At 49.9% G+C, this 120,817-nt stretch overlaps 4 protein-coding genes and 1 pseudogene across 20 annotated transcripts in view; 2 read left to right on the plus strand and 3 right to left on the minus strand.

Annotated features, from left to right (window-relative positions):
• LOC121021667 (alpha-1,3-mannosyl-glycoprotein 4-beta-N-acetylglucosaminyltransferase-like protein MGAT4E) overlaps positions 1 to 5,866 on the minus strand; it is a 32,343-nt gene extending 26,477 nt beyond the window's left edge. For 2 of the 6 annotated variants that reach the window (XM_040462252.1, XM_040462251.1), the window contains exon 1: positions 5,245 to 5,862. The gene's annotated coding sequence lies outside the window, so the exon portion shown is untranslated. Of the gene's footprint in view, positions 1 to 5,244 lie in introns of all 6 variants that reach the window. The other 4 variants (XM_040462245.1, XM_040462248.1, XM_040462244.1 and 1 more) reach the window with 4 other exon arrangements.
• A 73-nt stretch (positions 5,867 to 5,939) lies between these two features.
• Positions 5,940 to 19,421, plus strand: TMEM183A (transmembrane protein 183A). 4 transcript variants are annotated; one of them, XM_040462255.1, is made up of 8 exons: positions 5,940 to 6,140; positions 6,339 to 6,428; positions 7,283 to 7,450; positions 12,003 to 12,162; positions 13,022 to 13,202; positions 15,652 to 15,732; positions 17,323 to 17,478; positions 18,718 to 19,421. In XM_040462255.1, the coding sequence occupies exons 1-8, from the start codon at positions 6,032 to 6,034 to the stop codon at positions 18,901 to 18,903; spliced, it is 1,131 nt and encodes a 376-aa protein (XP_040318189.1). In that variant the 5' UTR covers positions 5,940 to 6,031; the 3' UTR covers positions 18,904 to 19,421. The 4 variants fall into 4 exon arrangements, with proteins under 4 accessions (XP_040318189.1, XP_040318190.1, XP_040318191.1 ...); XM_040462256.1 differs by having other exon boundaries at positions 12,006 to 12,162; XM_040462257.1 differs by lacking the exon at positions 7,283 to 7,450.
• Positions 19,422 to 22,390: 2,969 nt separating this feature from the next.
• On the plus strand, positions 22,391 to 73,807 carry PPFIA4 (PPFI scaffold protein A4). Of its 9 annotated transcripts, none has more exons than XM_040462234.1 (31): positions 22,391 to 22,528; positions 34,964 to 35,595; positions 38,927 to 39,028; positions 39,423 to 39,587; positions 39,887 to 39,961; positions 40,180 to 40,269; positions 40,744 to 40,935; positions 41,252 to 41,398; positions 41,678 to 41,812; positions 44,176 to 44,259; positions 44,469 to 44,600; positions 44,894 to 44,956; positions 45,626 to 45,717; positions 48,277 to 48,385; positions 49,958 to 50,166; positions 51,664 to 51,904; positions 52,361 to 52,396; positions 52,613 to 52,746; positions 53,007 to 53,173; positions 55,282 to 55,375; positions 55,868 to 55,949; positions 56,511 to 56,711; positions 57,366 to 57,428; positions 58,027 to 58,053; positions 59,722 to 59,897; positions 63,553 to 63,650; positions 64,312 to 64,487; positions 66,869 to 66,937; positions 70,738 to 70,912; positions 71,050 to 71,154; positions 71,467 to 73,807. In XM_040462234.1, exons 2-30 carry the CDS (start codon positions 35,362 to 35,364, stop codon positions 71,106 to 71,108), a joined length of 3,627 nt encoding a protein of 1,208 aa, XP_040318168.1. In that variant the 5' UTR covers positions 22,391 to 22,528; positions 34,964 to 35,361; the 3' UTR covers positions 71,109 to 71,154; positions 71,467 to 73,807. The 9 variants fall into 9 exon arrangements, with proteins under 9 accessions (XP_040318168.1, XP_040318173.1, XP_040318171.1 ...); XM_040462239.1 differs by having other exon boundaries at positions 41,705 to 41,812; XM_040462235.1 differs by lacking the exon at positions 22,391 to 22,528 and adding an exon at positions 34,714 to 34,798.
• Positions 73,808 to 79,248: 5,441 nt separating this feature from the next.
• On the minus strand, positions 79,249 to 81,973 carry MYOG (myogenin). Its single transcript, XM_040462192.1, has 3 exons — positions 81,402 to 81,973; positions 80,556 to 80,637; positions 79,249 to 79,907 (listed from the first exon to the last, which is right to left on the minus strand). Exons 1-3 carry the CDS (start codon positions 81,945 to 81,947, stop codon positions 79,786 to 79,788), a joined length of 750 nt encoding a protein of 249 aa, XP_040318126.1. The 5' UTR covers positions 81,948 to 81,973; the 3' UTR covers positions 79,249 to 79,785.
• Positions 81,974 to 106,219: 24,246 nt separating this feature from the next.
• Positions 106,220 to 106,905, minus strand: LOC121021651 (60S ribosomal protein L9-like; annotated as a pseudogene).
• Between the last annotated feature and the right edge of the window lie 13,912 nt (positions 106,906 to 120,817).

The following is a 120,817-nucleotide window of genomic DNA, read 5'->3' on the forward strand; positions in this document are numbered from 1 at the left end:
TTAAGATCTCAGGGGTGTCTTGGGGTGCCTGGGTGGCTCAGTTGGCTGAGTGTCTGGCTTCGGCTCAGGTCATGATCTCATGGTCCGTGAGTTCGAGCCCCACATCGGGCTCTGTGCTGACAGCTTGGAGCCTGGAGCCTGCTTCTTGTTCTGGGTCTCCCTCTCTCTGCTCCTCCTCTTCTCATGCTCTGCCTTTCTCGCTCTCAAAAATAAATAAACATTAAAGAAATTTTTTTTTAAGATCTCAGGGGTGTCTCATGAAAACAAGGAAAGGAATGCACCTGGATCTCAAGAGGAATTGTAATGACACAGAAAACCTAGTTTGAGTCAGAAGTCAGGAGAAATACCATCTTCACTTCATGTGCTGTGTTTCTTGGGGAGTATGCTTCCGTCTTTCTTGCCAGATATGCTTTCCTATACAAACCTTATTCACTTGACCAGGAAGCAGTCCATTAGAACCAGGTATATCCAGTCATACTTAAGACATCAGGATCAGTTTCTTTTACGTCAGGTTAAGAAACATCTCCTGGTATGTGATTTATTTATCCAGGCTTCTGATAACAAGGTAGGATAGGGAGGTTGTTTTTGATTTGCACAGTATGTAAGCTGATGTGTGAGGTAAAGTCGAAGGTTTAGGTGTTTTAGGTAATAATATGGTTGTCAGTTTGAGCCAGAGTCTGAGGGTCTAGGGGGAAATGTGGCCAGCATTTCAAAGTTCTTCCACATGCACAGTGGGAGCTGTCAACTCGTCCCATGTGGCTAAGACTTGGTCCTCAAAGCCATTTCATGTAGCTCAGTTTATGTTAGCATTCACTGAGAGGTAGGACAACTGCGTACCCAGGTGCCCATCTTTTCTCCTTCTCCTTCTTCTTCTCTTCTCCTTTTCTTCTCCTTCTTCTCTTCTTTTTTTGCATAACACAGAGCTCCTATGTTATCCAGAAGAAAGGAACAGAACAGGTGTCCCCTAACAGAGGATACAGGATAAAGGTCTCTAAGGTTAGACTTGAGTCTAGCCCTCAAAGCTGACTGAGTCACGAAGCGTGGGCTTATGAGGCTAAGGAAGTTCTACCCCCTAACTTATTATGGTCTGCCCTTTGGACATGATGGTTGATCAAACCTCTTCAATTAATACCAATTCCTTCTTATCTGGTCCCATTTCAAACTAAACCATGGCTGCCCCTTGTCAGTTAACAACCTGATTCCCAAACTTTGTAGGGCTAGTAACAATTTACAAAAGCAAATCAGTGCACCTACTTGGGCTGATACCCATCCTAAACAGAGCATATTAAGAGAATACTGGTTAAAGGAGAAGAACAAACAGCTTTTTCATTGAGAGCGGCCAGATAGCGAGAGAACTAAGTATGTGACGTGCCATGGAATAGAGGGTTTCAAGGAGGATAGGATCTCAATAGGAATACTAGAATGAGAATTCAGAAAATGCAGTGAGGAGGTCACTGGTGACCCTAGAGAGCAACCTTTCAATAAACAAATGAGTTTTGAAGCCAGAGTTCAAAGACACCAAAAATGACCAGGTGCTGAAGAAACAAAGGCCACGGGTAAAAGCTCTATTGGGAGGGATATGGGGATATGTGTTTGGCATATATGTTTTTGAAAAACATCCTATTTTTAAGTAATCTCCACACCCAACATAGGGCTCAAACTCACAATCCGGAGATCAAGACTCATACGTTGTACTGGCTAAGCCAGCTGGGTACCCCGGCTTAGATGTTTTCAAGACAGAAAAGACTCGTGCGTGATTGGAACCTTGGAGAAAGGAGCTTATAGATAGGAAAAATATATTATTTCTACAATTGCTGATATGTTTAGTTTAGCAGAATCAATTTTCGAGTTTTGTTGTCCGTAAAATGTGATCCTGTAATGAAGCTCTATTGCCCCCATGTGGTGTAGGCTGCCCAGCAACTTCATTCTAAACTAGGAATTGACAAACTTGCTGTAAACAGTAACTATTTTAGTTTTGAGGGAAAGTAACCACAGATAATACATAAACCAACAGGTGTGACCATGTTCCACTAAAACTTTAAGTAATTTGCTCAAGGTTGAGGGGATCAGAATATGGCACCCCCAGATATGCCACTTTGGCATAAAGATTACTTTAAGCTGAGAGCATCTGAGATTCAACAGATGCAAAAAAAAAAAAAAAAAAAAAAAAAAGGCTTCTTAGAGCTTTCATTTTCTGACTAAAAGTAACAACTTCTGGGAAATAAGACTACCATAAATTCTCCCCGAGGGCAGATCTACTCCCAGGAGGAAGAATGAGAATAAAATCTACCTCAAATCCCTTATTTAGGGAAATGTTATGGCCCTGAAGAAGATGAAAACACCACTCATACCAAGATAGAGAAGCATTATCACAAACTTTTAATTTCCTGTTTGTTCTCCTGAAAATAATTTCTTTCCAAAAAGTCATCTGTTTTCCTGTAAGTGCCTTTCTCCTCCTCTCCTTTACCTAGTAAGTGGTATACAGATAGGAAATCCTATCTTCTTTGAGTTATCACTGACGTCTCCCACGTGTGTGCATGCGGCACATGTAAATAAAGTGTTCTTCCCCCTCCTGTTCATTTGTCTTTTGTCAGTTTAATTTGCAAGACTCCAGCCACAGAATATAAGATGGCAGAAGAAAAGTGTTTTTCTTCACCTCCAAGGTCAGGTAGCTATTAAGTGGAGGAAAAGGGATTTAAACCCAGATATCTGCTTCTAGAAACTGAGCTCCCCCTTACTAAGCTACTCTATATATTATTATTTTTAACTGAGACTCCATCTTAACATAACTTTTTACCATACACTATATTTTATTTTTAAATGTGTATTTATTTTGAGAGAGAGAGAGAAAGAGAGGGAGAGAGAGGATCATAAGCAGGCTCCGCACTGTCAGTACAGAGCCCAACTTAGGGTTTGAACTCAGGAACTGTGAGATCATGACTTGAGCTGATATTGAGTCAGGTAGAGGCCTCTACTGTACACTATATTTTAAATAAGGCATATAAAAAGTTAGTCACAGGCACTTTTCTCCAGATTTAATTAATGTACTTTTTTGAGTGCTACTGAATCTTACTTTGAATCAGGTTCTTCACACACCTTGTCTACAGCTTGGGCACATGATAGAAATTCATTAAGTACCTTTTGGTTTGCTTTCTCTCTTATAGATTTTCCCCCTTTTAGCCGCAGTTTGACTCCACATCTGTTTAGGCTATTAATATTATTCAAAGCCAAAGTTTTCATATGATTTTCTTCATTTTAGAGGTAGTATAGTGCAGTGGTTTTACATATGAGCCTTGAAGACAGTCCTCAGTCTGAATTCTGGCACTTGTCACTGCATGGTAAGTACTCCGTAAACATCAGCTAGTCTATTCAATCAACTAGAATGTATGCCTTGGTTCAATTTCCCCATGTTTTCTCTCCTCATGCAGAAGCAAAAAGGACCTTAGTCATCTTAGGTCCCTTTAAATAACCAACACCACTACAATTTTAACTATCATCACCATAATAGTAGCTGACATTTACTGAGTGATTACTATGTATTATTTATTATTTTTTCCAAAATTTTCTGTAAATTCAAGTTAGTTAATATACAGTGCAGTATTAGTTTCAGAAGTAGAATCCAGTGATTCATCACTTACATACAACACCCAGCGCTCATTATAACAAGTGCCCTCCTTAATGCCCATCACCCATCTAGCCAATCCAGCAGCCCTCAGTTCGTTCTCTCTAGTTAAGAGCCTCTTATGGTTTGCCTCCCTCTCTGTTTCTATCTTATTTTATTTTCCCTTCCCTTCTCCTTTGTTTATCTGTTTTGTTTCTTAAATTCCACATGAGTGAAATCATGGTATCTTTTTCTGACTTAATTCGCTTAGCATAATACACTCTAGTTCCACCCACATCATTGCAAATGGCAAGATTTCATTCTTTTTGATGGTTGAGTAATATTCCATTGTGCATTAAATACTTTCCATGAATTAATTTTATTATTTCAATAACCCTATGAAGCAGGTATTATCATTATCTTTACAGACAGGAAACTGAAGTCCAGGGAGATTAAATAACTTTTCCAAGGTCACATGGATAATAAGTGGCAGAGATATTTTTTTGAACCCAGGTAAGTCTGACTTCAGAATCCATACTCTTTATTACTTTTCTCTTTTGCTTTATACTGTCTCCAACAGAAAATTTTACTGTTATGTATTTCTTCAAATTAGAAGGAATAATTTTCCAATGTCTCCAAAGCAATGGTTACTAGGCTTTAGGGTTTCACATGCTATTAAATTTTTAAAGATTCTGATAAACAGCATAGATTTGCCACATTTAAGTTTGGACAAGAAAGGACCTCAAAACAAAACAAAACAAAACAAACCACCACCACTATCATTTTCTATTAGCTTAAAATAAAGGATGATTTAATACCAAAAAAGTAGGATAGATATAACCTAGAACTTCCACTTTGGTGAGAACAAAGATTTTAGGACAATATTCTCCTTCCTTCTTAATACCAGGTTAATAGCTACATGCCGCTTGCATTTAGATACAACAACTCTTTTAGTAACTTGTACAACTTGTCTTTCTAGAGAGAACCTGTGTCTTTGGATCTGGAAGCTAAGAGTGCCATTAATTAAAAATTGTTGCTTTTTAATAGAAAGTGGAATAAAAGATCTATAGGTGTTTTGTTCCACTAAAGTGGCCATAGGACTTAACAGTCTGAGTGGCCTTACTTCTACTCTTGAAATTTCAAAAGATGAAATAAACAGTTTCGGGATTAGACTTCTTTCATTCCAAAGCATTAGAGGAGTAATCATACTGTTGAAAATGAGAACATCTCAGTTAAAACCTTAGTTTTTTGCACCTTTGATTTCCTCCAGAATCCCAATGCCCGAGTGTTTTCAACAAAGTGCCACATCATTAGAAATCAACACGAACGTTGGTCTTGTTAATTTTTTTTTATTGATTACACTCTGCTGGCTGCATTTTGAACTTGACGACAAACATGAATTGTGTACACATGTGAAAATTTGGAACAATTCTCTTTTACGTAAGTCTATTAGACCCTTGTTTTATGTTATACTTTAGATTAAATTTGAATAGCTCAATTATAATCAAGTATATTCAGCTTCAATTATAACTTCTAATTGATTCAAGCCTATTAGCACAATGTTAATAAAAGGCCAGTGGTTTGCTCCTAATGAACTTTTATGTATTACGTAATCACATTAAAAACCGGAGTCTCCTAAATACCTTAGGGTGGCATTCGCTAGTGGGTCCTGCAGTTTGGATGTCAAGACCAGTACCAGCATCTTTTGGGAGCTGCAAGGAAGTCAGAAGGACAAAGAACATAACTCAAAACACTAACTTCTTATTCGTACTAGCGCTTAGTCCAGGGTCCTGCTGTAACCTTCACTCGGTGACTTTTTTCTCTATCAATACAAAGACAATTTTCTCTCCTCATCGATCCTTCTAGTATTTTGTTTGGGGGACGGTGGTACATTGAAAAACTTTTAAGAACCTTCTTATCCATTTTGAGAGTTCAGAACTTTATAACTTTTGGATAAGCAATCAGAGTGAAGACTCTTAAAGACCCAGGTTGGACTAGCAAGCACAAAGCTTGACCACGTACGGATATTTGGGTCTGAAGTGAGCCTGGAGTGTGGACACAGGCGGTAGCAGAAAAATCGTTGATACCAGGGTGTAAACGCAGTTCTAGTCCACGCCGGCGTGGGTTCCAGGTCTGCGACACCAATTACCTCTCAAGAGGTGCGGCGAAATCCCACACAGCCCAGAACAACGGCAACCCAGACTCAAATCGATTCGGTACGAACCCAGACGCAGGTGATCCGTGGGCGCTGGATGATGACGTACTCCGCAGACCAGGCGGTGATTGGTTTCCGAACGGGACGTCGACCGCCAACGCGACGCGGTGCCCTGGCCTAAGTCCTCGCGAGAGCGGCGGACTCCGGTGCGGGATGGCCGCTGAGCCGGGCGGAGCTGGCTCGCGGCTCCCGGAGCCGGCTCTCCGGCCCGAGGCATGGCCCGGGGTCCCGGCCCGCTAGGCCGGCCTCGCCCCGATACGGTCGCCATGCCCAAGAGAGGGAAGCGCCTCAAGTTCCGGGCCCACGACGCCTGCTCTGGACGAGGTGGGCGAGGGGGTGGGGGCGTTGAAAGGCTCATTGCTGGCGGCAGGGAGGGGGGCTGGACGGCGCCGGGGCGAGCGCTCGCTTGCCTGTAATGGGAGAGCGGCTGGGGCCGGGGACCTGCAGTGAGCAGGAGGTCTAGGCGGGGAGGACGCTGACAAGAGAAGGCCTCCTCCTTTGAGGGTTGATGCTGTATTTCAGTGACCGTGGCGGATTATGCCAACTCGGATCCGGCGGTCGTGAGGTCTGGACGGGTCAAGAAAGCCGTCGCCAATGCTGTTCAGCAGGAAGGTAGGCTGCCGACAAGTCTTTTCAGACTCAGGCCGTGAAGACAGAACTAGGTGTTTCATTTTCCTGGGATCCTGCCTCAGTGTTTTTCTTGGAATCCTTTGGGCATCTTCCCATAAACGTGTTTGCCGTCCTGAGTAGTCATTTATGTATTCGGAGGAGGGGAAAGGGAGGATTAGCCAAGAGCAGTAGCAGTTTCTGTAGCAGAAATATTTTATTTGTTTTTGCATCCAAAAACAAAATATATATCTTTGTGTACTTTTCTGTAATTTTCACTGCCTCCTTCTTGGTTATTCGTCTTTTTCCTGTGGTTCATATGTACTCTCAGTTATTCTGCAGTTTGCTTCTTTGTGTGATAACCTTGAAGTGTGCTTTTCCTTTTCTCATGCTTCTCTTACAAGCCTTTAACTCACAGGTCCCTGCGACTTGTGCTTTTACGGCACCCACTGACTCTAGCTTAGGAACAGGATTAAATTGGATTCATTTTCTCTCATTGCTTCTCAGAATTTATGCAAACGAGAATAGCATTAACCTTTTGTTTTTTATCCTACAGGGTTTATAGTGGAAGAATAATAATGCATTCCCTTTTTCTTCAGGTCTGAAGTTGACACTTTTAAGGAGTCAATCTCTGCAACTTTGGAGTCAGATTGCTCATTTGCTTTCCAGTATTTTTGTATTTAAATGCTAAAATTTCTTTCTTTTTGGTTCTCGGCTTTCTTCAGCAGGCTCTCTCACACTATTGCTCCCCCCTCCCCCCTTTTTCTTTTCCTCTTGGATGCTGATATCCTGCCTAAGTCGTGTCATTTGTATTTCTGGATGGGACTCTGCCATCTCATTCTCCCCTTATTTTCTTCTAGTAAAATCTCTTTGTGGCTTGGAAGCCTCCCAGGTTCCTGCAGTGGAAGCTCTTTCTGGGGTTGGTGAGCCCTGTGACATCATTGACAGCAGTGATGAGATGGATGCTCAGGAGGAGAGCATCCATGAGAGAACCGTCTCCAGAAAAAAAAAGAGCAAGAGGCACAAAGGTATAGGGCTTGTTCGCTTTTGGTTTAGTCCTGTCTGTCATGATCACTTGAAGCTGTTCGCTTTCTCAGTAGCACAAGAGGTGAAGCCAGTGGAGAACCAGGGTTTGGATCTTAGTAGTGGGACAGGTTTAATATACTAGCGCTTTCTACTTTTGTCTACATTTGAGAGGAAAGGAGATTGGTAAGAGTCAGTAGGTTTCTGGAGTTGTAAATTCGACTGTACTAGCCATTCATTGAGAACATGTCATTGGTAGGTAAAAACCCATATGGTGACATGAACACAAAAAGCCTTTGCATTTCTGGATTTCTGAACAGGTGAGGAAGCAAAGATGTGACCAAAAACGTTTTCCTAAATATGTGGATTGTATATAACCAGTTTCATTTCAGCTGAGGTTAGATATTACTATGGACTTTTAAGTGCTCTGCAATTGTTAATGTCTGCTTATGTCTAATAGATACTGTGGGAAATAGAAAATTATGTGATTTTATACTTTAGTGCCAATAAAACTCACACAAATGAAACAAAGAAAAATAAACTAACAGTATATAATGTGCCAGACTGTCGTGCGGTGGTTTGCTCTAGACTTCATGAATCAGACTTTCCTGGGGTAGCACCCAGAATAGCTATTCTTAAAGCTAAAGTGGTTCCAGTGATCAGCTAGAGTTAGGGGAAGCTAATGTATAAATGATATGTGTATTTTTGGTGTCAGATGTGCCAGAACTTTGATCTGTACTTGAGAGTCAGATAACAGATATTTGTATTTATTAAAATATATTGGAACAATCAATAATTAGTGGACTGACATCACTTTGCAATTATGCCAGTTATTGTCAGTGATACCACTGTTTTCCAGAAGGCCAAAGTTAATACTGACATTCCTCACATTTCTTTGTTCCTTAATTTTTTGCTTGAAATCCCTACTCATCATCACTATGCTTTTAGAGGTTTATCTTGCTTTGCTTTGTTTCTGGGCACACTCCAGAGAACAGCTTACAGACTTTTAAAATCTCTTTACTGACATAAAATTCGCTCCTTTAATGTGTACAATTCAATGGCTTTAGTATGTTTACAGAGTTGTGCAACCATGAACATGATCTGAGTTGAGAACATTTCTATCACCCCAAACCTCTTAGCATTATTCCTCATTTCCTCCTAATCCTCCTGGTCCCCCTAGCCTACCCCCAACCACTGATTTACCTTCTGTCTCTATAGATTTGCCTGTTCTGGACATTTCATATAAATGGAATCATACAATATGTGGTCTTTTGTGTCTAGCTGTTTTCATTTAGCACGTTTTCAAGTTTATCCATTTTGTAGGATATAACAGTACTTCAGTTTATTTGGCTATTTTTTCAAAAAACATTAAAAAAGTTTTTTTTTCTTCTTTTAGTGTTTATTTTTGAGAGAGAGACACACAGAGTGTGAGCAGGGTAGGGGTAGAGAGAGAGGGAAACACAGAACCTGAGGCAGGCTCCAGGCTTTGAGCTGTTAGCACAGAGCCTGACGCGGGGCTTGAACCCATGGGATGCACGATCATGACCTGAGCTGAAGTCGCGGATGCTTAACCAACTGAGCCACCCAGGTGCCCCTATTGGCTATTTTGAATAATGCTGCTGTGAATGCTCTTGTACAAGTTTTTGTATGGACGTATATTTTCATTTCTGTTGGGTAGGAGTGAAAGTGCTGAATCACATGGTAACTCTGGTTTAACTTTTTGAGTAATTGCCAGTGTGTTTTTTGTAGTTTCCATTTTATATTCCCACCAGTAATGTAAAGACTTCCAGTTTCTCTACATTCTCACCAACACTTGTTATTGTCTGACTTTTTAAATTAAAGCCATCTTAGTGGATGTCAGGTGCATGTCATGGTTTAGATTTGTGTTTCTCTGATGGCTAATGATGTTGAACATCTTTTCATGTGTGCTTATTGCCCATTTCTATGTCTTCTTTAGAGAAATGTCTACTCAAATCCTTTGCCCATTTAAAAAAAAAATTTTTTTTAACACGTATTCATTTTTGAGAGACAGAGACAGAACGCAAGTGGGGGTGGGGCAGAGAGAAAGGGAGACACAGAATCCGAAGCAGGCTCCAGGCTCTGAGCTGTCATCACAGAGCGTGATGTGGGGCTCGAACTCACAGACCGTGAGATCATGACCTGAACCGAAGGTGGATGCTTAACCAACAGCCACCCAGGCACCCCATCCTTTGCCCATTTTTAAGTTGGGTTATCTTTTTATTACTGAGTTGTGAGAATTCTTTGTGTATTCAGGATACAGATACATAATTTGTGGCTTTCAGGTTTAACTATAATTCATCTTTTAGTTCTCTGCTCTCTCTGCTTTACTTTCATTAGGTTCCTTCATTCTAGTCAGACTGGTCTTTTTTTTTTTTTTTTTTTTTAACCTTCTCTTTTTAGCTTCTTTTTAATGAAACAAATACAGAAGAAGAGAAGATAGTATAATGAGTCCCATATAGCTGTTACCCAGCATTAACACTTATCAACTTATGGCCATTTTTGTTTCAACCACTACTCCCCCACCTCAACACACACACTGGATTATTCTGAAACAATTTCCGGGTATCCTGTTATTATCTGTAAATATTTTGGTAGTTCCCTCCAAAAGACAAATACTCTTTAACAACAACAACAAAATTAATCCTGTCTAAAAAGGTGAATAGTAATTTCTTAATAGTATCAGAATCTTGTTAGGCTTGGCTCTTTATTGCTGTCACATGTGTTTTGTTTTTCTAGGTCTCTGGGCTTTATGTTTACTGTTTATTTCACTTGGAATACTTTTCTCTTAAGCTATATCTATCAAAGTTCTTTATGTCCTTCATGGCTTATCTCCAAGAGGCTTTCTTTTACTGATTCCATTTCCTGCATCTTGAAATTTCTTAATAATGATGTTTCAAACACTGACAGTTCTTCAGTAGTTACCAAGTTTTGTCCCTAAAGATGAACATTTTTAAACAGCACTCTGCTTTGTAAAGCTCCTTATGGGACTCAGTGGGAGAAATTCTGATAGTCCTTTTCATTCTTCTTTAGGGAGAGATTTAATGTGGGAGAAGGTGGGGCCCAAACATGGCACACTTAACCTTAAATGGTTACCAGAAATTATAAGGAAGAATTGCAACCAGAGAAGAGGATGTTGTTTTGGAGGCGTTGGTCCGTGTAACGAAGAATCTAATGCAACAACCTGATTGAGTCATACAGCTGCAGGAAGCTGTTAGCTAAAAAAGTAGAGGCAGCTTTGGGGAGGTAGTGTATTGCCCAGGAAAGAGAAAGAAGAAAAGTTCTTTTTGGATAGTTGTGTGACTAGGTCTGAATTACAGGTTAGGGTTAGGGTTTGTCCAGGTGCAGATATCTTTATAGAGTGTGAGTTTTTGTTTGAACTTGAGACATCTGATGGACCTCAGAGTTAAGAGAATGAACCCTGATGAGGTCTGAAGGAGGAGGAGGTGGGGATACGTTGTCACAGGGCATCTTTGAATACTGAATGCTCCTGGCCAGGATCATAGGTCAAACTGGCAATGAAACGAGGAACTGGAAGGAAAGAAACATGTCTACAGGCATTTATTGAGTGATGAAGATATGCTGTAACTTACCTGCTGTTTTATTTAGTTTGCACTTTGAGGCTTCATCATACCATTTTAAAATCAGTTTTTGTTTTTTGTTTTTTTTAGAATGACTGAATTGAAGAAAATGTTTAGTGGATGGGGACTGTGAGGGAAATCAAGGGCAGAATATTTTGTTTTGTTTTTTTAAGTAGGCTTCATGCCTAGTGTGGAGCCCAACATGAGGCCTGAACTCATTACCCTGATATCAAGATCCGAGCTGAGATCAAGAATCTTTTTTTTTTAATAACATTTTTTTAAAGTTTATTTTTGAGAGAGAGAGAGAGAACGAGAGAGAGAATGAGAGAGAGGACATGAGCAGGAGAGGGGCAGAGAGAGGGAGACAAAATCCGAAACAAGCTCTAGGCTGTCAGCACAGAGCCTGATGCGGGACTTGAACTTGGGAACTGTGAGATCATGACCTGAGCCGAAGTTGGATGCTCAACCGACTGAGCCACTCAGGCACCCCTGAGATCAAGAATCTGATTCTCAACCGACTGAGCCACCCAGAGGCAGAGTTCGTGGTGCAAAGCTAGAATTTGGAGTAAAACCTGGGTTCTGTTTACCTTAACCTAGTGCCAAGGTTGTGTCTTATTACTAATAAAATGGGCACAGTAATATTTTCCTTATTTCTGTTGAAGAATTATTGGAGTGGAATGGTATAATGTATGCAGAAGTACTTTGGCAAACTTCAAAATAGTGTTTGAATAGTTGTTAAATAAAAGTCTTTTAAGAATATGACCTAGTCACTTGGGCAACAGGAAGCAAAAGTTTCTAGCAGCTAGAATAAGCAGGAAATGATGAGCCTGACAGGCTTTCTTGGACCTGTTTAAAACTTTTTTTAACAGTGCAAGCCCTGGGAGAATTGAAATGATTGGGGGTCTTTAGGTATGTGTGTAATAGAAGGTCAAAGGTTATATTCTCTTTTCTGTTTCAGAAGACCTGGACGGGGCTGGAGGAGAAGAGTATCCCATGGATATTTGGCTATTGCTGGCCTCCTATATCCGTCCTGAGGACATTGTGAATTTTTCCCTGATTTGTAAGAATGCCTGGACTGTCACTTGCACTGCTGCCTTTTGGACCAGGTTGTACCGAAGGTGCGACCACAGATAGCTCACTCTGTTGTCTTTGTAGCTGATTTCATTGCTGATTATGATTTGGAGCTACTCCCTGGCTGGTGACTGTTTTCACTTTCTCTGCTCCATGCCGGGCGTGAGCCTAGCTTTGGACTCCTTGATTTAAAATTTGGACTCTTTAATTTAAAATTGGTATTATTAATTCATCCAGGTAATTGTCTTCCCTATGGTTGCCCCCTCCCCCATCCAGTATCCACTTTCGATAAAAAGTCTTGCTTTGGGTCTCACAAAGAGTGGTCTTTGACTTTTCTTCATAAGTTTATTTTAACTAGAATTTTCAAAAGCTACAGATGTCTATCTGCTTACCTTTCTAACTGGGTTCATTGTTTCTTAGATTGCTAATTATCTTGAAGTATCGTAGAGTTTTTGTACTCATGTTGCCCTGTGTATAGTTGTAGAGGTGAGAGTGAGGAGCAAGTGAATGATATAATTAGTAAGACGGCTAGCTTTTGCTACCAGATGCAGAAATGTAACGAAGATTATAAACTCTCAATAAGGATGTTATGGGGAGAGATGTTGAGGTGGAAGTATGTAGAGAACTCGTTGAGACATGAAACACATGAGTGGACTGTGGGATTACAAGATATATGTGAATTGGTTTTTGCATAGCAAAGAAGTAAAAATAGCTAAGAAATGAAGAAGTGGTGGTGGTGGTGGTGGTGTGTGTACACACGTGTGTGCATGGGAGAACACTGGGGACAAGTTAACTACTGGTCAGTAGAATCATACAGTTAGGTTCATATGGAGAGTAGGAATCCTAGGGGACCCAGAGCAGGAGAGATAGGTCACATATTGGTAGGAGTAATGTGTCATGTTTCAGGCACTACACGCTGGATGCCTCTCTGCCTTTGCGCCTGCGACCAGAGTCCATGGAGAAGCTGCGCTGTCTCCGGGCATGTGTGATCCGATCTCTGTACCATATGTATGAGCCATTTGCTGCTCGAATCTCCAAGAATCCAGCCATTCCAGAAAGCACTCCCAGCACATTAAAGAATTCCAAAGTAAGTGAGAATTATTGTTGGCGCCTAACTAGTGGACTCTTGTATGGTGGGCCTATTAATATGGCTTATCTCCAGCTTTCTTGATGGGGAGGGCTAGGGCTATAGGTTCCAGGCTGCTAGGAGACTAATGGAAGCTTTCAGGACTCAAGGGTTTCACTTCTCTAAGACATTCCTGCTCTGCTGGGCTGGCTTTTCTTACCTTTACCTTAAAGCTTTCTTGTGCTTCTAGCATATTCTTTATTCTCTTTACTTCTCACGCATTGTACATTGGATCACTTTAGCTGGTTTTGATGGTTTGGGTTAGGAAGAGCACAACTCAAACGGTAGATGTAAACTGTAATTCTTACAAGGTGCTTTAAATCACGATGCAAAGATATAACACGAACACCTTAGTAATTTTCTTTTCTGAATGTGACCTTGATGTCTAGGCTTCTTGTTTCTTGTTGACCTCGTTAAAAGGTTTTGGTACAGACTTTAGCATATGCTAAGTGCCCACTGTTGCCAAGCTCTGGGCTAGGTCATTTCAGAGAGTATAAGGTACTCGCGCTCGTAGATTTTAGCTCTCTCAAATTCTTGCTGTGTCCTAGGCTATTTCTTATATCTTGGGATTTCCCCAGTAGTTTTTATTCATACATTGTATTCAAGTATCTGGCATTCTTCTGATTTGTAAATAGGTCTATTAGCCTTTGGTCCTTTCTCTCCTTTTCGCCATATTGAAATACCCAGCGAACCCACTTTTGCCGAGCTAGACCAGTACAACAGACACGATCACTTAGGCAAGTTGATGCCTCAGCCTGTTTCTCCTTCAACTAATACCGTTGTCTACATTCTGTCTCTTATGAGTTGTGGGTAAATTTTATTACTCTGTTCCTACCCCAGCCCTGGTGTTCTATAGCACTTTCTGTTCTCTTCTATTTTGTTTCTGCGCTTTGGGTGTTCTGATTCTTCTCGCCTAGTTTAGCTCCAGTGTGATACTATTCTACCTGCTACATGTTGGTTGAAAGGGTACTGTTGGTTTCAGGATTATCGAGGTTCCTTCCAGGATTGCAAACTGAGATGATCAGGGTTATGGGCTGAGCTCAATTTAATACCACACTCGCTGGTGGCTTTAGGGCAAGAGTAGAATGCGGGGCGAGTAGAATTTCACCCAGCAGCTGCTTCCGCTAGTAATATGAGTGGACGGTATATCATCTCACACTTGCAGTTTGCCTCCCCCAGAAACATTTGATAGTATCAGACCAAGTATGAGGAGGTGGGGATCATCCCAAAGCTACACATCATGCCAGGTGTGAGTCATTTGCTGGGAGTAGAGCAGCACTGGGCGAACTCCTCATGCCTGACACATCCTAGCGGCTCCAGTGCACAATGCAAGTGCTACTGCCTAAATCGAAAATACCTCTGGCTTCATAGTCTTATCACTTATATTAATTTTTTAAAAGTAGATTATAAAAAGCCAAGGTGGTGAAACCTAAGGTCTTATTCCAGATAGTAAGCCCAGGCCTCTTGGCTGCTTCTTTTGTGCCTTGTTGTTAGAGATCTCTTAAGAGGATGTGGGACCTGCAGTGGCAGGTGTCCCATGCATGGCCTTGCCACTTGTATAACCACAGTCGCATGGCATTCAGGGAGTTGGCAGCATGCCTAAAGGAAGTTGTCCCACGTTCCTGGACTCCAGCTTTTCGTATTTGATTCTCCCTCTCTCTCTTTTCAATAGCATAGCTTGTATGGGACACTGGAGCCGTTGTGATGGCAGCAGAAGTGTCTGCCCCTTAAAGCCAAGCCCATTATTTTTGATGGAACAGCAGGACGTACAGGGCATGTCTGAAGGGCAGGACAGCTGGCACGGCGGACGACCCACCCCTTATCCCCTGGGAGGTACTTAACTTCTTGTGTTAACCCTAGCTGTAGCCTGACTTTCACTGAGGGGCTTACTTGAGACTGAATTCACCCAGCTCTGTAGTTTTCACATCGGCTGTCTGCTCCCAGAAGGTCCTGAGTGGCTTGCTCCTGTTACAGGACCGGCCATCTCTGCCTGCCTTATGGCTTTGTTATCATCTTGCCTGGTGGCTACTGGCTGCCCTTATATTTTCATATAGAGGAGTGGCTTGCTGAATCAGAGAATGTCCCAGTCTCTAGAGACCATGTTTCTGTCTTTAAAGATGAGAACAGTGGGGGTTGACCTCAACAGCATCTGAGGTTGACTTATACTGGTCCCTCTTCTCTTTACTGAATAACCCTGGGACTGTGTCTTTTCATGTTGCACCAGTGTCAAATTGGCGGGGAGGGGTCTCTATCTGTGCCAAAGTAAAATCTCAGCATTGGGACTGTGGCTGGCTTTAGAGCTGTCAAACAGGTTTTTGCTGGTTATTTTTTGTGACCTTATTTTGATTTTTTCGTTTTCTGTCTTATATTTATTTATTTTTGGTTTACTTTATTTTTCTTTTTCTTACAGTGCTTACTTTTCTGGTGCAGAAAGATTGTTGGGAACAGACAGGAACCAATGTGGGAATTCAACTTTAAGTTCAAGAAACAGGTATGTAGTCGTATCTTCTTGTTGTTTTTCAGGCACTATGCTGTTCTAATAAATTTCACTAGGCATAAAATTGCCTTATTAAAATCAAATAGTACACATCAAAACTTACAGAAATGCCATGAGAAGAAAAGGAAGGAGGAATTACCCTATACGAAAGAGACCTCATGGTACAATAGTGTAATGCAAAGTGGGCACTGAATCGGGGTACAAAGAGCTATAAAAGACACATGGGAACAATTCAAGAAATTTGAGGATGCTGTGAATATGAGATGATAGGAAATTGTTGTTAATTTCTTAGGTATGACGGTGACACTCTGGTTATATGTGTCTTCATCCATGCTGGATAAGGTGGTGCATCAGTGCTGCTTTCAGATGCCTTTGCCCCTTCTGCCCCCAACGTGCGTGTGATTTGTATATGTGTGTATACATAACATGAGAGAGAGGTGGGAGGAGAGAAAGTGGAATATCTAATGATAGAGGGTATACAGGAGTTTATTGCACTCTTTTATTACATTTTCTGTATAGTTGAAGACTTTTTAAACATGGGAAAAATGGGAAAACTTGTTATAACAATGTACTGGGGTTGTTTACCTATCACTTTTTGTTTTTCAAAGCAAATGTATTTGCAAACAACAGTGATTTGTATGGTTTTACACCTGAGGCCGTGTGGGGAGGCCCTGAGGAAAGGGGCTGCCAAGAGGCTATGTATAAGAAGAGGAGATAGTATTCTACTCTGTCTCTGCCTTTTGCTTGGACTATACCTGAGATCTTGGCCTCTGTGAGGGTCTGCTTTGCTTGTCTTTACTTCTTGTCCTCAGCAGGCTCATTTCTTCCTTCTGTCTCCCCTACTTAGTATCTTATGAGGAGATGCATTATAAATGCGATTAGTTATCCTGCACTTGATGGTAAGTGAGTTACAGATAGGTTTATAATGAAAGTAAATCATATTTTTCCATTTGATTTTTTTTTTTTTTTAAACGTGGTTTTAAGGAAGAATTTTGGCTCTAATCATTTGATGTTAATAATAGGTCCTCAATCTGTGATACCCATTAGATGTTGATAGAAGGTCCACCATGGGATGTTTCTGGGAAGGAGCTGCAGGGCAGTCTCAGCAGTGTTCCAGCTGAGACCGGAATTAACTGCAGAAAGGTGAATGCCGAGATTTCCTTTAGTTCTGAGACTCACGACTCTTTTATTTATGGTGACTGGAATTAGACGGCCACTTCTGCTTCTGTCCCATTTGTGCAGCAGACGTTCTTTGGAGTCCAACAAGTCACAAGGAATTTGCAATCTTTCAAACATTGGAGAGCTTCTGATAGAGCTATAAGTTTCCATTTCTTGCCCGAAGGCCGGAAATCCCGCCTAAATGAAGCATATACCCATTGCCACATTGCTTATCCTAATGTGTTTCCTCTTCTTTCAAAAGGCAGGTTTTCCTTGATCTGTATAGAAACCAATATGTCTATAAAGAGAGGAGGTGACAGAAGAGGGATCTCATCCTTTTGTTGAGCCATAGGACTTTCACGGGTGGAGTCTTAGAGCCATGAACATTTCCTCTAAGCTATGAGAGTAATTCTCAGTTCTGTTCAGTCCCCTAGATTAAAGAGCAAGTGTATGGGAGGGTTGCAGCCTCCCATTCAGTACGAAGATGTTCATACCAACCCAGACCAGGACTGCTGCCTACTACAGGTCACTACCCTCAACTTCATCTTTATTCCAATTGTCATGGGGATGATATTTACCCTGGTAAGTGGGGACAGCGTGTCATTCTTAGCTCTTTTACATACTCTCACTATACGGAGGGCTGGACAGAAATTTATAAATTTAATCATCGAGGAAGAAATCTTTGAAGAATAATTTTTTTTAAAAAAAAATTCTGAAAGCAGATTTATATATTAGGAACAGATTTATGGAGGAGTTAATCATATCTGAGAATGTCTTATCTCATTTTTTTTTGCATCTTTGTATAGTTATCGCTAATATTGGAGAAACATCATCCTTTCAGGGATAATATGGAGGCTTATATATGAGCACTGTATGTCAGGACCTTGAGGCATGCTTGTGGTGTCATAAATAGAATACTAAAATGTAGGGTGACCACTCGGTCCCTGTGTGATGGTGACTATTCAAGCCTTAGCCAAGAATTAGATTAGTATACAACAAATATGTCTCTGGCCTATTTTCCAAGTTTTTAAAAATTTTGACTGGATTGGGAACTTGAGAGTTCATGCGATTTATCTTCGCTGTCCTTTAGGCTTATGTTCAGAGCTGCGTGGGGTTCCAACCTCCACACTGAAAATAGTTTTATTCTTTTTTTAATGGTAAAATAAATAATGCATACTCATGGAAAGAACTTAAATAATACATAAATACATCGAGAAAGGAAAGGTGACCTAGACGTTGACTGTCCTATAACTATTAACTTTTTGGGAGTTGTTCTTTATTGTGTCCATTATTATGTACATGCATACGTCCACTCTCTTAAATAATTTTGTATAATTGAGATTATATCATACATGCTGTGTTGGTTGTTAGGCACCTCTCCCCTCCCTCAAGGTTAAGTCACATTAATGACCTAGTTCTATATTCAAATTCCCTGTACTTCATGCTCCTACAGTTCTGTACAGACCAACATATACATAAACATATTTAGAGATTGTGTGGTTTATTTTACCAAACATGTGATCAGATGTATGTTTCATGCATCTGTTTGACTTGCTCAAAATATCTCATCAGGATGCCTTCAAGTCATTTCGTATAGCTCCCACCCAGTTTTTAAAAATTGACTTCAGTGGTAGTCTGTGTGTGTGTATCCTGATTTACTCAGCTATTTGAGAGGCTTTCTTTAGCAGAGTTTAAATATGAAGAAATTTCATTTTGTGGCCCAGCCAGTGTAAATTTTGTCTAGACTGTCTTATTTCAGGGTAAGCTGTAGGAAAACAAGGTTGTTGGATTTGGGGACTGAATTTGCTTTTTCTCTGCTAGTTTACTATCAATGTGAGCACGGACATGCGGCATCATCGTGTGAGACTGGTGTTCCAGGACTCTCCTGTCCGTGGCGGCCGGAAACTGCGCAGCGAACAGGGCGTGCAAATCATCCTGGACCCAGTGCACAGCGTTCGACTCTTTGACTGGTGGCATCCTCAGTACCCATTCTCCCTGAGAGCATAGTTACTGCTTCTCGTCGCTGAGGGCAGCCCTGAGCTGGGCCAGTCCATTAGTAATCAGATTCCGGTTTGGAAGGGGCGTCCGGATTGTATATCTGGTCAGTAAGGCACGTGCTCTTCCAGTTCCCCGGGCTCCTGGTAGGGGAAGGAGAAGGATTGAATCGAGAGGAAAAACAACTATGATTTATAAACATATTTTAATGTAAAAAATGTGCATTTGAAAGGAGAAACCTGGCCCCATTTTCTTTGTTAAACCCCATTTGGTGCTATTGAGTTTGTTGTTCTTTATTCTTTTATCCCAGCAAAAATGGATGATCTTGCTCTAGGGAAAAATTAAACTCTTGAATCTCCAAACAAGGAAGTTTCAGCCTTCCCTTGTGATCAGAGAGGAGCCTTAGAGGCCTAAAATTGTTGCTACTATTGCTTCCCATTAAGCTCCCCCTCAAATTCAAGTGAATATTTTCTCTTCTCCCTTTACCCTCCTCCAGAAATAAAGCAGGTGACAGGGTTTTCAGAATCTTAGAAGATTGACTTGTGTATCTTTCTTTAAAAATCACTTTTGGATATTTGCATAAATATTTTTTTGCCAATTTGGATTTTTGCACGAGGCTTGATAGTGGTGGTGATGATGACTTTGTGCCCTTGGTACTATACTAGGAACTTTACACGATAACACTAATTCTCATGATCCTGCAAGGTAGGTGATACTGGTCCCATTCTGTGGTTGAGAAAACTGAATCCGTGACTTACCCAAGGCCATGCAGCCAATAAATGGCGGAGGATTCTGACCCAGGTCTTTTTGCTGTCCCACAGTTAAAAAGTTCCGTTTCATTCCCTCTGGTAGATGGTGGCAAAAGGGAAGAGGCAGATTGTACATAGATAAGAAAGTAAGAGGGTAAGTAAAAATTTGATTGTGGTATACCTTATCCGTAATCAGCCTAAAAGGTATATATGAAAGAGTCTTTGGAATATGTGTTTCTTTATTTTATTTTATTTTATTTTATTTTATTTTATTTTATTTTATTTTATTTTTTATTTATTTTATTTTATTTTATTTTATTTTATTTTATTTTATTTTTTTTATGTTTATTCATTTTGAGAGACAGAGAGAGACAGAGCATGAGCGGGGAAGGGGCAGAGAGAGAGGGAGACACAGAATCCGAAGCAGGCTCCAGGCTCTGAGCTGTCAGCACAGAGCCTGACGCGGGGCTCGAACTCACAGACTGTGAGATCGTGACCTGAGCCGAAGTCGGATGCTCAACCAACTGAGCCACCCAGGCGCCCCTGGAATATGTGTTTCTAAGTAAATTGCAAAACAGACCAAGAAAGGCAGAAGAGTAATGATATTTTCATTGAATTGTTAGGCATTTATTATGCTGAAGGTCATTTAAAAAAAAATGCATTCTGTGTTGAAACCAGCCTCCTGAACTATAAGCACTTCGTGATCTGCCTCTGCCTTGGCCTGCCCTATGCTGCCTATCATTCTGTGTGCCTACAGGAGCCTGGCCTTACATCCCTGCAGAGATGCTAATGTCCTGTTAGAGCACTTGCTGTAGCTGGTGTACTCTGAGAAGAGGTTCGTGGGTGGGATTTTTGGTTTTATTTTGTCTTTCCTAACAAGATAACCTTGCTATTTGACCTCCCTCCCCAGACCCCCAAATTAGCTGGTGTGAGCTGGATACTAGCTGGATGGTGCCAGGAGATTCAGATAATAGCCTCAAGCCATGTAAATCTTATGGGGGTAATTATTACCACAAACCAAACTGTTAAATTAGCGTGTGGTTTTTTTCCTTAACTATCCTCCCTAACCCCTACTAGTTAAAGAATATTCTTAGGAAGCATCTGTTTAAGACTGCTGCTAATAGCTAAACCTTACCCCACACCGAGGGTGGTACTAAAAGCTGTTCACATGGAAAGTGAGCCTGGGTCAGTGAAAATCAGAATTTGAGTATGTGAATGATAAAAATAAACAACCCCCGCCCCCCTCCAAGGACAATAACACCTTGCAAAGGTCTACAATCAAAAGTTGCTTTTTTTGAGGCAGAAGGGAAGAAGCACAGAACTCTGGTTCCCTGGACTAATGATGCCATGAAGCAGCAGGGAATTATTCTGATGGATCGTGTATACCCCATTTAGGAGGTACCTTTAAAAGGGGAGTGAAACTAATTTGGCTTAATAATTGTCTTCTGACTCAACTTCTAAGTTTTGGTATTAAACTTTGTGGTGATGATTGATACAATATTAGATACCTCCTCAGCTGTTTTCTTAGCATGATATTGACAAACACTTGGTTATGGTTTCAGCCTTCCTTCTGCATTGGCCAAGTTGCCTTTTCTAGGATGATTCATGTTTTAGTGAAAGGATGTGTGAAGTGTCCCAGGGATTTCCTTTCGAAGAACCCCAAGCCACCTGGAGAAGAGTTGGAACTTTCTGGACTACTTTTGTAAAAACTGCTTTGTAATTTTCACTTCTTAAAAGTATATCTCTTGGTTTTGCTCTCAGGGTCAAACAAAATTACACAAATTTAGCTGTGTTTCTCACCCCCATAATCAGAATTACTCAGATTTTCCTGTCTTCCACCGAAGATCTAAGGAAACTAAGCCACTTGGTGAATATACTGGGCGAAAGAAAAAAAAAAAAAAGAACGGTATTATGTGTCGTTCTGATTTCAACTACATACAGCATTAGTTGCAGAAGATCCGGAACATGTTGTGTGTAAATCTATAAATATGTACACATTGCATGTATATAAAAATTCTTCACACTTGTAGTGGTGCGCACTGGGTATCCTAAAGAATTGAGTAGGCACTGTGATGAGACTTCACAAACCAGATGGGAAAGATGCAATTAATAGCCACACGGGACAGGGTATGGAGCAATTCAGGAAAATGGAGAGATTTAAGTAAAACTTGTCAGTCAGGAATCTGGCATGGAGACTGTCTTCATACTATGTGTATGTAACAGACATTTCATATTCTAGTAACAGTGTTAGCACGGACAGGTGCCTGAATTCAGGCTAGCGATACAGTTCATTGAAGTATCGCAACTGTATTCGGAAATGTATTCGGATTTCAAGGTTCCCCACTTAGGAAATAGATGCAACCAAAAGAAAAGTAATAAAGTGGTATGAGAGCAGGTGTGAAAGGTGACAAACCATTGGCAACCATTCAAAGGCCAGGACAGGCCAATTTAGGGAGCCGGTGGTTGGATTAGGAATAAGGGTAGAGTACAAATGGAGGGGCAGGACGTGTGCTCCTGGGAAGGAGGCAGGGGACTGCTGAACCCTGACACTTCAGTGGTGTTGGGTAAAACCCTGATTCTCCACCTCCTCAGAAGGGCTCTCCGGGCCAAGCCAAGATGGCGCGCAGTAGCATAGCGGCTCTCGTCACGTGCTGGGGCAGGGGCGTGGCCTCGGGGGAGCCGGCCAGGCCCCGCCTTTCGGGGTGGGGCCAGGGGCCTTTAGGGGAGGGAGGGGCGGGGCCTAGAGGCGAGGCGCTTAGGCGCTGGCGGAGGCTGCAGCTACCTCCGCGCTCGCTCCGCTCCCTAGGACGTGTCTGGCTCCCCCGAGTCGGGGGCGGCTCCCTTCCGCCTCGGAGCTGAGCTGCCTGGCTCTCGACGACTGCAGGCAGGTGAGCGCCCAGAACCCGGGCTGGGAAAAGGATGCCTCTTCTTCCCACCTCCAGCTCCCCTCCAGTTTGGGAAGGGGTCTCTGTCTAGCGCGCCTTGGAAAACAGCCCCGTTTTACTCCGGATGTGTCGTCTCCGGCTGGCAGAGATATTGCTCTCTCCGCCCCCCCTCGCCGGCTTTTGCAGTGCCCTGTGCCCTTGGGGGTGAGAATGGGGGGCGATGCCCGGTTTGCGGGAGGGCGTGGAGTTCTCCCTCATCTCCACCATCCTCGGAGGAGGGGGGCTGAGTTGGCAAGTCTCCCGGTGGGAGCTAGATGGACTGCGCCCCCATTTCCCATCCAGGAGAGTCAGAGAAAAAGCACCTCTTAGCTCTTGGGCCGGCTCCGCTGCTTTGGGCACAGGAGGTACTGAGGTCTTCGAGCTTGCCGGGGGGTCGTAATCCTTCCCGCGTTGCTCCTAACACCCCTTCTTAATATCGCTAGCTCTCCGTTCCTTGAACTGCCAGTCTCAGGCTGTGCCAGAAATGCCCCCATCTCCGCAGTGCCGGGGCTGGGATGGAAGGAGCGGCCAACCCGAGGTCTGGTGGGGGTGGGGGTGAGAGTGGGCGCAACCGGAAAAGAGGGCTGGAATAGATTCCTGAACTGGGAGGATGGGAGTGGGGAGTTGACTTTGAACCACGCAGTAGGAGTGTTTTCCAGTATAGATCCTGCAGGTTTTGATGGTGGGTGAGAAGAGAGAGGTCAGGTTGGAGGACTTGGAAATGTGGTGTGGGTGGTTTTCTTTGAGAAGGAGGAGGGATCCAGGACAAGGTGCCACTAGGAGCTGATGTCACCTTTGAGGAGAGGTCTGCTGGCAGTATCCATTTAGAGGGGTATGTTTGTTGGGGCTGCTATTCTGCTGTTCTATGTGGTGAGCGAGTGGTTAAGGAGGAGGCTTTGCTTAGTTAGCATGGAGATCCCCTCCTGGTGGGAGCTGAACAGGCCCCTCCAGTAGCCAGGTTTCAGGGACTTCCCTGTCTTTCCAGAGCTGTTGGAACTGATACCTAGTACTTTTGTTCAACACCCAGCAAACATTTATTTGGTACCTACTGTGTGCCAAGCACGATGCTATGTGCTGGGTCTTTTGAAGGCAATTTACGGCAATGGAGCAGCTGAAAGGTACACACTCTGTTAACAACTCCCCCGCTCCCATTTTATTGCACTGCTGTTGGATTAGGAAAAAGCAGAGCCCTGTCTACATGCTTTCAAACAGCTGTCTGAACTGGATTCCAACTCATCCACCCACTACCACTATTAACTGGACAGGTAGTCCCAAGAGAACCTGCCTTAGCAAAAGGGACAGTTTGAACGATTTTTCTTGGCTATTTTCTAGGACTTTGTCCCGAGGCCCGAGGAGGCTGCCTGAGATAAATAGCATCTCAAAATAATGAGATGATGAATCGCACAATGATTATTAGAGGCCAAGAATGCACGAGACACTCGGCACAGTGGGAGATGCCCTCTTGTGGAAGATAGAAGAGTGTGGGGAAGGGGGTGTGAGAAATCTCATTTAGTGGTACCTGGGCGTGTGCCGATGAGCATGTCATGATGTCAGAACCGTGGAGTATATGAGGTCTGGCAGTTGGGTGATAAGGAGGGATTGGAGGGGCAGGGTAGGGCAGGCAACCAGGCTCCTAGGTCTCTTCTCTGAGTTGGCTGGAATCTTAGAGTTGCCAAGAGTTGTCAGGGATGTCAGTGGATCTTTCAGAGCCTATGAGGCTAGCAGGGTGCAAGCTGGGGAGGGGAGGAGGAGTCAAATTTGAAGGCTCAGTAGGGCCAGGGAGCCGGAGACCAAGGGGGCTTTAGGATATGGAGACACTAGCTGAGGCCTTTTTATGCCGGGGGGACTCTCCCCTGGGGCCTTAGGCCCTTGGATAGGTTGCTGTAGGAGCAAAGGTGTGGCTTCTGATTGGCATGGGGTTGTGCATGGCATGTGTGTCCTGGAGAGGAGGTGGTAAGGAGCAGAGAGGACCACAAGAGTAAAAGCTGCCTCAGAGTCTAGGTCCCAGGTATGGATTCAGGAGGAATGGAGGGGAGGTCACAGGGAGGGGTGGTGTGTATTGCAGCCACATGAAGTCACCATCTGTCCCCCCTCTGGCCTGCTAGCTAACTGACCTATAATTAGCTCTGGAGGGCATACGGTGCTGGCTCACAGGAGCGTGGCACTGTGGATGGCTAGTGGGGTAAAAAGTACTCTGATGGACCGTGGTGCTTGGCCAAATCTGAGAGGGGCAGCTTCTAGGGGACCCTCAGTCTTTGCTGTGCAGAGAGGGGCCTGTGGGAACTGAGAATGCCATGGAGCAGGGCCGGTGGGGGGAAGTAGCCGTGGGAGAAGGAGCTCTGAGCTTGGATGGTGTGAAACTCCAGGGCTGGGCGGGGCTTGAGGACTGCCCTCTTCTCCTTGGCAATGGCTCTCCAATCCCACAGGAAACATTGCTGCCCAGTGCATTGCTCTGGTCTCCGAGAGCCTTGGGTCCTACAGACCCCTCTCCCGTCAGGTGTCTTCTGTTCCGCCAGGCGAGGCCAGCTCCAGCACGGAACAGCTTCTTGCCTGTCGGGCTGAGAGGCCTTGGCTAGGGCTGCTTCATTCTGAGAGAGCTGGAGGAGAAACTGCCACTGGTTAATTCAATTGGACGTACTCCCAAGTGGTGCTCGGGGCTGACCCCAAGGCTGTGTCAGAGACGGGTTGTTTGGTCGTGTGCTACTCTCTGTTGCTTTCGAGCCATTTCTTGTATACGGTAGTCCCCCTTGTTGCAGGGGGACCCACGACATTCCAGCACCCTCCGTGGATGCCTGAAACCGCGGATAGTACCAAATCCTATGTATGGTGTATTTTTTTTCTTATGCTACACACCTATGATAGTTTAATCTATAAGTTAGGCACAGTGAGAGATCGGCAACAATAACTGGTAATAAAATAGAACAATTGTAACAACGGACTGTAATGAAAGTTACATGTGAATGTGGTCTCTCTCCCTAAACATCTTACTGAACTCACCTTTGTTCTTGTGACGACGTGAAATGACAAAGGGCCACAAGATGAGATGAAGCGAGATGAATGACGTAGGCACTGTGATGTCGCCTTAGGCTGCTGTTGACCTTCTGATGATGCATCAGAAGGAGGATCCTCTGTGGTTGACCACAGGTAGCTGAGATCCCAGAAAATGAGACTGTGGATCGACGAAGGGGCAGGGGGGAACCACTCTATCTGTGTCCTCTCAAGTAGACTGTGAACTTCTTGAGGGTTGACGGCATATCTCACACGCCTTTTGAATCTATAACAATGCTTAAAATCCGGTATTGGATTCATGGAAATCAGCTCAATATGTAGTTGTTGGATTGAATCAAAGAGGTCTGTCTTCTGATTCCCTGGGTTCAAAGAAGCAGGGCTGCCTTGCAACTAGAAATATTTAACCTAGAGCAGAGAAGCCCCTGGGGACCCCGTATAGTGTGGTCTTACATCTCAGTGGGAGAATTAGATTCTATAGGCAGTAGGTAAAGTGAAAATCCCCAGATCCCCCATGAAGCATGGTGTATGGGTTTAGGTCTCTAATGCTGAACAGTAGCGTTACTGTAGATCAACATATACATTATGTTAATAGTATTCATGGTATATTAATTGTATAATATGTGCAGTGATTTTTAAGAGAGTATGTACAGTATAATTTTGTGGTTAAGTGTCAGATGAAGTAGCTGCTTTGCATTAGAGGCGTTTATTGCATATTTTGCTTGGCCAATAGAGTTGAAGTCTCGTAACTAAAATATGTGGCTGATGTGACTTCATGGCCACTGTCTTCAGATGGATGACTGTCATTTCAGAGGGGAGACAGGTTTGCATTCGGTGCAAGGAAAAGTTTCCTTAGGACAACGAGGGCTACCTCATTTAGCGGTGAGCTCCCATTCCCGAAGGATCATCAAATGAAGACTGAGCTGTCAGGGATGTGTAGAAGGAGCTCCCACCTTGTGTGGGAGGTTGGCCTACGTGACCTCGGAGAACCCTTCCAAGTAGGAATGTGCAGTTCTAGGTAAGGGACAGGGTAGGGTGGGCAGTGGATGGCAGGGGTCCTTGGCACATGCCACAGAAGAGGACTCTCCTTTGGCTTGGAGGAGGATGCTGAGAGTGGAAGGCTTGGGGGGTGGGGGCCAGGCTAGGACCTCGGCCTGGGCTGTTTTATGAGGAACGACGTTCTGGGAGATCCAGGGGGTATCCACCGCCATCTCTGATGCACCTGGAGCCCTGGGCCTGGGAGACCTGCAGGGTAGCTCTGATGGGTAGCAGTATAGAAGGGTGGGCTGGACCCAGTTCCTTGAACTCCGCTCACACGAGACTAACTGTGGAGCACCCCCAAAATGTTTGGCTTTTGTTTGGGGCAGAGTGCCTGGAACAAATGGAGTTTTCATTCTTTCACTATCATCCCCATCCCTCCCTCTTCTCCCTGTCACACGGGTTCAAGGCCATGCGTGCCCTTCGTGCACTTACAGTCTGTCATGACCAGCGATGTATGCTTTCATGATCAGACACACACACCCATGCATAGGCTCTTGTGGCGCCCGCATGCTCTTAGGAGCACACATGATTTCTTGACTCCTAGATGCCCGGGCTTATATAACCACACACACCTTCACTCCCATGACTATACACACACTCACAACACATTGTGATGATCAGACTCATAGTCATGTGTGTCATGAGCCCTTGGCGTATGACCACACACAGTCTGTCTCACCATTACACATACCTATGCACTGTCTCACGCACGTGCTCTCAGAGAGGACCCTGTCCTCACGACCGTGCTCTTACACGTGGGCACTCTCTCATGGCCATACATACACAGCACACGTTCTCATGACTGTTACACAGCATTGCACAGATACACGGGTCCCCACACACGTCCTCTGTCTCATAACCTCTCACACCCTTTTGTGCCCGTGCACACATGCACACTTTAGGATGCAGTTCTGAGTGCTCTGGGCCTTTCGTGCCCTGGTGCCTGACAGCACTTCCATCTTGTGTCCCTGATCCCCCCCCGGGAAGTTCTGTTTTCTGCGGTGTGACAGGTCCCTAATCTGATGGGCTGATCTACCAATACAGAGGCTTCTGAGCATTTTTTTTTTTTTCAACACCAGAAGAACCCTATGTGTCCTACAGGGACCCTAGTTCTGAGAGATTTCTTATTCCCCAGATATGCCACACTTACTACTTTGTTTCTTCTTCTGCAAACCTTATTTAAGGACATCTGTGAGTGTTAAACACTGGCTCTGCTTAGCAGAACTTGGCCCGGGTTACCGAACCTGATGATGGAAGTTCAGCCAAAGCCACATATGTGCTGTGTGCAGTGGCCCAGCCTTACGTTTTGCTTTATGCGAGCGTATGATCTGTGAGACATTCAGAATGTGGGAAAGAGTCGGTGGGCCCCCAGTGCCACCTGGGTAGCCTTCTCAGCTTTACGGCTGTGTGCCATTGACGTGCTGACTCTCTGAGGGAACATGTGTTTATTTTGGCAGGGGTCTCCTGTAGACAGTGCTTAGCCCAGGGTTTTTCTAACCTCTTTTTAGACTTGGAACCCTCTTATGCACACGAAACCTTAATCAGGTGGTCGGCCACAGTGACGGATTTGGAGCTGACGAGATTAAATTAAGAAAAGGGAGCTCGGGGGCGCCTGAGTGGCTCCATCAGACCTCACTCTTGATTTCAGCTCAGGTCATGATCTCAGGGTTCACGAGATCAAGCCCTATGTGGGGCTTTGCGCTAACAGCGAGGAGCCTGCTTGGAATTCTTTTTCTCCCTCTCTCTGCCCCTTCCCTGCTCACGCTTTTAGAAACATTTTTTTTTTTACATTTACATTTTTTTTACATTTATTTTATTTTTGAGAGACAGAGAGACAGAGCACGAGTGGGGAGGGGCAGAGAGAGAAGGAGACAGAATCCGAAGCAGGCTCCAGGCTCTGAACCGTCAGCACAGAGCCCAATGTGGGGCTTGAACTCACAAACCGCCAGATCATGACCTGAACTGAGGTCGGACGCTTAACTGACTGAGCCACTCGGGTGCCCCACCTCTGTGCCCTTTTTCCTCCTGGGCTGCCCCTAAAGGTACTCTCTCATAGTCTCTAAATCCTGCCTTCGTTTAAAGAGGTAGTTGTGATGGCTATACTTTTGGGTATTTTAGAAGAGGAAGTATTTAGAAGAGGAGACTCACAGTCTTTCTTTCCCCACTAGCCTTTGACGTTAGTCTTCCTGGGGTGGTGACAGTGAGGGTGACCATGCAGCCAGGTATGTCCAGGGTAGCCTGGTTCACACCCATGTCCTGGTGTGATTGTTAGCAGCGCCTCCATCCATTCTCAAGAAGGTCCTGGTTTGGGACGCCTGGGTGGCTCAGTCGGTTAAGCATCCGACTTCAGCTCAGGTCATGATCTTGCAGTTCGTGGGTTCGAGCCCCACGTTGGGCTCTGTGCTGACAGCTCAGAGCCTGGAGCCTGCTTTGGATTCTGTCTCCTTCTCTCTCTGCCCCTCCTCTCACTCATTCTCTGTCTCTCTGCCTCTCTCTCTCTCTCTCTCTCTCAAAAATAAATAAATGTTAAAAAATAATAATAATAAAAAAAAGAAGGTCCTGGTTTGGATGGTAAGTTGTATGTTCACCTAAGCGATAGGCCATGTCTTGGGAAGAAGGTGGCCCATACCTGACTGCTGGGGAGCCGCTGGGGAGATGGGCTTCACAGATACAGGCTTGGGGAACCTGCCGGATAGAGACATCGCTCCCTGCGTCTATCTGAGTGCACCCAGCATCAGGAAGGAGAGTGCCTGGGTCTGGCAGTGGGTGCTAACTGACACTTGGGTAGGGTTTTTTATTCCTCGTAACAGTTTCTGTCTCTTATCTCCTTGGACCCTCATGACAACCTATAAGATCAGTAGAGTGTATTGTGTTCTGGCCTTCATTCTCCAGATTTGGAAACTGGAAGCCCAGAGAGATAGTCTCACTGCCGGTCTTTTCGGGGGCCCGGAGAACTGGATGCTTTTGAAGGGACATGTAGCCAGTCAGCAGTGGGAAACTGTCAGGAGAGCTTTTCTAAGGGTTTTTCTCTGGGAATGGCTTCCTGTGGCTGACATGGATTGTTAGTTTTCTTACTGTGCTTAGAGTGAGCCCTGCCTTGAGGTGCTTTAGCGGCCTGGGGTGCCAAGAGTTAACACCGACTATGTGCTGGACAATGACCTCAGCACTCTGGGTGCATTAACGCCAGTGATCTACATATCGGCTGTCCGGCTGTCCGAGGAGGGCCTGGCTATCCTCCCCACTTCACAGATGAGGAACCGAGGCTCAGACAGATGAAGTCTCTTTCCAGAGTCGCATGTGTGGTCAGTGGGGGAGCCGGCAATCAGGCCCATCAGCCTGCTCCAGAGTCTTGCAAGGGAGGAGGGGTGCCTGTCTTGCTCTCAAGAAGCTTTACTTTTCAGAGGGCAAGAGAAAGGAACCTGCTCCCAGGCCTTGGGCCAGTGTTCACTCTTTTGGAATTCCTCTTCTTTGAACTTGGTCAGCGATGGTCTGCCCAGAAATGACTCTGCCACACGTATCTGTTCAGTCCCATGTATGTTAGGCCTCTGGCTGGAGCATCCAAAGACAAGTAGGAAATGGTTCTCACCCCAGAGTATTCAGGTGCGATGATGTGTCACGGAGATAGGTATAAAGAAAGGGCCGTGTCGGGTCCGTCGAAGGGCCAGTCTTACCTGTAGGAGAATCAGAAAGGGCTCCATGGAGGAAATAGTGTTTGAGATGGGCTTGGAAGGGTGAGCGGAAGTGCCTTAGACTGACATGGAAGGGGCCACTGAGGCAGGCTGGGTGAGATGCTAGAAGCTGACATCAGCTGACCCAGCTGGTGGGTCTGGGAGCATGACCCCAGGGTAGGGAGTAGCAGGGGAGGAGACTCACTGGGCTCTTGGGGGAGAGGAAGAGTGAGGGTGAGGCTTTTTGGGGTGGTGGGCTGAACAGGGAGAGGGAGGAGGGAGGAGGAGAAACTTCTGGGTTAGAGGGAAGGAGAGGTGGGCAGCTGGACTTCATTCAGAGGATTGTATCTGAAAACCCTGCAGGGTGAGGGGAGCTGAGGGCTGTTTCTGTAGTTCTTGCAGGAGTGTGGTGTGGGGTGCGGGGCTCAGGGGACTGTTGACAGCTCAGTTTGGAGTCCTTAGGGCATCTGGGGTCGGGGGAGGGCTTCAGGTGGGTGGCGGATGAGGCCTTGGAAATGAGTCACTTCCAATGGGCAAGTGACCATGGTGGCTGCTGTGCAGAGGCCTTCCCCAGGGGGCACGGGGGTGGGGGAAGCCAAGACGATATGTCCCTAGGCTGCCTTGTCCCTGGACAAGGGCGAGAAATGGCAAAGGAGTCATGGCCTGTCTTCCCTTTCTCAACTGCCTTCCCCTCCTCCTTGGAGTCAGACAGACCGGGATCGAATCCTAGTTCTTCCTCTTCCCAGCTGCGTAGACTTCGTTACATGACTCTGAGACCCAGTTCTCACTGGGAAGAACTGGAAGAATTGGGTCTTCCTCGTGAGGAATTGTGAGGATGGAAGCAAGTTAATAGATGTTAACCGACAGCCCAGTGCCTGGTATCGAATACATCAGAGCTGCTATCGTAATCAGTATTATTTTCCTAGAGGACCACCTCCCTCCCCTTCCTCCAGTTGAGTGGGAGCATGGGAAGGAAGGGAGCACGGCCCTCCTCTTTTGCCTCCTTGCTCTGAGGGGCTTCACCCTGAGGCCCCCTCTTGGCCAAGCTCATGGCCCACTCACATTTGGGCACAGCTCCAGCCAGCTTTGCCCTAACCCTTTGGCCTCTACAGGGCCACCAGCTTTGCCCTCGATGAGCTCCCTCACCATGGTGGGGCCTGCCATCTGGTAGGGCAGTAGGGAGCCGGCCCGTGTGTGTGTGTGTGTGTGTGTGTGTGTGTGTGTCCAGCCAGAGCATCAGACCCAAGTCAAGTGCACAGCCCTTCTGTTTGTTGGGAAGAGATGGGGGGGGGGGGGGTGACTCTTGGAAAGCCAGAGAGGCCTCAGATTTGCCTCTTCTGTGTTTATGAGTCCAGACACCTGGTGTGGGTCTGACCCCTCCATACACACTCACACACTTGCACTCACACTCATGCCTGCTCTCTCTGGAGCCCTCTTCCTCGGTGTCACAGCCTGCCCATACTCCTCACCGGCAAAGCCCCTCAAATGCTCACTTTGGGGGCTGGTAGCTGTCGCCTCTGAATCAGGACCTGTGAGTGTTACTTAGAAATTGTGCAGGAGTTGAAGAGGCTTCTGGTAGGATGAGGTGATAATTGCGCTATTGAAAGCCGGCCCTGGAACCAGAAGGAGCCAGGTGTCCCGACCCGGTTGCCCTAGGGCTCCTGGCTATTGTTCACCCTGCTGCACAAGTGGGGGCAGGGTAGGGGGGTCCTGGCCAGCCATCTCAGGGCATCTGCCTGGCATCGCCCTCTGGGCTCATCCTCAACCTGCTCTACGTGATGCCATTTCACTAGCGGAAGTGGAGTGGTTACCTGGCACCTGGTTGGGAGGGAGGCTGGGAAAGGCTGGGGGCAGCCAGCTTCTCAGTTGCCAGAAAGACCAGGAGGACTGGGGGAGGCCAAGCTGGACCAAATAGCCAGCACATCCCGGCGGGCAGCCTGAGGTCTGTTCTTCCTTCCTGAGAACCTCCCAGCCCCTTTTCCGTAGGAGCTAGGACAAGCCCTCCCACAGGCCTGCCTTTGCCCTCTACTAAGGTAATTCACACGCCCCTGCAATCATGGGGTGCTTTCTGCTTTTCCCAGCTCTGTGTTATCTGTGATCTCATCCCTTGAAGGTGGGCAGAGCAAGGGTCGTGGGTTCCATCTTACAGCAGAGCTCTCAGTAGGTGGCGACAAGCCCAAGGTCATCCGGCTGGTCTGTGGCAGAACTGCACCCGAGGTGTCCAGAGTCCCGGCTCTGGGCTCCTTCCTCTCTTACTACACTGCAGGATGCCTGGGGATCTGTTGGACTGAGGCTGTTCCCAGGACCCTGAGCTCCTGAGTGCACTACACTCTTCTTCCGAGGACAGGTTCTGTCACAAGGAGCCTCTTCCCCAGCCAGACCCTCACTTCTCTCTCATTTCTTCTTGGAGTGGGATGGGGGAGTGGGAGGGGACGAGGGCCTGGCAGCTGGTGAGTTTGGAGAGGTTGTGGTCTTTTAGCCTCACAGATTAGGGCATTCGGGGTGAGGGTCGTGGGCACAGTGGGAGGGAGAATTGGAGGAATCACTATTATTGGCATTAGTGAGTTGGCACTCCTGGCAAGACTGGGGTAGCAGCCCCTCCTGTCTACTCCCATCTGCTCTGTGGGGCAGGGACGTTGGGCTGGGAGGGTGCAGACCAGGGTGCTACTTTTGACCTCTGTAGCTGCTAGGGACCCAGCCCTCCACGGTGGCTTCCAGCTTGGGGAAAGGATCCCCTGGATCAGAGTCTGTGTCCAGTGTGGGTCTGGGAGCATGTGTGTGGCCACACGTGCATGTCCCAGGTCCCCATGGTTCGGCGTCTGCTTGTATGCATGTGTGCGTGCACGCGTGTGTGTGTGTGGGCGTACCCACATGCCTGCCTGAACTCCTGGGCCCCCTGGGAAGGACTGTGGGGGTGAGCTCAGGAGTTCTCAAGCTGGTGCTCTAGCTTGTGTCTGATCTAGGCCCACATTCCTCCCCAGCCTCCCTCTTGCTGCTCCCATTTCTGCCTGGATCATGAGTACTTTTGGGGGGGGGGCAAGCGGGGGATGATAGGTGGGTTCAGGTAGAAGAGGCTTGGTCCTTCTCTGGTTTCCCTGCTGGGTTCAGCCCTGCCACAGGCTGGGGGCTGCCCAACGTCCAACTTCTGTCCTCGCATCGGGTCCTCATACCTCCTGTCTTTCCCCTGATTGTCCCAGTCTGCCTGTTGCCCAGTCTGCCACCGGGGGCGGGGGGTGGACAAGACGCAGTCCCTGTGTCCCCCAGATGGTAAGAGGAGGGAAAGGAAGGAAAGCATCATTTAGAGGGCATCTCCTGTGTGTGCCCATTACCGTGCTGACTGCCTCACATCCTGTTTCTCGTGCAGCAAGAGCTCTTCGGAAACGGATTAAAGTAGTGGCCTCCTGGCAGTGGGCAGGGGGGTTGGAAGGCAATGGCAGGCAGAGGAATCCCCAGCTGCACGCTGCCTTCCTTGGTACACCATTCTTTGCTCTGACCCCTGGGCTTCCCCGCGCCGGGCTCAGGGTGTTCTCAAGGCTAGGCTGGGCACACGTTCCCCAGCAGGGAAACCAGCCTGCTGGCAGTGGCAGCGATGGGCCGTTACACGGTGGGAGAAGATTCCCGGCCATGTGCAGGGGCCCGCACGCCTCGGGAGACTGACACCCTTTACCCCCACCTGACCGTGGGTTCCTTCGCATCATTGAGTTCCTGCTCCGACACGGAAGTCGCGGGCCACGACTTCAGAACGGAAGCCTGCTCTCTGCCAGGTTTCAGGAGGAGGGGCGACTTGAGCTGGAGCCTCTTTTCCTTTTTATTTTTTTAATTTTTTTTTAACGTTTATTTATTTTTGAGACAGAGAGAGACAGAGTATGAATGGGGGAGGGTCAGAGAGAGGGAGACACAGACTCTGAAGCAGGCTCCAGGCTCTGAGCTGTCAGCACAGAGCCCGACGCGGGGCTCGAACTCACGGACCGTGAGATCATGACCTGAGCTGAAGTCGGCTGCTCAACCGACTGAGCCACCCAGGTGCCCCTGGAGCCTCTTTTCCAAATGATGGGCATGGAGCAGGTCAGGGCTCTCTGCCACCCAGTGCCCAGCCCGTGCCTTTCCAAGGAACCGTACTGGGTCAGTGGTCAGGGTAGGAGGTACCCTGGCCTTGTCTCCTGTAACCCTAATAGTGCACCCTGTGTGGGTTCACACCTGCTTAGAGCCCTTTAACCCCTTCTGTGCTTACCTCGGCCTGAGTGCAGGGGGGAAGGCTATGGTGGGGGCAGAGACCCTATTTACCCCCCTTTCACTTACCCACCCCTGGGTCTCAGGAGGACTCTGGGCAGCCTGCTGGCTGCTCCCCTGCCACTGACTGAATCATTTCTATATTTGGCCAGTGAGCCACGTGGGTGGGGAACCACTCCACTGCGGCTGCACTTCTGACAGCTGGGGGGTGGGGAGAGCTGGAGGCAGAGGCTACGGCAGCGGGCATGTGCGTTCCTTGGGAGAACTAAGGAAGGCGCCATCCGAGTGAGTGAGTAAGCCTGGAGGAGGGGCATGCGCTGACATCTCCTTCTCCTCCCCCACGTTCTGGTCCAGGTCCTGTTCCCCCCCCCACCCCTCCCACCCCGCCGCCATCCCCTCCCCTGGATGCCCTTCTTTCCTCAGCTGGTCCTCATCACAGCCTCTTCTCCCACAGACCACTGCCCTCCAGAAACGATGGGCGTCGCTAGACCCAGCTGGGACTCTGCCAGGCTCCAGCACTCAGCCTAAGGACGGGCCCTCTTCCAGCCCTGCTCTCCCTGCCTGTCATGGCCACACTCGGCTGCTTCCCGCTTGTCTGGGGACATAGGGCACCCAGCCCCAGCCCTGAGAGGTTAAGCCAGGCCCTCTGGCTCCATTCCACAGGGGCACTCCGGGCACCAGGCCCCTTTCAGAGCAAGAGCGACTGATGCCATGGGAGAAGCCCCTGCCCACCTGCCCACTCACCTGGCGCTGCCTGCTCTGAGACCCATGCACTGGGTCCCCCTGGAGGTGCCAACCCTGTGAACCCCTCCCCTGTCCCCCGACGCTGAGAAGGCCCTGTCCACCCCCACCATGTGTGAGGTGATGCCCACAATCAACGAGGGGGACCCCCTGGGCCCCCCCCATGGCGCCGATGCTGACGCCAACTTTGAGCAGCTGATGGTGAACATGCTGGATGAGCGGGAGAAGTTGCTGGAGTCCCTTCGGGAGAGTCAGGAGACCTTGGCAGCCACGCAGAGCCGGCTCCAAGATGCCCTGCATGAGCGGGACCAGCTCCAGCGCCACCTTAACTCCGCCCTCCCCCAGGTAAGGCCTGATTGTCTGCACCTCCCCACATTCTGCCCCCCTTCCCCCCCCCCCCCCCCGCCCTGCTGAGCCCTGCTGAGCCCTGCACACTCTGGGCCCTCAGCTTATCTTCATCTGTTTGCTTATCGACAAATGGAATTCACAGAGCATTTAACTTTCCTTCATCTCCCTACATAAATCCTTTCCCTGTCACTCCCAAGCTCCTCAGCCTGGCATTGGCTTCACCTGGAGAAATGGATGGAATTTGATGCGGGAGAAAAACCCAGCCATAGCTGCCAACTGCAGTGAGCCCATGCGGCCACCAGGTGGCACCCTAGACTGGAAAGACACTTCCGCCTTGCCTGATCCTCACCAGTGCCCTATTCTTGGAGGTGGTGGGTGGGGAATCACAGAGGGTGGAAATGGAGAAGCCTTAGAGAGCATCTAGTCCTCTTAATGCACAGATGGAAAAAACAATGGGTATCACATAGAAAATTCTAGGCAGAGCTGAATCTACAAGCCAGGGGTCTTGACACCTGTCTCATGCTCCTAAATCAACACCACTACCACTAGCAACGATGATCATCATTTCTGTTTTCCGTGTACTAAGCACTGTGTGTGCGGCTTGCCCCACTAAATGCTCATAGCTATGAAGCTGGTATGTTACCGCCATCGTCTCTGTTTTACAAATGATGGAGGTGAAGCTCGAGGAGATTAGTCAGTTGCACAGCCTGTGAGGGTGCTGCTGGGACCGGGGAGGAAGCTCTGAGGAGCCACAGGGCTCCTGACTCAGCCCCAGGCTCTTTCCCCACATGTGGGGAGGAGAACTGAGGTGAACCCAGGAGGGCTGCGGAAATCTACTGGGAGCTCAGAAGTGGTGGGGGGCAGAGTCTTGTGATGCTTCATCAAGAGGGATATGGAGCCCTGGTGAAGAAATGGCGCGAGAGGTCCCCGCTGACTGTGCATGAGGCCCCGAACAAGCCCTAGAATGAAGGAGCCAGTCCCTGGCCCTGGGGCCCACAGGCTATAAAGGAGATGGATTAAAAACCCAAATGCGGGAAGACCAAGCAGGGGAAGAGAAGAGGGGCTCCAAAGGGTTGTTGAAATGGTGGTAAAAGTAGCCGCCTTTGGTGGACTTGTGCTAAGTGCTTTCCATGCGTTGGCTCATTTGGTCATTGTAGCAACACATGAGGGTGGCCTCTACTTGTGTCTTACAGATAGAGATGGAGGTTCAAACAGGCTAGATGACTTGTCCAGGGTCACACAGCTAATGGGGCAGAGCTGAGATCTGATTCCAGCCGCACACTGGGAACTTCAGGAGGGCAGGGATTATGTGTTTCTTGTGTATGTACCCAGGGACCTGGTACATGGTAGGTGCCCACAGTATTTGTGGTTAAACCATGGGCTTCTAAGATGGTGCTCTTAACCACTCTTCCAGACAGTTTTCAGAGGAGGGAGAGAATCTTCCACGGGGGAGTCTGGAGGGTTGCAAGAAGGTATATCCATTGAGACGGGCTTTGAAAGCTACATGTGATTTCATCAGGTGGTGACAGAGGGTTGGGCTTCCCATGGGGAGGGAGCCCATTGAGCAAAGGTGTGGAATTAGGATGGTTTGCTGGTGATTGGATGTAGCAGGAGACCCAGGTTGACCAGATCTTAGGGTATATGAAAAGAAACCATGAGAAAGAAACTTGAAAGCCAGGGTAAGAAGTTTATGTTCAGCGTTGTAGACAATTGCCATGCTTTGGGAGATTATCCTGGCAGCAGTGTGTCAGATGGGCTAGAGTTGGGGAGGAGGCAGGTGTTCTGGGGTGGGGAGCCCAGGAAGGGAGAGGAGAGAGCCCTGGTGGTGGTGTCAGGGCATGGGGCTGGGGGCGTGCCGAGTCCTGCCTCTGGGTACATGTGTGTGGTGTGTGTGTGTGTGTGTGTGTGTGTGTGTGTGTGTGTGTAAACTAAGGAGTGGAGCAGCACTGGCACCAGGCCTGGCTTTCCACCTTTGGCCATGGCCTTGACAGAAGGGCACTAATCCAGGAACAGGGTTAGAAGTCTGAGACTTCTCAAGCTCTGGCATCCCTGGGTCTCTCTGCCCTTCCCACAGCCCTTCTTATCCCCTGTTGCCTGATCTGAAGTGATCAGTGGGGACTGCTTTGGAATTTTTCCTTCCGTCATGAGTCCTTGGTGTGTGAAGGAAGCTTTAGGTTAGGACAGGGCCGCAGCTATCGTTCAGTCACTCCCAGATGCTGGGCAGCCACAGAATTTGCACCACCTCTCTGAAAACTTTTCTGGAATAAGGTGATGTCTACTTTAGTTTTTATTAGTATTTATTTATTTATTTTTTGAGAGAGAGGGCATGAGCAAGGGAGGGGCAGAGAGAGAGGGAGAGAGAAAGAATCCCGAGCAGGCTCCGTGCTATCAGAGTGGAGCCTGATGCGGGGCTCGAACTCAAGAACCAGAAGATCATGACCTGAGCCTAAGCCAAGAATCGGATGCTTAATCAAATGAGCCACCGAGGTACCCCTATGTCTAATTTAATAGGATATGATGGACCTGGAAATGTGAGGCCAGCTTCTCACCCCTGTGTGCTTGTCCTGACCCAGATGGGTGGGTTGAAAAGGTGTCTCACGGTGTGTGGGCCTGACAGCGTGGGAACAGGGCCCCTCAAAGGGATACTTTGAGCATGGTTACCCAGTAAGGCCAGTGCAAGTGCCCTGCCATCAAGCCCTGGGATGCAGCCCTGGAGTAAGTGAGTGGGGATCCCTAGGATGTGTGCTAAAGCCAAGTGGCGGACTGGGCAGGTCTGCAGGCTGTCTTGCTCCCCTGTCCATGGATCCTTATTTCACCAGCCACCTGCAGCTTGCAAAGCCCTGGGGAGCGGGCGGGAGGGAGCTCCCCGGGGTACTCCCTTCAAAGCCCCCTCTCTTCCTTGACTAATATCTTGGGACCTTACCATAAGGGGAGACTCCCCTCCGTCTGTTTCTAAAGGATGATGTCATCGGGTTGTTGGGGAAATAGAAATACAAAATAGGAAGGATATAATCAGGTTATACTGTTGGCTGGAGGGGCAGGGGGCTGCAAAGCAGATTCGGTGACTTTCTCACTCTTGTTTCCACCTCTGTCCCTGGTACCCTAACACATACTTGGAATGCATGGAGGGCGCAGAGATGTGGACCCCTCTAGGGATGCACATGCTGGCTGCGGTTTACAGCCCCGCGATACAGATGGATGGGGACTTTTCTGGGGGCAGGTGCTGGAAGTAAGGGACGGGTGAGATGATCCCACCATTGACGTGGGCGTGCAGGACACCGGTTAGGGGGCAAATCCCCAAGCACTCAGAGGCCTTGGGGGTTTTCAGGAATTTGCCACCTTAACCCGGGAGCTGAGCATGTGTCGGGAGCAACTTCTAGAAAGGGAGGAAGAGATATCAGAGCTGAAAGCAGAGCGGAATAACACAAGGGTAAGTGGGTGACCTGGTGTGTGTATGTGTGTGTGGACCCCTTGACCAAGGGAGCTGGCTTGGCCAGGGCCAGGCATACCCCCCGCCCCTTCCTAACGTCTTTTTGTCTTGTGTTCTGGGATCAAATGATTCAGCTGTCGGTGCTAGGCTTTTTACCTGTAGATGGGGGTGGTCATAGGAAGGTCGGGGTCCTGGGAGAGAGGCCAGGCCAGCTGGCTCGGGGCAGGTGTTCTACTGGGGCAGCAGGTATTTACCAACATGAAGTATTTCGGTGTTTTAACAGCAGTGCACGTGGCTGTACTCCTGTCCACTCGGTGGTCATGTGGACCCTGCTCATAGCCCCTGGGGCACATGCTCACAGCCCTCCCTCTTGCCCTCCCCTGCTCCCTGCCAGTTGCTTCTGGAACATCTGGAGTGCCTGGTGTCCCGCCATGAGCGGTCGCTACGGATGACTGTGGTCAAGCGCCAGGCCCAGTCACCTTCGGGGGTCTCCAGTGAGGTGGAGGTGCTGAAGGCCCTCAAGTCGCTGTTTGAGCACCACAAGGCCCTGGATGAGAAGGTACCCAGCCTGGCCCACCGCGTGGCCCACTTCCCTGGGGCCTCTGTGAGACCCTTCTCTGCCATTTCTGCATCCTGTGCTTGGGGAAAACAGCCTTCTCGCTTCATAACTGGCCCCACCCACCACTACCACCGGCCTGATCTCCAGGTCCTCCTCTTAGGTTCCCTCTCAGAAATTTGCCTCTTGGCAGGTCCCTCGCTTTGCCTCATGCCCAAAGCTGGTGGATCAAGCCGAGGCTCCTCCAGCCTGAGTCCAGTGGGGTCCCTGTTTCTTCCTTCATCTCCCCTTTCCGCGGGCAGGTGCGGGAGCGGCTCCGAGCGGCCCTGGAGCGCGTTACCACCTTGGAAGAGCAGCTGGCGGGTGCCCACCAGCAGGTAAGCTGCCTGCCCACCGTCCACCTGCAGACGGCTCCTGGAAGCCACGGCAGGTTTACTGATCCGCCCCAACCTGTTCTGCACTGGATTTCTCCCACCGTCAAGGCTGGAGACCGCTAGCCAAGGCGAGGCTGGGAGGCAGGGGACTCCGAAGGGTCTGGAACATACAGGAAGTTCTCTCCTCTTTGACTCACTGCCCTGGGGGCTGTGCCCTGCAGGTATCTGCCCTGCAGCAGGGGGCAGGGGCGCGGGATGGAGCGGCAGAAGAGGAGGGGGCCGTGGAGCTGGGACCGAAGCGCCTGCGGAAGGTGGGTCATGGGAAACTGCGTGGCAGGGGCAGGTCTTCCGCCAGACGGGAGGTGAGGGCCCTACCCTGCTTTAGTTCAGCAGAGCAAATGCTTGAATTAAATTTGGGACTTTCTCCAATATTGCCACCTCTGTCTCCTTCTTTCCTCCACCCTGCCTGCAATGAAATCTATAGATCTTGAGCGTGTGTGTGCGCCCAATGTGCTGCTGGCTCATAATGACGTTGTCCACTTGAATCGCTAGGTGCTGTCTACCTGGTGTGTCGGTGTCAGGCGAGATCCCTTCTCTCTCTGAGCCTTTGTTCCCCTAGTCAGGCCCCTTCCTAGGTTACAAGAGTCTGAGACAGCAGGAGGTGGTGCGCACTGAAATTGGAGGCAGAGCTGTGGTCTGCTCTGGTTGTGCTATCCCTGGGGTGGGCCAGGGGAGTGGGATACCCTGGGCCCTGAGGACTGACTGGTGGCTCACTGTCCCTGGAGGATGACACGGGCCGGGTAGAGGAGCTGCAGGAGCTCCTGGAGAAGCAGAACTTTGAGTTGAGCCAGGCCCGGGAGCGACTGGTCACCCTGACAGCAACCGTGGCCGAGCTTGAGGAGGACCTGGGCACGGCCCGCCGGGACCTCATCAAGTCGGAGGAACTGAGCAGCAAGCACCAGCGGGACCTCCGGGAGGTGAGCAAGGCCCCCCGCCCCCCCCCCCCCCCCCGGCCCCATCTGGTTGAGTGGGGGCGTTGGGCACCCGGGAGGGGAGGTGCTTGGATGCCCTGGGGGTGGAGGGAGGGCCGGACCGGGGCTGGGGGGTTTAAGACTAAATACTGGGTGGGCTCCACTGTGGGGAGGAGTGGCGGGAGGGATGGGTCAAGGTCAGCAACTGGCAGGGCGATGTGGGGAAGATACAGCCAGCCAGGTATTGGTGGGGAGGTGCAGACAGTATGGGGGTGGGGTGAAGCTGATGACGTTCCGTCCTGTCCCCTCCTCTCCTGCCCAGGCTCTGGCCCAGAAGGAGGACATGGAGGAGAGAATCACGACACTAGAGAAGCGCTACCTGGCTGCTCAGCGTGAGGCCACCTCCATCCATGACCTCAACGACAAACTGGAGAACGAGCTGGCCAATAAGGAGTCCCTGCACCGCCAGGTAACTCCTCCCGATGGGGTGGGGGCAGGCCTCGTACTTGACCCTGGAGGCCCTGGTGGTCATGCCGGAACCTCCCCTTGGTGGCCCAGGAGCCCTTGGGGGTCCTGCCGGTCACCTTGGGAAAGGGGAAGCCAGGCCTCTTGGGCAGCCAAGAACCAAGGTTGTCCTTTGCTTCTCTGGCCTGGCACCTGCTCTCTCCTGAGGCTGGGGCAGAGGGTCGGGAGGCTTCCCCTCTTAACTCTCCCCCGCCCCGCCCCGCCCCGCCCCACCCCGTGCTAGTGTGAGGAGAAGGCCCGACACCTGCAGGAGCTGCTGGAGGTGGCGGAACAGAAGCTGCAGCAGACCATGCGCAAGGCCGAGACGCTGCCGGAGGTGGAGGCCGAGCTGGCTCAGAGAATTGCGGCCCTCACCAAGGCGAGTGGGCCCGGGGCCCGGGGGTCTCCCCTGCTTCCCTTTCCGCTCCCGGAGCTCTTATGGAGCCAGGCAGTGAGTGGAGACAGCGGGAGGCACGCGGCACCAGGAGCCAGGAGACAGCTTCCCACGGCATGACTTCACTGTCCGTGTCTGTCGGTTGGAAGACCAATCCCTGCCCTCATCACCCCGCAGGGAGGGGACGGTCCCCTGAGAAGGGGTGGAGAAGCCCTGGGAGAAGTAGATGAGACTGCGTGGATGCAGAGCGTTTATACTTACACTCTTGTGTTAATATTTCCTTTTGTGTGGGGCTGGAGTCGAAAAATTAGGACTTTCATCTCTGGAAAGATGAATTCCGAGAGGAGATAGGATCAGAGGGGGTGGAGGGTGGGAGTTTAGACCGAGCTTTTTTTTTTTTTTTAACATTTTATTTTATACTCGATGATTTTTCTTTTTTCTTTCTTTTCTTTTTTTTTTTAAAGTTTACTTATTTTGAGAGAGACAGAAAGAGAGTGCAAGCAGGGGAGGGACAGAGAGAGAGGGGGGCACAGAGGATCTGCAGCAGGCCCTGTACTGACAGCACAGAGCCCGATGTGGGGCTTGAACTCACGAACCACGAGATTATGACCTGAGTCAAAGACAGATGCTTAACTGACTCAGCCACCCAGGTGCCGCTGAGTATACCTCTGTTTATCAAATTGAAGCATTCTGGGACCAACTCTGGTTGCTTGAAGGTGGCGGCTTTAGGATTAATACAAGGCAATAGAGTTGTACCTGATGGGTAGTAAACTTTGTGGAGTAATCATTCTTAAGAGGCGTGCAGGCTGGAACATCACAGGATCTGGAAGAGCTGGGTAAATGCACAGATATAGATGGGATGGGTTAATCAAGAGAATTTAAGGGTGTCTGCAGCAGGCTGGATGCCTTCAGGGGTGGCCTCACTTGGGATCACCTTCGCTATCCTCCCTCCGGCCCACTGAGAGAAGGAAATCAGAAGTAAGCATCAGGCCCCCGGAGCTTGGGAGGACACAGGCTGGCCAGTGTGGCAGGGTGGCAGCTTGGGGGCGCTGCGGCGAGAACCTGCAGCCTGGCTGTCCTCGGGGAAACCCAGGACCAAGTCTGCTTCTGCCATCAACTGGCTCCGTGACCTGAGAAAAGTCACCCCCTCCCCAATCAGGTGTCAGTGTCGTTATCTCTTTGATGATGCCATCATCTCCATGATGATGGGGTTGGACTTGGTGGTGTCTAAGACCTTTCTAGCTCCTAGGGATGAAGTGCTGGGTTTAAAGTGCAGCAGAAGATGTCACATGTGGGATGCTGAGCCGTTAGCTTGAGTATCTCCCAAAACTGCCAGGAAGGATGGGCTGAACTGAATAATATGTTCAAATGACTCAGTGGCGGCGGGGGGCGGGGGGGTGGGCTTTAAGGAAGGATTTCCTGACTGTGAGATGTGTGATAGTCTGGAGTATCTAGTCAGCAGAGACAGTGGGGTCTCCATCTCTGGAGACACATGAGTGGAAGGGAGACCACTCTACTTTGGCTCGTTTAATTACAAAGATGATAACCATGGCTGGCGTTTACTGAGTGTTGATTGCGTCCTAAGTGTTTGCCATGGATTATCTCATTTAGTCCTTGCAGTAGTCCAATGGGCATAGGTGCTGTTGTTATCCGTGTTTCACAGTTGAGGAAGCTAAGGCACATAGAGGTTCAATGACTTGCCTGAGGCCACACAGCTGGGAAGAGAGGGAGCTGGGATTCGAACCCAGGCAGTCTGGCTTGCGTCCATACTCTTAAGTGCAGGTGCATCTGCCTGGAGGCATACAGATTTATGGTAGCTCATGTTTTCCGGTGGAGTTTTCTCTGGGAGCATGGAGAGAAGTTACAGTCCATTGGGCTGCCAGCTCTGGGATTTTTAAGTTTATTTATTTATTTTGAGAGAGAGCGGGCGAGACAGTGAATATGAATGTGGGAGGGGCAGAGAGAGAGAGAGAGCGAGAGAGAGAGAGAGAGAGAGAGAATCCCAAGCAGGCTCCTCACTGTCAGTGCAGAGCCTGATGTGGGGCCCAAACCATGAGATCATGACCTGAGCCAAAACCGAGAGTCGGACGTTTAACCGACTGAGCCACCCAGGTGCCCCTGGGATGTTTTAAGGCAGGCCCTGAGCAGGAAGAATGGGGTGGGGAAAACATCTGGCAGGGGGTAGAGAGTACTTGGGGAGAAGGGCAGTGGTGATGGCAGTTCTGCTCCGAGGTGAGAGGTCGAGGGCTAGGCTTCGTTGGTACTGAGGCCCTGATCCCCCAAGGGCACCCTGGCACTGGGGGATGTGGGGGCCTCAGCAGGCTGCACTGACCCATCCCTGCTTCCAGGCTGAAGAAAGGCATGGCAACATTGAGGAACACCTGCGGCAGCTGGAGGGGCAGCTGGAGGAGAAGAACCAGGAGCTGGCAAGGGTGAGGGCACCGGGCAGGGGCTCTCGGTCCCCCTCCCTGTCCCCAGGGCAGCCTCCCAGGATGGTGGGAGCTGGGAGGGGCCTGGCCAGGGACAGAGCCATAGAGGGGCAGAGGAGGTGGTCAGGTGAGTGGGCTGGAACTGGGGGGGAATGGATGGCTCCCCGGGAAGGGCCTGGGGTGACCTGGTGCCAGGTGTGCTGGCTTTGCAGGTGCGCCAGCGGGAGAAGATGAATGAGGACCACAACAAGCGGCTGTCAGACACCGTCGACCGGCTGCTCAGCGAGTCCAACGAGAGACTGCAGCTGCACCTCAAGGAGCGAATGGCGGCCCTGGAGGAGAAGGTGAGGTGGGACCCCGGCCCGGGTGGGCGGGGCTGCCAGGGCGGGGCGAGGGGTGGGTGTGGGTGGAGCCGGGCGGGCCCAGACGGGAGGAATCAGGATGTGAGAGGGTTAGGGGCGGGGCGTGTCCATTCCGCAGACACTAGTGGACTGACCCCAGGGGGGCTGGGGAAAGGAGGAGCGGGAAGGGTGACGGGGCGCGGGGGGGGGGGGGGCCGCCCGGGGCGGGCCGGGGGGGGGGCGGGGGGGGGGAAGGTGCGGGGCGGAGTCCCTAGCTCGCAGCTCTTCTCCCCCAGAACACGTTGATCCAGGAGCTGGAGAGCTCCCAGCGGCAGATCGAGGAGCAGCACCATCACAAGGTACCCAGCTGCCGGCCAGCCCCGCCAGCCTGGGAGGGCCGGGCTTGCGGTGAGGAACACGCCTGTGTTTCATGCAGCTGCTCTGACAGCCAGCACCACGCTAGTCCCGGCACAGACGTTATTTCACTGATCCTCGCTAGAGCCCGTCACGGTGGGTGCATCACCACCCACATGTAAAGAAGAAACGGAGGCCATAAGCATAGGGCATAGGGTGGGCAGCAGAGAGGCAGGGCCCAGGGAAAGATTTGGTGGGGCCCTCAAACCTGGTAAGGCAGGAGTCTGGTGATTCTGGGAGGATTAGGCACTGTGCCTGCCTCAGCAACGTCTGTGAGGTCTGGGCGGGCACCGGGCGCCCCTCTGCTGCCCAGCCTCCATTGCCATGCGTTTGTGTGGTGGTGAGGGCTCAGCAGGCCTATTCCGGTAGAATTCTTACCCAAGACAAACCCTCTTCCGGCCCTGCCCCTCTGCTTGCCCACTGCCGACCTTTCTGCTCCCTTTCCAGTTGGACCTCTTCTCTTGGTGTCATCTGTGAGCCTGGCCGGGGGCCCCTGGCTTTGGACTTTGCAGTACATTCTTCTGCTTCTCCCCAACTCTGCTGTCCTCTCTGTCCCTCTCTCCCCTCTCCGCCCCTCCCTGGTCCCACCCCCACCCCGGGTCTGCCTGGCACAGGGCCGCCTGTCTGAAGAGATTGAGAAGCTGCGCCAAGAGGTGGACCAGCTGAAGGGTCGAGGGGGGCCGTTTGTGGATGGCATCCACTCCAGGTACTGGAGCGCGGGAGGCTGGGCGTGCTGGGATGGGGTCCTGGATGGACCCTGAGGAAGGAGACTTCCTCCCACCAAAAGACCGCCCAGGACCTCAGGGGTCCTCCTCCTATCCAGGGTGGGACACTGAGGCTCCAAGAACTTGGTCAAAGTCACCTAGCTCACTTGGGCAGCTTAGAAGGAGCACCTGTCCTCTGAGCTGAGGGATGCTGAGAGGCAGGTAAGGACAGGATGCTCCTTCCCCAGTGCCATGGGACACAGGCCATGCTGTTTTCCTTGACAGAGGGCATGATGCCCTTGCAAGGGGTCTGCTGAGTTACATGCTCACCCATGTCCCACGGGACTTGCTCATGGCGAATATCTGGTTCATTCTAGTTCTTTTGAGTCACCATCTTTAGGGCTCTGGAGGATTGTTGTTTGAGAGTTAAGGACCGCCTAGGTTCAGGTAGCAAGCAGGGGGCAGAAAGGCAGCATGAGAGACTGAAATGAGGCATTAAGGACTTCCTTACTGTTGGAAGTTGAGATGCCATGTCCACGGTTGGTGACATCCCTTTTTCCAAAAACATTTGAAGAGATGGTGAGTGGAGCTTTCTACCTAATGTTTGAATTAGGGCCATGTTTTAGGGAACTACTGGATCCCCCCCCCCCCCCCCCCCATTTTGCGAAGTCATTGACATTGAACTCAGACCTCAATCCTGACCCTACTTCTCTGCCCAGAGAGGCAAGGTGAAGACTGAAGATACTAGTAGGTGATGCCACTTGAGGTTCATGGCTCCTGGCTGTTTTCTTTCCAAACCAAAGTGTCACAGAAGAGAGTCTCAGAGGTTCCCTTTGGTCGTGCTCTTGCCATATCAGGGAGATGGGGATCAGCTTCCCTGAAGGAAATGGGTACATGCATATATATGTGTGGAGGGGTAGGGTTTGAGTTAGGGAAAGGGACGTTGAATTTGAAGAAGAGAAGCCTGTGGCTGTCTGGAATAGTAGAGATGTAAGTACCATCTTCAAGGTCATCAGAAATTGTTGTATAAGAGAGGAGTATGGAGAGAAGCAGGGAGTGGAAACAGGAAATAGTAGGTGGGATTTCTCTGACCTCTTCCTTCCCATAGGTTTCTCAGAAGAGACCCCCCCCCCCCCATAAATAAGACATGACTTAGAGTATATCAAGCCATTTGCCACTGCTTGCTTTCCTTAATGGTTGGGAATTCTTGGCTTTGACCGTAGAAATACAGGACCCATCATGGAATCGGGACTGAACTGCAGGGGAGGAGAGGGAGATAAGCAGAAACTCCCTTTTCCCTGCAGCTACCTTGTACAATCCGCTGTAGGCTTGCCCTGTCCCTTTGCCCTGGGCCCCCTCAAGGCTTCCAAATTGGGAAGGCATAGGGAAGAAGTGTCACTAGGGAAGGCTTCCAGACATTCCAGAGCATCATAACTGGGATTCTAAAATCTCAGAGTTGAAATCGACCTTTGGGGCACCTCTAGCCCATGTCTCTGATACGGTATCAGGGTGTCCTGAAGTTTCCTGGGGGTAGGAAATATGCCTGGGTTGAATTTTGGCTAGGGACTCTTCCAGATTATGGGGAAACCCAAGGAATGTTGCTTAGGAGAAAGCGAAGAAACAAAAGCCCTCAGGATTAAAAGGAGTTTTAGAGATCCTTCCTTCCAATGTCTCTCAATGCCGGGAGCTCTCCCACACCATTCTTGTCAGGGCCCGAGAGCTGCTGCTTGACTAACTCGTTGATGGAGAGCTCAGCTTTTTAAATTTTTGTTTAATGTTTATTTATGTTTGAGAGATAGCCTGTGTGGGAATGAGCGGGGGAGGGGCAGAGAGAGAGGGAGACAGAGGATCCCAAGAGGACTCTGCACTGATAGCACAGAGCCCGATGCAGGGCTTGAACAAACTGTGATATTGTGACCTGAGCTGAAGTCAGACGCTTAACCAGCGGAGCCACCCAGGCGCCCCACCCCACTCCACCTTAAACGTTTTTTTAAAAAATGTTAATTTTTGAGAGAGAGAGACAGAGACAGCTTTTCTAAAGCCACCAGATGCATCCCAAGCCAAATTTTACCATTCGTAGGTGCTTCTTATGTTTTCTTTAAAAAAAGTTTTTTGAATGTTCATTTATTTTTGAGAGAGAGAGAGAGAGAGAGAGAGGCAGAGCGTGAGCCGGGGAGGGGCACAGAGAGTGGGAGACACAGAATCCGAAGCAGGCTCCAGGCTCTGAGCTGTGGAGATCTCACAAACTGTGAGATCATGACCTGAGCCTAAGTCGGACGCTTAACTGACTGAGCCACCCAGGTGCACCCAAGATGCTTCTTATGTTAAATGGAAAGCTGCCTCCCTAGAACTTTCTCCCCTGGACCATTCTGATCCCTGGGGCACCAGAGAATAAATCGAATCTTGTTTACATGGCAGTCCTTAAACCATTTACAATAGCTCTATGCCTGCTAAGACTTCTCTTCGCCAAACTGAAGATCCTTTAACCCTTTGGACCTAGCGGGTGTGAGCCGGGGCACTCAGTCTTCAGGGCTGGCCTTTTCTTCCCCTGAACACTCAAGGTCGCATATGGGCAGTGCAGCGGACGTGCGGTTCTCCCTGAGCACAGCCACCCACGCGCCCTCAGGTCTGCATCGCCGCTACTCGGCACTGCGGGAGGAGTCTGCCAAGGTGAGGGGTGGAGGGGTGAGTGTGGAGGGGTCTCCCCAGGGAGCTTGGGGTCAGTTCAGCCGCGTGCCTGGCTCCAGTTTCACAGACGGCTGGCGTGCGGTGCAAATCCTCCCCCTCCCGTCCCCCCGTGTGGACAACAGCTGCAGCCGGGGTTGGGGCCACTGTCAGCTGCAACAGCTGTGCCCCCTCACTTTGGCCTCCTGGTGGGCAAGCGGTAGGGGCTGGCGGGCGGCCAGCCAGTCCCTGAGGCCCCACTGAAGTGTGTGCACGTGTGCCTGGGCGTGCAGGCGTGTGTTTTCTAGTGGTCGGGGTGGGAGATGCAGGGGCCAGACGGAATTGGCAAGCTTTCTGGAACAAAAGCTGTGGTTTGTGGGGGAGTCGAGGGAGGGATGGCAGGTTAACTGGCCCTGGGGATGGCACCTGAAGTTTTCTGAGAAGCAGCTTCAAGTTCATGCTGAGACTGCCTGGGGCACTGGGGCGGGAGGAGGGAACAAGAAAGATAGGGGCAGAAAAGGACCAACTTCCTCTTTTTTGGGGGGGGCAATGTGATTCTGTTTTAACCCCATAATGGTTAAGCATGCTTTGTCTTGAGCCCGGGCCCTCTACATGCGCTGAGGCACTACAACATACATGTAGAGAAGGGGGAACTCCTAGCCTGATAGGGGAAGGTTCATCTCTGCCCTTAGGAAAGCCCTAGTCTGATGGAATCGCAGCCTGAACGAAGGCTTCTCATTCTCTCTCCCCTTACCCTTTGCTCTTCCTGTTTTTAAGAACACAGCAGGTGCCCAGGAGCTAGAAAGGAACCCTAAGGGAACCTTGGGGGGTTGGGTCCCAGAGGATGGGGTTAGGGCACCTCCCTGTCTCTGATCCCTTTCCTTTTCTTCCCCTGCTCTTCTGACTCATTCAGTTCTGTGCTCTTTCTTCTTCCACGCCTTTGTCCACCGACGAGGTCTGCAGGTGCCTTCTGGGAAGCCACCACCTCTCAGGGTTGACTACAGGGCCCTGTGATGTGCTGAAACTCTGGGAGACACAAGGCAGTCAGGACTGCTTGGTTTCTCTTGTCGCCTGGGTCTGGTTACTCTTGGAGAGTTTGTGTTAATAGAAAGGGACAGCCTACATACGGTGCTTACTTTGTGTCAGACACCGTGCTAAGTGCCTCACATGCGTTTCCTCGCTCAGTTCTCATAATTACTTGCAAAGTAGGTTCTGCTACTATCCCTGTGGTACAGACGAAGAAACTGAGGCACAGAGAGGTGACGTAGCTTTACCACAGTTGCCCGGCAGGTTTCAAAGCAAGGCAGTCTCTCTCTGGAATCTGTGCCTAACCACTCTGCCACTCTGGCTCCTTGAATTGGAAGTATTACGTCTTGGACTTTAACAGGCACATAAATCACCTGGGAATCTGGTTAAAATGCAGACTCTGAATCTTGAAGGCCGGGGGCGGGGCCCGAGATTTTGCACTTCTAACAAGTCCCCCGGAGATGCCAGGGCTGCTGGTACAGGTGGGGAGGGTCCTGCTCCTCAGCCCGTCTGTTGTGTCTTATTACTACCCTTCTCCCCTCCTTTGCTAAGGGCTGGGAGCCCTCTCCACTGCCTGGGGTGCTGGCGCCCACAGCCACCCCTGCCTTTGACAGCGACCCTGAGATCTCCGACGTGGATGAGGATGAGCCAGGGGGTCTGGTGGGCTCCGTGGATGTTGTCTCTCCCAGCGGCCACTCGGACGCCCAGACCCTGGCCATGATGCTCCAGGAGCAGCTGGATGCCATCAACGAGGAGATCAGGTTAGGGCAGGGGTGGAGGGTCTGGGAGGTACCTTGAAGGGCAGGGGCCCCTTTGGGTTTGGGCACTGCAGGAAAAATTCTTCATGTATTTGCTTGTCTCCAACAGCTGCACCTTCGAGTGCTTGGTCTAGGGACTCTGTGTGTGTGTGTGGGGGGGGGTGGGGGGTGGTCTCAGGCCCACTACTGGACGGAGAGGGGTGGGGTCTCAGACTGACTTCTCAGACTTCATTTCCCCTCCTAGGGCTTGGGAGGCTGTGTTCCTGCAGCTAAATGTCATCACTAAGAGCCTAGCTCGCACTTACTGAGGTCACCTCAGGGTGAGAGCTTTGTATAAATGCTGCTGTCAGTCTCACTAGCCTCTGGGGGAAGCAGCATTGTTTCCATGTTACAGACAAGGGAACGGAAACCAGACAGGTTAAGTGATTTGCCCAAAGCCACAGAGTAAGTGGCAGAACCAGGATTCAAACTCAGGTCTACACTCAGTGCACTGTAGCATGTCTTCCATCCCTAACAAGACATCAAGCGGAAACCAGTGGCGGGGAAAGTTACCAAGCCCTGTACTTTACCCTGCCTTTGTAGGGGGGCTATTAATGTTTATCACCAACGGCAAGGGAGAATCTGAGCCCGAGTGCATCAGAGCTTTAGAGGGCTATCAGGGGCATCTGGTTCCGTGGTTCCCACACTTTTGGATTTCACAGACCAGTTAAAAGGAAAACATCATAACACACACACACACACACACACACACACACACAGGCCTCCAACTTTTATTCTGCAAAGGCAATCGGGAATGGTAGCTGCTGTTTCCTATCACAACTATTGTACAAAAGAAAGGGCATTTTAACATTCCCTAGTGTCAGAAGACACTCTCAGGATAAAGACAAGCCCTGCTCCCGGAGGACCGAAGGCATGTTACGTCAGCGCGCGTGTGTGAGAGTGCGCACGCGCTCCCCCTCCCCCGGCCCTCCCCCCTCCCATGGTCAACGGTTTTCTCATTTTTCTGTCTAACAGGGAAAACTCCTTCGGGGTCATTGTCAGTTAAAGGACAACGGGTTTGGGGAAGGACCTGGGTTTGGGAACTGCTGGCTCGGACCCCTCCTGGCGTTGGGGATATGGGGAAACTGAGGCCGGAGAGCCTGACTCAGGGTTGCCCGCATAGTTAGTGGTAGGTCAAGAATTCTGCCTCCCAGGATGGCTTGTATGCCACTGACTACATGCCTCCTTTTCCCACAGCTTCTTTTGGTAGCCTGGGGAGTTTTGTTACGTGAGGCCAGCTGACGAGAGACGCAGAGAGAGGGAGAGAGAGAGCGATGTTTCTGAGCTGCGGTGGGCAGGGCCGGCTGTGTCGGCGAGGCCATGCCAGACCCAGCGTGGCTCCCCCACCCCAGGCATGGCCTTCTGCCCGGGGTCCCAGGGTGGTGAGCGCGGACGCTGCCGCCACCGGCCTCCTGCTGGGCCTCGAGAGGGGCCAACTCAGGCAGGGTCTGGTTTCCCCAGGATGATCCAGGAAGAGAAGGAGTCCACAGAGCTCCGTGCCGAGGAGATTGAGACTCGAGTGACCAGCGGCAGCATGGAGGCCCTAAACCTGACCCAGCTGCGCAAACGCGGTTCTATCCCCACCTCTCTGACCGCCCTGTCCCTGGCCAGCGCGTCCCCTCCGCTCAGCGGCCGCTCCACACCCAAGCTCACCTCCCGCAGTGCAGCCCAGGACCTGGACCGCATGGGGGTCATGACCCTGGTGAGAGTCTTGGGGCAGTTGATGAGCGGCCCTGTCATGGCCGGGCTCTGCGTTGGGGGCTGGCCGAGGGGAGCTGCTAAGGCAGGGGAGGGCTCCCTCCCTCTCAGTTGGGGCTGGCATCTTCTTCCCATGATGTGTGCAGACCCCGGCATGTCAGGCCACCAACATGTCCTTCTGGGTTTGGAAAGGGCCTGTCATGTCTTCCTGAGCCCTCTCTCTTGGATAAGCACAGAATGCGTAAGAAACTCACCCCCTGCCCATACCTCTCCCTTTCTTCCAGAGGTGGCCCTGACTGATTTCATCAGGCCAGCTTTTTTTCTGCCCTCGTATTCTCTCAAGGCCTGTGTGAGGCACTGAATCCTATCTTCTCATCCTAAGACCACCAGGTTCCCCTTGGGGTTGACTTTCAGGCATCCAGAGGGTGATTCTGAGCTCACCCTTCACTCTCTCTTCCAGCCCAGTGACTTAAGAAAGCATAGGAGGAAGCTGCTGGTGAGTGCTGCCTGAGGACCCAGGTACTAACGGGTTAATTCTCCCAGGCCCTTCCCTTTCGGCCTCTCTCCCCTGGGCCCCTGAGTCTGAGTCTGGGCTCAGAGAGGCCCCAGGCCTTCCCATTGCGTTTCTCCAAGCTCCTCTGCCTTGTCCGGGCTGGGTAGGCAGGCCCCAGATCTCTCCCTCTATCCCCTGACGGCTTCACTGTCTGTTCAGTCGCCAGTGTCTCGGGAAGAGAACCGGGAGGATAAAGCCACCATAAAATGTGAGACTTCTCCTCCTTCCTCACCCAGGACGCTGCGGCTAGAGAAGCTTGGCCACCCAGCCCTGAGCCAGGAAGAAGGCAAAAGGTAAGTGGCACGGGCCCCACCTTGAGTCTCCCTACCGCCATGGTCATGTCCTTCTTGTTTCAAGAGAACATCTCACTTCTCTTTGAAATGCCATCATGGAAGGACATTCCCACATCTCCTTTGGTCACCTGCTCTGATCATACCCGCCCCCCACCTCCAACCTCCTGTTAAGTTCTTCCTGAGGTCTAACGTCCCTGACTCCTGCTATAATTAAAGTATGTTTCTTTTCATTCCACCCGCTCCTGGCTGTCATCCTGTAGTGCTTTGGAGGATCAGGGCAGCAACCCCAGCAGCAGCAACAGCAGCCAGGACTCCTTGCACAAGGGTGCCAAGCGCAAGGGCATCAAGTCGTCCATCGGCCGCCTGTTCGGGAAGAAGGAGAAGGGCCGGCTGATCCAGCTGAGCCGAGATGGAGCCACGGGCCATGGTTTCTGTCCGCTTCCTAGCGAACGGGTGCAAGTAGGGGGGCCAGAGCAGGAGGGTGTACTCAGATCCAGCCTTCTCCCCCTGCCTCCCAGGGGCCAGTGGGTGGAAGGCACAGCCAGGCAGATTTCGGCTCCAGAGAGCAGCGGTTTTCCGTGAGATCTGTTCCGTGAGAGCCCCGGGCTGCCTCGGGAGGTGCTAGCTCCTGCCACAGAAGCTCCAGGCTGCAGGGAGGGAGGTATTTATTTGGAGCGATGTGGAAGGTATTTCTGTCTGGAGCGAGAGATTGGCCCTCTGAGGTTTCTTTCAGTTTGGAGGTTTTCGGGTGTTCTCAGGGCCTTCGGGAAGAATTTCTTGGTTCTTTCTTTAGGAGAGTCAGTTCGTGATTAGAACTTATTTCTAGTATACCTGACCCTCGGACGCAACGTATCGTAATGCCTCATTATGGCTTCGTAGACCTTATATTCGCGTAAACGCTTGGGAAAGAGCATTACTACCTCTGTGCTAATATAAAAAGTTCTCGTACATGCTTGGCACATGGTAGGTACACAATAAATGTCAGCTATCTTCCTTTGCTTCTTCCCGCCCCCTCTCCTTTCTGTCATCTTTTCAATCATTTTTTTCAACAGACATTTATTAACTGCTATATACAAGGCTTAGTGTTGGGTGTTGGAGCAGTAGGCCATTCCTTCAAGGAGCTCAGTGTCTAGTGGAAAGGAAATAATAAAGAGAGATTCCAAAATAGTGTAATGATAGCGATATGCTTAGGGTGCTTCTGGAACTCAGAACTCAGCCATGGAGTGGTAGGGATGCCAGCAGTGGCTTCCTCTGCTAGGTAACAGCTGGGCTGAAGCTTGAAGGCGGAGTAGGAATTAGCCCAGCTAAGAAGAGTTGTATGTGAGGGAACCGGGGATCTGGGAAAGGCAGCTTCTGGGTGCAAGAGCTTTGTTTGCAAAGGAGTCTTTTCAAAGTGGGAAGAAAGGGGTGGGAGGAGTGGAGGAGATGGCTTTGGATCCTAGGCTGGGGCCAGCTCATAAGGGCCTTGAGAAGTTCCCTCAACGCCACGGGAGCATTGACAATTGTGTGCAGGGGGACTTGGGAGCATTGACATTTGCGTGCAGGGGGACCCGATCAACTAGAAGAAAGGAAGAAAGGAACGTTTGAACCCAAAGGCATAATTAGACCTTGCACCTCAGGGAAGGTGTGAATCAGAACATAGCTAGCTGGGTGAGGAGGAGGAGGAGGAGGAGGAGGAGGAGGAGGAAGAGGAGGAGGAGGAGGAAGAGGAGGAAAGGTGGGCACCTGTCCCCTGGGAGGGGATTGAGGTGGAGCACCCTGCCCCCAGCCCACAGGGGTGCAGGGAGTCGTGGAGCTGACCACAGATGGGGCTGGGAGGGAGCCGAGAAAGTCTGATCTGTGCGAAGTCTCATGGTTTTCTACGCTCCCTGCGCCCCAGTGGCATCTAAGACAGCATCTCACCTCGTTTTCTGGATTATCCACACCTACTGCTATCTGTGCTGTATGGAGTGACCAGAACTTCATGAATTCTAAGATGTTGCCCCCGCCGTGAACTCTGTGGGTTTTGGCATCTGTTCAGGAGATCCTTATAGAAGAAGACAGAGCTGGAATGTTCCCCTTTGTGGTTTGTGCAAGTGTGCCCCTGAGAAAGAGGCCGAGAGGCATATCTCTTAGTGTGCCCATTTCCCCGCCCCAACTAGATGAGGATAATCCTCTGAGCCCGTAGCCCGCCTTATGGCTGGCTCTCGGGGTTTCCTTTGCACCTCGGTTTGGAGGAGGGACAAGTTCTGTCTAGGATTTTGCTGGTGTAAGGGTGTGGCAACTTTGGTCCATTGGGCTGGAAAACGCCTCCAGGGCTGAGGCTCCCAGGGCAGACAGTCTGGGCTGGGTGACCCATTTGATGGCCACTGTGGGGCTGCCTGGATGTAGGGACATTGGGCAGAGGCTCCAGGAATAGTGGATGGTCCCGTCAGGCCTCCGGGGTTGTTATACACTGAGGTTGTTATACATCTGCTGGTCTGCTCCCCCATCCTGGCCCAGGCCAAGGGAGGAGAAGGAGAGGGACTGGCTGACATGCCACATCTTCCCTTCCAGTTATGCTGACAGACTCCGAGCTTGGTCTGCAGGAGCCCATGGTACCTGCCAAGCTGGGGACCCAGGCAGAGAAGGACCGGCGGCTGAAGAAGAAGTAAGAGCCACAGGCCAGGTTCTGCCAGGATGGTACCCAACCCTTCACCCACTTGGCCTGTCATGGGACTGAGTCCAGACAGCCAGAGCGTGGCAAGGCCCTTTCTGAACTGAGTTGGCCTGGTCCACACGGGCACATCAGGGGCTGGGAGGTGGTTCTTAGGACAACATGCCCGGGGAAGGAGGATGGGGGGGGGGGGGGCGGGGGGAGAGTGACCCTGGCCCTGTGGGTCTCTCGCAGAGCAGACCACAATGCCTATGGGTCAGGCCCTGTGCAAACAAGGAAGAGCCTCCCCTTGCCATGTGGGGATGGAGGGGACTTCCTCCCCCCATGTCTTGGCATCATACTGCTTCAGGCGTGGAGCAGGGATGACAGTCCCGTGGTGGGGAGTAGGGTTGTGGGAGTCCCACTCAGCACAGCCATGGTCTCAGGAATAAGTATGGTTGAGAGACAGGGAAAGACTAGTGAGTCTATTGTTCCTCTTCCCACAAGACACCAGCTGCTTGAAGATGCCCGCAGGAAAGGAATGCCCTTTGCCCAGTGGGATGGCCCTACTGTGGTCTCCTGGCTGGAGGTAAGTCTGGGCAAAGGAAGTCTACTCAGAGGACCGGTGGGAAGGGTACGTGGGACGGGACAAGGATTTCTCTGTAGGTAGAGGGGTGGTGTCCCTAGAATTTTCCCATCCCGTCTCTCCCCTGCCAAGTGCACATATGCCACACCTAGAATTTAGCCCCGCTCCCTTCCAGTTACCTTGGAGGGCAGAACTGAAGCCATTTACTGCTGTTGCCTCGCAGGTAGGTGGGTTTGGACAAGGGGCGCTAAGGGTCACCGAGCCATAGGCTTCCACAGGCAATTTGACTCTTCCCATAGGCCGTCCCCAGGAGCTAATCACCCATACGATGTTGGGAAAATCTCCTCACATTCTCAGGCCTCAGACTTTCCATCTGTAAAATGGGGAAGAGAGGCATTTGGGGATGGTCGTCTCCACGTTTCTAAGTTCTTCTGCTCTGCGTTTGCTCCTTTGAGTCCGCGGAGGAGGCCTGGCCCTACCCCCTTGGTGTGGTCAAGCTCGTGGCAGCAGGGCCCAGATCTTGGGGGAAGGAGCTGAATTTACCCCCTGTGCCCGTATCTGCAGCTCTGGGTGGGGATGCCTGCTTGGTACGTGGCCGCCTGCCGGGCCAACGTCAAGAGCGGTGCCATCATGTCGGCCCTGTCGGACACAGAGATCCAACGGGAGATTGGCATCAGCAATGCCCTGCACCGGCTCAAGCTCCGGCTGGCCATCCAGGAGATGGTGTCGCTGACCAGCCCCTCCGCCCCGCCCACCTCCAGGACTGTGAGTGGCCTCTCCCTCACCCAGGATGTTTTTGGACAGCCCTGGAGTAGTATTTGGAAAGTTTCCCGTTGGTCTTTGGGAAGCTAGTAACTTGATTCCTGCCCCTTCCGGTCCCCTCGGGGCTCCACCTGGTCTCCAGGAGGGGCTGACGTTGATTCCAGGAGGATCCCAGCAGCCTGGTTCTCTGCCCTACTGTGCCAACAACCACACATCTCCGGGCAGAGTTTCCAGGACGGGGCTTCTGGGGTTCTGTGTTGTTGCCAGATTCAGGGAGGCAGAGGGGATAGGGCATTTGTGAATTCTTTCCTGGTCCTCCAACCTCTCCACAAGAACACAGACTATTCCATGGACCCTCAGGCTAATACTAGCTGTCTCTTCGATTGGCATCAGCCGGCTTTCCAGATCTGCCCCATTCATTCATATTCCTTCAGGAAACATCCGTTGAGCATTTCTTGGTCCCAGACACTGTGTTGAGCAGTGCGGATACAGTCATAGAGGGAGTTGCTCTGAGCCAGACAGTATGCAGGGCTCGGGGCTGGGCCTGTGGGAGGACTCAGGGGAAGGGATGTATGTCCTTGCCCTGGGGGTTCCCGGCCTCAAGGGGATTTCGGGCACCCACACGTGGGACCAGATAGGTTTCCTCTCTGCCTGCAGTCTTCCGGAAATGTCTGGGTCACCCATGAAGAGATGGAAACTCTGGCAACACCCACTAAAACAGTGAGTCTGGCCCTGGGCCCTGGGCCTGGGCTGAGGGCTGATGACCCCCATGAGGATGAGGGGAAGGTTTGGGGAGTCAGAGGGGGTTGCGGTCAATCTAATACGAGATTGGTATCCCTGACGTATGTCGGGTTCTGTTCTCAGGGTGGCGGGTTGGGAGAAAGAGGTGGGAATGGGAAGAGTTGGCATGTGTCGGGGGATCCATCTCTGGGGGGCTCTCCAAGGCCAGTGGGGAAGAGCTGGCCATGGGAGCGGTCTGCCCTGCTGTGGGCCTGAAGCCGGAGTCCTTTCCCTTGTGCTGGTCCTTGGTGGAGGGACGGGGAGTGGGACAGCCTGGCCCCTTGCGGGGCTGCGAGCCAAGCTGGAGAGGTGTGGAAACGTGTTTTTGCCACACACACATTCGCTCCCCCCTCACTGCAAACACCGGCACATGTGCCAGCCTTGTGTTCTCGCTTGGTCCTCCCAACAAGCTCTCCCTAGTCACCCTCCTAGCCACTGGTGCGTCTGCTCCCTCTTCTCGATGGGGCCTGGGGTGGACGCTTCCAGGTTTCTTGACTTTGCCTGTTTCCCCTGACACGCTGCACATCGTTCCCGCTAGGACAGTGAGGAGGGCAGCTGGGCTCAGGTAAGACCCCCTCCCCTGTCCAGAGCCACCTCCCAGGAGTTCAGGACAGATTTTTCCCAACAGGCTGTCTGCCTGACAGGACGCCCTGAGTCCCAGTCTATTTATGTCCCTCTTCACATGAAAAGCCCTGGACAGGTTTTCTCCTGCCGCTAAAGCACCCTCCCTCCTCATTGCCCTCTAGCTTCTGGTTTCTCAGGATGGCAGGTGGGGAGCCTTGGAGGCCCCCAGCATGCCTGCATCTTCCCCTCTCTTCCCAGGAACCATGAGACTGAGATTGGTACCAACCCTTTTCTTCACCCCATCCCTTTCAGAGGGCACAGCCGTGAGCTGGGCAAAGGCCTTTTACTCATTCACTCAGTGGGCAAATATTTATTGAGCAGCCGCTAGGTATCAGGGGCCTTTCTAAGCTCTCTGGATACAGAAGTGGACAAACTAAGCCCCACAGAACTTATATTCTAGGAGAGAGATAGACCCTAAGCGCGTGAACCCATCAGTGAGCACTGTGTCACACGGATCCACGTGCCGTGAAACAGCACAGGGAAAGCCAGAAACCAGGGCCTGGACAGATCGTCGTGTACATTCACACAGTAAAACAGCAGGGGAGATGGATGAATTTTACAAATACAACGTCAAGTGAAAAGTCTAAGTCCCAAAAGAGTCATAGAATTTTATACTAAAACTCAAAAACAAGCAAATTTAATAATACGTTTGTTAGAGAAATATGCATTGGTGATTATAAGGACTGTAAAAAATGTTTTTCAAGCAAGGGAATGATAGAAAACTCTAGACAGGCAGTTACCCCTAGACGGGCGGCAGGGGACAGGACGGGGAAGGAGAGCATAAGGTGGACACAACCGGGTGGTGTTGTCCATCAATGTTAACTTCATTTATTTATGCTTAACGGCAAACGTTTGCTACATTTATTTTTGTGTGTATAACGGTTTCATTTTCAAAGATAAGTTTTTCAGCCTAAAAAAATCAAGTAGGGTTAGGAAACCATGATGGAGGATTGCTGTTCACCCAGTCTTTCTAAGGATAGGTGGTCAGGGAAGTCCCTGCTGTCGGCGGGAGGTGACAACCAGAGCAGGTGGGAGGGTCAGGGGGGCGTGGAGGGTGCTTGGGAAACAGGAGTTCTGGAGAATTCCTGGAGTGGACACCAGGCCTCAGAGAACTGAGTGCTGGCTGTTCAGACGCTATTCATCAGCCTGTAGCTTTTGACGTCGCGAGTCAGTACGTAACTCCCCTGTAGATGCGTGAGCCAGTTTCCCAAGTGACATTGGCTCTTTTCTTGCTGTTCTGCGGGTCCTCTGTAACTTGGCCTGTCCCCTGGGCACAGTGGGCTTGAGGCTGACCGAGCAGCAGGAAGGCAGGTCTGCCACACAATACCGCAAATGCATTCCTGGGTCGACAGGAAGGACTTCATATTATCTGCTGCCTGGATAGTTGCTTCTGTTCATTAGTGTAGATAAGTGATCCACGAAGGGAACCGTATCATTCTGAGATCTTAGGAAGTTCCATTTAAACCCCCCACCTCCTACCACGCCCAGCTTCTTAGCGAAAATAACCCACCGTGGAGGATGGAGTGATGTTCCTCTCGAGCAGATACGCCAGCCGCGGTTCGCTAGCACTGCCTTCCTCCCCTATAGCTCCTCTACCTTGTTCCCCCAGACCCTGGCCTATGGGGACATGAACCACGAGTGGATTGGGAACGAATGGCTCCCCAGCCTGGGGCTCCCCCAGTACCGCAGCTACTTCATGGAGTGCCTGGTGGATGCTCGCATGCTGGACCACCTCACCAAGAAGGACCTGCGGGTCCACCTGAAGATGGTGGACAGCTTCCACCGGTGAGCAAGGCTGGAGCCCCGCACGGGTCTCCGCCAGCCCCGGGGGTCTGTCTCCCGCAACGCACGTGCCTCCAAGCGGCCTGTCCGGGCGCCCGCAGGTCTCCCCCTTGCGAAAGCCGGGTCCTTGTCTCGTCCTGCAGCTTGAGGGAGGGTTCTGCCCTCTCACCTCCCGCCCTTAAGACACAGAAAGTCATTTTTCCCTCGCTTCACTTTCCGGGAGATTTCCCCTCTGAGGTCTGAATTTCATTTCTTCCGGCTTGCCGAGTTCTCTCTGTTTACCCTGGGGAGGCTCCAGCCGAAACCAGTGTCCAGCTTGGGTGTCTAAGAGGAAGGGTCTTTCTGAGCCCTTGTCCTGCCTGCCTCCCAGGTCTGAGCTTCTCAGCTCAGCCCACGCCCTTTTGTACAGGATGCCATCCAGTTCTCTCCTCCTCCTCGCGGACAAGGTCTTCTGTTCAAAAGTGTCTGCGGTGGAGGTCTCCAACTGGCAGCCCGTGGGCAGCATTTGGCCCACAGATGTGTTTTGTTTGGCTGACACGGTATTTTAAAGATTATGAGTTTAGTTGCCAGTATTCAAACACTGGGAGATTTTACACAAAATTCTGGATGTCTGGCTTCTCTTAAAAAAAAAATTGGAAGACGTGTTGACACATTCCAGCATGGGGACAGCCCTTCTGAGACAGGTAGGCGTAGTCTCCAGGTCCTGCTTCACTCATCGCATAGTGATGCGTGCTTGACCCCAGCAGGCACTTGGGGTGGGGAGCGAGGTGGGTGCTGATGTTCCAGGGGTCGACGGTAGTTAGGGAGTCCTTTTAACGTCTAGCTTCAAATCACACAGGTCGCTGTTTGAGCCAGGTTCTTGGTCTTTTACCATTAATTAATGCCTACGCCACCCCGCAGGGGAGGTGTGACCCCATCTCACATGTTCTGAGTGCCACGCAGCTGGAAAGTGGCTCAGCTGGCGTTCCAACCCAGGCGAATGAGAGGGTAATGGGACGAACGCTGGAGCTGGGGGCGTGTGGCTTTACTAGCTTCTCATGGGGCTCCTTGGATGTCCCTTGGTCCCTCTGACTCATAAACCATGGAAGGTTAAATGCATAAGGGATCTAGTTAGCCTCCCTATTTTGTGGGTGAGGAAACTGAGGCACAGGAAGGAGCATCGGGCATGACAGCTGAGTGCATGTCTCCTGACACTGAGTCCAGCCTTCTTGCCACCATGCTGCAGAGCCTTTGATGCTAGAACTCTCTACTGTGACCTCCCTCACCATCCCCCCACCCCTTCTCAGGGCTGAAAGGGAATCTTCTGTCTCAGTGGGTCCGGGAGGCTGCCAGGCCTGGCTGCACCTGTCCCCTTGTCAATGACTGACAGGGCTGTGGAGAGAAGGGCCACTGGCCTGCCAGCTGGGATGTCCCTGGGCTTCTGGAGGATCAGTCTGCTCGGCCCCACCCAGCACTATGGAGGTCCTCCTGGGGACCCTCTGCCCAGGCCCCAGGAGAGCCTCGGCCTGCATTCATGCTTCCAGATTCAGCTCTACATCTCGAGTACTTCAAGGGTTCCTAAAGCATTTCCACGCCCTTTACTTCAACTTTGTGTATACCTGCTTTTATTCCACTTAACCTTCCATAAAGCGTGTTCTTACATCTTTAAGAAATTATTTTGAATCATCCTTATTATGATGAGAAAAAGATATTTAAAAACCCTCCTTTTAATGAGGAAAACAAGCCCAATAGAGGTGGAGTATCACCAGGTCACTCAGCCAGGTGGATACAGGATGGGGCCAATATCCTTCCTTCTTCACACCTAACTCTGAGCGCTTTTCCCTGGAAGCATGGTGTCCTAGTGAGCAGCTTTTCTAGAGAAGCGGCTGTCCTGAGGAGAACCGGCCCACACGGCATCAGTAATGTTCTCCCAGTGGTGGTACCGTTGCTGAGTGCCTGGACGTTCCAGGGGCTGGGCTAAGCCCTTCCACGCACGATCACCTGTGAGGCTCACGGCAGCCCGGCCGGAGAGGTGTGACCTCATCTCACGTGTGCTGAGGGCCACCAGGCCGGGGAGTGGCAGAACTGGCATTCAAACCCAGGCTGATCTGACTTTAGATTTTTGCTCTTCGGTGAAACAACTTTGAAAGTCCTCGGAACTGGACTGAAAATTATAGCAAGTGGGACTGGAAGGAGACAAAAGGCATTTCTAGTTAGGACGTGTGTGTGCTCCTGCCCCCTCCAGTGGACCCAGGCTTGAGCAATGACTGAGTGCCTTGGGCCAGAAAAGAAGTCCTAGAAGTGGTGTCTCGGAGCTGTGAGGGATTGTTCGAGGCCCCAGGGCTGCCTGGGTATAGCTGAAGGGGGAGAGAAGAAAGGAGCCAGCAGCATAGTTTAATTTCACAAAGCAATGGCCACAAAATAGAGTTTGGAGGGAATGTCTGTTCCTCCGTTTGATAGGCGACAAAACCCAGAGAGGCTGCATGACAAGCAGTGTTCAAGTTAAGGAGGGACCTTACGATAGAAGCTGCCCACGGTGGAAGGAGCTGCCTCAGGAGGTAGTGAGTTCCCTGTCGTCAGAGGTGTTGGGCCCAGGTGTTCATACTATGCAGAAGGATGGTACACAGGTGACACCTGCATGATATAGGAGCTTGGACCAGTGGCCTGGAGGGTCCCTTCTAACCTGCAGACTCGATGGTTCTTGGTCTGGTTTAGTTATTATTTATTGAATGCTTACTATGCACCTGGTACTGTTTAAGTACTTTTAGTACTTTCCGTGAACCATTGCATTCCATTTGTTAAGTATTTATGGTGTTTACTAAGTGCCAGATGCTATTCTAGGGGTTTGAGAAATACCAGTGAACAAAACAGAGTTGCCCTCGTGGAGTTTACATGCTAACTGGGAGGGACAGAAAAAGAACCATACGTGTATTGTATATAAAGTATGTTAATAGATAAAAACTGCTAGGAAAGAAAATAGACCAAGGTTAGATCAGGATAAGGGGGGGGGGTGTTGGGAATACGGGCTGGGGGTAGTGATGGTGGTGGTGCAGTTTTAAATCAGGGGGACAGGGTGACCGTTGAATTGAGAAGATGACACTTGAGCAAAGACTTCGAGGAGACGGGGTGAGCCACGCAGCAGATCGGGGCAAGAGTGTTCCAGGCAGAGGGAACAGCCAGGGCAAAGGCCCTGAGGCACAGAGGCCAAGCGTGCCTGCTGTGTCTGAGGAAGAACAGAGATGTCACTGTACAGGGGCACGTCATGTAGCACGTGTAGGTCATTGTAAGGACTCTGAGTGAAATGGGGATACAAAGAACTATTTGTAGGGATCTTTCTGTAGGGTCCTATTTTTATGGGTCAGATATCTGTAGGGTCATTCCAGTGCCTGGGGTGGGAGCGGGTGGGGGGGGAATGTTGCTTCTTTGAGAGAACTTTCCTTCCATCAGGCCCACACCCTGGCCAAGAGGGAGGACATAGGGTAGGCAGAGGAGGGAAAGTAGTCTTGGGCTGGATCACACACAAGCCCTGGGAAAAGGAGGAGCATGAGTGGGCCGGGGTGCTCTTTATGCTGGAAGACACAGGCCTGAACATGCTAGGGCCAGTGCTGGATGTAGGACAGATGTGGCGGGAATGTGGCCCCCCTGAGGCTCTGGCTCAGGGGGGGCTATGTACCTGCAGAACCAGTCTTCAGTATGGCATCATGTGTCTGAAGAGGCTGAATTATGACCGAAAGGAGCTGGAGAAAAGACGGGAGGAAAGCCAGCATGAGATCAAGGGTAAGCTTAGCAGGCTCAGCGTGCTCCTCTGAAAGGCATGGGAGCAGCCTTGGGGGAGCAGATGCCTGCCTCCTGTCCCCTGCCCTGGGCGAGTGGCGGGGAGAAGAGGCATTCTGTACCTTAGGGAGCCTCCAAACCTGAGGGAAGCTCAGGTGATGAGGGAGACCTAGTCCATGCCCAAAGGACGTTGTCATCTGGTGGAGAAGAAATAGCCCTGCCCGGTCACCTGTAACCCCACCCTACCCCCTGACAATGGCCACCGACTGGACACATGCAGTGAATCCCCTCGGACAGTGCTATGGACTGGCCTGGGAAAATGCTCATGGACTGTGTTGATCTGGGTGGCATTGGGCAGGAAAGAGAGACAAGTCTTAGATTCTAAGAGGACCATTCCAGCCTGGGGGTAGGGGATGGCCTGGCCAAGGGCTCTGGGGAGAAAGTCAGGAGCCTGCTGGCCTGACCCTTGAGTCCTACAGGCTGGCAGGGATGGAGGGAGGTGGTGCTGGTTCTCTAGGAGCCCAGGTGCCAGGGAGGACAGACAGAAGACAGAAAGCAGGGTAGACTGGAGCTCTGGGTCCAGGGAAGGTGGTTTCCATCCCTGGAGGGGGTGTGGCCAAACCTACTGTCTCTTCCTAACCCGTTTTCTTGCCCCGCCCTCCAGATGTGCTGGTCTGGACCAACGACCAGGTGGTTCACTGGGTCCAGTCCATTGGGCTCCGGGATTATGCAGGAAATCTGCAGGAGAGCGGTGTGCATGGTGCCCTGCTGGCCCTGGATGAGAACTTTGACCACAACACGCTGGCCCTGGTCCTCCAGATTCCCACACAGAACACCCAGGTGGGCATCCTTGTCATCAGTCAGTCTTAATCTCAGGCTCCCACTCCACTGACTCTCCTGCTCACACACACAGGTTTACAGATTTGTTGAGGGACTGTTCTGGGGCCTGTCTCAGAGGGGATCACAACGTCCTCACACCTCCAAGTGGTCTCTGTGCATAACCAGGCCACCTAGGGAGCAGACTTCCTTCACATACAGGGCACATCTAGCCCAGGCCCAGAACACTGTGTTAATCCTCTCCCAACCCCATCTTTGCATTTGACACTTTGTTTTTTATTTAATTAATTAATTAGTTAATCTGCCTGTTTACTTATTTATTTATTTTTCATATAATTTATCGTCAAGTTGGCGAACATACAGTGTATATTATATACGGTATGCTCTTGGTTTTGGGGTTAGATTCCCGTTGATTCATCGCTCACGTACAACACCCAGTGACGCTTTGTTTTTCCTCACTCTGCTTTTCTGACCTGACTCTTCTTAGAGGAGAAAAGGCCTGGGGGCCGAAGGGATCAGAGACCCCCCCCCCCCCATCTCCTTTGTCTCCTACCCCAGAGATCTGCCCTGGGCTCCCAGGCTTGAGAAAGCTAAATATACCAAATAACACAGCCCAGAGCCTCTCTGCACCAGGCCGTTGTCTCCCTGTCAACAGCTCAAATGATGAGACATCTCCTTAAATTACATTTCACAATTGTTATGGAGCTCTCATCCAAGACGATATCTAAACTCTCTTGGACCTATTTATATGTTTGGCCTTTCTAGCTTCCTGTGGGTAAAGGACTCCAGAATTACTACCTGTTGTGTTTAGTACTTCCTGATTTTATTTGTCCCAAATTGTGCCCCAGTCAGGCTCCCCCTGGGGAAGGGAACGGCCTCATCCTCATTTACTAGGTTTGGTGAGGCTATGTGTATTTGGCCCGTGCTCACCTTTTGTGATTTCATAAACTCTGATTGTGTTGCCTCGGGGCTCAGGCCTTTGTCTCTCCAGACGGAGTGATCTTAATTCTTTTAGGCTTTCCTCATATAGACTCGCCTCCGTGCCCTGATCGTTTTAGCTGCCCCTGTCTGGACTGGTTGCAGCTGTCAGGTCTCTTGAAATTCAGCCACTGGAGTCGCACAAGCTATTCCGGGAGCAGATGCGTTTTGGCTCGTGCGAGGGTGGGGCTGTGTGGTCTCGTAATGCCGGGTGGCGTGTTGGCCTCTTGGGGATGTTGGCAGCACACAGGGCCAGTGTGTCCCATAGGCTCTCGGCAGTGACCCCCTCTCCCCCCCGCCCGCCCCCCCCGCCGGCCGGGCAGAACGGAGAGGACAGATCCCTGTTCTCTAAGAAGAGCTGGGATTCCCCTACCCCCCTACGCAGTTTTTCTGTACGTGCCCACCTCCAACCTCATCTGCGTTCTCACCTGCTCTCACAGCTCTGGGACAGGTTTCTGAAGTTTGTAAGTGTCATCGTCACCTTTCCTTACCCAGAGGAGCGGTGTCGTCTGGATACTTGGAAGTGTATTAGGCTTCTCCTTTGCTGTCACTTATGAGAATATTACCTTCTCAATGCTGACAGAGACAGTCCTTATGAACCTCCGTGGTTAGCATTTCTCACCCGGAAATGGGCTTGCTCTTCTCTATCGTTTGTTTGTCTCCTGTCTCTAAATGTGTCCGGGTTTTGTGGCTCGCAATGCATTTGTAAAGAGCGGCCGGAGACATCTCTGGTGCGTGCTAACCTTTCTGGTTTTCCTGACTCTTCCATTGAGAGCTATGAGAGGAAGTGGGGGCTGACCCAACATGGAATTCTTCCTCAACAATGGTTAAAAATATCTGGTGGCAGTTCTGAAAACTTTGTTGTTTCTGGCGTTTCCCAAATCTCCTGCTGAGTTAGGCTCCTGGGAGGCTTAGTCAAGGCCTGTATGCACCGTCAGCCCAAGGGCCATGGAGATCTGTGACTCAGCCGTCCTCCTAATTTAAAGTTTTGATGTGGAGCCTTATGAAATACGTTTCTTTAATCTAAATTAAATCCTTTTTATCCATGGTCTACATGCTCATTTATCCCTTCAGAAAGGTAGTAAGGCCTGATTTTCCTTTACAGACACAATATGGGGTTCCCCCTCACTCCACTTAAGGGAACCCTGTGATCCATGTGTTCTGTGGTCCTACTTTGTACAAAATTACAGTTTTCTAATGTGCTCCATATGAAACAATCCTAAGGTTTACAGTTTCACTTCCAAGAGGACCCTGAAGTTTGCTTGAAACAGCATCAGGGCTCACGGGTTAAATGCACTGAAAGCCCTATCTCTGTCTATGGGCCCCTATGAAACAGAAGCAAGATGACATAGAAGTCATTGACTATACCCCTCCCACCTCTTCCTCTTTTACCCTGTGGACTCCAGGCTCGCCAGGTGATGGAAAGAGAGTTCAACAACCTGTTGGCCTTGGGCACAGACCGGAAACTGGATGATGTGAGTACTTGGCTGTGAATCAGGGGCCTTTGGGATTTGGCCATTGTTGGTTGGTTGGGTTGGAGTTCATGAGTTGTGCTTTCCTTGGGCCGATAATTGGTGGGGTGGTCAAAGGGAGAAGAGCCAGAGGGGATGGCGATGATGTCAGGGAATTGGGGGAGGGGGGCAAAAGAGCGAGGCCTAGCAGTAGGCCTGGAGAAGTCTCCACGAAACTCCTTGTACAAAAACTAAAGGCTCCTATATGTTATACTTCTAGCATCTTCCAACTCTGCCCTGCCGCTGTCCTAACCACACAGGATCAGAGGTTCCCCCAAAGGCCATCTCCTTGGGATCATACCTTTTTCTTCCATTTCTCAGATACCATCTCTCAGTGCTATTGGCAGAGCATGATTCCAGCCTGCTTATTAGGATTCCCATCCTGTCATAGTGTGGTTGTTTGGAGGCAGCCGTTATGCTGAGGTCCTTAAACGACAGGCTTGCTCGCTTGTTCCACAGGGCAGTTTGACACACTGGCTCAGACGTATATCATCACTGCTTCCTCTCCAGTTTTACTCTTGAGTTACCTTCATATCAAGTTAAGGTTCTCTTTTCTTGGCCCCCGTGTTCGATGAAAACACAGCCTTTTCCCCTGGGTTTTGTCAGGCCTTTCCCTTGCGTTTAGGCTGGACTGTGTCCAGGAAGACCTGCATGTCCTGAGCTCTAATGCCCCCATTGGAGATGCCTACCAAAGGGTTACCTGTTTCCTGAGGGTGCAGCCCCCTCCTCAGCCCTCCTCTCTTCTTCCCCCTTCCCCCTTCCCGCCTTCTTCCCTACTTACTTTTGATCACCAACCTTCCCTGCTGTTGCCTGTCAGGTGAGGCTTGGCTGCCCTGGCTCCAAACAAGTTAAAAAGGAGCCCAGATTATTTATTTTTAGCTTCTCCATCTTCAATCAAATCTAGTTCTTCTGATCTCCGTTGTCTGTGTAGCTTCCCTTTCTACACATCCCCTCCCCGACCAATGCCTCTGTTTGGACTAGTGGACCTCCTTTTTTGGGACACCCTTAGTGTCACCTCCTTATCAATTAGTCTTTCTTAGTTGGGTTGGCCAGGGCTAAAATCCACCTTTGTGGAATGACTGCTCTGCTTCGGTAGATAGGACACGCTCAGGCATACACGGAATTTGTGGAGGGGTGTGTTCTTCACGGAGGTGCCTTGAAATATGGAGTGTGTTATTTATACACACACACACACACACACACACATATAATCACACACACACGTACACATATGTGTGTGTACGTGTGTATGTATTCCTGTCAAGGAGATAAATTGCCAGACCCCACCAGCTGTCCCCACCCTCAGAGATCTTAATTTTTCCAATGCCCCTGCCATGTGGACCCTTCTTTTATTCCCCACCTGCCGAGGATCTTCGCTTTCTTTGATGCTGTTTAGAAAAATGATTCCTATATATCTTAGTGCGGTGCTTCCTAATTAGAAAGCTGTGTATTCCTTCAATCCTTATAAAAATATTCTTTGAAGGCCTCCTCTGGGCCAGGCATTGGCCCAGGCATAGGGATATACTGGTGACAGACAACTCATTTTATGCTAACAATCATCATGTGGGGCAGGTTATCATCCCCCTCTGACTGATGAGGAATTAAGCTTGAGGTGGGATTTGGTGGTGGTGGGCACAGGGGAGGTCAGAGATCCAGGGAGACTGTTTTCTGTCTAGGCATCTAGCACAGCATCAGCAACCTTGAGCTGTCTCTTGTTTCCTCTGTCAGTTCTGGTTCTCAGTTTCCCCTCTCAAGCTTCAAGGCCCTGGAGGGCTGTATCCAAGTCTCCCCCTACATGGAGAGCAGGACTTAAGGAAAAGAGGAGAGGAACAGGAAGAACATCTTCTAGGGGACAAGTGATACAGGAACAAGTCTTAGCGCTGGCTGAAGGTAGAAATCGAGAGAGAGAGGGGCGCCTGGGTGGCGCAGTCGGTTAAGCGTCCGACTTCAGCCAGGTCACGATCTCGCGGTCCGTGAGTTCGAGCCCCGCGTCGGGCTCTGGGCTGATGGCTCAGAGCCTGGAGCCTGTTTCCGATTCTGTGTCTCCCTCTCTCTCTGCTCCTCCCCCGTTCATGCTCTGTCTCTCTCTGTCCCAAAAATAAATAAACGTTGAAAAAAAAAAATTAAAAAAAAAAAAAAAAAAAGAAATCGAGAGAGAGAAAGAGAGAGAGAAAGGGAAACCACCCTGGGCTAGATTAAGGGTAGGATCATGGACCAGACAGAAATAATGAGGAAAGTTCCTGATGAATTCAGGGATAGGATGCCTACATAGGAAGCCAGCTGCCATCCATTCATTTAACAAGTATTTATTGAGTGCCTACAGTGTTCCTGAGCACTACTCTGGGGCTGGGGATACATTGGTTGGAACTAAAAAGATGATGGTGTCTGTCCCATGGAGGACAGAATTTGAAAGTGAGAGGGAGAGAGTTGAGGGAGGGGAGTGGAAGAAGGAGAGAGAGAGGGGGGTGGTTAATGAAATACAGTAAAACCTTGGTTTTGAGGCAGAATTTGTTCTGGAAACATGCTTGTAATCCAAAGCACTTGTATACCAAAGCAAATTTCAAGAACCATTGGCTCGGTTGTGATCATGTGACCTTCAGTGTCACGAACTATATCACAAGACATCGCTCGTTTATCAAGTTAAAATTTATTACAAACGTTTGCTCATCCTGCAGAACACTCGCAGAACAAGTTACTCTCAATCCAAGGTTTTACTGTAATCCCATAAGTACACGAAAAACTGATACCAGCGTGGGTGCTGGGACAGAAGTACATTGTGCCAAGAAGTGATAGGGTTTGGCCTCCTCAGAGCACAAGCAACAAGGGGCTTGGGGCCGGGAGGGGTTGAGGCAAGAACTGGTGGGTTAATGTCTCTTGTTCCTCCAGCAGCTCTCTGCCTATAGCCGTTCTGAGAACACCGATTGGCTTGGTCGGGGTGGAGGGGGTGGGGGTTGGTGCTGGGGAGATGAGACATGGCTGCCAAGCAGGGTGGAAGTGAGCTCTTCCGGGGAGGATGGGGAGGCCTGTGCAGAGGGGCATCCTGTAGAGTTTTGGCTCTGGGTGCCCTTTGGCAGAGATAGTCTGGAGACTCCGCTGACAGATGGCCCACCACCTCCTTTGGGGGAGCCTGCCTCTGATCTGCCATCCACCTGACCCATCGCTGTCACAGAATGCTCTCACTTGATCCCATTAGGGATAGGCAGTCTGAGAAAGAGGGCAGATGATGTTCTTCCTATTTTATGGACACAGAAATGGAAGCTCAGAGAGGTCACTTAACTTGCCCAGGGACACATAACTAGTAAAATGGTAGTCAGGTCTCCTGACGCTTGGCCCGGTGCGTTTCCGGCACACCCTGGGCTGCAGCCAGAGGGAAGGCAGGAGGGGTTGGGTGGGGGCTGCTCGGTGCCCCCGGGACGAGGCTAGGAGAACGTGAAAGGTCAGTGGGCATCCCCAGCTCAGTGTGAGATGACGGGGCTGGGCAGGGAGACGGTTCAACTGCAGGATGGTGCCAGGTCTGACCAGAGGGGACCCCACCCTACCTGGCGACAAGGAATCTGAATCCCCCGGGGCCCCTGGGAGTCCACTACTTCGCCCCCATTCATTTTACCGACGGAAAAACAGGGCCAGACAGAGGAGGTGACCTTGCCCCCCCTCCGTACCCCGCCTTCCAGTGGGACCTAGTGGCTTCTAGTGGCACCCCTAGAAGCAGCCGCGAGCGCGCTTCCCGCGGGCAGGGAGTGAGGGCCTCCGCGTGTCCCATGCAGGGCGAGGACAAGGTGTTCCGGCGCGCGCCGTCCTGGAGGAAGCGCTTCCGGCCGCGGGACCCGCACGGCGGCCTGCTCGGCGCCTCGGCCGAGACGCTCCCGGCCGCCTTCCGCGTGGCCACGCTGGGGCCGCTGCAGCCGCCGCCCGCGCCGCCGAAGAAGATCACGCCGGAGGGTGAGTGCCGGGCCGCCGGAGGGGCCTGCGGGCGCCGCTGCACTAACGCTGCCGCCGGGCCGGCGGGCGGGCGGACCCCCGGAGCGCGCGCACTAACCGCCGCTCTGTGTTCTCCCGCGGCCGCCGACTCCTCCCAGCCGGGACGGCGGGGGCGCAGAGACTGGAGCCCTCCACGGTTCGGACCTACTCCTGCTGACCCCCCTCCCGCCCCGGCTCTCGCGGGGGTGTGCCCGTGGCGCGGGGTAAGTGGGCCGGGCCCGGGCCGGACACCACCCCCCCCCCCCCCCCCGCCCCCGCCGCCGGCGGCCCCCGCTCGCGCTGTGCACCTGCCAGGCCCGCACTCGTCCGGCTTGCCCTGCCCGCTGCCGCCGCCACCGCCCGGGCGCTTGGCGCTTGCAAGCTCGCTGCGCATGCATGCGCCCCAGACCCCCAGGGACGACTCCCAGCTCACCGTGCAATGCATCTCTCTCTCTCTCTCTCTCTCTCTCTCTCTCTCTCTCTCTCTCTCTCTGTCTTTCTCTTTCTCTCTTTCTTTCCCTCTCTCTCTCTTTCAGCTCGCTCCCACTATCTCTATGGACACATGCTCTCCGCCTTCCGGGACTAGCCACGGCCCCCAGGGCCAGCGTCCTCCTGCTGGGTTTCACAGGCTCAGCTGGCCCTGGCCTCTCCTGCTCGTTCCCTGGTCCTCTCACGGCTCCTAGTCTCGTCGTGACTTTCCGGTTGCCCTGGATCTCAGAATATACTCGTCCACCCCCTTCGGCATCCCACTACTCTGAGTCCCATCGTGTGTCCTTTGTAAGTCTCTTGTGGCTGTGGCTGGGACTCGAGGTTGTCCATGCTTGGGATTCTGCAGAAGGGACAGGACAGCAGTAGCCCAGGTGGGGTTGTGACTTCACCCTCCCTCTTCTGGGCCTAGCCAGCCTGTTCTGGACTGCGACCTCCACCAGATACCAGGATGCCGTGCCAAGGGCTGAGGATGGCCCTTCCAAGAAAACGGCACTTCGGACTCTGCCTTGCTCAGGCTGTTGGGCCTTCTGGTCCCCGTGCACATCCTGCTTGTCTGATAACTGGTTTGGGCACCCCCCAGCATTAGCCCCTTTTCCCACCTTATTTCCACAACGGCAGCTCCTGCCTCCAGAACCTCTTTGGGGGCTGGGAGGGGCTGCAGAAAGCCCCATTCTCCCTCAGATGGTGAGGCTGGGGAGGAGGAAGGCTAAGGTGGTGATTCCAGGCTCTTGCTTAAGATGAATCCCAAATGTGAGTTGGGGAAGAATCTGAGAAAAACGGGCCTCTGAGCTTTGGGCCAAGGGTAAGGATGGGGAAACTCTCAGCCCTCATACCTAGTAAGAAGTGCAGGCAGGTCAGCTGGACAGAGAGCCAATGGCCTGCAGTAGCCTTAAGTCCAAAGAGTGGTGGGAATGCCTCCTACCCCAGCGGTAGCGTGGAGTTGCTGCTGGGGCAGGGCTGGGGGTTGTGTGGGGTCCTGGCTCTGGGGACAGAAGAGAGCTACCCATGCGCCGTCTATTCTGCTCAGCATCCCCTCCCTTGCTGTCCTCCTCTGTCCCACTTTAGTAATCCAGCCCCTAAGAATATACCCAGTGGGTGGATTGAAGATACACTGACCTTCAAATCAGATGTGGGAAAAAGGTAGTCCGGGGTTCTCTTCCCCTGATCTCTTAGGAAGAAAATAAAGCTTCTGCTTTAGTGAGCATATTCCAGGTCCAGGAAATCCAGTGTCGATGAAGGTCTTCACTCTCCTGCTTGCCCCTAAATCAGCCAGTCCTTGTTCAGGGCTCTCTCAGTGTGCAGGGACTGCCTCCTCCAGAAATTCCTGAGCCCCACCCAGCTTCCACCATTTTAATTGCTTCCCTCACGCAGCACGGTGGCAACCGGGGCTGGGGGATACAGGTCCTAGTTTGGTCGGAATGTCATTCCCAAGAAACCCGTCTTAATCCACTTCCTCGTCCTGCCAAAATGCCTGGACATGTTTGGGGCCCAAGTTCAGGGGGAGTTGATGGAACCCAGGGCTTCATCCAAGTGAGAGGAGAGGACACGTGTCTGGAGCATGTTTTCTGGAGAGGTGCCAGTTCGTCACCTACAGGTGGCCGAGCAGCTGGTTTGCAACCTGATCGACTTGGGTTCTGAGCAGGGGCTCGGCTAACAGGTGGGATAGTGGGTCAGAGCACCCTGGCCCGCAGGAGTGATGGAGCCTGGGATGAGGCCAGGGCTCAGAGCCTTCTGTTTTTCAGCAGAGCAGAGGTCTGCCAGGGGCGGGGCTGGGTGGGCTCCCCTAGGTGTGGGCAAGGCCCCCCACCTGCCCTTGTTCTCCCTGGTTGTTCCTCGCCCTCCCTGTCCGTCAGGCTGCTGCAAATGGAGCTGGACGCGTTCTTGAGCAGAAAATGAGTTGGGTGGAGAGAAAAAGCCCCTATCCTTGGGTAATGGATGTTAAGATTATGGAGAAACCCCAGGTTCCTAAGATTGGTGGAGTTGGGGATCACAAAGCCATCTGACTGTGTCAGGGGACTTTTGACAGACTAGCTCAGTGGGAGATTCAGCCCCATCTTCTCCTCTACAACTTGACCCTGTCATGGTTGGCCATGTACCTGGGTCTCTTCAGGGCATCTGGGGAGGTATTGCAGGGAGGTGATGGACAGGAGAACTTGTCCATTCAGTGATGGAAGGCTGTTGTCTTGGTGTATCCCTTGCCTCACAGTCCGCGTATTTTTTATTTGGAGAGTCACCAGTGACCCGAAGCCCCCTCAGCAGCCTGCTGTATCTTGTCAGTTCCCTTCTCAGTACTGTACCGGCCCAGTGCGTCAGGAGTGGATGTGCGGGGGTGTATGAGTGTGATTGTGTACGTACCAATAAACAACCCGATGGTTTTAAGACAACCTACACATGGCTCTGGTCTTTTTTTTAACTTAGCGTTCAGCTGACGTGTCCAGCTTCTTCCACCGTCCTACGGCTGTGCTCCTCTGGGAAGTCAACATCAGAGTTTTAAAAACATACAGTCAGTAACCTTCTGTTTACTTACATAACCATGGGGTTGCTAGAGGTTAATGTGCAGGTTGCCTGTGCCAGGGGAGTTGAGGAGTGCCGATGCTGGACCTGATTTATTCCTTCTCCCTCTCTACTCACCTGGTCATGCTCCACTGCCTCGTGGCCTTTCCCACGGCCCCCAGGGCTGCCGCTGCTATAGGCCCCCTGCTCGGGATCACTGCAGCAGCCCCCGCAGCCTGTAGGTCAGAGGCCTGCTCCCTCCACATGGCGTGACAGGCTGCCTGCGACTTGGCTCCAGGCTCCCGCCCCTCCTCTCACCAGTCTGAGTCCGCCGACCTCAGAAACCTGTGTCCGCCAGCCCCATCAGCAGAAGGCAGCAAGAGTGCCTCTTGCCTTTGCAGCGCGAACCTTCCAGACCCACCTGGAGCATCACCTGGAAGGCAGGACCAGCCCCTCCCCGGCAGAATTGGAGAAGCGACAACCCTTTGCTCGCTGGCACTCTGGAAGCCACCGTGCCATGTGGTGCCTCTCCTTGTCTCTTCCCACACGGCGCTGTGAGGGAGCCCCTCGGGTCTGTCTTCTTGATCTCCGTATCCCCTCGATAGACATGCTCGAGAGAATAAATGAACCGACCTTATCTTAGAGGGTTCTTATGAGGATGATTATTAAATAAAGCTCAACACTACCGGGAATTACTGTGTGCCAGATGCTGTTCTAAGCATGCTCAATGTATTAGCTCACTTAGCCCTCACAACTCTGTGTGGTGTTATCTTCGCCATCTTGCAGAACAGGAAATTGTAAGGCTAAGAACCACACTTCTTAAGTGTGGTTAATTGTAAGGCTAAGCTGGTGAGAGACAGACGTATGTCCCAAAGCTAGCTCGGGGCCCCGTACTTAACTGCGACACATATGTGAAAAGTTCTGACCATCTGCCAAGAGCGCTTACCACTTACTAAATGTTACTTGCTTCTCTCTTTTTTACTTTTTTTTTTTCTACTTCTCTTTTAAGTGAGCTCAAGCCTCTGTCCCTTGGCTAAGCCTCCCCCAGTTCCCTGTCCCAAACCCACACTCATGCTGGAGCGCCTGGGTGGCTCAGTTTCCAAACCCACCCTCCTGTGGTGCTTGGCTTATGTTCGTCTTTGGACTGTATTTCTTCTCACCTAAATTGTGAACTCCCTGAGAACAGCACAATACACCATATCCTTCCCAAGGCTAATGCCGTCCCAAACACTGATGGTACAGGAAGGCGGAGTCCACCGGCACCCGTGACAGGGTGCACCCCAGACAAAGCAACCTGTGACCCGGAGAGGGCACACAGGTGAGGGAAGGTGCTGGCCTTGTGTTTACACACCTCTGGGGTCCCCCCTCACTCCCTCCATGACCAAAGGTAGAATCGACCAGCCTTGGTGACCAGCTGGCCACAGGATGAGATCCGAAGGAACTCAGAAAAACTTTTTTGGGATGGGAAACTGCTTCCCAGTGTTGCCATCCACTGGGATGGGGAATGTGGAAGGAGCAGGCTTATGTGGAAATGTGAGTTTCGTTGTAGACCTGCTGAGCTTGCGATGAGATCCCAACATCATGTTTCTGTCAGCATTTGTAGGAAAGAAGATTCTAGGTTTCTTTCCCAGAAAGAACATGCCTCCCCTAGGGATGTTCTAAGCAGAGCAAGAGGCATAGAGTCTGGGTCTGGTTGTTGCCCATGGCTGAGGGGTGAGGCACAGCCCAAATTGCCGTGGGGTGGAGATTTGGGGTTCCCATATGGGCCTGGACTATAGGTCCTTAGCCAAGACCCCAGCCTCACCTGGAACCTTCAGTCTTTCCTGAGTTTCGGCACACCTTTAGGCATCTCTGCCCGAGCCTGGAGCCCAGAAGCCAGGCAGTGAGACAAGTCCGGGGCGGGGGGAGACATCTTGGGGGTAGGGTTTTATCCATGACAGAACCTGAACTGAGGGGACTCCTCTCCTTTCACCCTCCATTGTCTGCCCCCCTCCACCTCCCTCTCCAGGTGCAGCATTAAATTTTTTTTTTTCAACTTTTATTTATTTTTTTGGGACAGAGAGAGACAGAGCATGAACGGGGGAGGGGCAGAGAGAGAAGGAGACACAGAATCGGAAACAGGCTCCAGGCTCTGAGCCATCCGCCCAGAGCCTGACGCGGGGCTCGAACTCCCGGACCGCGAGATCGTGACCTGGCTGAAGTCAGATGCTTAACCCACTGCGCCACCCAGGCGCCCCTAAAATTTTTTTTAATGTTTATTATTTTTGAGATAAAGAGAGAGAGAGAGAGAGAGAGAGAGAGAGAGAGAGAGAGAGACCAAGCAGGGAAGGGGCAGAGAGAGATGGAGACACAGAATCCGAAGCAGGCTCCAGGCTCTGAGCTGTCAGCATAGAGCCCGATGCGGGGCTGGAACTCACAGACCGCAAGATCATGACCTGAGCCATAGTCGGCCGCCCAACTGACTGAGCCACCCAGGCGGCCCTCCAGGTGCAGCATTTAAAATGTTTTCCAGGGGCGCCTGGGTGGCTCAGTCGGTTGGGCGTCCGACTTCAGCCCAGGTCACGATCTCGCAGTCCGTGAGTTCGAGCCCCGCGTCGGGCTCTGGGCTGATGGCTCAGAGCCTGGAGCCTGCTTCCGATTCTGTGTCTCCCTCTCTCTCTGCCCCTCCCCCATTCATGCTCTGTCTCTCTCTGTCTCAAAAATAAATAAACGTTTAAAAAAAATTAAAAAAATAAAAAATAAAATGTTTTCCACTTTGCGAGATAGATTACCTTGAGAAGTTAGAGATCTAAGCCACAAATAGTACTTGAAGCAACAAGTACTAAACACCCTAAGTGTTTAGTGGTGTCTAAACACCACTTAGGGTGTCTAAACACCCTAAGAAGTTCCTATCTACACTCTCAACAACTGATATGCCAATTCCAAGTATTTCTTCTTTTCGTTCTAGCGCATTCCCTGAAGCCCATTGTTAGGTAACATTTGATTAACCTGGCTTGATTTATTGCAGGTACTTCCACTGGAGACCGGATTGAAGCTAATTTCCCTAAAGAACTACCACTCACTATTCATTAATTGGAGTCTTATCTGTACTTTAATTGTGAAGGCTAAGCATTTAGTTTAAGAAAGACCCAGTGCATTGATGACAATTGCTCATTCTGTGCAAATAACGAGTGAGGCTGGCTTCCATTTGGCCATGTCTGCTATTCACACCTGTGAGATTCCAGCAGCTCATTTCTCTTTCTCTGGTGGAAGGCTTAAGGACGTAAAGACTGAAGAAGAATTAAGTAGACAATGGCCACCACCCCTGACAACGTTCAGGAACTATTAACCCTGATGGCTTTTGCTGAGGACTGTTCATTCTTACCAGGTCGTGAACGTGAACCTCAGTTTCCAACTGACATGATAGGTAAAGAAGAATAAACTTACCAAATACGTGCAGCCACTCCAGAGCCTATAAGCTCTGTAGAGATGAGCCCCCTTCTTCATGGCCACCCCAAGGCCCCAGTGAGAAGCAAGTCAACTGAAGGTGGTGGGATCGTATCCACTTGGGAGCTTGGGAGGTGCCAGGGGCAGAGGAAATGAACTCGAGGGGAGCAGATCCCCCTTGAATGTGTAGCTTAGCATGTTCAGTGGTTCGTAAGGGAGTGAATGTAAATTTGACAACCAAAGTGTGGCAATCAGGCTTGTGGCTCTCCTCATCTCCAAGGGCAGTGAGTGAGGGGGAGCTGAGAGCCTTAGAAATGACATCGGTATTCCTCTCCGGCCCTCTCAAGGTGGTACGACTATAAACACAGTGACACAACTCAAGAAGAAAATCCCACAGTGGGGCAGATTAGGCCAGTTTGTGACTCTCAGTTGGCCCGGCCCTGACTGGTTGTTTGGGACAGATACACCCCAGGTGGGGGGCTGCTCCCTTCTGCACCCTCACCTCGGTCTGTGAGCCTGCTCTGAGGTTTCCTTCTCTTCCTTAGGCAGAGTTTCTGGAGAAACTCTGAGAGCCAAGAGTTGACCGCCCTCTTCAGGAGCAAGTCAGGAGGGGCAGATGTGGGGGAGATGGCCCAGCTGAACCCAGGGGTACACTGCAGGATGGGTCACAGAGCCTGGTAGGTAAAACAGGGTTACTTCCATTGTCAAGGGCCCTGAAGAATTGGGTGGGGGCTACAGTGTACCACGCTGTGAATCCCCAGACTTCTGTAATGATTCTGAAATTTATAATTTGCAATACATCGGACAAGTTTAGCCTCAAGCAGTTAGAATTAATCAAAATTTTAGTAGATGTTCATGAGCCATTCAGATTCTAGCTCCTGCTATCTCCCCAGCTAGTCCTTATGTAATTTCTGTCCAGAATCTTCTCTATTCTCCACCCACCTTCTCCCCTCAGCTGGCAGTTGGAAGATAGCATCCCATATGAAGAAAACCCCAGCTTCTCTTCCTGTGATTGTTGGTGAGGCCCTCCCCTCACCCCCAGCGGAACTGCCGTCATCCTCTGAGCTGTGGGCATGGGCCACATTCCTCTTTGGCCTGGAGGAACGGAAGGGTTTGGTAAGGGGACATGCTAGTTGGCCTGCCTGCGAGGAAGTGGCAGTGTCTGACCCCAATCATGCTGATTTAATCCCCTCCCACTTTCCTGCAGGGCTCCTGGTAACTTCGCACCAGAGGAGAGGCAGGGAGCAGGGAGAGGGGAAAACCTGCAAATTCCCACCCTACAACCCTACCTGCGGGCTGTGGGATGAGCGCTGGGCACAGAGCATGCTCATTAGTTGGGATGGACCCCTTGGGGTTTGAGATGGAGCACACAGACCGTTGCGGTGTCCGTGAGCAAGAAAGAGTGACACAGAATGTTTGCCAGGGTTTCCTCCTTGTCCCACAAGGTGTTTGTGGATCTGGCTCTCACCCAGCCTGTGGACCACACCCTGCTCCCTTCAGAATGGTAAAAAGAGTGGGGCTCCCAGTACCTGGTGACCAGCAGCAAGGTAGTGCCCCAGCTGCTTTTGGAGCCCCATCAGCTCCGATCCTTAGCAGGCCTGCCCCCTGAGGTGTGTCTGCACCACTGGAGGGGGAGGGGCAGGAGCGGCGGGCACCCCCTCCCTCCACATCATCACAGACATTCTTCTAGCACCCAGTCTTTATTCGTTTTTTAAAAAAGAAATCCAAATAAATTAGCAAAAAAAAAAAAAAAAAAAATACAAAACAATGGCAAACCACACAATGCTTAGTTAAGAAAAGAAATCACCCCCAAGAGCCCCTGCCCCCCTCCCTGCCTGCCCCTGGCCACTTGTGCACAGGAGACCTTGGTCAGATGGCGGCTTTACAAACAACACAAAACATAAAACCACTGGAAGGTTCCCGATATTCACTGCAAAAGCTTGGCCCCCCAGGGACTTGGGAACAGAGGATTGTTCCTCTCCCTTTCCTCTCCCTCGATTCAGGGCAGGCCCAGCCCAGCCCCTGGCATCAGGAAAAGACAAGAACAGAAGATGCACACAGCCTGTCCTGGTCAGGACACTGTCATCGTCTCTCAGACCGTTTCTTTGGAGGGGGTGGAATTGGAGGCTGCACTATGAACAAAGGGGAGCTCCTGAGTTTGCCCCGAGACAGGGCATACACGAGGGGCACTCTGGTCCCCTGCTCTATTTCCTGGGAAACGGCATGCTCCTTGCTGTAAGGAGTCAGCTACACGAGAGCATCCGTTCCCTCTCTGGGTGGCGAGTTAACCTTACATGGATGAGGAAGGGGATAGGCTGGCATTTGATAGCCCCAGCACTGGCCCTCTGGCATCAGGACAGCCTGGCTGAGGAAGCCCCTGCTGCGGGGGCGGTGGCATCTGTGGCCAGCATGGGGGCTCTCATGGACGCCCGGCCTGGCAGACAATCTCAGTTGGGCATGGTTTCATCTGGGAAGGCCACAGAGACATCTTCCACTGTGATGCTGTCCACAATGGAGGTGAGAGAGTGCAGGTTGTGGGCGTCCGTGGGGTCAGCCGTGAGCAGGTGATCTGTAAGGAGAAGGGGGGAGGATGTCACCTGTGTGATAAAGGGGGTTTCAAGACCCAGGACAGGGAACAAGGTCTTTGGGGGTGGCACAGGTATCCCAGGACAGATGAGTGCGCAAAACTCAAGAATCCTACCCGCTAGCCCATGCCTTTCCCAGTGCCAAGCATATGTGTGTGTGTGCGTGTGTGTGTGTGCACGCGTGTGCATGTGTGTGTGAACACTGAACGCATGTGCCTTCTCTCTGAGCTCCCCTAGTGGGGTTAGGATTTGAAAGCAGCTACTCTGAGACGGAGCCAGGACGGTGTATCCTGGGAGACTGGAACTGTCCTTTGCTGGCCCAGTTTTGCAGCACTGACTCGGCAATTCCCAGGGACCCCTGGGGCAGGGACATTCCCCTCTCCGTGGAGAAGGTCAGGCACCAGGCTTTGGTCGGGGAGCTGCAGGAGGCCTAGACCACTCCTTAGCTGGTCAAGGTCTCAGGGAGGCACAGGGCCTCGCGGCCCAGCATTTGGAATCCCGGGTTCAGCAGTTCCCTGGAGAAGCCAAAGGCAAGAGGACTGGAGCAAGAAGCAAGGTAAAAGGAGACAATTGGGCCTAGAGACAGGCTGATGGGGTCAAGCCAAGGTTATGAGGGTCCGGGTCTCACTTACCCCCTGTGTTGGGACCAAACTCCAATGTGCTGCCCCACTCTGGACTGCAGGAGGCACTGTGGGAGCTGCATTCACTGGGCACCTGCAAGACAGGGTGAAGGCCCAAGGTCAGAGCACAGCCATTCTTGATGGTGTCTCTCTGTCCAGTTCCAATGGGCAAAAGCTCCCCTTGTGGGGCTGGAGGGTGGGCCACAGGCTGCAGCCCTCCAGCCCGGGGCGCCCCTGGCCTCAGGATCTTCCCCATCAGCAACTTTCATGCCCCCGCTCCCTGCCTGGCCACAGAGCCCCTACTTCCAGGCCTTTCTTGTCCTCCATTCTGGGTGGCGATTCTGTCCTCACAGGACACCCGGTTTAAAAGGGTTCCTGGTTTTCCTGACCTTACGATAAGGGTGAAGGATAAGGTGAAGGAAGCAGGTGCAGGCCCGCTGGGGTTCTTGAGAGACCCTGGGTAGGTGTTGCCTCTGCTCAGCCACACTCAAGATGGGGTGGTGGGGCAAAGCGACGCTTGGCCTTGCCTTTTGGACCCCATCCCTAGGCACTGGGATTAATTCTCACTCCCACCCAGGCTGACTCTGGACTTGCTCTTGGATCCGCCCGTCCTTCTGTTCTCTGCCACCCCCCTCCACCTCTGCTTCTCCCTGTGGCCTTTAGCTTGGCCTGAAAGGACAGAGGGACACAGGAGGTCAACTTGACCGCCCAGCTGTGAGGAAGGAGGGGGTCCTGCAGCCCCCAAGACCCCACCTGCTCCAACCCTCTGACTGAACCCCACACTGGGGTCCCGAAGCCGTCCAGGGGCCTCCTGCGCCCCCTCCCCCTGGGGCGGCTGGGGGGGGACCGCTCACTTACCCCTGGCTGGGGCCCGCCCCCGCCCCGGTACCGGAGGTCACGCTCTTCCTGGTTGAGGGAGCTGAGCAGGGCCTGTAGGCGCTCGATGTACTGGATGGCGCTGCGCAGGATCTCCACCTTGGGCAGCCGCTGGTTGGGGTTGAGCAGGGTGCTCCTCTTCAGAGCCTCAAAGGCCTCATTCACCTTCTTGAGCCTGCGCTTCTCCCTCAGTGTGGCCGCACGCCGCCGGTCCACGGACACCGACTTCCTCTTACACACCTTGCAGGCCCACGGCAGGCACTGGCCCAGGCAGTGCTCGGGGGTCCCCAGCCCCTTGTCTTCGAGGGGCCCTCGGGCCTCAGGGCTCAGGCTGAGCTCAGTCCGCTCGTAGCCTGGCGGCTCGAAGGCCTGGAGGTGGACGGGCAGGTAGTTCTCCCCGTCATAGAAGTGGGGTTCCTGGTAGAAGTAGGGGGATGTCTCATATAGCTCCATGGGGTCGGAAGAGACTTGTTCCTGCCACTGGCCCCCAAGCTCCTGCAGCCCCTCACGCCAACTGCTGGGTGCCATTTAAACCCTCCCCGCTGGCATGGAACCAGAGATAAATATAGCCAATGCCGCAGAAACCTGAGCCCCCCCTAAGCTGTCGCTGCACATCAAGACGTTTACAGTGGATTAGATGTGATTCCCCTTCCCTCTCCCCCCAGCCCCCACCCCACCCAGCCCGCTTGCCCCAGCCTGGGCCGGCTCCTGTGCACGGGGAGGGAGGCCGTCGGTGTAATTTGATTAGTTTTCATTTCTCAGCAGCCCCCGTGGGGCAGGGGAGGTGGGGGAGGACACACATTCTCCTCTCATCTGCTCCTTTCAATTACTCCTAGCCGGGCGGCCTGCCTGCTGTCTCCTTGCTAGTCCCAAAGATGTGTGTGTGTGTGGGGGGGGGGGTGGGGGTGTTGAGGGGAGGGAACAAGGAAAGGCAGGGTTCAGGCTGGAAGAGGCCTTAAGAAATCAAAGTATCCATCCCCCGGCTTCCTGACAGCACCTTAACCAGGCTCCATCAGTCAGAAGCATGAGACTGCTTCAAATTTGGGGCATGTGTGTGGGCTCAGTGTCCAGGGGTAAGAAGGATTGAAACCTGGAGGGTCAAATGGCTTCAACTTCTGGGTTTTCAAAGCAGCCTTGACATCTTATGTCGCTTAGGTCTCCTGTGACGGGGGCAATTGAGGCGAGAGGAATTTTTTGGTCTTTTTGGCAGGGGTCAGTAGAGGTTTTCCTTTTAACTCAGTTGGTCAGGGGCAGAGCAAGAATTAGAACTAATAGGCTACACCTTTCCCTCCGTGGCAAGGTCAAGATCTATTAAACCCTCGGTCTCTTCCCTCTCTCTCCCTCTGGATCGTTTATCTGTCCTTCTGTGTCGCCTCTTGAACTCTGTTTCCTGCCCCCTTGGGACCCCAAGCTTTTCCTGAGTGGGTGGAGTGGGAGGGAGAGAAAGCAGAACCCTCCAGACTCACTTTGACTCTCCCTTCTCCTTGACCACCTGGCTCGGTTGTTCCGCATCTTCCTGTCTAAGCCATCAGTTTTACACGTAGCATGTAGGTCTCAAATGTCAGGGGGAGGAGGGACTGCTTAACCTTCCAGCTTCTCAGTCCATGGTCACCCCTCAGCAGAGTTTGGGGCCTGAGAGGACCAATGCTCCCAATGCTGTGGGCAGGCCTGAGAGACCAGCAGAGAACAAGCTCAGTCTTCAGGCTGAGGGGTTGGTCACAGGGACGCCCTAGGCAGGGTCTCTGCCCTCGAGGACCTTACCATTCGTAGACCCCTGTGGTCGTCTAGTTCCACCCAACCCATGATGCCTCAGTCCCCTTCACAGGTGGCCATTGTCCAGCTGCTACTGACCTCACAAGGCAACCCGTCCCACTGAGGTGCAGCTCTGGCCACAGGGAGGCCTTCTGGGTTTTGAACTGCCATCGGTTCCCTCTTTTATTCTTTGGTCCCCATTTTTCCTCTAGGAACCCGTGGACTAAGTCTGATCCATCCTCCACTTGACATTTGAGATCGGTGTTATAAGTTTCAATCAGTGGCAAGGACAGTAAAAGGAGGAAGTATGGTGCTGGGACTCAGAGAGGGTTTCTCAGGGGAGGTGAGATCCAACTGGAGCTTGACGGACCTGGATGTCCTGTCGCTCGTGGTCTATGGTGAGGAGCCGGGAAAATGCCGGTGTCTGTCTGGGGTAGGGAACAGAGATGAGGAGGGGGTCGTAGCTAGACAAGAAAAAACCCCACACATGTTGAGGAAAGCAATGGGGTCTTAACTGAGTTCTTGGCCTTACCAGTGTGGCAGCCTGGGGGCTATGGGTTCTAAACCCTGCTTTTGACCCCGACCAGCTGGGTTGAGGAAGAATTGCTATTTCTAACCCACATCCTTCCGAGCAAAGAAAAGCCTGGCCTCAGTTTACACTCCAGTCCTATGAGCCTTGGGAAAAGAAGGATGTTGAAGTTACCGTGGAAACCAAAAAATTGCATCATTTTGTCCTTTTGGGATCCAATCTGCCTTGCCCCTAAACAGTGTGTTCGCGTCCTCTAAAAATGGAAGCAGGAGAGCTGGGCTTGTTCTGATTTCCAGGATCTTACTATCTGGTTGGCAAACATGGACACTGAAACGTGAATGTTAAATTATAATGTGAGAGAGAGCTATTTTAATTCAGCAGTAAACACAGGGGCCGTGATCGATTGCCAGTGAGTGGGCTCATCAACTGAGTGTTTCAGGAGTTTATAGAAAGTCAGAATCACCAAGTCTGGGTCTCTGTGGAAGGCTTGAGGAGGAGGAGGGTTTGTGCTGGGTCTTGGGGAACAGGTGAGAATTAAATGAGAAGAGAGGAAGGGGGCACTGGGTGGAGGGTTTGTATGGCACGCGGGGTCCAGTAAGTGGGCGATTGGACAAGTGTGTAGAGATGAGAGGAGGCCCAGCTGAGCGTGGAGGGACTTGAAAGCTGAGGCAAAGAGACCACATAGAAAACCATGGCAGTAACCCAGGAGTGGGGTGCTGGAGGCCTGAGCAATCCACTCAGGCAGGAGGATGGATTCCACCAGGAGAGGATGCATGTTTCGGCTGGCCAAGGGATGTGTGTGTGTGTGTGTGTGTGTGTGTGTGTGTGTGTGTGTGTGAGGTAGGAGGATGATGGTTGTATTAATGAAAGGGCACCCGGTACATGGCAACACCCAATAAATGTTAGTCCCTTTCCTTGCTTTGTCCTGTCCTCCACTCCTGCCCCCCCCCTCAGTCTATTGCCTTGGCCATTATTGCCTCCAGGGGACCAGAAGAGCAGGAACGGGGGAGGGAAAACCTGGTCTCACCCCAGGTGCCTATATATTTATTCACTCAACTCTTTTGATCAAGAAACCTGTGTTGCACGTCTCTCGCTGGGTGTTGGGGTCACTGATGTGAAGACGATGTGGTCTTTGTGCCTGCAAATAGTCACAGCTGGGTAAGATGAGCGCACAAAGTTATCTAACCAAGGTGGGAAGCGGTAAGTGGTAAAGGAGTACTATCCTGTAATCCAGAGAAAGAATTTATTAATCCCCCCCTTCATCGGCTGAACCCAGTTCCCTAGGAGCCCACTCTGTGTCAGTCCCTGGGGCTGGGACGGGACCTGGGTGAGGGCACTGAATAGGAGCCTATGGGAGCACCTATGGGATTGATGGGAGTGTGGCTTTGTGCGTGTAACGTTTGCTTCTAACCAAATGTGAGGGTGGGGCTGCAGGGCTAGAGCGATCTTGTGCGTGCTGGTCTCAGTGCATCCCTGTCTGTAGACGTGCTTGCGTACGTCTGCCCAAGTAAGTGCCGAGGACCACGTCAGGGCCCAGCTGTGGGGCACAGACCCTCCCAGGCCCGAGAAGACAGGGTGGCCCAGGTATCTCTGGCCTCAAAACCCTGATGGGGGGTTGGCCCTCTATCCACCCTGCTCCTCTTTCCTAGCCGAGCTGTGGAACAGCCGCATCTAGGGGCTTGGCCTTCTTCCCCTGCACACTCACCCACCCCATGCAGGCTGCCCTCTGATGGATGGGAACACATTGGTGCCAAGCACAGAACAGCCTTTGTGCTCCACCACCAGCGGTGATCCATCAGCTCTAACCTGACAGCAGGGCGTCGGGCCCTAATCCCCATCCCTGCTGGCTTGGGCACTCAGGGCCCCCTGCCCCGACTGTAGCCTCCTCTAGCCGTCCCCTGCTCCCTCCGGAGGAAGCCCTTATCCCTGGTGGGGGCTCCAGGGCCAAGCTGTTTGTGTCCCCACCCTGTCTGTCTCAACTCGATTCTGTCTGTTTGCCTGCTGGGCTGATCTCATTTGCATGGTAGTGGTTGGATTTCAAAATGCCCAGAAATCCCCTTCACCTGCCTTGCGGGCCCTTCCTCCCCACTCTGCTCTACATACTCAGCCTTACTCTCTGGCTCCTAGCCTCTTCCAGTCCCTGCTGACCTTGCAGGTGGGCTGACCTGGGCTGCCATGTTGTTTGGCCAACATCAAAGCAAGTTTCCCATTCTGGAGCCTCGATTCTGGAAGTAGAGGAGCAAGAAGGAGAAGGGTCTGGAAGGACAGGAGCCTCTGGCTTCTCCATACAAGCCCCCCCTTTTGTTTTCGTAGCCTGGGTCTCTGGGTGTTATGGATGGGAACTAGGTAGGGCTTGGGTGGCAGAAATGTGTGTACATTTCAAGGACCTAGATGCATGAACGTGGCATCCAAATCAGCTTGATTATTGGGGGAGCAGTAGCCTTGCAAGCAGGGTGAGAACCGATCACAGAATCATAGAATAGCAGAGCTGGGAGGTAACCTAAGGATTAGCTAGTCCACCTTCTTCCTTCTACACCCTGGGAAACTGAGGCCCAGAGGTGGGGATGTGACTTGCCAAGGGTGCACAGAGCACTAGTGTCAGAAGTGTGAAGGGGGCCTGATCTTGGGCCTTGGGGCTGAATCCCAGTGCCTCGTCTCCCTCCCTGAGCCTGACAGGTGAGGAACATGCTTCAAGTGAGTACCTGCTTTCCCGGTAGGAGGCAGTGAAGGGACCGGAGCTGCTTTAGGCTTCGAATGGAGAGTCAGGGAGATGTGGAGAGATGAACAGAAGATAGGAGAGACGGGTGAGAGGCACTAGGCTGGAGAGACCGAAGGAAGCCTGAGGGTTTGAGACAAAAGGAGAGGTCTCGAGGCAGATGGGAGCCCCAGCTGAGGGGTGAGGGGTGTGGGGGGGGGGGGCGCTAGGCCTCCGGAGGCCATACATTGTTTCCATTGAGGACTGAGCATCAGATAACCACTGGGAAATCCGTCCCTGCCTGGAATCTGGAGCTCAGAGCCAGGCTCATTCATCAAGAATCTCTGGCCTTGGGGTGGGGGAAGGTGTGGGCCTGGAGGCGGAAGGGAATGGGTCCCCAGGGAGTGGGGGTCATGGAGAGGTGATTGGTGGACACAAAGCACAGAGCTAGGTTTAAAAATAACCAGACCAGATTTCAGCAGAGTGTGTGCCTGTGTGAACCTGGGCGCCTTTGGAAATACGGCTGAGGATTTCTTATGCGTATTCCGTGTTCCTGTGTGAGCTGGGCCTTAGCTCTGGATTAAGACAAATACTGTGAGGAAACGAAGGGCATGTGGAAGAAGGAACCCCGGATAAGGAGTCGGGGCACGTTGGTGTTGTTTCTCCTCTCTGGGTCTCGTTTTCCCTGTTTGCAAATCAAGATGCTGATATGAATGACCCAAGTAGCCCTTTGAGAGGTAACATTCTTTTTCTGACTCAGCACGTGGGTCTAGAGGAAGTGCTCATAGGGTCAGAGTCGGACTGTTTGGAGACTCGTTTGAAGCGGGCCCGGCCCTAAAGAATGGACCTGTAGGATCAGAGAGGGCAGGTTTCTGTGGATGTTTTGTCCTTTTCCCATCTCCACTTCTGCTCCCATACTCAGTCTCACTGAAGTGCAACCAGATGGTTCTCGGGACTCATTTCGGCCCACCTAGAACCGCCTGGCATGTATTTGTCATACTCGCCCCCGGACTTAGCCCCCCACCCGGTCCCCTTCCTTTCTAACCCCACCCCATTCTGTCTTCCCTGTGGATTCAGAAGCTTCTGCCCTCACTGTGGGTTCAGAAGCTGCCCCACCCCCTTCCACTCCATAGACAGCTTCTATTTCTGCCTCTTTGACAAGTTGTGACATATTTGGGAGCAGCTGCTGCCTGGGTGGAGATGCCTTTGCTTTTCTTCTGGCTCTGTCTTCTCCTCCCCAATACCTCTCCCAACAGCCACCCCTTCCCAGAATGTGCTAGAAGACCCTCCCTGCATTCCCCTCTCTGGAACTCAGACATCCAGCTTTTCCTAGGTTTCCGCAGGAGTGGCCCAGGCTCTAGACTGATAGAAAGGGAGTCTTCTGGGATAGAAAAGTCAGGTGGCTGGGTGTGGGGGATAGGATCTCTTCTGCCAAGTCCCAAGCTGTGTGGTTTGAGGCAAGTCTCTTCCCTGCCCTAGGCTTCATTTTTCTATCTTTTAAGATGGGGGCCATGAATAATGTCTTCCCTGCTAACAGCAAGTTGTTTTGCCACCTGTTAACTGTGGGGACTTGGGAACTCTCCCCGTCCTATTGATCCCATTACTCTTGTCCTCTCTGAAGATTTTATTTCAGTGTGACCCACAAACAGAAATCAGTCAATTGAAATAGATTCAGGAATGATAGGGAAGATAGAATTAGCAGGCAGGGCCATTAAAAGAGCTATTATAGATATGCTCAATATGTTTAAGGATTTAAAGAAAAACATGAACATAATGAAGAGAGAATTAGAAGATATAAAAAAGGATTATAGTTCCACTGGATGGGATTATATATTAGTCTGCTTTGTTGCCATGACAAAATACCATAGACAGGAGGGCTTAAACAGCAGACATTTATTTTCTCACAGTTCTGAAGGCTGCAAGTCTGAGGTCAGGGTACCGACCAGCACAGTTGGGTTCTGGTGAGAGCTCTCTTCTTGGCTTGGAAATGGCTGCCTTGTTTCTGTGTGTTCACATGGCCTTTCTTCAGTGCATGTGTACAGAGAGAGAGAGATGTCAAGCTCTTTTTATAAGGGCTCCTAATCTCATCAGACCAGCCTCTCACCCTCATGACCTAATTGCCTCCCCAAAGCCCCATCTCCAAATACCACCACACTGGGGGCAAGGACTTCAATATATGAATTTTGGTGGGAATACAAACATTCAGTCCATTGCATATCAATAACAGATTAGACACTGCAGAAAAAAGTTCACTGAATCTGAATACAAAGCAATAGAAATATCCAGAATGAAACACAGAGAAAATAACGTGAACCACATTTCACTGACCTGTAAGAGAACATCAAGTGGACTAACATATATGTAATTGAAGTCCCAGAAAGGGGCAGAAAAATGATGGAAGAAATAATGGCTATACATCTCCAAATTTGGGGCACCTGGGTGGCTCAGTTGGTTAAGCACCCGACTCTTGATCTCAGCCCAGGTCTTGATCTCATAGCTGTGAGTTCAAGCCCTGCATTGGGCTAGGCGTGGAGCCTACTTAAAAAGAGATTTCCAGGGGCGCCTGGGTGGCTCAGTTGGTTAAGCGTCCGACTTTGGCTCAGCTCATGATCTCATGATTTGTGAGTTTGAGCCCCACATCGAGCTCTGTGCTGACAGCTCAGAGCCTGGAGCCTGCTTTGGATTCTGTCTCCTTCTCTCTCTGCCCCTCCCCCTGTGTACTCTGTTTCTCTGTCTCTCAAAAAAAAAAAAAAAAGAGATTTCCAAATTTGATGAAAACTATAAACTCATAAATATAAATCACTTAATAACCCCCCCAAGAATAAACACAAAAAACCACACCAAGGCATATCATAATCCAATTTCCAAAAACCAGTGGTAAAGAGAAAAATTTAAAAGCAGCCAGAGAAAAAGTGGCATGCTATATATAGGGGAACCAAGTTAAAAAAAAAAGTACTGATTTATCATCAGATACTATGAAGACCAGAAGGCAATAGAACAACATCTTTAAAGTGCTAAAAGAAAAACTATAAACCAAGACTTCTATATCCAACAAAAATACCTTTCAAGAATGAAGGTGAAGTAAAGACTTTTTCAGACAGGGAATCGCTAGCAGAGTTTATCACCAGGAGATAGTCACTATAATAAACGTGAAAGGAAGTTCTTTAGGCAGAAGGAAAACAATACAAGATGGAAACTTGAATCTGCATAAAGGAATGAAGAGTATCAGAAGTGCTGAACATGTGGGTAATATAAAAAGGATTCCGGGGCGCCTGGGTGGCGCAGTCGGTTAAGCGTCCGACTTCAGCCAGGTCACGATCTCGCGGTCCGTGAGTTCGAGCCCCGCGTCAGGCTCTGGGCTGCTGGCTCAGAGCCTGGAGCCTGTTTTGGATTCTGTGCCTCCCTCTCTCTCTGCCCCTCCCCCGTTCATGCTCTGTCTCTCTGTCCCCAAAAAATAAATAAACGTTAAAAAAAAAAAAAAAGGATTCCAAATGCCCTCCTCCCCCATTTAAAATTTTATTTAAAAGATAGTTGCCTATTGAAGGCAAAAATAGTAACAATGTGTTGTAGGGTATATAATATAAAAATGGAATTATGAGAACAACAGTACAGAGAAGGGGAGGTGGGAAATATACTGTTATAAGGTTTCTGCATTATATGTGAAATAGCATAATATTATTTGAGAGTAGACTGAAAAGTTAAAGATGCATATTGTTAACACTAGAGGAGCTTCTAAAGACTAAAATGAAGCTAATAAGCGAATACTAGAGATAAATTGGAATGTGAAAAAATACTCGGTTAATCTAAAAGAAGACGGGAAAAGAGACAAAGAGGAACAAAGAGCAGATGGGACAAATTGAAAACAATTTATGAGATGGTAGATTTACTCCCAACTGTATCACTGCATTAAATCTAAATAGTATGACTGAATAAACAGCAATATCCAACTATAGGCTGTCTGCAAGAAATTAACTTGACACATAAAGACACAGGTTGAGAGTAAAATGATGGAAACATATGTACCATGCAAACACTAATCATAGGAAATTTGAGGGATCCTGGCTGGCTGAGTTGGTGGAGCATGTGACTCTTGATCTTGGGATTGTGGGTTTGAGCCCCATGTTGGGTGTAGAGATTACTTAAAAAATAAAAAAATCTTAAAAAAAAATGTGGAGTGGCTATATTAGTATCAGAAAACAAATTTCAGAACAAGGAATATTACTAGGGATAAAGAGAGATACTACATAATGATAAAGGGGTCAATTCATCAATAAGACATATTAATTTTTAAATGTCTATGTACCTAATAATAGACCTTCAAAATAGATGAAGCAAAAATGACAAAACTTAAGGAGAAACAGATAAATCCAAGATTGTAATGTTTTTATTAATTTTGAAGGGGAGAGAGAGAGAGAGAGAGACAGAACATGAGCAGGGGAAGAGCAGAGAGAGAGGGAGACACAGAATTCAAAGCAGGCTCCAGGCTCTGAGCTGTCAGCACAGAGCCTGATGAGCGGCTCGAACCCACAAACTGTAAGATCATGACCTGAGCCAGAGCCGGACGCTCAACTGACTGAGCCACCCAGGTGCCCCAATACATCCAAGATTTTAGTTAGAGATTTCAAAAATCCTCTCTTGGTAATTCACAGAATAAGTAGGTAAAATCAATGAAGAAACAGAAGACTACTCATTCCATCAGTTTGCCAGCTGATGTTTGTAGGGTTTTCCACCCAACAATAGGTGGCACATGGGACACTGATCATATGCTGAGTAGATCATACTCATATGCAAGTAGATCATATGCAAGGTAGATCATATGCTGAGCTACTAAAAAAGTCTCAATAGATTTAAAAATACTTATTCCAGAAAGAGCATGTGCTCTGACCACCATGGAATCAAACTGGAAACCAATAACAGAGACTTCTAGAAAATCCACAAATAATTGGCAATTAAACTTTTAAATGACCCATGGATCATTACTTATTGAGTCATTTCTGCCAAGATCTGTGTGCTAAGTGCTAGATAACTGTAACTCATTTAACCCTCACAACAATCCCCGTAAGATAATTACTATCATCAGCATTTTGCAGATGAGCATCCAGAGCCCAGAGAGGGTAGGCAGTTGGTAAACTGTAAAGCTAGGACCGCAGACAGAGCCGTCTCATGCCAAAGCACAACTCATGATTAGTATGTTAGTCAATAATCAACTAGTTAGAGTATTTGAGATGGGTGCGCTAAAGAGAGCTGTGCTGGGGAGCCCTGTTGGGCCTGGGGGTGGGGGGGGGAGTGCATGGCTGAGCCATTGACAAGCTGCTTGCCTCCTCTCCAACTCCCCATCCCCAGTCTCACCCCCAGGCTTGGTGCTGAAGAACCTTCCCCATGGAAAGTTTCACATCGGATATTTCCTTGTGCTCTTCCCCAAGCAAATTCCTCTCTGCTCTGGGGCTCCTCTGTCCCAGCCAGCTCCCTCCATGGCAGGCTCACTGGCCTTTCGCAGGTGCTTCATCTAAACTCTTCACAAGTGCTCCTGGTCTTCCTCCTCCAGGGGTTCTACATCTACTGCCCCCAGCCTGGCTCTCCCACCCAGATCTCAGCAGGCCTGCTCTCTGCTCCAGGGCTTTCTGGAACCTTATCCCCGGGTCCTCAGTTCCAAGCAAGACCTGAGACACTATGCTCCTCAGGCAGCCTTCTCAGACCAGATCCACTATCATCAGTTACCTGGAATCCACGGCAACTGGACTGCTTGCTTTTTCTTGGTCTTTTACTTGAGCGACCCCTGAGCCAGACTACCTGGGTTTTAATTCTGGCATTGTCACTTTTTAGCTTGGTGATCTTATGTAAGTGGCTTGACCTTTCTGTGCCTCTACTTTTTAAATCTTTTAATAAGGATAAAAATAGGACCTGTCTCATAGGGTTGTTGTATAGATTAAATGAGTTCATATTAATAAAGTGCTTGGCACTTAGTATATATTCAATAAACTTTAGCTCTGTTATCACTGTTGAACCTGCCTTCTGTCCATGTCTCCCCCATCAGACTGGGAGCTTCCTGGAAGCAGCAGTAGTGTTTTTTTTCTTTTGCTCTGTCATCCTGGGAGTTCTCTGGGGAGAGGGCTGCATCTTCCCTAATGAGTGGGGGGCTCCTTGAGGACACAAGAATATGTCTCTCCATCAGACAGGGACTGTGTCTTTGTCCTCAGGCTCTGAATTTCCTTCTTTGCTTGCTCCTCGGTACTCAGGACAGAGATGTGAATATGGCAGACACCCAGGAGAGCTTCCAGGTGGTGAGGATGTTGCAGGGAGGGGCCCTGTTGAGGGAGCCGTGGAGTCCTAGACAGAGATTCCTACCCAGGGGGGCCCCCAGAGAATGCTGAGCAGCTCCAGGATTGAGGTCACAGAGCAGCCTCCAAGGGCTACTTCTGTCCTCAGGAAGGGGCCAGCCAGAAGTTGTCCCAAGACCTTCTTTCTGTCCATGTCCACCACTGAGGTTATCAGGCCTCGGCACGATCTTAATTCTTTTCTCCTCATCGGAATACCGGAGATGTGGATGGCATGAGGCAAAGGGCAGACAGAGATGGCATTGAGTCCTATCTCTGCTGCTTGCTAATTGCGTGACCTTTTATTCATTTGATATCTTGGAAACTGTTTTCTCATAACAAAATGCTAATTAGAAAACCTGTTACTCTGGGCATGACATATACTCAATAGATGTTGAATGAATGAATGAATGAATGAATGAATGAATGAGTGAATGCATATTTGTTTCTTTTCTTTTGGAGGCGGGGAGTTAGGGAGGGGTGCAACCAGCCATGCTCTGAGTAAGTCGAATTCTAGCATCTGCGGGCTGAACAGGCCATTGAGATGACATTTAGTTCACTCCCAGACTTTAATCCATCCCAGGCACACACTTAAATAAGCTCCCAAAATGGAACCCTTGGTAATACATTCCCATGCTTTGGCCATGAGAAAATCCCTACTAACATCACTTCACCCCCACCCTACCCCACCCTAATAGCACATTATAGGCATATCTTGTCTTTGACTCTTTCCTTTAGCTGGGATGAGGAATGTGGTGTAACTCATTGAGTGGAGAGTCAGGACATTTGTATTCTAGTCCTAGCTCTGCTGTCGATTCCCATGTGACCTTGAGAAATGGAAGCCAACATTTACTGCGTCTCTACTCTGTGCTGGCCACAGTGCTAAATGGCCTATGTGCATTACCCCACTCATTTCTCCCAAGTATATGGAGTAGCGACAGAATCCCTATTTTACAAAGGGGAAACTTCTCTGAGGCTCAGAGGAGTTAAGGAACCTGGATCAAACCACACCGTCTTTAAATAATTAGTTCCTGTCTCTCTCCGCAGTTTCTTTCCACTGTGCTATGCTGACTTCTCTGGGGGCCTCAGTTTCCTGATCTGTAAAACAAAGGGATGGATTCAGTGTTCTGGAAGGTCCCTTCCAGCTTTGGCATTTTGTTACCCCGCGCTCAAAGCCTCTGGAAGGGTCTTAGGAAGTTTGTGCTTAGCTTCCTGGCTTGGCTTCCCTGACCTTCCCGGCCTTCTTTTTTTGTTTGTCTATCGCCAGGCCCTCCTCACCATCCTCTCCAGCGAGTCGGTGTGAGACAAGGAACCAAATGTTTCCCTGGAGTTGGGGCAGATCCATCTGTTGCATTCCCTGAATTGCGGGCTGTGGGAACAGTGCGTTCTGCCCTCTGGCCCTGGTGCCTGGAGCGTTTTCCCTGGGCCATATTGCCTGTCTGCATTCCCCTCTCCGTGGGAGCTTGGGCCAGCCCAAGGCAGGACCCGGTTTGCTTTTCTGCAGCTGAAAGCAGATGGCTTCCGGGTGGTAGGGGTGGGGTTGGGTGGGCTTGGTTCCCAGGCCCAGGGACTTTTCCTCAGCAGGCTGTTTTCATTCCTCAAGTGCCGGCCTTGCACCCTCTCAGACCATTGATGGAGTTCCTGTAGCCAGACATTGGCTAACTCACATGCTGCATGTCCTCCCTCCACAGCGGAGACATAGCTCTGACTTCACATTGCTAGCCACGGCTCCCCTTGGTCTATAGATGATTCATAGATGGGGAAGTGGAGGCCTTGGGACGCGGGTCAGAGGGCCAGACTGGGACAGGAACTCAGGCACCTGCTCTTCCCAGACTGGACTGGACTCCCCACCCCTGTCTTTCAATAAGGCTGCTTTCCCAACTCTGTGTCTGGCTTCCTAAGTCTCCAGTTGCCTGCTCTTCATATTTCTTGACTGTAACCAGATTATCAAAGGAGACTGTTTCCTTTGTTGGCTAGTGAGGCTCTCGTACTTCCTGGTCCAGGGGCGAGGGGCAGTGTTTTCTTGGATTCCTGAACCCAGAGGCAGCTGCATTCTCCATCTAGTGCCACCTGGTAGGCGTTGGCTGGTCAGGGGAAGTAACCTGGGTCCAAAGTAGGATTGGCTCAAGGGGACAACGTGACTATCCTTACTAGGTCATCATCAACAACTACATCACCATTTAGGACTTTCCTGTTTGTCAGGCACTGTGATAAATGCTTTATACACATGAACTCTTTGGTCCCTACGATAATGCTATGAAGTAGGTATTCCCTCAGTTTTCAGACCACGAGTCTGAAATTTGTTAAGAATGGTTAAGAAATTCGTTAATAGTACTAATAGAAGGTGGAGGCAGGATTAGAACCTAGCCTGGCCAACTCCAAAGTTGGTGGATGGTCTCCTCCATTAACGTCTACTACCTCAGACGCAAGCCTTGGAAAACCTTGGTGAGCAACCCTTCCTTACAGTGGGTATATAGTAGGTATTCAGCAAGTGCACACGTAGCTGTTCATTACATATTTGCTGATTAGCTGAGCTAAACAATGGAGCCCATATCATCAAAGCAAGTCCCTTCTATGGCACAGAATGAGAGTTCAGGCCATTTTTCTTTCTCTGGGCTGACCTGAACATCATAGCCTCCATGTCATGCTCTGTGACCTGGGGTGAATTCCTGATCCTTTGGATGCTGGTGGTACCCACTGGGATGAGTCAAGATGTCATTCAGAGGGGAACGGAACTGTAAACGAATTGAGACAGGAGGCCGGACACCTTGACCTTCAAAAGGGCTGTTGCAGGAATGGTGAGCTGCATCAAGCCGTCTGGTGGTTTGCTGATTCTGAGGCAGACAGCCTCGCTCCTAGAGGCGTGAATTTAGGAACATTCCATCCACTCGTTGGCGGGCACGCCTGGCACCAGTGCCTATAGCCCTGGGAGTGGGTGTTGGCATGATCATGGCCTTGTTCCCTGCCACATGGAGCCAACAGAGACAAGCCTCCTGACTTGTGTTCTTTTGCTTTGCTCTTGCTGGCCGTCCTTGCCAAGGCTTGGTTCTTGGCTGGGGAGGTTGGTAGCCAAGAGCTTGACTTCTGACCTCTGACAACCTCAACCCTCCCCCTCCCCCACACCTGCTAACTCCAGTGAAGCCATAGATGCATAGATGATCAGAGCTGGGAAGAATCTTAGACCAACTGCCTCATTTTAAAGAGGAGAAACTGAGAAGTAGAGAGAAGGAAGTGACTTGCTTAAGGTGACAGATGGCAGAGTGGAGTAAACCATATTGGACTTGAGCAGGCTGCCTGCCTTGTCTTCGAGAGCCAGGAAATATTCATTTAATATACATGTAATGTCTTCTATGTATAATCACATTGCCTTCAGCTGAGTGATCACCTGGATGCACACACACACACACGTGTACACACACATATACACACACATTGTCCAGAGCCTCCGTCTGTACCTCCACTGGCTCTGACAGGTCACTGTCCCCTTCTAACCACATCAAATTCCCTGGTCCGGATTTCTACCCCTTGTGATCTTGCCTCTTGAGGTGGCTAAGGGCTGATGTGACAGTGGAAGATGTCTAGATCCTTGATCTTTCCTCCTTCCCATACAAGGCAGGGAGCCAGGCAGAGGGCTTCATCACTTAGAGTTAATGAGGCCCTAGGTCGGTTACTTATCCTCACTAAGCCTCAGTTTTCTCATTTGGAGAATGGGCATAATAATACATTTAGCTTAATGCCTGGCACCACGCCAGCTAACAATGTGTTAGTTACTATTTATTATTATTAGTGGGACTATTATTATTCTTGAAAGCAGTGGTTCTCTGGGGGATTTCCCACCTAGCCGATAGGATGGGGCTTGGGTTCCATAACCTTTCCATGATGTATCCCCATCCCCCACCACACACATACATACACACACACACGCGCGCATGCACACACATGCATGTGCACAGACACACACATGCACACACACACATACGCACACGCAGCTAGCATTCTAGCAGTTTCAGTCCCTACCCTGGCCCCATCCATTGTCAGCCAAGCCCCTGGCATTTCACGGATCTCAGCTCTGCCTGTTGCAAGTTATAAATAACCCCTGGCCATCTGTTCTATGAAACCCCAATACCGAGACCACAAGCAGAAGCTTCCTAGATCCTTGTCTCCATCCTTCCCCATCTTCTTCTGTTTCTGGCAGGATTTTTATTTTCTCCAATTTAGAATGTAAAGCTCTTCCCAAGCCTCTGTGTGGACTCTCCATCATTGCAGATGTCGAGGAAATCTCTGGGGAACAGTTCTTTTGGAAGGAAATGCCCGTTTAAAGAAATTGCCCAGAAGCACTATTCTCCCTCCGTTGGGGAGGGCTAGCGGCTGTAAGGCGGATGGAATGTGCCCTGAAAACCTGAGGGGACTATGAGGCAGGCACCACCCACAGCAAAGGGGCTCAGAAGCAGTGGCTCTCTGAGTCCCCAGAGCTAAGCAAACCCTTAACCTTGCTGGGGGGGGGATGAGGTGAGAATCCTTGGTCCCTTCCTTTCTTCTCATTCCTACTCACTAAAAACACAGATAAGTCCTGTGTGCCCCTCTCAACCTGCAATAATTAGCTAGTTAAAATAATATATTAGCTAATTATAATAACTAGCTCATCTGGGTGGCTACATGCTATGGACTGAATGTTTATTTCCCCCACAAATGCAGATGTTGAAGCCCCAACTCCCAGGGAGATGGCATTTGGGGATGGAATCTTTGGGAAGCAATTAGGATTGGATGAGGTCATGAGGGTGGGGCCCCCACAGTGGGATCCTAACCCTTTTAAGAAGAGGCACCAGAGAGCTTACTCTCTCTCCCAGTGTATTCACTGAGGAAAGGCCATGTGAGCAGAGCAAGAAGTGGAAGGAAGCCAGGAAGAGGGCCCTCACCAGAACCTGACGGTGCTGACACCCTGGTCTTAGTCTTCCAGCCTCCAGAACAGTGTTTAAGCCACCCTACCTGTGGTATTTTATTATGGCAGCCCAAGCTGACTGATACACTATATAAACATATTGGTCAGGACATTCCCTCTTCTCAGGAAGAGCATTCCAACAGGGCCTTCATGGAGACAATGAAAATGACTGTGGTCTGCTTCTTAGGTGAAACCTAGTATAGGGGCAGCCATGTTTTTTCCATCACAAGCCAATTGACCAGAAATCCATATGTATGTGAAATACATAAAGTTCTAAATGCCGTATCAAATTTAACTAAATAGGGGCCCTGCGTGGCTCAGTTGGTTAAGTGTCTGACTCTTGATTTCAGCTCTGGTCATGATTGCACAGTTTGTGTGGTTGAGCCCTGTATCGAGCTCTGCACTGTTAGCATTGATCCTGCTTGGGATTCTCTCCACCCCTCTCTCTCTGCCCCTCCCTGCTCTCTCTCTCTCTCCCTCAAAAATAAACATTAAAAAATCACTAAATAAGAAGTAACATTTGTAAGTTATAATGTATGTATAACAACAAAAATTCAACAAACACTCATGGTCCTGCTATCTATTTTAAGGAACAGAACATGGCAACATTGCCTTTGAATGCCTCCCTAATCTTATCCATTCCCTCCTTGATCCGAGTTAACTTTCATCATTAATTCTGTGCTCATGATTCCCTTGCTTCTCTTTACGGTTTTATCACATTTCTATTCCGAAATGACATACTGTTTGATTTCATATATTTTTGAATATTTTCTCAGTGGAAGCAAAGCACACACACATCTTCTTGTGTGACTAGCTTCTTTCATCTGTGTTGCACGTGTTGCCGTTCATTGTTTTTTAATTATAGTGCAGAATTCATTGTGTGAATTGCTTCTCAATTCTATTGCTGATGAAAAGCATCCGTCATTCCAGTTTGGGAGTACTGGATGCTAGGCTGCCACGAATATTCTTCTTCTACAGGGAAGACTTGCCCTAGGGTGTATACATAGAAGTGGAATTGTTGCCTCACAGAGTATATACATCTTCATTAGATAACATAAATCCTGCTTTCCAAGGCGACTACATCAATTTACACTTCCACTAATAGTGATATTGTCAAACTTAAAAATTTTGTTTATCTGGAGGGAACAAAATGGCATCTCCTGTGGTTAAAATTTGCATATCCCTGATGGCTAATAAAGTTGAGCATTTTTTTTTCATATATTTATTGGCCATTCATATTTCTTCATTTGTGAATTTCCTGTTCAAGTACTTTGCCCATTTTTCTATTAGATTCTTTATCATTTTCTTATTGATTGTAGGACTTCCTCATGTTTATATTTTTAAAGTTTATTTATTTTGAGGGGGAGGGGCAGACAGAGAATCCCAAGCGGGCTCTGTGCTGTCAGCACAGAGCTGGACATGGGGCTTGAACTCACGAACCATTAAGATCATGACCTGAACCAAAGTCAGAGGCTTCACTGACTGAACCACCCAGGTGCCCCCCTCATATTCTTGATAGTAGTCCCTTGTCAGAGAGAAGTATTACAGATATCTTCTCCCTCTCTGGTTTCCTTTTCACTCTCTTAAGATGTCTTTTCACTTACTTTCCTTTAGAGTTAGGGATTTTTGTTCCTGTTTAGGAAATCTTTGCCTATTGCAAGGTCATGAAGATACTTTTTTTCTGTTTTCTTCCAGACATTCTTTTGTTTGAACGTTCACATTTAGGTCTCTGTATCTGAACTGAGTTTTGTATGTGGTGTGAGGCTGTTGGTTACCCTGCTGGCAAAAGCTGCTGGTGTCCCCATGGAGCAGGCCATCAAGGACCCTGATGGCACTGCCATGGGGCTGATACTGACAGCTCCCACCCTTTATTCATAGCCATCTCCAGACAGCTCAGCTAAGTCAACATCCCTAGCAATCTTTCTTTGTGGATTTTCTCGATTTCTCTATGGCATTGCTATAGATTCTTAATTGTACGACTGAGCCCTCCCAGGGCTAGTTTTGTTTGTGGATAGAAGTCTGTTGTTTTTTGTGGGAGAACAAAGCCTGTTGTTCCCTCCTCCGCCATCTTGCCGATGTCACTCCAAGGTTATTTTTGCTGTTTATAAACTCTAAATCTGAAGTTACGTGTTTTTAGCACTGTAAAGATGTTATTCCATTGTCTTCTGCTTTCATTGTTTCTGTTGAAAAGTTTGCTTATTGTATTATAGTTGTTCCTTTGCAACACTGTATCTTTTTAGCACACCTACTTTTAACATTTTCTCTTTGTTTTTGTTCTCTCCAGTTTTACTACGATGTAATTATGGTTTTTTTTTTTTTTTCTGGGGTAGAGTATGGACATTCTTGAATCTATGGCTTCATTTCTGTTGTTGTTTGTGCCCTTTTGTTGTGTTTCTTCATTTCTTTTTTCCCTCTGTGTGTGTATGTGTGTGTGTGTGTGTGTGTGTGTGTGTGTGTGTGTATTCGAGTATAATTAACATATAGTGTTATATTGGTTTTATGTGTACAATACAGTGATTCAACAATTCTGTGTATTAGTGCTCATCACGATAAGTATATTCTTAATCCCCTTCACCTATTTCAACACCCCCCTCCCCACCTCCTCTATCGGTTTGGGATATTATAGGATTTAGAATGCTTATATTTGAAGGATCTCTTCAAATACTGCATCTGTCTTATCTTTCTTTTCTCCCGTCACACCAATTACACATATGTTGGGATTTTAACTGTATGCTATGTGTCTAACATATTTTCCACCTTTTTGGGAGAGTCATTTTAATTTTAATCTGAATTTTTCTATTGATTCATCTTCCAGTTCACCAATACTCTAATCTGCTGTTAGACCCATCAAATGAATTATTTGTTGTTAATCATGTTATTGTATTTTTCAGTCCTGGGCTCTCCATTTTGAGATTGTAGCCCTCTGCTGAAATATACCATCCTTTAATGTATTTTCTTGAATAGGTTAATCATAGTTATTTTAAAGTCTGTGTCTGGTAAATTAAACATCTGAATCACCTATGGGTCTGGATTTTCTTCTTCTTGGAGATAAGGGTCTTTTCATTTTTCCCTCTTGGCTTTCAATCTTTTGTGTTGACAATTTTTGATTGATTGTTAGATATCGTTTCTGATAAATTGTAGAAGCTCTAGATTATGTTAACTTCCTCCAGATAAGGATTTAATTTTCTTCTGGCAGGCAGATAGATTATGATCAAATTAACTTGATTCAATTGAGACTTGTCTGTTTCCATGTGACCCTTACTTTTAGGATATAGTTCTTCCACTGGCTAAATTGAAAGCCTGAACTCTAATTTGTCTTTCCTGAACCATAGCATTGCCAAAATTTCTACTTGGTTTCTTGAGGCATTGCCTTACATGTGCACAATTTAGGCAAATTACTTGATGAAAAATTGTCTTTACAATGTTGGGATTAGCTGAGTACATTTCTCTTTTCTTTGGATCTTGGTCCTTCAAGTCTTGGCTGCCATGGCTTTGTGCCTTCAAACACTTTTATCTAGCTTTTAAAGTTCTCAGTGTGCGGGATAATTTGATGCCAATTATGGTTTTATAGGTAGAAGCAAAAATCCTCCCTACACTAAAAACTCAGTGAAAGTGGGGACCACATCTATCTTGTTTTTCCACTGTATCTTAGTTTCTAGAGCAATGACCAGAATAATAGAAGGTGCTTAATAAATGGGGCAGCCCAGGCCTTGGCTTCTACACGGGTCACATTAGTGATGTGATTTGCCTCCTGCATTGAAAATCAGTAGATTTGTGACCCTGTGATAGTTTCTAGTGTCCTTGCCTAGAAATGGGATGATTATAATAATAAAGTCTTTCTTTGATTTGATTATAGGAGTTAGTAGGTTAATAATTATAAAGCATTAGAACCACTTGACATGTAATGGGTTATGCACAACTGTTTGTTACATGAAATAATAATTCCCCTTTAATGTCTTTCAATAAAGTTTTAAATATTTCCTCATAAAAATCTTGCAATCTTTTGTTAGATATATTCCTAGTTACTTTATATTTTGATCTTATTTTGTATGGCTGTGGTTTTAAAAGTTATATTCTCTGTTTTTGCTGGTTCATGGAAATAAAATGAAGTGAAATTGATTTCTGTATATTGATTTTTTTTGGCCAGTAACCCTGCAAAATGCTTCCATTTATTCTAATTATCTGTGGATTCTTTAGGGTTTGTCACACAGATAATCTTATCATCTATGAAAAATAACAATTTTGACTCTTCTCAATTCTTGTAACTTTTTTCCTGCCTTTCTTTTCTCCTTTCCCACCTTCTGTGTCTTGTTGTTTAGAAGTTCCAGGTCGATGGGAATGATAGTGTATACTCTCTTCTTGTTCCTGAACTTGTAGGGACTCTTTCAAAGATTCACCATTATGTATAGTGTTTCTTGTGAGGTTTTTTTTTTTTTTTTTTTTTTTAATTTTTTTTTCAACGTTTTTATTTATTTTTGGGACAGAGAGAGACAGAGCATGAACGGGGGAGGGGCAGAGAGAGAGGGAGACACAGCATCGGAAACAGGCTCCAGGCTCTGAGCCATCAGCCCAGAGCCCGACGCGGGGCTCGAACTCACGGACCGCGAGATCGTGACCTGGCTGAAGTCGGACGCTTAACCGACTGCACCACCCAGGCGCCCCTCTTGTGAGTTTTTAAAGGCTATCTTTTATCAATTTCCTTCTGCTTCTAGTTTGCTAAAGTTTTTTATCAGGTACAGATATTTAATCGAATGGTTGGGGTTTTTTTTCTTTTTTTTCCTTTTTTTTTTTGTAGCAAGGGAGATGATCTATCTCCTTTAATCTGTTAATGTGGTGAATTACATTAATTGGTTTTCTTCAAAAAAATGAGAGCAGCTTTCATTCCTAGAACAAACTGTTGGTCAAGTTGTAGTATATTTCCATATGTTGTTATATGTGGTTTGCTAATATTTTGGTTTAGATTTTGCATGTATATTCATGGGAATAAATGGCCTATAAAATTATGTTCTTGTACCTTTTTTTTGATCTGGTTTTGGTATCAAAGTCATGCTACGTTTGTAAAACGAGGTGGGGATTTTTCTCCTTTTTATACTTCTAGAAGAGTTTTCGTAAGACTGGAATTATTTATTTCTTGACTTTTGTAGAACTACTGACTCGATTTCCTTATTGGGTAAAAGACTATTCAGATGTTTTTCCTTGAGTTAGTTTTGGTAAATTATATTTTCCTAGGAATTTTTCCATGTCATCTAAAGTTCCAAAATTTTGCACATAAAATTTTTCTTAATATCATCTTACTATCTTTTCAAAATCCTTGTATCTTTTCAAAATTTTGTTCCCCTTTTCCTTCTTAATAGGATGATCAGTCTTGGCAGAGAATTTATCAATTTTATTGGGCTTTTCAAAAAAACCCTAACTTTAGGCATTACTGATTCTATTTTCTATTTTATTAATTCTGGTTCTTATCTTTATTTTCTTTTTTCCTCTTTCTTTGAGCTTAATCTATTATTCTTTATTACATTTCTGAAATTGAATGGTTAACACATTAATTTGCAATCTTTTTATTTTCTGACATAAACATTTAAGATTATGATTTCCCTCTAAAGTACCACTTTAGTTATATTTAACAAATTGGACATGTAGTGCTTTTGTTTTTAAGCTTTTCTATTTCTAATTTCCGTTATAATTTACTCTTTAATCCATGAATTATTACATATTTTTATGTGTCTTTCTTTCATGGGTGATATTTTCACTAAGAATAATAATTCTAGGATGACAGGGTTTTTTTTTTTTGTATATTAAAAATATAAGTCTGCTGTCCTCTGGCTTTCACTATTGATGAAAAAAAGCAGTCTAATTGTCCTTTACTTGAAGGTTATATATCTTTTCTCTCTGACTGCTTTTAATATATTTTCATTCTTTTGAATTAAAAAAATTAAGACATTCTGAAAATTTCACTGTGCTGTGGTGTAGGTAGGTGTGGATTATTTTTTATTTATACTGTTTGTGATTAGGTGGTCTTCCCCAGTTAGTGGAGAGTTTTCAGTCTTCGGTTCCAAGAAAATTTCAGCCACTAACTCTTCAAATATTACTCTGCACCTTCTTTCTCTCATGTCTTCCAGAATTCCAATTTAATTTTTCTGTCATACTTTTCATCTCTTTGTGTCTCTGAACTGCTGTTCCGAGTTATTTTAACTGTTATAAAATAACAGTTATTTTAAGTGTTATTTTAACTGTTATATTAACTGTTCCGAATAATTTTTTCAGATTTGTCTTCCAGTACGATAATTCTCACTTCAGCTTTGTCCTATTTGCTGTTAAACCTACCCACTTCATTTTAGAACCTTTTTTTTTTTTTTTTTTACATTTATTTTATTTTTGAGAGACAGAGAGACAGAGCTCAAGTGGGGAGGGTCAGAGAGAGAAGGAGACAGAATCCAAAGCAGGCTCGAGGCTCTGAGCTGTCAGCACAGAGCCCGACGCGGGGCTCAAACTCACAAACCGTGAGATCATGACCTGAGCCGAAGTCGGACATCCAACCGACTGAGCCACCCAGGCGCCCCTAGAAACATTTTTTTTAATTGGGAAAAGGCTACACGGTTCAGAAAAGTGTGAAAAAAATAAATGCACATCTTAGCAATTAATTATAAAACAAATTCCAAGTAATCACCCTACAAATAGAACATTGTCAATAGTCCAGAAGCCCCTTGTGTGTCCTTTCTTGCTCTCTAACCCCTTCTTCCACCAGAGGTAACCACCACCCTGACTTCAATGTAATTAAAGTCTCTGCTTCTCTTCATAGTTTTATCCGCTCTGTCCGTTTTTGTTTGTCTGTTTTCTTTCTTTTTTTTTTTTTTCAACGTTTACTTATTTTTAGGACAGAGAGAGACAGAGCATGAACGGGGGAGGGGTAGAGAGAGAGGGAAACACAGAATCGGAAACAGGCTCCAGGCTCCGAGCCATCAGCCCAGAGCCCGACGCGGGGCTCGAACTCACGGACCGCGAGATCGTGACCTGGCCGAAGTCGGACGCTCAACTGACTGCGCCACCCAGGCGCCCCTGTCTGTTTTCTTTTAACTTAATAATCTGTACATATTTGGAGGCTTCTTTCATTCAACATGCTGTTTGAAAGTTAATCCGTGTTTGTACCTGTGGTTCAGTAAGTGTACATGTGGTTCACTTACTTTCACTGCTGTGAGGTAGTCTGTTGTATGAGTATATTATACATTTTCATTCTTTTTTTGTTGGATATTTCCTTCTATCTTGTTGGGTTAGTTCTTCCCCCTTTTTGAGAAGGAACTAACTACTTTCAACAATGCTGGTCTGAATATCGTATATGCATTTGTGTATGTATATATTATTTTACATGTATATTGGAGCACATGTGCGTGAGTTTCTCCAGGTTATATACTAGGAGTGAAATTGTTGGGTCACGGACTATGTATACCTTCAATTTTGCTAGATAATTCAAAGCTGTTTTCTAAAATCGTTCTTCCACTAATTTTTAATTCCAGTTGTCTTATTTAATTCATTTTTAGAATTTTTTTCTGGTTCTTCTTCACATCTGCTTGATAATACACTGCCTTGCTCTTTACTCATATGTCAAATTCCTTCTTTTATATTTCTTTAAGTTTGCACCTTTACTTATCGCCTATACTATTTCTGATAATTCCCCAGCAGAAGCTTTGCAGATTTGGTTCTGCTATCTCAGGGCTTCTCGACCTTGACACTGTTGACATTATGGGCGAGACACGAATCCATATTGTGGGAAGCTGTCCTGGGCATTGTAGGATGTTCAACAGCTTCCCTGGTCTCTACACACTAGATTCCAGTAGCCCACATTTTTCTCTTTCCAAGTATGACAACCATTATGCCTGCAGGGCAAAATTGCTCTGGGCGGTGAGCCACTATGCTCTCTCTCTTTTTTTCCTTGTGGGACCTCACTTATGGTATCCCGTCTCTTTGTGTTTTGTGATTCGTTTTTACTAAGCTCATGTTTTCTTAGAGCCATGCCTGTGGAGATTCTCCGATGCCTGGGGTCGAAGGTGTTTTTCTCCAGGACTGTTTTTCATTTACTGCGGGCTCTAGGCTTACGAGTTTATGCTGGGGATGCAGGCTCCTGTTGGACTCCTCACCTTTGACCAGCCCTCCCATGCCTTGCGAGGTTTGTGAAAATGGAAGCTTTTGTAAATGCTGACGTCAGTGGGAGGCTTCTCTCTGGGCTCCTGCCTTCACAACTTTAGGCTTCCAAATTCACCTTTCGTTCTTTTCCAGTCAGACGGATGCATTTTAAAAGAGGGTTTTTGGGGTGCCTGGGTGGCTCAGTTGGTTAAGCGTCCGACTTCAGTTCAAGTTGTGGTCTTGTGGTTCTTGAGTTTGAGCCCCATGTGGGGTTCTCTGCTGTCAGCACAGAGCCCGCTTCAGATCCTCTGTCTCCCTCTATCTGCCCCTTGTGTGTGCGCTCTTTCTCTCTCCAAAACGACTAAATATTAAAAAAAAATTTTTTTAAGAGGTATTTGTGTGTGTGTGTGTGTGTGTGTGTGTGTGTGTGTGTGTTTTGGCTTAAGGAAAATCCCCAAATCCATACAGCTTTTATTCCATCTTTAAAATTTCACAAATAAGTCTGAAAAAATCATTTGGCATCTTGCTCTTTCTGTCGCTGGACAACTTAGATCTTATCCATCAGCCTGCTGAGCCACTCCTTTTTCAGAAATGTAGATACCCTCCCCAGATTTTCTGATATCCTTGTTTTTTAACTGTTGTGGCTTGCCGAATCAAAGCAGCTAGTTTGATACAAGTTCAATGTCATTTCCTTCAAGAGTTAACTCATCCTCCTGGGGTTGAGATACTGAATAAGCGACGCTTGGCCTCATCTGAACCCTGCGGATATATTTTTCACCCACAAAATTTTGGATTTCGACAAGGGAACTATTCTCCTGAACAATGACGTTGATGGGAAAGTGAGCATTCCCAGACCCCATTTTGTAACGGAAACCCAGCGTAATGCCCTTCATCATGCTCTGTACGTGACGACAGATATTGTGAATGGTAGTGGTTCTTTTCCATTTCCCCACCATTTGTCAGCTCGGAGCCTCTTCATTTTCCTTCCGAAGAGACTGAGTTTTGCAGTGATGTGATTGAAGCCCCTTTGCAGGGTTCCTCTGGGGCCTCTCACGGTAACGGCACGTCCCTTCAGAGTGATGTCGATGTTTTCTGGAACGTCAACAGTCTGATTGCTGAGAATGGCCTTCATTCTCACAGTAGATGCAGCCAAAGCGTACAGAGAAGTGTTTAAAATTGTTTTGTCCAGTAGTTTTGGTTGTCTTTAGTGACAGGATCAGTCGGTAAATTCCTCTGGTATACTTTGGAACCTGAAGCCCACCACTTTTGAAAATTAATAATAGTGAAGCTAGCCGATCAAATGCACGGGTCTTTAACAGCAACACAAGCGCAGTACAAATCGAATTAACACAGTTTCTACAGAAACACACTCCTAAGGGCCTGAGCTAGATGTGGGTTTGAGAATATCGGTGAAGTCCCAGAGGACAGGTGTTTAACAAAGGGAGCAGTGGAGCGTCCTTCAGTCAGGCACGTGTCGACACAGGCTCCAGATATACATCACCAGTGACAGTTCTCAGTGTTTGTCCCCGTTGTTTTATGAAAAGAAAGAAGTGGACCCAAACACTGCCCGAGTGAGACCACACAACAGGTGCGTTATCCAGTGTGATCTGAAATTCTAGGAAAAGTGAATCCACTTGGTGAGTGTAATTCACTTTCATCGTGAAAGTTCCGTGGAGACGAAGCCCCGTTGACAGGGCTGAGGCTCCATGAGTTGGATCCATCCGTCCTCAAGTTTACAAAAAGCGGTCAAGGGCACTGACATCAGACTGTCGGGGTCAGAGTCCAAGGTCTCCCACTTAAAAGTTTGCTTCTTAACCTGTCTGTGTCTCCTTTTTGTTATTGTGCAATGAGAAGAAACTCCTCCACAGATTTATTGTGAGGCCAAGGATAGTGCCTGGAACGTATAAACACTCTGCAGATGTTCACTTTAACAAGGTAAAAGATACAGAAACTTAAAGCGAAATTCCTACTTGTCAAAACCTGAGAATTTCTCCTAAAAGGTGATTTCATGCCCATGAGATAGCACTGCCTTTCTTTACCACCAGTGACTTCATTGTGCTCAGAGTAGTCAAGCAATAAGAAACAAGAACAGATTCCAGTGGTCAGTCACTGTGTCTATGGGCCCAGCTTAAGTTCAACACGAGCATTTCCTCCGTCCAATGCATCAGCAGTGTTTTACATTCAAGACGAGAGTGTTTACAAGTCTTGTCACATCAGTAAGACGCGAGCCGCCTGAGGTCTGATGAGTTGGGTCCTTCAAAGCCTTTTAATTCCACGTGGTGGGAAAGCAGTTCAGTAAATCTTTCCGACACGTTTCCATGATGTCATCACCCAACAGCATCAACATAAACAGTGTCTCCACACCCTGCTTCATCTTCTTCCAAACTTCGAACGAAAGCCCAGGAGGAAAGAAAATTCACAATTTCGGTGACTTACTCCATGGTATCAGGCAATGAATGTGATTTGCAAAGTGCGTGGTCCGTAGTCGTAAAATGATGGATGCCGTTCAAACTCCTTTCAATGGGACTAAACTGCTGAGACCCTTCTGCCCCCATCTTTGCTTTTCTTTGCAGGAGCCAGACCAGCAGTGAACTCTGTTTTTGCGTGTTTCTAGCCACTCTCTCTCTCTCTTTAAGTTTATTTATTTTGAGAGAGAGAGAGGGAGAGAGGGAGAGAGAGAGGAGGGGCAGAGAGATAAGGAGAGAGAGAATCCCAAGCGGGCTCCGTGCTCAGTGCAGAGCCCCATGGGGAACTCGATCTCACAACCATGAGATCATGACCATGAGATCATGACCTGAGTCAGAATCAAGAGTCGGACGCTTAACCGACTGAGCCACCCAGGCGCCCCTAGCCACACTCTCTTTTTTTTTTTTTTTTTAAGTTTTTCAACGTTTATTTATTTTTGGGACAGAGAGAGACAGAGCATGAACGGGGGAGGGGCAGAGAGAGAGGGAGACACAGAATCGGAAACAGGCTCCAGGCTCCGAGCCATCAGCCCAGAGCCCGACGCGGGGCTCGAACTCCCGGACCGCGAGATCGTGACCTGGCTGAAGTCGGACGCTTAACCGACTGCGCCACCCAGGCGCCCCCACACTCTCTTTTTAACAACCTCTTCTTGGGAGGTTGAGGTCTGGTTTGGCCACAAGTCTCTGGTGGACTGCCTTTCTGGGCCACAGGGCTACGAGTCTGTCCCCTGGTCTCATGGAGAGAGAGGCAGCCTGTTAAGTGTGAATCTTGCTTTAAGTTTCTGCACGTTTTACTTGTTTCCTTTAAGTTAGCATTTGTTGGGCACTTACTCTGTGCCAGGAACTATTCTAGGTGCTTTCCATGTGATTCATTCAACTGGGATGGCAACAGACAGCCTAAGCCACATTTGGCTCTTCTCAGTGGGGTAGGAGCAAAGTGAGAGTGAGAGGCCCAGGTCACGATCGTCATCTGCCCGCAGACACGCCTTTGTCCTGAACTCCCTGACCCAGTCAATGGGCTCCACTGTCCATATAACATCTGAGGCAGGGACCTAGAAGCACCTCCCTGCCTTCCCACATCCCATCTGCCCCTGACCCCCTCTCCGGTCCCCCCTCACCGGCTTAGCCCTACTGTGGCACTTTTCACAGCTATCTAGAACCATCTGTCTCCCTGTCCATCATCCCCTCTTAGGACAGAGACTGTCTTCTGTCTCTGAATGCTCAATGCCATAGCAGACCCTCAAAGATGTTCGCTGCATGAAAGAATAATGTTCTATCATTTCTACATAAGAATTTCTTGAGTTAGTCCCTCTGCCCCCATCCCATTAACTGCCCCAGTTTAGGGTCCTGTTCCTTCCCACCAGAACTCTTAAAATAGCCTCATAAATGATGTTCCTTTTCTCCACTTTGGCTTACTCCCACCCACCCTCCTCATTGTTTCAAGGGTCATCTCTCTAAGGCACAACTTAGAGTGCGGTACTGCTCTGATCAGACGCCTCAGTGCTTCTCTTTGCTCTCGGATAAATTCAAGACCTCATCACACACGTCTGTTCTTCCTGAGCCCTCTGTTTAGCCATGCTACATGGTGGTGTATGTGCGCTGTGTGTATGTGTTTAGGTCCCAGTGCCTTTGCACGTGTGCCTTCTACCTAGGATAGATGCTACCCCCTTTTCTCTACCTGCCAATCTCCTGCCTCTCTTTGAGACCCAGCTCGTGAAGCCTTCTGGGACCCTCTAGCCTCCAGCTTCATAGGATGAGACCTCTGGTTGAGCATTGGTTGATGATCTGTCATTGCTTACGTAGCTATGTCCTCACGTCTCCCTACCCGCTAGACCGAGTCCCTTAAAATCCTGAACGTGGTATCCCTAACTCCTTGGTAGGCTTTAAAAAATTCTGGAGGGCAACAGGAGCGGGGGTGTACATCTTCTGTGTATGGTGCAAAGTGTTTTCAGACCGAAGACCCTGGAGGAGCAGCCTGAGTCAACCCTGGGGCCAACATGACGGCTAAAGATGGTCTAACCCCCAGAACACAAGCTTTTACTCCAACCTCCCTTCCTCAGCTCTTCATCCATGACCTCCTCCCTCCCTCTCTTCTTCTTTTCTTTTACTCATTTTCCTTCCCTGCCTTCTTCTAATTGCTATGTAGCCTCAGTCATATATTACCCAAAACAACATTATGGCAATGGTAATGGAAGTAAGTGATGACACAATAGTGCACTCCCAATTCTGCTGCCACAACAAAGCTGGCTGTGTTCGTTTGTCTAGATTCCCTTCCCGTCTTTCTATGCGCCCATCATGTTGCAGGGTTGTAATCATGAGGCCGTTTTAATTTTGTAGTCTACTTTTTAACTTCATATCAGAGGCATTTTCCGTGCTCCTACATGGTCTTCGTAATTATCATTTCAATGGCTGCATGATATTCCATAGAATAGATGTGCCAAGTTTCACTTAACTGTTTCCTTTCTGCCAGACAGTTCCGGGTTTTCCCTGTTGCAGAGAGGGCTGTAATTCGCAGGTTCTTTTACTTCTCTTTCTTGTTCCTCCCTGTTCACTTGCTCCTCTCTTTGCTCTCTCTTGTGTCTCCTTCTGCCTCCTTGACCACAGCTCTCTTTCCCAGAACAGTAATTTGCCCCCAAGTGGGTATAGAAATCATCTTAGTGGTGTGGTTTATATATACAATTGGAATACCACTTGGCAATGAGAAAGAATGAAATCTTGCCATTTGCAACAACGTGGATGGAACTGGGGGGTATTATGCTAAGTGAAATATGTCAGCCAGGGAAAGACAGATACATGTCTTTACTCATATGTGGAGTCTGAGAAACTTAATGGAGGACCATGGGGGAAGGGAAGGGGAAACAGAGAAGGAGGCAAACCATAAAAGACTCTTAATTACAGAGAACAAACTGAGGGTTGATGGCGGAGGCGGGGGGAGGGGAAAATGGATGATGGACATCGAAGAGGGCGCCTGTTTGGATGAACACTGGGTGTTGTCTGTAAGCGGTGAATCATGGGAATCTACTCCCAAAGCCAAGAGCACACTGTATATACACTGTATGTCAGCTAAATCAACAATAAGTTATATTAAAAAAAAAAAAAAAGAAAAAAGAAATCATCTTAGTGGGACCCAGGATTTTGAAAAGAATTACGACAAATTGGTAGGAAAATGCTCTTAAGGTCACTTTTGCTATTTGTGTATCCTGAAAACAGTGTAAATGATAAACTCTCTTGCCCACAAGGGGTGGGAACATAGGATCAGGCAGGACTATGACAGAAAGCTCAAGCCTGTGACAGGGACACAATGTTTGTCATGGAAGAAAAAGAGAGATAACCTGAATGTCTATCAATAGGGAAATAGCTAAGTATACCATTATGTGTCCATAGTCAGAATATTATGTAGGATTTAAAGAGATTGTTGTGGATCTATATGTACCGACTCAGACAGATAAAATCTTTTTTTTTTTGAAGTGAATTTAGTTGCAGAATAGTTGTAGTTATAATTTATGTAAAAATTAACAGCAAAACCCAAACCCACAGGATAGTACGCTGGATTTTCTGAGGATATGTTATGTAAATATATGGCCAGGCTGATAACAGTGGTCCCCCTTTGTTCAGGAAAAGGGGTCCGGATGTGGGGGACCGGTCAAAGGGAATTTGAGCCTGAACTGCAATGGTTTCATTTTGTTTTTAATCAAGGAAAATGTATTCACATATTGCTTGTATAACAAAAAATTAATTAAACGAATGTTGCCACTGTTGTGTCTTTCTGTTTACGTTGTGCATTGACCAGCCCAGATTCCGGGGCTGGCCATGAAGGAATAAAACGTAATAAGAGAATGTTACTAAATATCAAATGTCCTTTTGGGAAGAGTGGATTTTTTGCAACCCCCCCCCCCCCCCGCACGGGTATGTAGGTTGTTTCAGACAGTACCGGTGGGCCTGGGGTGGGGGGAAAAAAAGGCCTGCTCTTCTAGGAGACAAGGATGCCCCTGATCCAGACCCTTGCCTCTCAGCCAGTCCTCCCCACCCCCATCCTGGCAGGTGGAAGCTGGGGGTTTTGAAGTATAGTCCCTTGCATTGAATCCTGGATGGAGGACAACAGATGGGGCCACACAGCCCTGCTGCTCAGACCGAGGGGAACAGGTGGAGGCTCTGGGGCCAGAGTGTGAATGCTGGCGATTCATGAGTGGTGCAGGCAGGCGGAGTGCCCAGCTCAGCGCCGGTGACAGCTGGGCAGCACGTGGGTGGGAGAGGGAGTCGGGGCATGGGGGGGTGGGCTGCAGTGGGTGGGTTCAGCCACAGAGAGGAGGTTTGAGAGGGCAGAGGATAAAGGAGGGAAAGAGGGAGAATGCCTCCCACCCACCCAACCCCCCGGCCCACCCCCAGGATTAAGGCAGTAGGGAGGTCAGAGGTTCCAGGCTGACCCGAAAGGCTTAGGAAGCAGCAGGGTAAGTGGACATAGAGAGGAGAGTGTTCCTTTTCTGCCCCTTCACCCTCCTCCCCCATCCCCAGCTGTCCTCTACCTAGTCCTAAACCCGAGGCATTTGGGCCAATTCCAGTGGCTGTGCCAGGCCCTTGGCTGGGTCAGGACCCGGGCAGGGGAGGGAAGCAGCTGCCGCCCCTCCCCTTGCAGATAAGGGTAGGAGCACAAGGAGGTGACAGGACGGGACAGTCCGCGCCTTTTTGCCCAGAGCTACCTGCGTGCCGCACCCCCTCACCCCGTTTCTCTTTAGTTAAGTGCAAGAGTAAGTAAGAACTATGAAAACAGTGCTAATTATTAGTAGCGCTTACAGAACCCTCGTGATATACACAGCGCTGATTTTATAATTTATCGCTGAATTCTTCCAACAGCCCTGCCTGAAAGCATAGCTTCCATTTTACAGGTGAGAAAACGGAGTCTTCTTGGTTAAGTAATGTGCTCAAAGCCCGACACTAAGTATCGTTTGACTGCACAGACCAAACCCGGAACCTTCCAGGTGGATGGAATTAACAAAACGCTGGGCTGAGAGCCAGCAGTCCCCCATTTCCCAAAGGAGCAAGAGGTGGCTGGGCCTAAATTAGCCTTTTTCATTGTCAAAATTGAGAGCAGCTAGATGAGGTTAGGGTGGAAAGTAAAGGAAGCTAGAAAACCCTTTTCTCTGGAGATTTGTCCAAATAGGAACAATCCCATCGCTTTGGGCTGGTTTAGGAGACTTGGCCTGGAAAAAAAGGGAACCAAGCACTTTGGTTTGGGCGTCAGGAGACAGACGCCTCTGCGTGCCCTCCGAGTGGGCAGATTTGCTGACATTCCTAGGCCCCCAGCCCTCTTAGTGCTACAGCTTTCCAGATGAAGAAGACGAAGCCTGGGGACGGTGGGGGGTGGGGGGGGCAGGGGGTGCTGTCCGTCTCCCACTGGTCTGGTGCACTCTGTTGGTGGAGCATCTAACCTGACACTTGGCGCAGTGCACCTGCGAGTCGCCCATTCCTTGAGCCCAGATATGGCTCCTCCTCCCAGCCTCACGAACCCAGCCCTGAGTGGGCTGGGGAAGGAGAGGGAGCTCCGGGGAGTGGGGGGCCGGCCCCGGCCAACAATTCACCCCACGCCCAGACTTCCGTCCGGCCAGCAGGGGGAGCCCGAGGCCCAGGCAACGGCCGTGAGCGGGGAGGCTGCCACTGGCTCTGGATGCTACCGCTTCGCCCACCCACTCACCTCCCTGCGCCTCAGTTTCCTGGCCTGCGAAATGGGAAAATAATTACACTAAGTTCCCCAGTGATGCTGTGAGAATTAAATGCGTTCTAAACAATAAGGCGTTGCTAGACTTCCTTCTTGTTGTTCTCTTGTACGATGTGATTCTGAACATTCAGTATTCAATAAATACTTCCTGAGCTCTATTAAGCACTAGAACCCTATTTTCGGCCCTGGATGAAGCCTGTCCAATTTGTGGGTCACGGAAAGCGGTTAAAATAGAAAAGCCTGGCAACTGGATGGTTCGTCTGTGCCTCCCACGCACCTGACCAGCCAGATAGAGTGGGTGGCTCTTTCGGTACAGGTCAACACTTCAGCAAACTCCTGTTTGTTCCTCTGGCCTGGAACTTGGGCCTTTGGGCTGGGCCTGCAGAGGCGGCAGGGAGCCCAGGCCACAGCCCCCCTGGCCACCCTGACTTCAGGAAAATGCACTTAGTGCAAAGACCTTTCACGCCCAGGGCTCTCTGGTGACAGGGCCTTTGGGTTCAGGGCAGAGGGGTGAAGCGGATGTGAATGGAATAATCCCCAATTGGCATTTAGAGTTCTGCTTAAGATCAGCATAAGACTGGAGCTGAGAGAAGGGGCTGAAGCCAGAATCCGTGGCCAAGCCTGAGATTGTCTGTTCTTTTCCCAAGAATGTGGACCGGTTTGGATTCCGCAGTGCGATGGAGTCAGTGCCTAGTCTCCTGGCTCCTGTCCCTGCTGGGTGGGGCGTCCGTCAGACAATCGCTGTGGAAGCCTGTGTGTGGTGGGGTCTGCGACAGACTCCCAGGGGTCCCAGCGGAGGAGAGGGGCCTTCCCACCCGTGAGTTTTTCGCCCCGCTCCTTCTTTCCCAGAAGCCTCGGCTTCCGTTTAAGCCCTCACCCCAGGGCACCTAATGAGGAGTTCAGTGTGACGAGGTGACTATTCACATTGACTGTGTTGCTTTTCAAATTCCAGATGTTTCGTTCCCTCGGGTGGATGGCCGACTCTCTGAGGGGGGCTCATTGTGACGTGTTCCAAAGAACCCTGGACTGAGAATCGGAGGCCTGAGCTCATGTTTCAGTTCTAGGCTTTGGTGGCCCCAGGCCTCCCTCTGAGCCTCTGCGTTTTGACCCGTTAAAGGGGGTCATAATAGCTTCTGCACCGGGCAGGCTGCCAACACCTGGGGTAGGCGTGACGAAGGTCCAGACACGTGGTTCTACCCTTTCTTCTGTCTGCGTCTACCCGAAACAAGTGAAAACGTGTGTTCACGCAAAAACTCATACACGAATTTCACAGCGGGATTATTTACAATAGTCTCAAAGTAGAAACGACCCCTATGTCCATCAACTGATGAATGGATAAACAAAATGTGGTGTAGACACGCGATGGAATATTATTCGGTCCTCAAAAGGAACGAAGCGCTGACACCTGCACAGTATAGATGGACTTTGACAACATTATGCTAAGGGAAAGAAGCCAGTCACAAAGGACCACGTAGGATCCGGTTTCACTTACACGAGGGGGCCAGAACAGCAAGATCCACAGACACAGCAAGTATATTAGTAACTGCCTGGGTCTGTGTAGGAGTGGGTAGGGGTAGGGAAGTGACTGCTAATGGGTGCAAGGTTTTTTTGGAGGGCGATGAGAATGTTCTAAGATTAAATTATGGTGACGGTTGCACAATTCCGTAATTATACTGAAAAAAAAAATCACTGAGTTGTACACTTCAAACGGGTGAACTTTATGGTATGTAAATTCCATATCAACAGAGCTGTTAAGAAATTTTAACTGGGTGTCCTGAATTTAATTTAGAAACTCTACTTCGGCCCTTTCTTGCCTCTTTCCCCCAATCTTCATGGCCTTGTTGTCCCTCTCAGAACATACAGAAGGTGGTGGGCATATTTCTCTTTCCTGCGGGGGCAAGGGCACTGTTTGACGCGGGGGAAGGAATAGGGAAGCATTAGGGAGGCCAGATGCCATCCTGCCCAACCTCTGACAGCAGCCACATGAACTCCCCTGCCTTGATTTCCCTTCCTGCCCGCTGTGGGGAGGGACAGTAGGGGATCCCTGCCCCTGCATCCCTGGGGGTGGTGTCTGGGGAGTCCAGGAAGACCGGACTGGGGAGGATGCATGGGCCAGGATGGGGTGGCCTGTGCAGGGAGCTCCAATGAGTCTGTTACGTGGCAGGGCCGACTTGGGGTCTTCTAAGCGCTGGTGGGGTGGCAGGTAGATTGCCCAGAGATACTTCTTTGGCTGCAGTCAAGGCCAGAGAAGCCAAGAAACCCACGGCTGGCGCCCTGTGGACTGGGGTCAGGGATGGAACTGGGCCATGGGCTGCCAGACGAGGAGCTGCTGGTGCCTGGAGAAGGCTGATTCTTTAATTGGTGTGCTACACGGCAGGGCAAACCGCGGGCCATGTGTCTGGTGGGGGCGGGAGGGGGAGTGCAGGAGAGACAGGCTGGGGCAGAAGGCCTGTGGGTCTCCCCCCAAGACTCAGTGGGGGTGGGGCGAGAGGGGCTTGGAGCCGGCGGAGAGCTCGTACTTCCAGCTCTGTGTGCACCCAGAGCTCCGTGCCCAGCCAGCTGCCATCGACCCCTTAGGATACTTGACAAGCGGGGTCTGTTCTCAGCTTCTCTTCCCTCTGATTCATCTTCCCTTGCCCCTGCTTCGCTGTCTCAGGCTGTGAGCATGCTCAGATCTCCCCACCTAAAACCAACCTCTTTTTGACCCTACTCTCCTGCAGCTAACAGTCCGTCGTTTCTGTCTCTTCTCTGCCAAGTTCTTTCAAAGCCTTGTCTGCATCCACACCACCCCCCCCCCCCGCTTTCCCTACCTGCTCCAGCATTCACCCCAGAGATGGTGCTCCCAACCCCACTCCTCCCCCTTCTTGCCACCAAATCCTACCACTTCCCCCTCAGACCCTTCGCCACTGCTCTCCAGCCCTGAGCCGCTCAGCTCCCTTCTTCCTGAAATACCTGCTTTTTCCCTCCCCTGCCCGTTCTCCCTCCTGGTGCTGTAGGCACAGCCTACTTCTGTCCAGCTCCTCTCCTGCATCCTCCCTCTGAGTGATCTCAGCTCTCCCGGAGCTTGGGCCGCCACCTCAATTGAGATGACCCAGCTAGAGCTCTGACGGCCCCCTTGGCCATCTCCACAAGCCTGCTGGCCCTTGCTCCTGGGTGTCCCCTTAGGCACATCGCACCCAGCCTGTCATCCTTCCCCTGGTCCCCGAAACCTGCCTCTCCTGCCTCACGTTCCACCTCAACAGCTGCCAACACTCCCCGGGAACCCAGGCTGGAAAGCTGAGTCGTTTCCTCTCCATTCTCCCTGGCTGCTCCGCGTGACTGGCCAAGGAGCCTGGGAGTCCCATGAGACATCTCTCTTGTCCATTTTCTCTGTTCCCCACTGCTTCCTCTTGTGTTTGGATTTTAATCTTCTTTTTTTTTATTTATTTTTTAAAATTTTTTTTTCAACGTTTATTTATTTTTGGGACAGAGAGAGACAGAGCATGAACGGGCGAGGGGCAGAGAGAGAGGGAGACACAGAATCGGAAACAGGCTCCAGGCTCTGAGCCGGCAGCCCAGAGCCCGACGCGGGGCTCGAACTCGCGGACCGTGAGATCGTGACCCGGCTGAAGTCGGACGCTTAACCGACTGCGCCACCCAGGCGCCCCTGGATTTTAATTTTCTTTGGCCGAGGCAGATCTTTCTGTTTTACCTCTCCTTCCTCCCATCCACGCTGCACAGGGTCACAGAATGGTCTTTCCAAAGCATCGTTCAGATCCTTCGGCCTCCTGCTCAAAAATGCTCAGAGGCCTCCCGTCACCAAGAGTAGACCATGATATATGTCTAGTGATTCACCACCTGAAAAGCACTTTCAAACAAATAGAACAGGTAATGTAATGATTCCTCTTTTACGGATAAAAGGTCGGAGGCTCAGAGAGGGTGGTGAGTGGTTGGGGTTCGCCCAGCACTGCAAGGTGGAGCTGTGACCAGGGCCGAGGCCTCCTGGATTTAACTGGGTGCACCGCCCACTCAAGTCTTCTCAGCCTCCCCTGGGAGGCTGCCAGCAGCATGGCCCCCAGCTGTCACCCTGCTGCCCAGCCCGAGGCCGGTGCCCTAGCCAAACCCCTGGTCTTGCCCAGAAACGCCTCCTCCTTGCTACCAGAACTTCTCCACAAACACAGAGCATCCTGTCCCTTCTCCAAGGCCCTTCCGGGCCGGCCCAGTGAGCCCCGGGCCGGCCCAGTGAGCTCTCCGCCTTCTCTCTGGCACCTGGAACATACGCCCTGGAACTCTAGCTAATTCTAAGCAGGCATGACACTGGCCCTGCCTTCCAGGACCCACGTTCTGAGCTCTTGGAGGGCGCCTTACAACAGTTCCCTCTTCCTAGTAGGGCCCTAATAAATACCAGCTGGGCAAGCAAATGAATGAGGCTTCTGGAGAGTCTCTTCTCCAGGGACCTCTTCCAGACCAATGGGTTCAGTGATTCCAATCACCTCCGATCCCCACACACCCCTCCATGAGTAAAACACAGCACATCTGGGTCAGTCTCCGCTCTGCCAGGTGGCTCTCTCTGTGTGGGTTAGCAGCCTACCTCCCACCCCTGTGACTTAGGGAGGCCGTGAAAGCCAAGACTGCTTTCACCAAGCTCTGGGTTTAAAGGGCTAGTGCTTGAGGGGGTTTCCCGAGGACAGGCAGGGCCAGGGCCCAGAGGAGGGCTCACTTCTGGAAGTCTCCTCCTGGCACCAGGCTCTTCCCCATCTCAAGGGTGGGTTTGACCAAGTTTACCACCTCTCTGGGTCTCAGTTTCCTTATCTATACAATAAACAGGTTGAGCTGAAGTTCAGATTTTCAAGCTTTTTAAAGCCACAGAGCTAATAAGAGCTTATAGTCAAAGAAAAGCTCATAACAAGGAACCCACACAGGGGATAAGTCAGAGCAGAGTTGCTCTAGCTGAAGCAGGGGTGGCTCTGTGGGCCTCCCAGACCTGACCCTCCTTCCCAGCCTTGGACATCCTGAGGCTCCCCTGCTGAGTCCTGACGGGTCCTCAGCTCACAGTACCACCCCACCCACCCCCACGGGTAGGCTTCCAGTGTGGAGCCCAATGCGAGGCTTGATCTCAAGACCCTAAGATCAAGACCTGAGCTGAGATCAAGGTTAACCCACTGAACCACCCATGTGCCCCAGGATAAAAGAAGGAAGGAAGGAAGGAAGGAAGGAAGGAAGGAAGGAAGGAAGGAAGGAAGGAAGGAAAGAAGGGAGGGGGGAGGGAAGGAAGGAAGGAAGGAAGGAAAGAAGGAAGGAAGGGAAGTGCTATCCTCCTTCAGGAACAGTTCTGTGCTGTCTGGAGGGGCTTGGACTGGCTAGCCCTGACCTATCCCAGGCCTCCCCTGCCCTCAAGCAAGTGCACACACAGGGGAATACTCAGCCCACGCCGAAGCTCCTTCCCCAACATCTCCCCCACAGGATCCTCTGACCTGGGAGAGGGGAGAAGGAGGCAGAGAGACCTAGATTCCAAATCTGAAGAGGGAGGGAACCGCTAGGAAATCACGGCAGGGGCTTGGAGGTGGGCTCCCGGGACAGGGGAAAGGCCAGGGGCTTTCCAACCACCCAGAAATCCTTCCCTTCCAACCTGCCTGCCCTCGCTCAGCCCTCCTCCCTGCTCTCCTCGGACACATACTGCCCAGAACAATGCTGAGAGACCACACGGGGACCGAAATAACCTCCTGCCTGCTGCAAGGGGCAAGAGGCAAATCTTAAAACCTTGTCCGCTCCCCCAGGCCTCTCTGGCCTCTCTGGGGGCCTAGCTGGCCTTGCTGCCCCCTCCTGGCTGGCAGCTTGAGGGAGGGGTGCTCAGGGATGGCTTCCCTCCTTGGCGAGGCCCCTCCCTGCCCAGTGTGGAGAACTCCAGGAAGGAGGGCATGCAAGGTTGCCCCTCAGGCGTGCTTCCACTTAAGCGCTCCCTCTTCCCCCTACACCCCTGCCCCCAGCACGGAGGCTTCAGGTGTGAGGGGCCTGGAGAAACCCGGGATGGGGTCTTGGAAGGAGAGAAGTAGGAACAAGAGGCAAAGGGGAGAGGGGTTGAGGGCTAGACCCTGAGGTTATTTAGACTCACTGTGACAGAGCCACCTGCCAGATAAAAGTTTTTCACCGTGTACCTGTAAGGGCCCCCAAATCTGGCACCTGTAGGGTGCGGCATGACTGGCTGCACAGAGAGGATTCCAGAATTTTGCACTCCCCGACTCTTTCCCCTGCCGACACTACGGCCTGGTGCTGCCTTCTTGCCTTGCTGAGAAAATTACCTGTGTTAGCCACTCTCCGTAAGTCAGCCCGTTCAGCCCTCACGACTCTGCTGTGAGGTGATGTGTCTACACCCATTTTATGGATGAGGAGGCCAAGACTCAGCTGTTCACGGCAGGGGGAAGCATGGAGGGTCATGCGTCTGCAGAGCATGAGTGGACCCTGGTATGGGGAGGGTCATCTAGTCAGGGGGTCCTGTACGTACCTCAAAAGCCAGAGCGTTTTGGGCTCGCTGTACATTCTGGATACCTTGTTCCACCTGTCCTGTCTACACCTTCCCACACTGTCTTCCTCCTACTATAGACCTGTGAAGCCCCCCTTCTCCCACTACAAACCTCTCCTCCTCTCAGCCCTGGAATCTGCCCTAGACGGGGTAGCCAGGACTCAGAAGGCTTCTAGGTGGACAGGCCCAGCACCCATGGTCTCCATCTTGACCGTCTTTCCCACCTTGGAATGAACTTACCAGCTGTCGGAGCAGGACAGGATGAGAAATGTCAATTGTCCAAGTTGACTGATGGGTAAACTGACGCCAAGAGAGGAGAAGAGGCTTGCCTGGACCACCCACGCAGTGTAAGGCCTGGAAACCAGCTTGCAGCT

This window comes from Herpailurus yagouaroundi, unplaced genomic scaffold (genome assembly GCF_014898765.1).
Source record: "Herpailurus yagouaroundi ecotype Mexico unplaced genomic scaffold, PumYag 308, whole genome shotgun sequence".
Lineage (NCBI taxonomy): Eukaryota > Metazoa > Chordata > Mammalia > Carnivora > Felidae > Herpailurus > Herpailurus yagouaroundi.

Coding starts and splice junctions, on each gene's coding strand:
- TMEM183A (XM_040462255.1), top strand. CDS start 6,032: ATGGCCCGGGGTCCCGGCCCGCTAGGCCGGCCTCGCCCCGATACGGTC. Junction 7,451..12,002: donor AAAGAGCAAGAGGCACAAAG/GTATAGGGCTTG, acceptor TTTCTGTTTCAG/AAGACCTGGACGGGGCTGGA. Junction 13,203..15,651: donor GCACATTAAAGAATTCCAAA/GTAAGTGAGAAT, acceptor TTTTTCTTACAG/TGCTTACTTTTCTGGTGCAG.
- PPFIA4 (XM_040462234.1), top strand. CDS start 35,362: ATGTGTGAGGTGATGCCCACAATCAACGAGGGGGACCCCCTGGGCCCC. Junction 39,588..39,886: donor ACAAGGCCCTGGATGAGAAG/GTACCCAGCCTG, acceptor TTCCGCGGGCAG/GTGCGGGAGCGGCTCCGAGC. Junction 44,260..44,468: donor AGAACCAGGAGCTGGCAAGG/GTGAGGGCACCG, acceptor CTGGCTTTGCAG/GTGCGCCAGCGGGAGAAGAT.
- MYOG (XM_040462192.1), bottom strand. CDS start 81,947: ATGGCACCCAGCAGTTGGCGTGAGGGGCTGCAGGAGCTTGGGGGCCAG. Junction 80,638..81,401: donor GGGGCGGGCCCCAGCCAGGG/GTAAGTGAGCGG, acceptor CCTGTCTTGCAG/GTGCCCAGTGAATGCAGCTC. Junction 79,908..80,555: donor GTTTGGTCCCAACACAGGGG/GTAAGTGAGACC, acceptor TTCTCCTTACAG/ATCACCTGCTCACGGCTGAC.